The following is a 133302-nucleotide window of genomic DNA, read 5'->3' on the forward strand; positions in this document are numbered from 1 at the left end:
GCAATTTCACATCTCATGATACTCTCTGATCTTGAATATAAGAGAAAGTTGGATCGATGTTAATTATTGTCGATCAAATTTTCTCTCCTATTGAAGATATAGGAGAAATAAGACCAAATAAAAAGACTTTTTTTAATATTTTTCTTTTATAAATTGTTTTTCACAATAATTATTTTTTATTTTTCTAATTAAGAAACAAGTTATTGATTTTTATTTTTTGAATTTTTGCAGCGATTTTTCGTTCGTTGTTGTATGAAGCATGTGGTCGAATAGTGAACCCAATTTACGGTTCAGTCGGTTTATTATGGTCCGGGAGCTGGCAGCTATGTCAAGCCGCGGTAGAAGCCGTTTTGAAAGGCGCGCCGATTACGCCGATTACTTCGGAAGCAGCTGCTAACGGGAGAGGTCCACCACTCAAAGCCTATGACATACGCCATGTCTCGAAAGACGAGAATTCGGCCGCGTCGAACGAGTTAACCCAACAGCGGGTCAAGACTCGTTCTCGAAAGCGGTCGAACTTAGCCAAGCCGAAGGAAACAACGGATGAGGAAAAGAGTAGTAATGATAATAAGGAGTTGAATCCGGTTCAGTTGAACCGGTTGAAGAGGTGATGAACCGGTCAGGAAGTCACGAGTCGTCTATTAGCCACCAGTCTGAGGCGGTCAATGCGGCGGCTGTGGATGGAGAGAGTAAAGAAAGTGAGAGTGAAACTTCGATGATCTTATTTAGAGATGAACCGGAGAAAGAATCGAACCGGAATTTGAAGCGGTCGGACCGAACTAGTGAAAGTGGAGAGGAAAATGTTGGTTTGGAACTTACTCTTGGACTTGAACCGGTTTCACGTGTTTATCACGTGGTTCCTGTGAAGAAAAGAAGGGTTGAATTGAAGGATTGTGGTGGTGGTTCGTGGAATGTGGAGCTTGGACTTCAATACCCGGCTTAAACCCGGTTTAATTGGATTTGAGTTCCGGTTCGGTTCAGTTTTGACTTGAGCGGCTTTGTCTCATTTGTACAAGAGATTATCATAACCGTTTCTTGTTTAGTTTTTTGTTTTTTATTAGTATTAGGAGTACCTTTTAATAATAAGAATTTTTTTTTTTTTGCATTTTGGGGTTAATTACTTTTCTTTTCTTATAAGAAAATGTGAATGCGGTGCTGTCTAAACTACAAATATGAGAACTATGTAATGTAGATGAGAAGTACAAGTATATTTGGAAATTGAAAGCATTATTAAGCTGTCTGAACATTTTGAATTTTATCTTTACTCTTTATTTATTCATAAGATAGAAAATGAAAAGACTAACAAAATAAGGTAAAAAGAAAAGGTGATATAATTTATATATATTTTCTAAAATATGGTTTATAAAAGGGTGAAATTCCATGTTTTTCTTTGTTGCATAAGCATGTTTTTTGTTTCTTCTTAATGAAGCAGTTGTGGTTGAAGAGTCGTGATCGAGAAACATTACCTTTTTCTAGCAAAATTTGTACCAATGCATTTATCCTTGGAAATTTGATTCAATCAATGTTTGTACCAAATGTTTGGCTCTCAATGCAAGTAAAGCAAAATTTGTAAGCAAAACAAAAATTTGTAACCAAAATAATACTGATTTAAGTGTCGTTAATGAACTCTCCATGATAAATTGTCTGGGAGAAATCAAATTTAATTTTTTAATAGAAATAATTTTTTTATCAGATTTTACAAATTCCCCTTTCCTCTTCCTTTGAGATGAGGAACTCAGAAGGTTAATGAAACCGAATTTAATTTTTAATAGAAATAATTTTTTATCAGATTTTACGAATTCCCTCTTTCTCTTACTCTGGGATGAGGTCAGAAGGTTAATTAAAAAAAATTGTAAGCAAAACAAAAACCCTTATATTATTAGTGCAAATTTTTGAGCAAAACAAAAATCCTTATATTATTAGTGCAAATTTTTGAGCATGACAAAAAAATTCGGTTCGTACAAACCGAAGTACCCCCAAGGGCAAAAATAGAAATTCAAGGGTAGAAAAAAAAGGCGGGGAGTTGGGAGAGAATGATGCAAAATCATGTGTAAAGCTTAAACATTATCTTAGCAAGTGTTTTCACATTGAAAGATTTGAGAGGGTTAACTTATTCGAATCTGCGCGAACTAACGGACCGATCACTAAGTGGGGATGCTCCCTCCAGCATGAGCGGGCCTTTTCGAAACATGTTAGGAATTAGAACTGTTTCATAGCCCTCTAGATTGTTTGTGTCAAAGAAAGTATACTTTGGATAATCCTAAACAAATGTTGGATATTATATTGCAAACCTTCACCTTGCACCAAACCATAAACATGCATTGAGTTCGAGTCCTTTATTATTTTTTTCACACTACTGTAAGTTGGTGGGACGACTCCTTTACCTAGAACTGCAAAGAGTGACAAAACTCTTCCTTTAGAGAATTATTTATTGTTATTTTTTTTATGTTCACTTCACATCCTATAATTTCCCTTTTTAATTTAAATTGTGGGGTGGGAGAATCAACTATCTTATAAAATGAATGAATTGGGCTGGTAATTATTTGTTCATTATTTAGCCTGTTCCTGTTTGAATCTGTTGGGCTAACAAATATGCATGCCTTCACATTTCCATATTTAACCCTTTACATTTTTGAGATTTTCTTTTGCCACACTATCTATTTTCACGTTCACACTACAAAATTATCAAAATATCCCTATGTCCGCCACTAAGTAGTAGACGTTATAAAAATGAGAAAATTTCATGTTAGAAGGATGCTTTTCTAAAATTCCATTTTTATAACGTCTTCTACTTAAATAGCGGGCATTATAAAAATCTTGAAATTCATATTAGGGATGTTTTTCTTTTTCTTTCTCAAATTTCTCATTTTTATATGAGGGGTGCTATATGGCACGACACTCACATGCATGACTTTGCACGACACGCAATTTGCTTCATATAGCTTATTCGTTTTACAGTATTACACAAAAAAGTATGCATAATCTTATAAAGTATTGTTAATATAGAAAAAAAATAAATATCAATAAATAATTGGTTCAAGTAGTAAGGATCTTAGTCCAATTAAGTATGTAATTGGAGGTTTGATTTTTGACTAATGCGTAGAAGAAAATTTTGATCCAAAGAGGAGAACTCATCTTGTGTATCTCACAAGTTTCCTGAAGAATATTAGTCGTTACTAATATCGAATTAAAACTTCATACCAATATAATGATAACTTAAAAAAATAATTAAAAGTCAACATTTAATAAAAGTAATAAATATTTATTTATCCAAATACTTTAATTATTTAGTTCGAAGTTCGATGTCTGACTGATGCATATAAAAAATATTTTTTGAAAAAATAAGTCTCTCTCAATTAGCTTGAGAGAGTATTTTTTTGGGTACGATTCTGAGAGATTTTAATTTTTCCAGTCATGTCATGTGCAAAAATATCTTAGTTTATAATTATTGAAATGAAACTAAACGTCTAAACCGATATAATTTTAATTAAAAAGTCAATTAAGGGTAGTGAACAATGAGTCGTGCAATTTGACAAGAAATACTTGTTGTTCACTTTGTCATTTTCTTTGCGTTCGCTATTTAAGTAGCGGATTGAGGATAAATTCGCTAATTAAGTAGCGAACATATGTGAAAATCTTGAATTTTTTTTAAAATTTCTTATTTTTATAACGTCCGCTACTTAGATAACGAAAAAGTAAAAATAAAAATTCACAGGACGCGCAAGAAACTGATTGGGTGACAAAAGGAAATCTCTTACATTTTCTTATCAGTAGATGTTTTCGACGAGGATAAGTGGGATGAAGTTCACAGCTTCAAAGGAGATTTACTGATTGGGAAGAGGGAAGTGAAATCGTAAAACATGAAATCATAGCAAAGATTGTAAGATACTAAAAACGAAAAATTCTACTAACTATTATGCAAAACACAAAAAAAAAAGAAAAAAAAAGAAAAAAAAGAAAAGGTGAACTACAACATTGAAGTAAACTTAAAACTGAAATTTCACAATCATAAGTTCCTTAAACTTAAAAAAATAATCATAATATATAGTTGATTATTCGCATGACTTACATACATGACATAATGATTTTTAAACGGGTCATGCAACAAAATAGCAAAACACCAAAAGTCGTAACTTAATACAAAAATCATCGATTGAAAAAAAAACCATCAATCTTAAACTATTCACTAAAACAAGTTACTAATGCATCAATCAGACCAATCAATCATCTTGCATAAAATTATTAGTTACATCATAACCAATTTCATCATATTCGCATTCCTTCTTGATCATCAATTTTGCAGCATTAGGAACCTCCAAAATTCATTTCCATAATGCAACTTTAAAGTATAATGCAACATGCAAATGCCTATATGTAGTTGTTTGTCCCATAATTTATAAATAATATTCCACAATGAGATATAACTATATAAAGAGAGAAATGATATATAGAATTAGTTTCAAAACTATATATGATTATCAATTTTAAAAATGGACTAGTGGAATATATTTTACATAGCTCTTTGTTGTTGTTATATATATTGAAGGCTAGTTGTAAACCTTCTTTGGTCGATCATTTTCTTCATATAGATGAATTCCATTGTGTAAGATAATTGGAATTGTTGTCTTTCTCATTCATCTGAGTAGAATATATATACATCATTTAGTCAACTATCTAATTATGATACAACTTAATACTACAGAAAATTAATGACAACTAATTATAACAAAATTTTCTATTCTATCACACATTGTTGGCTTAACATCACTAATCAACTAACATCACTATGAGTGGGAGGTGGAACCTGTCCTACACTGGAACATGTAGAATTTTGTGGAAGAGATCGTTCTAGGGGTCAACATTGTCTTTGGTTGGGTGTCCGATTTTGGTTGTCATGTTGGTATCACATCGCTATTCTTTTAGCTTGTTCGGAGGTTGGGGATGGGTTGGTTGAGGTTTTCGGCTTTGATGGTTTCGTCTGTTTCGCTGGTTTGGAATTTTTGGCTGTTGTTTCTTTTATTTTTTGTCTTTGAGTATTTCTTATATGCTTCATGCTTTTTAGGAATTTTCTCCCTTTTTTGTTATAGAGACGGGAAACTTAAAAAGAGTAATAATAGTGTTGAAGAAAGTGATGAAGAGTTTTAATTAGGAACAATTTTGTTTATAAGATTGCAAGCTATATATTATATATATTATAAAAACATACATATAATTATATAGTACAAAAAGGATTGTGTATTCAAAACATATTATTTTGTTTGCATATGTAAAATTATGTAAAACAAATAGCTATTATATAGTATGTATGACTAAATTAAGTAGTATATTGTCTTGAGCGCAGTTCTGCTTATCCCTGCCAAATAAATTAATTAAAAGGTTAGAGAAATATAACTCAAAGTGTGAGAGAAATTATGAGAGTAACACAATTTACTATTGACATGCAAACAAAATTATAGATATTTTAAAAATAGAATTATTTTTTTACTTAACTGTTAAATCCGTGCATTCACATTTGTTCATCACACATAGCTGCGTTTGAGTTGACAAACAATGCACATGTAAACAATCAAGAAAAGTAATACATGCATCATCTGTAATGTAAAATAATAATAATAATTAAAAAATGCAATTATTAAAAGGGTTGAAAAATTATTTATAAGGTTAAAAAAACTTGTAAATGAAGAGAGAAAAGTCTTACCTGTAGGAAGTATGGTTCCGAAAGTGACTTCGGTGGGCATCTTTCGATTGAGTAGGTCAGGAAAGCCGGCATCAGTTATAAAAAGAAATAGGAAAAGTAAGAGGATCATAACGTATGTAAACTTGAGAATTTTAGTCATACTTTTTTTCTTCTTTTGTATGTTACAAATAACAAGCTATATTTATATGAAACAACATTCTTATCGAATTGCAAGAAAACCTTTTTTAAAAATAAAATTATTATTAAATGCCTCTTAAATATTATTTTATTTGTAAAAAAGAAAACCTCTTAAGTGTTTTGATACGTTGAAACAACGCTTTTTTTTTTTTTTTTTGGTATATGTTTTATCCCTTTAACTCACTCAATTGACCACTTGATCTTAGAAAGGATTCCACATAGAAATATTGTTAGACATTTGAATTTATTCTTATTTTAATGATTTTTTAATCATTTCTCATGTAACGTTTCATGATAGACAAGGAGAAATCTGAAGAAGAAAAAAAGTTATAATTGTTGTGTCAAATTGAATACTTATCCAAATCTTACATCAAATAATTAAAAGAAAAAACAAACAAATAGAGAGTTATTATTATTATAATAATGAGAAACTATATTGAATTTTTATTTTATCCACAACAACTCTAGCCTTTTAGTAGATGTATTGTTATTAATTTGAGTAGTTTCGTATCTTTTCAGGCTCGAACCCAGGACGTCTCAGATCCAAAACCTATCATTTTATCACTAGATCAAACCCAGCAAAACTAAGTTTCAAATTATAGAAAAGAGTATTTAGGAATCACTGTTGTATTGGGCTTTTTATCTATGACCCAAAGTTCTTGTTTTTCAACTACCATTATTACCATTTTGTATGATGCGTTGAATACCAAGAAACCGCGCCATAAGCTGCTTCTTTGTGCGTAGGACCTAAACGAAAGTTTGGAAAGTTTGGAGCCATAGGGTGAGACACATTCTTTGGAATAATCAAAAGAGAGCGATGATCAGAAAAATCTATCTATGCAAGAACTTTGACACACCAATCTTGAAATTGGAACCTCCAAACTTTCATTACATAGAGCTCTATCAAGTATTTCAAAAATATGTTGTCCCCCCGATTTCCTTACTTGTGTGTGTGAGTTTATAATGACTTTGTTATTTCGTCCATCTAAAAAAATTACCTACTAATAATCAAGCCACTTTAAAATACCTTAAAATACCACTCAAGATATTATAAAACTTAGGACAGTAAAAAAAGAGATGGGATAAATATTCCTCCACACCGCACCAATTAATTAATACACAACCATATTTTTTTTTATAATCAATTAATACACAACCATAAAACATTACTCAGGATCTGCATTTAAAAAGATCGTCTTTCATCGGTAGTCTATTAATCAAAAACCTCCAAATAAAAAGAGACACACCTTTAGGGTGTGTTTGATTGTGAAGAGAAATTAAAAAGACAGAAAGATGTGAGAGAGTATGAGAAGATAGAAATAAAGTAGATTTAATGTATTGTTTGGTATAAGAGAAAGAAAAGAGAAATAGAGAAGAGAGAAATAAAATGATTTTATGAAATGACAATAAAATCCCTATATTAAAAAATATAATTATTACTACTTAGTCTAACATAGAAATATGTGAGTGTTGTTAGAATAAGGGTAATTGTGGAAAAAAACTCTTCTCTCTTGCATTTTTTCCCAAGAGAATTGAAAAATGTTATGAGCTCCACGTTTTTAGCTCTCCTCTCAAAATCACCATAGTTCAAACAAAAGAAAATGTTGTTTTTCAGCAAACTCTCTCACGTGTAATTCTCTCGCACCATATTCTCTTAAAACAAACAAACACTTAAAGAGATCGCTTTATTCTAAATTATTGCATTAGTATTCACCACCACTAACTCGAGTTCCACACTTTGAGATATCGTTGCATAAGCCTCTTTAGTTTTGATTTTTTTTATTTTATTTGGTACTACACTATTACCAAAAATCACACGTTTTTGTGATTTTATAAAATATATTTATAACATTTAATTTTTGGGAACATAATTGTGTGATTTGATTAAATATTATAGAAAAAACATAACAATAATCAATTTGAGAAAAAGAAAAAGAAACTCATTTCTGAAAATTATAATATATGTAGCTCTACTCTTATTCATTTTAAATATTAAAGGACTAATGATGACTAGCTAATTGTAGAAACTAGAAACACTAATTCTTATCCATACAAAAAATTAAAATTAAAAGAAGCAAGCTTTTTGCATATTGTATGTATGGTGTGTGATCAATTGATTAGATTGACAAAACTTGTTCCATTTTGGTAGAGAAGAAAGTACATTCTTACTGTTGGCGCAGCAGAAGCAAGAGTTTGGCTGGTTCAGAGGATGCACGGTTCAGAGGTTGTGTTGCCTCTGACTCTGTTGCACTTCAGAGGATGGTTGCAGGCAAGCTCATAGGCGAGGAAGGCTTGAGCTTGAGCACACACACAGTTTTGCAAAAACTGTGTTTAACAAGATGAAAACGTTTCTTGATGATTTTGGTGAAAACTGATTATGAAAGCTTAGAGAAAAATAGAAATTTTATTCATCCTTAATGGGCCAAAAAAGGTTATGATTACAATTGATACACTAAGGTGTATTTATACTTGTTACTTAAGCTACAAGTAACTACCTTGGCCTAACTAATTCCTAACAACTTTTGGTAGTTAGACTAACCAACTAACTACCTAGGATCAAACAAAACAAACTTCAAGATGAATTAACTGCTTTCTTAACACTCCTCCTTAATTCATGCTTGAATTGCAAACAACCAGTCCTAAGCTCCTCCTCAAAAACTCAAACCTGTCAAGCTTCACAGCCTTAGTAAAACCATCTGCAAGCTGTACTTCAGTTGGACAATATTGCACTTCAATCATTCCATTTGTCACTTGTTCCCTAATGAAATGAAATCTGGTAGCAATGTGCTTGCTCCTGCCATGTGAAATTGGATTTTTAGCAAGACTTATAGCAGACTTGTTATCAATCCTTAGAATTAGAGGCTTCACTGGTTCACACTTGATTTCTATCATCACTGAATTCAACCAAATTGCTTGACATGCTGCAAAGGTGCCTGCTATATACTCAGCTTCACAAGATGAGAGAGCAGTCACAGCTTGTTTCTTTGTACACCAAGAGATTGCAGCATTGTTGAACTTGAAAACATACCCTGATGTGCTCCTCCTATCAGTTATGTCTCCACACCAATCACTATCAGAATACCCTATCAAAGTACTCCCTGCACTGTTTGTACCAATAGGGAATAGCAAGCCAATTTCCAAAGTACCTTTGAGATATCTGAGGATTCTCTTAGCAGCTATCATGTGTGACTTCCTTGGATCATGCATAAATCTGCTGATAACACTCACAGCATAGCATATATCAGGCCTACTGTTGCACACATACCTCAATGAGCCAACTATTTGTCTGAACACAGTTGGATCAACCTTCTCTTCATCTGAGCACTCATCAATTTTTGTATTTGTTTCTGATGGATTTGATAATGGATTGCAGCTTTCCATTTCAAATTTTTCAAGCAATTCACCAATATACTTCTGTTGGTGCATTACTATACCATCTCCTCTTCTCATAAATTCCATTCCTAGAAAGAATGAAAGTTCACCAAGATCAGACATTTCAAATTCACTTTTGAGCTTGTCTTTCACTTTTGCAATTTCTGCAATTCTACTTCCAGTTATGAGCAAGTCATCAACATACAAGCAGATTATGACTATATCTTCATCTTTAGGGCAATGTACATATACACCAAACTCAGCAGCACACTTTTTAAACCCTATCTGAATCAGAAAGTCATCAATCCTTTTATTCCATGCTCTAGGAGCCTGTTTCAAGCCATATAGTGCCTTATACAGCTTATACACCATTGATTCTTTTCCTTTTATTTCAAAACCTGGAGGCTGTGACACATACATTTCCTCATCAAGTGGACCATTCAGAAATGCTGATTTCACATCCAGATGGTACAGGCTCCATTTGTTCTTACAGGCCAATGCTACAACCAATCTCACAGTCTCTATTCTAGCAACTGGTGCAAACACTTCATTGTAGTCAATTCCATGTTTCTGTAAGAATCCTCTAGCAACTAACCTTGCTTTATGCTTTGAAATTGTGCCATCAGGGTTCAATTTCACTTTGAACACCCATTTCACATCAATTTTCTTTTTCTTGTCTGGCAAGTCAACTAGCTTCCAAGTCTGATTTTTCTCAATTGACTTCAGCTCTTCTTCCATTGCCCTCTTCCACACATTACTTTTCAAAGCATCTCTGTAGTTCAATGGTTCAGAATCAGCTAGTAATGCAAAGTGAATGAGATCACCCTCATCATTCACTGCATTGTCTTGAGTAACTTCACAATCATTCAATCTAGCTGGTACACGTTTGGTTCTTTGAGTCCTTGCAATCATATGAATTCTATCATCATCATCACTTGATAAATTCATATTACCATCACTATCAGTACCTTGATTCTGAATAGTTTCAGCAGCAGGTTCACCTTCATCATCTCCATCAGATTCATCACTTGAACTTGGATAGATGAAAGTTGACTGCACTTCACTATTGTACACTGGTTCCTTCTCCCATTTCCATTTCTCTTCTTCATTCACAATTACATCTCTGCTAATGTGAACCTTCTGAGTAACTGGATTGTATAGCTTGTAGGCACCAGTTGGATGATATCCTATGAGTATCATTATTTCACTTTTATCCTCAAGTTTGGTTCTTCTAGCATCTGGTACATGTTTGTAGCATAATGAGCCAAAAACCTTGAGGTGTTTCACACTTGGCTTCCTCCCACACCAAGCTTCCTCTGGCACAACTTTCAGTTTCTTAGTTGGACATTTGTTCAGAATGTAGGCTGCAGTAAGTACTGCTTCACCCCAGAACATGTGTGGCAAATTCTTCTGCTTAATCATGCTTCTTGCCATATCTAACAATGTTCTGTTTCTTCTTTCAGCTAGTCCATTGTGCTGTGGTGTGTATGGAGCAGTAACTTCATGTGTAATGCCTTGATTAGTACAGAAGTTCTCAAACTCTCTTGAGGTATACTCTCCACCACCATCTGTTCTCAGAATCTTAATTGCTTTCTCACTTTCCTTTTCAATTAAGACTTTAAACTTCTTGAATACTTCTAAAGCTTCACTCTTTAGCTTCAAAGTGTATAACCAGATCATTCTGCTGTATTCATCAACAAATGTGATGAAATACTTGCTTCCCCCTAATGATGCAGCTTCAAATGGACCACAGATGTCACTATGAATCACTTGCAATACACCACTAGCTCTCTTGGGCATTTCAGCTACAAAAGGTTTTCTACTGTGCTTACTCTTCACACATATCTCACATATGGACTTCTTAGTCTTAAACTTAGGCAGGCCATACACCAATTCCTTAGAATTTAAATCACTGAGGCTTCTATAGTTCAAGTGTCCATACCTTTTGTGCCAAAGTGCTTCAACCTCATCAATCACTGTGGTAGACATGCACATCATATCTACACTTGAGATTCTACACTTGTAGGTTCTGTTGTTTGACAAGCTGCACATCAAGATCAAGTTCTTCATTTTGTCAAACAGCTTCAGTGCATTATCCTCCATACTTACAGAGAACCCTCTTTGCACCAATTGACCTAAACTGAGCAAATTGCAATTCATACTAGGGACAAATAACACTTCAGAGATGATCACTTTCACTACTACAAAAATGAGATATAATAGCGCCTATTTAATAGCGCTTATTGAAAAAGCGCTATTAAAACTTAACCACGGAGCCTTTTTATAGCGCTTTTCGTAGAAACGCTTTTAAAGCCTTGAACCCAGGGGTGTTACAATAGCGCTTTTGAGAAAAGCGCTATTAAATCCAAATACGCGGAACTCTATAATAGCGGGTTTTACATGAGCGCTATAGTAAGAAAAATCAATTAATTAAAATCTGTGGTGGGCGAGTATCGAACCTTCGACCCTTGCTGAATAATAAAAAAAACATGTATCAATTTTTTAGAAAAAAAAAACTTATAGTTTCCATTGACCGCATCCTCTACTCAGGGTTTCCTTGTTCCAATTCTGTTCTCTTTGTTCATCTCACTCAAACCCAACGACCTTCAAACCACCCAGAAACATTCACCTCACTCGATTCTACAAATTACCCACTCACCTTCGTTCTTCTTCAATCTCACTTCACCTAGAAACCCTCAACCTTCTTTAAACCTTCGTCACTCTCACTCCATCCAGAACCCTTCTTCTTCGACCTTCTTCTCACCCAGAAACTCACTGAAACCCTAAACCCCGTAGAATGTCAATTGATTGAACCCAGATTCCCATTGAAACCCTTAAATAAAAATCAATTGAACCTTGAGAACTCGCTGAAACCCTAAAACCATATTTCCCAATCGTTCATCATTGTCCATCGTTTCAGAAGTCGTTTACCCAGAAACTCTTCATCGTTCCGCCATCGTTCATCGCAGTTGAACCTCCATCTTATCATGAGAGGTTAGGTTACTCAGTCTTGCTCAATCAACAACACTTCTTTTGTTATTTTTGTTTATATCAGATTGATTAAAATCGTCTGATTTGGGGATTATGCTGCTGTTGTTGTTTTGATGTTAGTGACGATAGAGGTTACTCAGTCTTTGGTGTGTTTGTTATTTGCAGGAGTTGTTTCTAGATGTGGTGCTGTTGTGTTGGTGTTTCTGAATTTTTTCTTTGAGATTGTCTTCTTTTTTGGTTTGGGAGTGTAGGTGTAATTTTGGAGTGTGTTTTAGCTTGATATAAGGTGTGGTTTTGTCTCCTTTTATGTGTCTTAGGTATCTTTTAGTTTTTTGGATTTCTATTTGGTCCTTGGAGGCAGGTTGGTAGTGGTTCTAGTTTTGAGCTTGGTGATGAAGGCTTTGAAGAGGATATAGTAATCTAAGCATTGGGCCTTTATTTACTTTTTAGTTTTATCAGTAATTAAAACTAATAGTTTATCTAGTATGTAAAACTTGATGTTCAATTATGTTTACAGATTATTTGCCTTAGTGCCTCTACAAACAAACAGTCTAACATACAAAAGTAGGCAGAGGAAAAAGCTGCTTTGATCATGGAAGAATTACACTCTGATGACACTGGATTTATCATGGTAATTATTATATGCTACTTACTTGATCTTCTCATTCATATTTTTCACTTAGTTGTTGGTGGTTTATTATTCCTTATATAAGACTTTCTTTCCTGCAATTAGAGCATCATTACATGACATGTAGAAATTTTGTGTCGCACATTATAATTGTATTCATCATTTACATAATTCAGTTTAATTTACATAATTCAGTTTGATTTAGCATATTAAATTACATGACATGTAGAAATTTTTTATAATTTTCTTGTGTTTAGACAGTTGGAGATGTTTGTTGCACATGAGTTTTGGGTAGTGATGGAATGGTTCTTGTAAAGAAGGGCTGCTCAAATGCATCTTCTCCATAAATTTGCAAGTTGCAATAGGCGATGATTTCCAATTTTAAGATAAAAAGATAAATTTATAATGTTTTCAATCCCTATAATGATGCCTCTGCTGTTAGAATATAATTTAATTTACCATTAGTTCTAGTTGATATATTATAATTTATCTTTGTTTTTATTGGGCAGGAAACTTGACATGTTTCTATATATGAATTAAGAATGTCTTATAGATTATGATCAATGTTTTTATAATGGAAAATTGGCTTGTGGATTATGAATCTATTGCCCCAGGAGCTTGTTATAAAACCTGAAATAAATTTGATTAGTGGTGATTACGGCGTTGGGAAGAGTACTCTATTGTTGCAGGTATGGTGTTAGGTAGATTACGTGCTTAAATTTAATATCACTATTTTGTGTCCTTTTCTTGTATTACCCAAAAATTGGGAAGTATGTCTTAGGAATGGACAAGACCTTCTTTAAAAAATTTCTGAAATCTTACTTAAATACAAGTGATAGCAGCATTGGAGCATGTTTTGTTTCAAACTTCAGAAGAGGTATGAGATAGTATTGCTTTTATATTGCATCATTATATGTGATATTACATTCTTGTAATTCATTTGCTAATTTGAAATTCTCATTTTGTTTGCCATATACATTAACTTATCAAATAAACAAAAAGTTGAGTATCCGGAGAGAGTGTTTTCTGAATCTTCTTTTCAAATTTGAGCTTCGATGTATTTAATAAAAATGCTCTGCCTGTTATTGTAAATGATGGCTTTGACTGCGATAAAAAAATTGATACACCAATTTAAAAATCTTGCTTTAATTTGATGACATAACTTCAATATGTATTCATTAGGGGTAGATCAGTCCATTTGTGTTACTGGTGATGACAGCTGAGCATAGCATATAAGGGAAATGAAGAGGATCAGAGATACATATAAAAGATTTGAAGAGCTTGTGTTTGGGTTCGAAGAGTTTTTCTTTAAAGGACTGAATATCTATTTATGGATAGCAAATTTATATGTATCTGACTCTCAATTGTCTATCCCTCCTGATTGAATCTGAGAGGCTTTGCTGCTCTCTTGCGGTGAGCTTCTCAATCATCTCTCTATACTTGTGTTCACTTTTGTGTTTCATACTCTTGAATTCTATTTCAAAGCAATTAGCAACAAAATTGTACCTTGTTCCTTATAATAATACATCACATCTGAGAAAGAAGTAGTAATAAAATGTATTTAAGTTGCAGCAAAACAGTGTGCAAACCATCACTTCGCTAGAATTGTTATATTATCAAAACAATGCAAAACACATAAATTTTAAGGGAAAATTTGCATTATTAGTCACACTATATTTTTATCTATGTTTCCCTTACGGGTTTAGTTGGTCAGTGGAATAGTCTCATTCCTCATTGGACTCGAAGTATATTCATGTTCATCTATTTTTATCTATTACTTTCAAATTTAAAAAAAATGTCATTTTATTTTCTATGTAACTTGTGTTCCAGCTGAAACTTGTAATAGGCTGAAACTCATTCTAGTTTTTCTACATTCCATTTATTTTTGTTTAATAGTTGCATTTTCTTCACTTTTTCTTTCTGTTACAGGTCTGACTTTGGCCCACTCTTTTTTTGATTCCGCTCAATTGCGCGATCTTTGTAAGGTATCAAATTCATACTTCTATTCACCATTACCAATTTTTATATCCTAATTTTCTATGTTGTGTGGTTTTTGTGGTTTATGATTTGTGTTAGGTGGTTATGATTTAACATGTTCTCTGTTAGCTAGTAATTTAATTTGGTTTCTTGTTTAGTTAGGAATAATTCTAAGTTTCAATTCACCCGTCTTTGAAAAATAAGGTGTGGGTAGGTGGTAGCACAGTAGAAGGGGTGTGTACATTAGAACTAGGTTACTAAACTTGGGCATATGAGCTATTGAAACACTAGAATGAATTATGATCAAGTGGCTAAAGAGAACTGAAAAATAGAAATATTCAGTTCCAATGAGGCCCTTTATGCAGCAAACGATGTATTATCAAGCAAATGCCTATGTACCTTATTTCTTGTTCATTGTATATGCAATGACTATATTTTATTATACAGGTAGTTTGAATTTTATAGGCCTTCCTTTTTCGATGAAGTGGATCGTTCTCATCAAGTGACAGAAAAAAGAGTTTTGCAGCTGTTGTTAGATGTCAAATTTGTCATTGATATTATCAGAAGAAAGCAGGGCCAAAGTTTGACGATCTCATTTGTAGTGGTGTTTGTGTTTGTACTATTCAATTCTGATTTGTCTTGTAGCTCGGATAGGTTTTGTTTATGAAATGAATGTATTACGAGTTGTTGTTTTATTAGAGCTAGTGTATATTGGAACAACACTGTTTCTTAGAAAATTAATAATATTGTATATTTTGGAAGTCTATATATTGGAACTATTTTAAAATTTCAAGTGCAAGTTGACAAAAGTACTGTCAAACAACAAAAAAACAGCAATTTAGTCTAAAAAAGAGCAATTTTTTTTTAAAAAAGACAGGACATACAATAGCGTTTTTTACACGGGCGCTATTAAAAGTTTGTTAGACAAGGAATTATAATAGCGTTTTACAAACACGGGCGCTATTATAGATGACATATAACAGCGCTTTTTTAAAAAAGCGCTATCCAAACCCGTCTCCATAAGGCTGTTTGTTCGCGTGCAGGTACATACTACAACGCTTTTTTATTAAACCGCTATTAAAAGTGCACATATGATAGCGCTTTTAAAACGCTATTATAGGCACCCAGACCTATAATAGCGGTATCAATAATAGCGTTTTTAACCGCTATTAAAAGTTAAAAAAAATGCTATTAAACACCTATTTTTGTTGTAGTGTTTACCTCCCTTCTTACTTTTGATCACTATGTTACCAATACCTTCAGCAGCAAGTTTTCTCCCATCTGCTAGTTTTATACTAGACTTTTTGCTTGCATCAAAATTGGTTAACCATTCTCTATGTGGTGTCATATGATTTGAACACCCTGAATCAAGAAACCATTCTTCATTCTTCTCACACTCATCCCCTATAGTAGCCATCATCAAGACTGACTTTACATCACTTTCTTCTGCAACATTAGCCTCTTGTTGATCTTTCTTGTACCAACACTCATCTGCAAAATGGCCAAGCTTCTCACAATTGTAGCATTTCACCTTGCTTTTATCAAAGTTCTTCTTTTTGTTTTTACCTTTGGCAAAACCTCCTCCTTTAGAGGATTCAGCTTTGTCATCAGTTTTTGAACTCTGATCTTTAAGCCACTTTGGTTTATCTTTGCCTTTCTTTTTGTAGTTCTTGCCATTATCTTCTTTCTTGTTGGTTTGAGCTTGCAAGGCTTGTTGTTCTTTCTTTTCTGAACCTCTACTGAGAACTTTAATCTCATGTGCTTCCAAAGCACTTTGTAATTCTTCAATTTTCATAGTAGCTGTATCCTTCACATACTCTATAGCTATTACCACATTATCAAAGTTTGGAGTTAAGGATCTAAGCACTTTCTCTACTACCATTTCATCAGTGACAGTCTCTCCACAATTTTGCATTTGATGAACAAGTGCAAGAAGTTTTGAGAAGAAATCACTTACTTTTTGATCCTCTTCCATCACCATAGACTCATATTGCCTCCTAAAGGCCTGCAATTTCACCTTCTTGACCTTGGTTCCACCATCGTGGTAACCCTCGAGTATATCCCAAGCTTCTTTGGACTTAGTTGATTTTGAAATCTTTTCAAAATGCTGTGCATCACAATTCTGCTGGATATAGAACAAAGCCTTGCAGTCTTTTTTCTTGTTTTCTTTGTAGGTATTTCTCTGATCATTGGTTGGATTTGCTCCCAACTCATCGTATCCATTCACCACTACCTCAAGACACTCTTGTGCTCCAAATAAGGACTTCATCACTGCACTCCATCTATCCCAATTCTTTCCATCAAGAATCAGAATGTTTGTACCAAAACCTTGGGTGTTCATCTTGAATCTTCAAGAAATCAATCTACACAGCTCACTTTGTGTTTCTCCACTTGATTCCTTCACAATTCACTCTTGTTACCTGTGATTGAACCAGGCTCTTGATGCCAATTGTTGGCGCAGCAGAAGCAAGAGTTTGGCTGGTTCAGAGGATGCACGGTTCAGAGGTTGTGTTGCCTCTGACTCTGTTGCACTTCAGAGGATGGTTGCAGGCAAGCTCATAGGCGAGGAAGGCTTGAGCTTGAGCACACACACAGTTTTGCAAAAACTGTGTTTAACAAGATGAAAACGTTTCTTGATGATTTTGGTGAAAACTGATTATGAAAGCTTAGAGAAAAATAGAAATTTTATTCATCCTTAATGGGCCAAAAAAGGTTATGATTACAATTGATACACTAAGGTGTATTTATACTTGTTACTTAAGCTACAAGTAACTACCTTGGCCTAACTAATTCCTAACAACTTTTGGTAGTTAGACTAACCAACTAACTACCTAGGATCAAACAAAACAAACTTCAAGATGAATTAACTGCTTTCTTAACACTTACAACAACAAATTCCACACATGTTGTTTGTAGTAGAATAGAATCTCTTTGCCACGCAACTCTCATTCTCACCTTCCGACACTCAAGTACTTGTCCACTCTGCCCATTTCATATATTCAAAGTTAGGATCATAATTTTAGTATCTATATATGTAGTGTAGCATAACTATACCTATAAATATAGTACGTAATTGTCAACTAAAACATGGTGAATATTTTAATATTCTAAAGTTTAGTTGGATACAAAATTTAGTGTCATTTTATATTTTAGATAAGCTTAAACCTCATAAAGATTCGTGCCATATACACGCTGACGTAGTATGTGAGCCATGTGACATAATATGGTGACGTAACATGTGAATCACTGTCTACATATGTATTTCCTTATTCAAATTCTATAAGAGATCAGATTTCACTAGTAGCTTAACATGATTTTGGGGTCACTAAATAAGTGGCTGTCGATTCTTTGGTAAGTTAATCAAAGTTGCATCAAAGAGCCATTACCTTACCATATACTTTTTGAGCCGTCACTTCTTGTATGCGACTGAGTGAGTGCTCCAACTATATATATATCCCACAAGTAACCCAATTCTTGATTGCCAGCTTGTTATCCATCAATACTTTTTGGAAAATAATAATATCTCTCATTCCAAAAAATAAAAATAAAAAATTATAATAGATTTTGGTCTTGAGGTGAAAAAATAGAATTCGAGAGTTCTATGTTTAGGGAAAAAAAAAATATAAATATTTGATTTAAAAAAAAAATTAAAGAATGAAAACGTTTTGTCAACATGAATATTGTCACGTCATCAATGAGCTTGACACATCAGTAAAAATTTGACCAAATTGAGTTGGAGGACTAAAATTCAGAAAAATCTAAAATAGGGGGATCGAAAGTTCATGTTTTTCAAAATCGGTGATAAAAAATTTGGCTTTTAAAATAGGGGATCAAAAGTTCAGGTTTTTAAAAAATAGGGAGATCAAAAAGTTGACTTTTAAAATAAGAAGATCAAAAAGTTCAGATTTTTCAAAATAGGGGATCAAAAGTGCATTAAAACCTGAAAACTAAAAGGATAATATCTATGCTTAGGGATCAATTTGTAACAGTAATTAATTAGTAAGAGACAAATACGAAACTAATAAATAAATTATGGGACTATATCATCCAATTTAGCCTTTATTTTACTGAAAAATATGGCATCATTTCATGGATATATTGTTCCTTAAGCTAACTTTTCTTTTATTAACATGCCATTGCCATTTTGAGATTTCCCCTTGTCTACCATGAAATGACAAAATTAAGCAAATGAACTTCGATGACCAACAATATTTTTTATGTGTGATGCTAACTAAGATTAAGTGATCAATTGAATTAATTAAAGGGACAAACACAACATATCAACATACTTAATAGGCTCTTAATAACGACTCTTGGAATTCAATAAAAAAATAAAATAATATGTTGTGCCAAAAACAAATATTCTAATAACTTTACAAAGGGCCGGTTTTCTTGCAATTCAATATGTTGTACCAAAAAAAAAAAAGTTTGATGCTTTCTTGGTACGAGGTTTTTTTATATTATATAAAGTGATAAAATAGTTTGTATAGCTAGCTTGCTATATACAAAAGAAGAAGAAAAATGACTACGATTCTCAAGTTTGTGAATGTTATGATTTTCTTAATTTTCCTACTTTTTGTTGCAACAAACTCTAGTAAGCCTATTTTATCTTCATTTTCATGCTGTCTCTTTTATCTTATACGTAATCTTCCAATTCTTTTTAATTATAGTATTTTATTATTGTTTTACATTATAGGTGATAATTGTACTAATGTCTTCGATTGTGCACATACTCAATGTTCATTATATGCAATGCCGTTTTGCTTGACGAATAAATGTATATGCGTTTAGCAACATTCATACCGTGAAGCTAATCAGATGGCGGATGCATTAGTCAACCATGATTGTTCTCTCATAAATGGTTGTGTTTATTTTGATGATTGTCCTCATGATTTTATAGGAATATCATGATGGCGGACAATTTGGGGTTGCCGCCCTCGTTTAGCTTTTTTGTAGTCTGGTTGGATGTTAGCCATCTTTGTAATAAAAAAACGTATATGCATTTTGCAGTTAAATAAAAAATAATTCTTACTTTCTAAGCTTATAATTTTATTTACATGTCATAGTGAATTATGTTAGTTTTATAATTTGTTTCGCATTTTGAGTTACTTGTCTTGTATATTTTCCAGTCAAAAAAATAATATAATTTGACATAGTTGATTGTTGCAGAATTATAATTTGAAGCGTGTGTAATGCTCTAATTTTTTTTATTTGATTTGCCTTAATTGATTTATAATTAATACTCCGCCCGTCCCTAAATATAAGACTTAGTTTAACCACTGCAAGTACTCCAATGCACAATTTTAATCACTAATATCTTTAATTATCTACTATTAGTAAAAATTATAAAAATTTAATATTTTAAAATACTCATAAAAATAAATTAAACAAAATCTTATATGCTACTAATATTTACATATATTATTAAGAAAATACGGTAAAAATAAGATAAATGAATAATACAGTTTTGTCAAAATAACTTATAAAAAGGGATGAAGGAGTATGCATGTATGCAAATAGGATGAACAACAAAGTCCTTTTAGATTACTTTGTAATCTTTTAATGAATATTGTTCAAAAAAATATTATCTCATATGCTCTCGAACTAGAGAATATTGAAGAATGACAAAAATGAAAGAATTTTAGTGCTTCCTAATGAGATTAAATGTAACAACAATTTTTATTTTTTGACAAAACAATAATTTTTATTCGTTATTGGTTAATGAGAAAAAAGAAGAGAGGTCAAATTAAATGCAAGTAGCGTTTAATTTCATGAGAATAATTCTTAAAAAAGATAAATGTTGAGTTTTTTCTCTTATATATCATTTGTGACAAAAAAAGGAGTTTTTTTTTTCTTATAATTTGAGATGGAGGGAGTATCAAAAAATATTTTTTTTTAACAGCGTATCAAAAAGTGGTATTGATTTAGGCTAATCCTATGGTGGACCATTTCTATAAATATAGTCCATTATGGACTGGTGTTTAAGATCATCAGAAATTTCTACGAAGGTTGATAATATTCTTTGAAACTATAAAATTACATAATTGACATAAGTTCAATACGTTTTTTTTTTTTGTTGAAGAAGAAGACAAAGAATAACATTAAATCAGGCATTCGAAAATGCCTAAAAAAAGACACAAAGAGTTTAAACAAAATCGAAGCACAAGTCAAGGTAACATTCAAGCTCAAAGGGAGAACGGAAACTATAGGATCTATGAGAAATCTCTAGTCATGCGACAAAACATCCTAATTTTTGAAGAAAAAGAAAACGACAATTTCTTCACACCAAGAACAAGAGCATGCAAGATATATAGAAATCCCCCGAGACAACCAACATGCTGATTCGACCACCACTAATGACAATCAAAACTATTTTTTTTTCTTCTAGTTTTATACCCACCACCAAGAGACCATTTTAATACTCCCCAACAGTTGATCCGTAGACAAAAACTTAACCTTAAAAATACGATTGTTGCGTTCCATTAGTTCATTGCGATTAGTTGCATCTTTATTTTCTGTTGTTTTGATCATATTGAAATTAATTAAGGCTCTCTTTGGTAAAAATAGCGGATAACTTATGACTGACGGCTTGTGGCTGATAAGTTATAACATTCATAATTATTAATAATAAAAATTATATTTAAGATATTTAGAATTTCTGATTTAAATTTATTAATTCAATATATCTATTATATATTATTATTAACCCCTACCTTGATATCTAGTTGCTCTTAATTAATTTATAAAAAAAATTATTATTAACAAACAACAAAAATTAAGCATAACAATTTTTAAAAGATCCATATTAAACACATTCAATAAAATGTATTTAACGTTACCAAAAAATATAGTGAACATCTCACCATTACAAAAAATGTAACTTTATTAACACGTATAAAAAAAATATAGTAGACAATAAAAATTTAACACAAACCATTTTCCAGACCGACTCACATGCAATTGCATGTGAGATTTCTTAACATGTGTGCTTATGTTTCTTTTATTATGTTTTTTTTTTGTTTTCACCACCAGTTTAATCTGGTTCGGTGGTCAGTTCTGACATCAAGTGGTTCCAGTTTTCTCTCGATCGCTGTTACGGAGGATCAAACTACGGTTCTCTCTATCAAGTTCAACGCCAATCACCACTGAACTAACTAATGATTGATGTATCATGTTTTTCTTTTAGAATGTCTGATTTGTGCAAAATAGATTTTGTATTTGATTAGGTTTAAACGTGTATACGTGTGAAAAATTGATCCAACATATTAGAGACCATAATTAAAGTAAAATTTTATGAGAAAAAAGAATATGCACTGTGTCAATTAATACCAACTATGTTTTCTGCCACATCACCATACTAAACCTCAATTTCTTAATATGATGTGTAAAATGTTTCATTCTTTATCAGTGTGAAATTAATTTACGGTAACAGTGTATAGTCTTTAAACTTAAATTTTATAGCTAATAAATTGAAAATAAATTACACTATATTAAAGGCAATTGTCAAATTACATTATTTTGCTTGCATCAAAAATAAATAACACATAAAAAGATCGTAACGCCTAGAAAAGAAAGATCACAACGTGACTATGTGCGGAACAGATATTCCTAATTGAGACAAATAATTCCGTAAAAAAAAAAGAACACAAATAATTATTTGTGAATAAGGTATTATCTTTTCCACATTTGCTTAACCTGTGAAATAAATTAAAATGTTAGATAAATATAATTCAAAGTACGAAAGAAATCATAAAAATAGCATAATTCACCATGACATACATGTAATTGTAAATACAACTATATGCAATTATAGAAGTAATTAATAGAATATTTTTTTGACGGTTAAGTAATTAATAGAATTTTTTTTTTTTGTCGATTAATAGAATTATTTATTAAAAAATAGATATTTGACCTAACTTATCTTACAAAACTGATTTGTAAAATGATGATTGCCTCTTACTTATAAACTCTTGTTCAGGTTATCTCACATCTGATGTGAGACTTTTTAACACCATCCTCACGTCCAGCACTCATGCGTGAATATAAATGGTAGGTGACCCGATAGCGGGTGACCCAACAAATCTTGAAGAGACTTTAATATCATCTTAAAAAATGGGTGATTGGCCTAACTCATTTATAAACTCACCTAAATGTGTGTTTATAAGTGAAGACAATCCTCACATTACAAACTTAGTATTTTATAAGGTTGAGTTAGACCCGATTCGATTTTAAAATTACTATTTTTTTACTTACATGTTAAACGCATACACATTCCTCCATCAAGCATATTGGCATTGCTGGTGCCATACAATCAGCATGTACACAATTAAGGGAAGTAGTACAATTACTAGCTGTGATGTAAAACAATAATAAAAATACTATTATTAAATAAGGTCGAATTAAAGATAATGTCTATATATATTGGTAAAATAGAAATTTGAAAATGAAGAGAAGAAAGACTTACAAGCGTTAGTTACAACAAAAAATAGGAAAAATATGAGGATCATTGCATACACCAACTTGAAAATTTTAGTCATTTTTTCTTCTTGTTTAGCATGTAACAAACAACAACTATTTATCACTTTATATGATATAAAAAAACCTCTTGCTATCTTTGTAAGAGAACAACAAAATATTAAATTGCTATAATATTTTCAAAAAATTAGAATCTTTATTAACTGTCAAAAATTAGAATTTTTTATTAATGTCTCTTAAATTTGTTGATATGTTGTGTTTGTCGATTTAACTCACTCAATTGATCATTTGATATTATATAAAATTATTATGGGTCATTGGAGTTGATTTTTTTAATAATATTATTATTTATTAATTTTATCATTTCATGACAGAGAAGGAAAGGTTAATTTTAGGCCCGTGTATGCCTTGTTAGAATTTTGGTGAAGGTTTTTTTTTTTTTTTAATGGCAAAATAATGTTTTATATATTAATAAATACAATAATAGCACAAGAAAAAAAAGGTCTAGAAATACACTGCACTTACAATTATTTAGAAAATACACATGCAAAATTAAAGATACACCATCAACAAAAACTAAACACCTCTAACTTTCCAACACAAGAAGATTCAAAATCCCTCAAAGTTGGAGAAATGTATTAATCACGAAGGACAGACACAAAACATAAGGACAATAATTTTTGTGAAGGTTATGTAGAATAGACACTAAATGTGTTAAGAATTACCATTGTCAGTCTTAAATTAGTAGGTATTCCATCCGTAATACTTTATAAGCAAAATTTCACTTTCTAGGTTCATTGTATATTTAATGTATTTGGTTCATATTATGTATTAGATACATTAAATATACAATAAACCTAAAAAGTACATTTTTTTTTATAAAGTGTTATAGAGAGAGTAGTTGTTAAGTTAAGAAATCTTAAGGGTACCTTAATCAAGATTTTTTTATTAGGTGCCATTTATTTTACACCATATAATTTATACAATATTGTTAAAAATTATGCAACAATTGGGAAAAATATATTATATTCATCTTTAAATATAAGATTTTCTTAAAAAATTCTATATCCATTTTTATATGATTTATTTTAAATTTTCAAGGACGTTAATTATTTCTTTATCAATATATGTATCCCTAATTAAAGTACATCCGTAAAAATAATCTCAATTGTCAACATATTTAATACCACAATTAATTTTTTTTTAATCTCGCTGATTTTTTTAAAAAAGAATCTTATATGTAAGGACAAAAGTAGTAAAAACATTATGCAACAATAATAATTACATGATTAAAGTAGCATACATAAAATAAGATATAATTTTTCAATATCTATAAAATATCTAATTTTTCCTTATGAAAGTTTGTCTATAGCTTGCACAATGGCACACAAGATTGTGTGAATGATTCACGTAGCATTTCACTCTCTATATGCATCACCATCATCATGAGTACAATAATTATCAAAGCACATTAACTTTATTGATTTTACAACACTATATTAATTGAAGATATTCCCCTACCCATGCCCAAAATTAAAAGAAGAATATCAACAGCATTTCAATCATGATCTTTGCAACTCTAGTCCATTTTTTGGTGGGATTTTGCTTGGATTTTCTCTTGCACCAGTCAATGAAGATATATTTATTTATTAAATGATGAAAAATAATCCGGCACATTAATTTTTTATGCAAAAGTTATACTAGACAAATAGACCATAATGGAAGTAACATAAATAAAAAGTATTATCCTCGAGCATGTGATCAATTTGCATGTTTACATTTTTTTTTGTTTACATAATTTGCATGTTTACATTATCATTATTTAACTGTCACATTTTCTTAAAAATACAACTGTCGAATCTCTGATGGTTCTTGGACATTTAAATTTCCAAACTAATTATAGTTAGAATTAACTAAGATATTCGGCTAAAATGGTTAATGAGTTCTTCCTAAGATAAAATGTTTGGGAGAAACCTAATTTAATTATTGGTGGAAATAACTTTTGGCTAGACTTTACTTACCTTAATAAAGGTCAAATACTACATTATCGAGACCTCACTCCTATAGGAACCAAAAGATTAGCACTAAGAAATAAAAAAAATTAGACAGGTATATTAATATTGCAATATTTTGTCTATAATATATAGATGTCATGTTAACATGTGTTCTAAGGTTAGTGCATATGTTAATATTCTACGCCATTCAAAAAAAAATGGTCGGGCAATTGACCTCTATTTTGACATGAGTTGAACAGTAAGAAAGCAATTTGAAAAAACAATCAAATAGCCCGACTAGACCACATAAAAAATTGGTTAAATCGGTGAGAAATTTGAATAATATGTTCGAGTTCATGTGTTAATCAATCTTCAGTTTTATCGTAAACAAGAAAAAAGTTATACTTTTTTTTTCTGTCTTATATGAATGCCACAAATTTTATAGTTCATTTAATTTAGGACCGGTCCAACAAAAGGCCTAGAACAAGATTTAAACTGAGGCATTATAATTAAACGAAGCATGAACCTAATTTGAAGTGTAATTTAAATTAAATCAGACCACATATATATTTAATTTGTGCTAAGCATGTTTAAGGTAGGGACTATATGTGTTAAAAGACAAAAGTAGTCAAATGAGACATCTATTATATAATAGTGGCCATCAACTTATCAAACAAAAGGAAAGATAGTTTGGTATTAAAGAAAACAAGGTGGAGGAGTGTGGATCAATTTATTTATTATTTGAAGTTTTGAACTGTGAGGCACTTATAGGTCAGTGCAGAAGGTTACACCATTTACTTATTATTTTCTTAAGGTTTTGTGGCAATGGGAGTGTAGGAGGAATAGGATGTGGTGTTAGTGGGATCATTTTAATGGTGGGCAATGATTATATGATATTTATCACAATATGATCATTAACAATTAATTTAAGTTTAAAGCCACATAAATAATAGTATTTAAAAGTCGAGAGACTTATCATCCCACTTTGATTGTACCAAAGATTTTTTTTTTTTCCTTTTGACTATACATATATGTGAGATGAGATCCTCTCCATTTTCTATCATTTCCATTTCTTCCATTGCAAAAGTTTTTAAATGTTTTTTTGGTGTATAAAATGTATTTGGACCCACTTAATATCACATTTATATATTTATATTCCCAAAACTATATAAGAATGGAGGAAATGGAAAGAATGAGAAATGGAGAGGATCCTAACTCCATATATGTTAGCCACATTGTATATCAAACGATAAATTTGTATATTGAAAGTAAGTGTTTTTGGTTGGCGGTTGTTTTTGTGTTGCGTTGGCTAATCGCGGAGTCATTTCAAACCAGCATGATTTATGTTGTGTTTTTTGCTTTAGAGAGATTGAACTTGAAGACTTAAACCATGTGATCTTCAATTGCCGGTTCTCACAACAAGTGTGGAAAAAAAAAATTCTGTTGGATGCAGGTGGATGGTATTATCTTTGAAGAAAGATGGAGTCATTTCACATCGTTTGCTTCTCTAGTGACAAGTAACAAAGAACCAAATGTTCGCCATATAATTTGGCTAGCTACTACGTGGTGCCTTTGATGTCTACATAACAATATCGTGTTTCGAGGAGTTATGTTGAATTTGTCTTCTATTGGGAGTCATACTCCTTATGCTTTTGTTGGTTTTGGTTCTTAGGTAGAAGTGGGAGTCATACTCCTTATGCTTTTGTTGATTGCTGTAATAATCCTTTAGCTTGCCTACATAACATCTAATGAATTTTTGAATTGTAACGGTTGAACATCTCTTGTGTTTCTTATAATTCAAGTTTTGCTTATAAAAAAAAATGATGAATTAGTATATGGTAAAAAATTTGGAGATTTCTTAAACAAATAGTTACGAGTTTAATCTTTGATTTTTATATACAGAAAAATTCAGTTAAAAAGAAAAAATATAGTAATTAATTATATTTAGAAATGGAGATAGTAATTTTTTTTTCTCAAGAAATGGAGATAGTATTAAGCTAAGGGGGTTAATTCTTTGGACCGTAAAAAAATGGTGGCCTTTTGGGTGCTATGACTAAGACAAGAAATTAATAGAATCTCCAACATAAAACGTTTTACATGCTACGTAGATAGATATAAGCGCTGTCCACAATTTATTAGACTTCAAACAATAACATGTCAGCAAGAAATTATGGTTGCAAATAAAAGAATGATAAAAACTTAGTGGAAGAAAGTAGAGGTGGCTAAGAGAAAAAAAAAAAAAACCTATTTCCAAAATGGCAATATTGACCCTACCTTAGTTTTAATTTGGTGTCACAATAAGTTGCCTTATTTCAGTAGAAAAGTGAAGCACTTTGTTAAATCATCTCAATTGAGAGAGAGAGAGAGAAAAAAAATGAAAAACTACTTTTAAGTGCCATGGAGCATCAAAGTTTAAAGGAAAAACCAACATTACATTTGTCCGACTTAAACTTGATTTAGATTATTTGATCTCAATTCGATTTTTATTTTTATCAAGTAATCTAGTGACTAGAAAATCTACTTTAAAAAATAAGTGGAGTATTTGAGATTCGCACCCAACTCCTACACATAAAATGTGATATCCCTACCAACTGAGTTAAACTCACGAGACGAGACATTTCAATTCGAATTTTATAGATGGAAAAAATGTAATAAGAAAGAGAGACTCAATTTCTTAAATATGATAAGACTTAATAACTCGATATCGGTATTATATTTTTTCAATCCAACCATTGATTTCAAAGATCTCATTGAGTAGATCAACTCCACAAATTTTTATAAAAATTCAAAACTATTTGATACTTTTTCTGATAACTTCAATTGAACGTAACAAACTTTTAAAAACCCCGTTGAATTTCAATAGTCTGAATATATAACTACATTTTTTGAATTTTTATAAAAATTTGTGGAGTTGATCTACTCAATAAGATCTTTGAATTCAACGGTTGGATTGAAAAAATATAATGTCGATATTGAGTTATTAAGCGGAGTAAATCAATGGAGACTTACTCCTGAAGTAACGAATCTCTCATCATATATATATATATATATATATATATATATTTGAAAGAAATTAATCATCGACAAAATTGATGAATATTTTGCATTGATCAATAACGTGATTAAAAAAAAAACCTTTGTAAACCCATGTCCACATTATTCGTTGAAATAGGTCTTACGAATATTAGGCTTGTTTAACACGAAAGACTTGATTAAGTTTTTCACGGTGCACCAGTCGTGAATAACATTATAATGAATACAAATTTTACAAAATTCACCGTTAGATTAAAAGTTTATATCATACAGATCATTCATAATTTTTTTAAAAATAATTTAATATGATATTGAGACCATCAAAATTAACGGTATTCAATAAAAATTAATAAACCGTTAATCTTGATAAATCTCAATAAGATATCAAATAATTTTTAATTTTTTCAAAAAAAATTATAAATAATCAATATGATATATATCATGAAAGACTAACACGTAAACTTGACGCGGACATTATAGTCTAAATTATAAGTCATAAGTGTTTGATTTTAAAACATATCCAAACACAGATGCTCCGATGTCTTTATCTCACGTTACATTTGAGTGCCACTACTTAACTCAATTCATGCATTGAAGAGATAAGTTAATATCTGTACTCATTCAAGTTGTTATTAATTAATTTAAATATCCTAATCCTTGCAATCATTACTTCATCTTTATTTCTTCATTGCAAAATAATTGAAAATAAGATAAAGAATTACAAAAATGCTCATCATGATCAAGATTGTTACAACCCACTCTCCGCATCATAAAATGATAAAAACTAAAAAAACAAAAAACCATTCTCCCTCAATTCTAAAACTCTCAAAACCAAATCGTTAGTTGGTTTAATGGTGATTGTCGCTGAACTTGGTAGGGAGCATCACGATTCGATCCCCCACAACTGCGATCGGGAGGGGGCTGAAACTACTTGATGTCAGAACTGTCCCCCGAACCAGATTAAACTGGTAGCGAAAGGAAAAAAAAACTCTCAAAACCCCAACTCTCTAGATTTTAATTTGAAGCAGTAACTAAACAAACATTCTAGTCAATGATGTCGATTGTTGATTCTGGGTTCGCAATTTTGTCTAAATCCCGATGTAAGTCTTATAGTCACCTTTTAACGGCTTAGATAGACTGAATGTGATATATCGCCACTTATTAATTGATTTGAGTTCATCCATCCGAGTCCTGCCTCGCAAGAATGGCTATGTCCCATTTCATGGCTCCAAGGGCTTCAAACAAACTTGAACGCCATATTTGGGCTTAATTGTCAACACAACCACGGGTGCGTGGCGATAATTATCCGAAATTGTGAAGCTAAATCGAGAGATTAACATGGCTAATATAATTTTAGCCTCCATTAAGGCAAATGTTTGTCCAACACAATTTCTTGGGCCAAAAGCAAATGGTAAAAAACGGCTAGGAATGAATGATTTTGAAGTAAACCTCTCTGGATTGAATTCATTTGCATCTTTACCCCATAATTTTTCACTATGATGAATAGCCAAAACAGGAATCCAAATTGATAACCCTTTAGGTATATAAAGGTCACCCAATATTATGTCTTCAAAGGCCATTCTAGGGAGCACGGATGCTGGAGGATAGAGCCTCAACGACTCATTGATTACCATATGCAACTACAAAATATAGAAAATGAAAAGTTTGATTAGTTGATATACTTTATAAACTTTGGAGTAGCAGAGTGTTCACTTACTTTTGATCGTTTCGAAATCTTGCGTTTAAGTATAATCATTACCAACGCATAGTTTTGACATTAATGTTTTTTATTAGGTATTTCAAACTACTCTATTTTTTTTCATGTGTGCTACTACGTAAACAAACTACTATATTTTTTTTATGCGAATTGAAGCGACAAAAATTGAAATAATAGTTAATTTTGTTTAGGTTTAAGTTTTTTTTAAAAAGAAAAAATTGGAAACTTACTTGTTTATCTAAATAGTATTTAAGATATTTATAACAATTTTTTCCAGTTTGCATAATATATATATATAGTGACACATTCACATTTTAATCAAAAAACTTATTTAAAAGTGCGCGATTCAAGAACTGCAAAAACTTAATTAGTGATTTTTTAGTCTATCCTTATTTATCTTGAATAAAGTTAAGAAAAATATACATATTTCTATTGTTTTTTTAATAAAAATAATGTTCTGTGTATCATAAAATGTACTATCATTAATTTAAAATTGTTTATATTTTAGACTAATTAAGTACTATTAGAGGGAATAGCTAACAATGTACCAAAAAAAAAAAAAAAGAGGGAATAGCTAACAACTGAAGAAAAATTAAACTCTAATTTTTTTAAGTGGGTGGCCATTAATCTCTCCATTGAGTGATTATGGTCAACTAATTTTCTTTTTGTTCTCTTTTCCTATGATACGATTTTCTTCTTCTCATAAAAGTATGATTGTATCGTTATTCAGAATTTGAACAAATAGCTTTTAACTTTTGTGCAATTGGACCCTCTAAAAAGAAAGATAACCATAATTAATTAATAATAATATTAGTATATTCTTCTAAATTAATGACACCAACTAATGGTGCACGGGTGCAAAGATGATTGTTAAATAAATCATATTTTAATTTCAAAAAAAGAAAGTAAATCATATTTTTTGTTTGTTTCTCAAAACATACATATCTAGGTTTAACTAAAATATTTCTAAACTGTCTTTTCTAAACATCGTGCTAGTTAATAATAACTTAATTAAGACCTAAGATCTTTAGATTGATTAGGCTGTTGGCAAAAATAATATATTTTTAAAAAAACTTGGTATCCGGCCCTACGACTGACTAATTCAAAGGGACCAATCTCACCGTTCACTTGCGGGGCCCATTTAAAGCCAAAGTTTTTTTTGCTCTGTATGGACTTAGCCCACCGAAATTGTTACTATGAGAAATCGAACTTGAGACATTAAGATGAGCATACTCCAAAGACCCAAACCAACACCACTAGACCAACCCCAAGTGAATTTTGGCAAAAGTAATACTATTTTTTAAATAAAACAAAAGGCAAATACTACTACTATATAAAATAATGAAAAGTGTGCACGGTTGTTAGGACTTGAGTGTATGTAATGTTAAGAATACAATTCAAAAGATTAGTTCAATAGCTAAAAGAGTTTCATAATTTAAGTACTACATTAAGTACTTTGATCTATTTAATATGAGACACCAAATATTATCACGCTCTTTAAGAATCGACATCCACGATAGCTTTTATTCTATTGACATTGACACAATAATAGCTCTTTTCATTTCAACGACTCCATTCACCTTCAATATTCATTTTCTCTTTTATAATATATAAACAATTATAGGGGCAACTAGGATTAAGTAACATAAACAAATTTATTAGCACTATAAATTTAGGTTAAAATTTTTTTAGCACTCATAAATTTAGGTTAATTCTTATAAATAAGAGACGGCAGGAGTATATATACTTGACACTATTAAAAATAAAAACAAATCCTAGAAAAATAATTGTGTAAATATAAGTTATAAATTTGACGAGAATGTATCATCTCAACTATAAAAAAAATAAGAGAGAATATTGTGAAATCTAGATTATAAAATTTATAAAAAGAGGATAGGATTAAATATATTTTTTTTAAAGAAAGAGAAAAATTAGCTAAAGTTCAGACAACTCATTTACATGTTAATCCTCAATTTTTTAATTATTGTCCACCTTATATTCCAAAAACTTATTAAGAATTGAGATGTATAAAAGAAGAGAAAAACAACTGAAAAATCCATTCTCAAATTTGACTAAACCACTTCTTCTCTCCTATGACTTAAAAAATAGCCTAAAATGACTCTTTCTTCTCTTGTAAGTGTGACATAAAAAAGGCTTTAACTTTCATCAAAGGGATAGGTTTAAATAATCAAATAAATTTATGAAGTAACTTTTAGCGAGATTGTTGCACTCCAATAATAAATTTTCATACATATAAGTCATGGAACGAAACTTCTGACTATGCTAAAGGAGTTTAGGTTCTCTCCATTTATTATCCTTCCATTTATTCTCTATTTGGAGAGAGATAGACACATTAAGAATTAGTGAGACCCATTAAAAGTGGGTCCCACTAATTTGTGGACCCCACTAATTTTTTCATGTGTCTATCTCTCTCTAAATGGAGAATAAATAGATAGATAATAAATGGAGGGAACCTGAACTCATGCTAAAGGGTTATGAGCTGAGCAATTTATTTCCACTCAACCGAATCAAATTTAATAAATGTAACGTACGTAAATTAATAGTTTAAGTTTTTATTTCCATTCAACGAATCAAATTTAATAAATGTAAGGTACGTAAATTAATAGTTTAAGTTTTTTTTTTTTTTGACTAAGTTTAAGTTTTTTTTTATTCATTTAAAATAAAAATTTAATTTATATGCTCCGTCAGTGTAAAATTATTTTACACATACGTTCAATAATATACCGACACATCGTGTATGATATTTAAAAACACATGATATATCACATTCATTAAATGATGTGACAACGCATCATTGAATGTATGTGTAAAAAATCTTTACACTCACGGTGCACAACAATTAAACTCTTAAAATAAAGCAAAGAAAAATTATCTTGTTAATTACTTACCATAGTAAGCTTGGAAAGTTGATCCAAAGAGGGAATTCCCCCATTGCAAACCCTTTTAACCTCAGCTCTAACCTTTTCTTGCCAAGATGGATTAATTGCTAGTAACATAATTGTCCAAGTGAGTAAAAGTGCTGTTGTTTCATGTCCTGAAAAGAAAAATGTTTTGCATTCATCCATTACTAGTTGCAAATTTAAGCTAGTTTCTTTTTTTTGCATTTCATTCAATAGTATCCCCAATAAATCATTCCCATAAGAATTGCTTCTCCCAATCTCAACACAATCTTTTCTACTTTGTATTATTTCCATCAATAGTCTCTCCACTTCCATCTTCAATGACTTTATCTCTCTGTTGTACTTGCTTGGGAAAAATCTATACACACAAATTGAATTTACATGATTTTGACATTAATGAAAAGGAATTTGAAATAAGAATGTGATGATTTGGACATGCATTAAATGTTTGTTGGTAAAAAAAATAATTCATCAAGATAAAAAGGAGAGGTATAGCTCACCTTCAATTTAAAACCATACAAACATAAGGTTAAATTATAATTTTGGCCCCTAACTTTTATAAATTAGGGGCTAAAAATTTTATTATGAAAGTCTTAATTAAAACTTTCATAATAGCATTTTTAGCCCCTAATTTTAGCATTTTTTGCAAAAGGTTGCTCCCCACTTATTTTGACCAAGTTAGCGCACATGCGGGTAGTTACTCATATTCCACGTCAGCCTGTGTGGTAAGGGATACTGACGTGACATGTGAGTCATTGTTTACGTGTGCAAGACATGCTGCCGTGACATGTTAGTCACTATCTGCGTGTGCGTTGATTTGGTCAAAATTAATGAGGGCTAAACCTTTTATAAAATGAGCTAAAATCAGGGGGTCAAAAGTGTTATTATGGAAGTTAAGATGTAAATATTGCATATGGTGCCAATTTGGGTGAGTTAATTTAGCTTCTTAAAAAAAAATGTAAATATTGCAAGTTTGTATAAATTAGGGGACCAAAAATACAATTTAGCCTACTCATAATCACATAAATTCCGATTATTATTATCTTGGAAAAAAAATGGTGGTTTAGAAAAAAGATTTGTTGTAAAGTGAAAGTACCTACCTGCTTCCAGGAAAGCAAAGATGGCGACTTGCTTGAGCACAACGGCTCTGAAGAGCAGTAAGTAGATGGAATATTTTCTTTCCCTTTTGGTAACTTGTACCAAACTCAGTTCTTGAGATAATATCTGCAGTAAGTTTAGTCATGTACTCACCAATCTCCACCTCACTTTGTCCACACTCTAGTCCTTTTTGTAGTGAGTGCAGCATCTCTTTAGTGCATTCCACCATATGTCCTGCATAGCTCTGTAAATGACATGTTTATCAATTTTTTATGTAGCACTGACACTTCAAATTTAAGGTGTGTCTGAGTGTCTGACACGTGTAACTGTCTGACGACTCAAATTGAATACATGTCTGACACATGTCAGTGTCAGCCACTACAATACTGTCTCATGTAATAACTTTCCAGTTTTTCATATTGGTTAGTATATCAATGTCGGTGTTGTGTCTGATATTTGTGTTTGAGTTGGAGCTTCGTAGCTAGCCAGTACTATCTCAAGATAGAGATTTGGATTGTTTGTAATCACAAATCCAACACAGTTGGCACATCAGCGAGAACTGGCGATGAATCAAAATTGGACGGTTCAGATTTTAAGCGCGGCTTTAAGTTTTTTTTTTTAATAATCTATTTGCTTTCTACACTGTCCGATCTTAATCCAACGGCCACTGATGAAGTAACTCCATAAATGCGTGAATTTGTGACAGCAGACAATCCAATTTCAAATAAATGATAAGTATATGATTGAATAATACCTTAAGTCTGTCGCCCATGAATGCAGGGGCAACAATGTGACGTTGGTGATACCAATTTTCACCATTTGCCATCAAAACTCCTTCTCCAATAAAATTTTTTGAACCCTGTTTTTGGAGCCATGATTTACCAGATACTGTACTGTATTTTGAAAGAAACTCTTTGATCAATTCTGTTTCTGTCAAACACAACCTTGGCTCTGGACCATTCCAATATATATATCTTTTTCCTACACAATCAAAATTTTAACATCTCCAAGTTAAGCTAATTATAATTGCTATCATAATTTAATTATATATACGTGTCTATCCATAGCGACTCAAGTGAGAACATTTTGTTATAATTATAGCAGAGTGTTCTCACTAGAGTCACTATCTGTCTATAGAAAGAGATTCAACTGAGAATACTTTGTTATTAAAATTATATCAAAGTATTCTCACTTGAATCGTTATCTATCAATATAATTGATGTTCGTACCAAATTGGGAGGACCAGAGAAGAAAATGAGGAAGAAGACGACCGACAATGTCATGGCTTATAGTTTTCATGTCATGTGAGGTTGATTTAGAAACAAGGGAAGCCATGTCCAAGATGTTGCCGGTGAAGAACCGAGGTTTCGGGCCTCGAACACCTTGCATCTCCATGATTTTTTTTATCCTTAGTGGAGTGAGGAAGTAACATGAGAGGTTTTCATACAAGAGTTTGAATAGCATAATCACTAGTATGAATAAAAGAATTGTAAGAACCACCATCATAATAAATATGAATGATTGATGAGAAGTGAGTGTGAGATTATAGCAAAGAGTAGTGTGTGATATGATATGGGAATTTGATGTATGACTCAACTTATATTTATATATATAGTGGGAATTTGATTTATGACTGTTCCTTTCATTTTATATGTACACATTGTGGCTGAGTTAAATATATAAAATTGGTTTAGTGGTTTTGCAAAAGTGCTTCTCTACCTATAGAAATAATTCAAGAGAATTTATATATTTAGCTTATTATATAGCTAAGGTGTGTTTGGATAAACAATTTATTTACGCTCTTATAATATAAGCACTTATGGTAGTTAGATTGACTTAAGTTTATCTCCTCACATAAAAACTTGTGAAAATGTTTGGGAGATGTATGAAAATAGCTTATGACATGTTTATAAATTATTTTCAGCTTATTTTTATAAGCTATTTATGATAATTTATGAAAATAGCTTATAACATATGTGAAAAGTATTGTTTGAGTTCATTTTATCTTTTGTTATAGAAATATAAATGCTTAACAAAGTTGTTTATCCAAACAGAGTATAAGTGCTTATGTACAAACTATTTGTACAAATTATGTGTTTTCATAAATTATCTTTAAAACGTTATGAAAATAAATTGAAAAGTGAAGTCATACGTTGATTCTATAAACTCTTCTAAAACAGTCTTATAAATATTTATATAAGTAGATAAGTTTGAATAAATCAATCCAAAAGCTTTTTCACCTAGATTTGTGACCGTTATACAACAACTGTTAGTTTCACTTCACACACAAGTTGGCACAAAATTTTGTTCACTACTTTAGAACTTTAAAGAGATGTTCTCATTGCTTTGAAAACAAAGGACTAGTGTGTGTGTACATGCATAGAAAATAGTTGTTCACAAGTGACGTGACATATACATAATGTCACAATATTTTTTATGTATATGCAATTATGCAACCGAAGTTAACTTCAAAAAGTTGATGATTATACTATGAGAATATGTATCTAGAGTAATTCTATAGTAACATTTCACTCTTGGCTATTCCATTACCTTTAGAATTTCTGCACAATCTGCAACTCAAATTGCCTATGATTTGAACTCTTGTATCGTATGGCTTAATTGTTGATTGTACCATTCTGATACACATATGCATCTTAAGTATATGTCATACTCCAATTTTTGACCTAAGATCCCGCATCATATTCTCATAATTGCATTCTATACATCATTAATAAAAAAAAATACAAGATATCTTGTTGTACTTGCCTCTTTAGTAAGACGTGGTTTTGAATCAACAAAGTAAAAAAAAAAAAAGGTTCCAAAAGTCAAAGACTAGGGTTTTGATTTTTTTTTTCCAAGTATAGAAAATTTCATGTTCATGGAGCCAACTCATCAAGATCATATATTCTTCCTCAAGTATAATAAATTTGCAAACAAAGACTTTTTGGAAAGCTCTCATGGCATATTGCAATGTGGTAAAAAGATTTGAAGTCAAGAGATCTTTAAAATGCTTAAAATTGATGACCAAAGTTGATTCCCCAAGCTTCTGAAATTCTCAAACAATTAGAATTTTTTCTAAGAGTTCTGACCTTACCAAGTGCATGACTTTTATGCACAATTTGTGATCAATTCAAGCAAACATTGTTCATTATTGAGGGTCATATTTGAAGGAGACATGACATAATTCATTATTGTGGAAATATTAAACCAAACGCACATGGAAATTTGAAGATACGAAATCCCAAAGTTAAGGTTTCAGAGTTGTGAAAATGGCCAGAAACTTAAAATTCTAATTTTCAGATTAAAGTAAGAACCCTAAAAACTTAAAATACAAATTAAATATTATTTAAGCAAATTCAGAACTCATGAGCATATGTCTTTCACTACTCACATCAGGGGCTACAATTTTGCTTCACGATTCATTCAAAGATAATGCATGAATAATCTATAAGATATAAATTTTCAATTTAACGGTGGAATTTATAAAATTTGTATTCTTTAAAGCGTTATTAAGCGATGTAACATCACTCAAATGTTACACCGGTGTAATTTGATCTCTCTACTATATATATATATATATATATATATATATATTTGCCATTCAAAAAACCGCTTTAACCAATACAAATTTTATAAAATTTATCATTGGATTGAAATTTAATATGATATATCTATATTAAATTTAACAAAAATAAAAAATCGTTTCATATGTTATTGACACCGATCAAGATTAACGGCATTAAAAAAAAGGCATAAACTGAAGCAACGGTCGGTCCAGTTGTACAAAATTCATTTGGAAAAAACTTTGCAAATTCAATCAACTTTGTCTTATCAAATTATCAAATGAGTGAGTTAAAATTAGTTTGAGTTTAATTGAGTCAATGGTACCATAAATAAAAATAAAGGGTTCAAAATATATATTATGTAGGGGTTATATGTATATTTCCAAATACTGAGAAGCAAAGCATATATAAAAACATTACTGGAGAAGGAAGTATTGCTAGAACAAAAGTCACTACAAGAACAATGATAATTTAACAATAAAAATTATGATAGGAATAATGTTGGAATATTAAAATAAATTAAGGATAGACCATTAAATAAAAAATTATAAAGCTTCACTCCCCTCCCTTAAAAATTGAACCAAACATACCCTTAAGTAATTATGCATCCAGAAAAAGCATGATCTCATTGAATCACCCAGTTTACTATTCCTCAGAGCTGCTTTCATAGTAGTCTTCTCTCAGCTCTTCCAGCATCACAACATGATCGTAATATAAAAAAAGCTTACATTCCTTAATCACCTCATCAAAATCATTCCACACAGCAATTGTTGTATCTCTAAGATGGTTTAACTGTTCACTGTGACACTGCTGAATGTGCATCATCAACTGCTGCCTTGTTGATTCTTCACTGCAATCTGCAAGTATTTTGCGACACCTTTCCTCAGTTTCTGCAAAATATTTTTCCTGCTTCTCAAACATGTCTTTGAAATCACTCCTCCTTATTTCAATTACTGCTTCAAAGTCATTGGACATTCTATAAATTTTCTTTCTTAGACGCTTTAAAAGTGTACTCTGACCCTGCTTCATATAATGATCATGTAAGATCCGACATTTAAACTTCTCTTCCTGTTCTTTATGCTGCAAAATGCATTGTTCTTTTTCCTCTAAAAGTTGCTTTAATTCGGAAATTGTCATGTCTGATTCCATAATCTGAATTCTCTCAACGGACGTAGTCTCATTTTCCTCCAGCTTCTCCACCTCGATCTTGGCATTTTCGTCGTTCTGCAAAACCTTAGCAAAAGTCTGCCCAACATCCATACTTATTTGAATCACCCAACAAAAATCATCCCACACATCAGCTGATGTATGCCTCAGACGGATTAACTGTTCATTTTGACACTGCTGAATGTGCATCATTAACTGCTGACTTGTTGATTCTTCACTGCAATATGCAAGTATTTTGTGACATCTTTTCTCAGTTTCTGCAAAATGTTTTTCCTGTTTCTGACACTTGTCTTGAAATTCAGTCTCCAATTCTTCAATTGCTGCTTTAAAGCTCTTTCTTAGACGCTTGAACAGTGTACTCTGACCCTGCTTCGTACAATGATCATGTAAGATCCGACGTTTAAACTTTTTTACCTGTTCTTTATGCTGCAAAATGCATTGTTCTTTTTCCTCTATAAGTTGCTTTAATTTGGAAATCGTCATGTCTGATTCCATAATCGGAATTCTCTCAGGAGACGTATTCTCATTTTCCTTCTTTTTCATCACCCCGATCTTGGCGTTTTCGCCATTCTGCCAAACATTAACGAAAGTCTCCTCTTCCATATCATGTTCCAGCATGGCACCATCATCTTTTAAAAAAAGCTCCCAATACTGATCAATCGAATTCTTCCTTTCTAGAACCCTGGTCATCGCATTAGAAGTGCATACATCATGCTTAAAAAGTCCAGTCTCCTCAATCCACCTGAAAAATATGAGTGCCTTATTCGGCTCGGAACCTAAATTGAACAAAACCAACTTAACCAATTGATTAGAAAAAACAAGATTCAAATCCGTAATTTGTTTCTCAACATGATGACTCCACACATTGTTCCTGATAATCCTACACAACCTCTCAACAGTGTCATTATCAAACAATTCCTTCAACTTGAAAGCATCAACATCCATTCCATTCTTTTGAAAATAGTCCAAAGTTGTATCTATGACCCATTTGGAAACACCAAAACCCTTTTTATTCATAACAGCAACCAAATCCCAAAACTCTTGAACAGCTCCGCTTAACCCCAGATAGCTCAAAACTTGATTATAGGATTCAGAGCTCAACTTTTCAGGATAGTTTTCCAATACCCATTGAAAGAATATCCTTGCCGAATCGGGATCGGAATCAAGCTTGCGCAAAACACGATTTACCGCATGATGAGTAATGGAAAGGTGATTCGAATCCAATTGATTCTTAAATTCATCAAAATTGGATTCGAATCACCTTTCCATTACTCATCATGCTGTAAATCGTGTTTTGCGCAAGCTTGATTCCGATCCCGATTCGGCAAGGATATTCTTTCAATGGGTATTGGAAAACTATCCTGAAAAGTTGACCTCTGAATCCTATAATCAAGTTTTGAGCTATCTCGGGTTAAGCGGAGCTGTTCAAGAGTTTTGGGATTTGGTTGCTGTTATGAATAAAAAGGGTTTTGCTGTTTCCAAATGGGTCATAGATACAACTTTGGACTATTTTCAAAAGAATGGAATGGATGTTGATGCTTTCAAGTTGAAGGAATTGTTTGATAATGACACTGTTGAGAGGTTATGTAGGATTATCAGGAACAATGTGTGGAGTCATCATGTTGAGAAACAAATTAGGGATTTGAATCTTGTGTTTTCTAATCAATTGGTTAAGTTGGTTTTGTTCAATTTAGATTCCGAGCCGAATAAGGCACTCATATTTTTCAGGTGGATTGAGGAGACTGGACTTTTTAAGCATGATGTATGCACTTCTAATGTGACTGATCGGTATTGGGAGCTTTTTTTTAAAGTTGATGGTGCCATGCTGGAACAGGAGATTTTTGAATGCGATGGTGTGATGCTGGAACATGATATGGAAAAGGAGACTTTCGTTAAGGTTTGGCAAAATGGCGAAAACACCAAGATCGAGGTGAAGAAGAAGAAGAAGGAAAACGAGAATACGTCTTCTGAGAGAATTCAGATTATGGAATCAGACATGACGATTTCCAATTTAAAGCTACTTTTAGAGGAAAAAGAACAATGCATTTTGCAGCATAAAGAACTGGAAAAGATGTTTAAATGTCGGATCTCACATGATCATTATACTAAGCAGGTTCAGAGTATACTGCTAAAGCGTCTTCGAAAGAAAAGATTTAAGTTGTCTCAGTGCTTAAAAGAAGCAATTCAAGATTTGGACACTGAATTTTGCGACAAGTATCACAAGCAGAAAGAACATTTTGCAGAAACTGAGAAAAGATGTCACAAAGTATTTGCAGATTGCCTTGAAGAATCAACAAGGCAGCAGTTGATGATGCACATTCAGCAGGGTCAAATTGAACAGTTAAAGCTTCTAAGAGAGACAACAATTGCTGTGTGGAAAGATTTTGATCGGGCGATTCAAGTATGTAAGGATGTTGGTGAGACTTTTGCTAAGGTTTTGCAGAACGACGAAAACGCCAAGATCGAGGTGGAGAAGCCAAAGGAAAATGAGACTACGTCCGTTGAGAGAATTCAGATTATGGAATCAGACATGACAATTTCCCAATTAAAGCAACTTTTAGAGGAAAAAGAACAATGCATTTTGCAGCATAAAGAACCGGAAAAGAAGCTTAAATGTCGGATCTTACATGATCATTATATGAAGCAGGGTCAGAGTACACTGTTAAAGCGTCTAATAAACAAAATATTTAGCATGTCCGAGGACTTTGAAGCAGTAATAAGAGGATTGGAGAGTAATTTTCACGACAAGTGTCAGAAGCAGGAAAAACATTTTGCAGAAACTGAGGAAAGGTGTCGCAAAATAATTGCAGATTGCAGTGAAGAATCAACAAGGCAGCAGTTGATGATGCACATTCAGCAGTGTCACAGTGAACAGTTAAACCATCTTAGAGAGACAACAATTGCTGTGTGGAATGATTTTGATGGGGTGATGCAAGCAATGCTGAACTTTTTATATACAGATTATGGTGTGATGCTGGAAGAGGAGATGTTAGAGCTGACAGGAGACTCCGAAAGCAGCTCTAATTCTGACTAAACATGATGAGGGTCAGAAGCTGGAAGAGGAGTGAAGCTTTCTAACTTTTTATTTAATGGTCAAAACTATCCTTAATTTATTTTAATATTCCAATATTATCCCTATCATAATTTGTATTGTTAAATTATCATTGTTGTTTCTTATGAATAAATAAGTGACTTTTGTTCTAGCAATACTTCCTTCTCCAGTTCTCTGTTATACTTTCTTGCTTTTTCTTTGTAACTAGACACTGACCCGTGCTTTGCAGGCATGAGTTATTATGCATAAGGAATAAACTTATGCCTGATACATAAACAAATCTCCACCATCAAATTGAAACTAACAAATCTCCGAACGCACCATTTCCCACCCCCAAATCAACAACAGCAACCCCTAAACATTCGTAGTTATTTAGTTTTAAACTAAAATCATGCCAAAACCATTTTTGTTGTGGAATGTACTTAATCCTGGCAAAACCATTTTTAATGTGGAATGGTTTTGTGTGTTATTTATGCATGGTGCATAAGGAATTCGCTTATGCAGCATAACCGCTTCCGCTTTGCACGAGTTTTGTGGAGTGTCAGATCTACAATTGAGTAGTGCTATATAGTACGACAGGTACTTTTTACACAAATAAACTAAAGGAGTTTATATCCTTGCTTCTCGCCAACACCTTCTCCGTCATTTGCATTTTTCATCCCCTCTTTTTCTCATATTGTTGCGACTGCATTAATTTCTTCATGGTAATTGATATATAGTATGTTTGTATATTAAAAAATGATTTCTGCAATTTTATGTATTTAAGTTTTACCAACAAGGCAGTGATGGCAACAATTATAACAACACAAATTTTGTCTTTGTTTGGTAAAATTAAGCTATAAGTTAATTGATAGTATTAGTAACTGATAAGTTAGCGTTTAGCTAACAACTGAAAAACTACTAGAGTGAAATTAAATTGTTTGGTAAAATAAAATAACCTAAAAGTATATGGTTATGTTAGTAAGTAGTTATTTCTATGATTGGGTAATTTTTTAATGAAAAAAATCCTATCAATAATTCTTACAAGGGAATTGAACCGAATGGGACTTTGGGAGCTCCAAATCGTCCATGGCCTTCACGCGGGATTCTGCCTCGAAAACGCTCTGTGGCCTTCACGCTCTGCCGTTTCCTCGCGTCTCCCTCCTTCGTTTCCTTTTCCATTGAAAGCTTGTAAGCGTTTCCCCATTCCCTTTTTGGGTTTTGTCTTGCTCGTTTCCGTATGCTTTTGCGCCAGGTTTTTTGCGGAAAGGGATTTCATCTGTGTGTCAGTTGCACAGGTTTACTTTTGTAGTTTGTTTGTCGCGTTTCCAACTGGTTTTGGCTATATGTATCAATTTTGTTTTGGTTCTCTTTCATTTTGTCTGGCTCTCTCTCTTGTTCTTCTTCTTGTGGTTTGTTTTTGCTTTCTCTCAAATTGCTGGTGGGCTCGATTTCTTGTGCGATGGGGTTCCGGTAAGGACTTTGTTGATGCTAAGGTTTGTTTTTTTTCATTGGTGGTTTGTGTTTGTTTGTGCTGTTGGTTCAAATTTGTTCTTTTTGTAGCCTTTCTATTTTGTGTTGGTTGGTTTGTGTTTCTTTTTTAATTTTTTTTTTCCAGTGACTATTGTGCTTTTGCTTCCGATGAACGGTTGCAGAAGCGACGAGTCTCTTCCTTCCTGCGACGGCCGACTGTGTAATTGGATTAGCATTGTCGGTGAGACGGTTTGTGAGTGGCAGAGTTGAATTTTTCATCTTCCTTAAATGTTCAATGTTAAAGGATCGTATAATTTTTATTATTTATTCTGTTTTGGTTTGAGTATGACCAGAAATGCCTGGAGTGGTTTCTGTTCCCTAATTCTAAAAGAATGATAGAAGCAAAAATTTTTATAGTATTTGAGATAAAATGCACTGCAGGTGTTTGATAAAATGTCCACGAGGAAAATTGTGATACATAAAATAGAACTGTGTGAATCACCAAGTAATTTATTGTCTTTTTTCCTTATACCTCCTTTGTTGATAGTTTATAAATACCTCATGATAGCCAAGTTTTACACACCAAGATTAATGCAACTAAGTAACTCCACTCTTTTGTAGGTTGTTTGTCCAAATAAATCGGCAATGGACTTTGATTATGCTCACTACATGTTGATTTTGCAGGTTTTGGCTTTTAAGAACAAGAAACTACTATTGCAAAGTGAGTGGTTTTGCAGGTTGTTGTTTTTGAAGGATTTAGGTGTCGGATATAATTTGGTTGCCTATTTAGTTATGGTATATGAGAGTATTTTGGGTTAATTAATGCAAGTGTAGTGTAACATTGTTTCCTCTAACTTATTATTTTGGTGATCTATATAGGTTTCATTCACCGTTCTATTTTGCAGGAAAAATTGAGTTTATACATAGATGTAAAGGTAGTTTGTGATATTTACTTAAATGTCTTTATGTGTATTTTAGTATGAATTTAAATTATCATAAGGTGAATCGTTTGTTTCTAATAGTTTGTCCTGCTACCATGTCAACACATTGTGTGTGTTGTTAGAACATAGAATCTGTTTGGAGCTACTCATAAGGTTATTGTTATATTTCTCACCTTATTCTTGCAATTTTTCTGTGGAAGAGTATGAAAATTTAATTACTTACTTTTGCAAGAGTTAAAAAGTGGAAAGGTCATTGTAATTTGTGAAGATTTCACATATGCTATCCAATTGCAAGATCATGTGGACTGTACAAATTAGAGGGAAGACCACTTACATAGCACAACTTCTGATGGTAATTTTTTTTTTTTTTTGAATCGGCAAAATTTTATTAAAGCTTCCTCCATAACAAGAAGTACAAGAGGAGCCAAAGCAGAACAAAAACAAGAGAACAACAACTAGCTATAAGCATTGAAAAAAAACTAGTCCCCTACACAGGCCATGAAAACTGATAAGAAAAGCCACCCCTTAAAATCATTAGCGTTGAAGACAATCCCCGGGGTCCCATGTCCATTCATAGAACATGCAAGGAGACACTTTCAATCTAGCCAAACTCCATTTCCAAGTCATAACTTTAATATTATCAACAATCTCCTTTGGAACAAAGGACCCATTTGCAAAAATTGAGCCATTCCTCGCCTTCCAAATGGACCAAAGTGTTGCATGCCATATCATCAAGTAGCCTTTGCGCGCCTCCGCATTTCTAGCCGCTCCCCAACTTCTGATGGTAATTACTGAGATATTTATTCAAATTTTTAGTTCTGACCAGTCTAATAGAGTTTTGTGGTTGTGATATTGCTTGCTGAGGTGTTACATGCAGGGATGCCGATGAGAGAAGAGGAGTAAGCGAATCTTGAGTTATTATTGCATCTTATGCCAATTTTGAACTGGTTTTGTCAATGCAAGTAAGATCATTGTTATCTGTGATACTAACTCAACTTTGTCATAAGGATTTTTTATTGTTGTTATATATGCTATTGTTCTGATTGCAAAGATCAACAAAACTTTCAAGTATATGTCTTTTTGGATAAACTTCTTATGGTTGATAAAGTTGTGATGACATTTTCTTATGTCAAGCTTTGGTTAGATTTGTTTATTTATTTATTTGGATTTTAAAAACCTGGGTTGAAGAATATGATTGTGAGGATCACAAAATTTATCTTTTGTTTTGATTATTTTCTTGCTTTTTCATTAGATTTTGTGTGTTTTGATTGTGTGTTCCTTATACTGAAGGGTTTAATTTTGATTCTTTATTTCTTTTGCAGGGTTCGATTTTGATTCTAGATTTGAACTTGTTTCTTGTTTTATTAGTTATTCTATTTTGTATGTTTTGTATATTGTTTCTTTTTCATCTAAGATGAAGATGAGTAAATGACTTAATTAACAATTATTGTTTGATGCAGGTTAGTGTTGTGGCGTTTAAGAACAAGAAACTACCACAGACACAAACACCATTCTCAGTTCTCTTTGTATGTCTTGGAAACATCTGTAGAAGTCCAGCTGCTGAAGGGGTTTTCACTTATTTCGTTAAGAAAAGAGGTTTTGATTCTAAAATCAGAATTGATTCTGCTGGTACAATCAATTATCATGAAGTGGGTATATCTGTAAATGTTTTATATGAAATAGAAATATCATTTTTAAGAAAACAATTATTATTTTTGGTATTTTTTATGATGGGTTTTTTCAGATTGTTTAAAAAGTTGATTTTTTTTTTGAAGGGTAATCAAACTGATTCAAGAATGAGGGCAGCTTCAAAAAGATGTGGGATTGAGATAACTTCAATTTCAAGGCCAATTAAGTCATCTGATTTTGTTGAGTTTGATCTTATTCTTGCTATGGACAAGCAAAATAGAGAGAGGTAGGGTATGAGATGTTTCAGTCTGAATTTTGATGGAACGTTTGTTTTATGAGTTTGTTTTCATTCGTCTTTTTTTTTTTTATTTTTTTATTTAATGTGTGTTTGGTTCGGTGTGTTTAGTTATGGATTTTGGTGTTTTTTGTTTTAGAGGATATATGGAAGCTTTTAATAGATGGAAGTTTAGAGATCCTTTACCTGAAGATGCCCACAAAAAGGTGAGTAAGCTCGTCGAACCCCTGTATCCACGGCAGTATTGTTAATCCTAGATCATAGAAAATATTGGTTTGATTAAATTCTGCTATGTTACAGTGCTATTTGAAAACACTGAGTTCTAAGGAAAAAAATGGAAGTTTCACACATACTAAAAGTAATTAAGTATTGTCAAAATAAGAAAAGAAAAGTAATCAAGTATTTTTTGGTAGGCCTAAAGCAAGGTCTAATTTTTTAGGTTACTTGAAATGAGGGCTTGAGTTGCCTTATACTTGAGTTGGTCTTGAATACAGTTTTTGTTGCTTTTCTTTTGTATATGTTTTTCAAGCATGATAGGGAATTTGGGATGTTGCAGGTTAGGTTGATCTGCTCATATTGTAAGAAACATGATGAAACTGAAGTCCCGGATCCTTGCTATGGTGGACCTGAAGGTTTTAAGAAGGTATAATGTTCCTGATAGGGTGTTTTTGTTGATAATTTTGTTCATGATCGATTATTGGTTGACTCTTGGTTCATTTTGTAATTTGTAGAGTGAAGTTGAATATCATTTACAAGTGCAAAGATAGTCTCGAATTATGACACTATTTCGTTTAATGAATTTAATTAGACCACGTGTATGTAGCACTGACACTTTTCATGAAAGGTGTGTCAAGTTTCCGATATTGACACACTTAATTACATATAATTGTTCCGTTTCTTCACATTATTATCGGTGTCAATGTTGGTGTTTGTGTCGGTGCTTCATCTGGTGATTAGTTGAGGGTTGGAGTTATACTGTGAATATTGTCATTCATGTAAGTAATAAAAGATTGCCCAACTGAAATCAACTATTCTTTGTTGGTGCCTTTGGTAATACACTTCTTTTTGATTGGATTGCATAGATTCCACTGTACATACTTGGTACTTTAACTTATGTGGTAAAGTCTTACTAAGAAATCTCTGCTTCTAAAAACAATTTTTAATTGTACCATTTTTGCTTGGTGACTACAACTATGATATCTCAGAATTAAAAAACTACACTTTGGAATTTGGAGATAGTATATGTATCAATCTCATACAAATAATAATTGATTTTTCGCAAGTTATTCAAGATAATTACACATATAGAGAACTAGAAGACACAACATTGTTATCCACGCCTCTTTGAACTCTTTTCAGAAGATCCAGTCTCAAATTGTGATGTTACAAGAAATCCATGTATTATCATTTGAACACACAATCTATTCTTTGCTGCAAATACTTCTGAACTCCTGGTTGATTATCTGCTTATTATCATCATCATGTGGCACTCGCAGGTGTTAGATATGCTTGAAGATGCTTGTGAATCATTGCTAGAAAACATTTTGGCAGAAAATAAACATATACAAGAATCCTAATACCTTTTTAATAGCTTTTTTCTTCTTTCCTATTCATTGTTCTGTTTCCCATTGAATACTGAGACTCAGCAGATTATAGCACAGTGAAGATCATTTAGAATCTGCTGAATTGTGACACACATTGCTGCATTGTGTCCAAAATCCAAATAGTTCAGATGTCACTTCGAAGTTAATTTGGATTTTTTTTAAATGTTCTTCTGCACTTCCAGTGCCACTGGTTGGGTGTGATGAGAGGAATGTATTTAAGTAATTTTCAAGTGAAGTTTTGACTGGTGAATCAGGGAATATGGAAAGGAATTGAGGGACTTGTAATAATTAAAAAAGTCAGAGACTTAAATAGCTCAAAAAAATTACTAGGTAAAAGTGTAAACTAGAGGTGGCAAAAGTGTAAGCAAACCAATCTGAATTCAGTTACTAGGTAAAAGTGTTGCAGGTGATAGAAATGAAGTTATTTAATAGTGATTAATATTGACAAATGCAGGATTTTTGAGGTTTAAAATTAGTCTAATGTTTGTGGTTTTGGTTACCAGGACAGTTACCTTATTTTTCTACGATAAAAATAAATGACTATTAGCATATGAGATGTTTTATTCGTCTTGATGGTATTGTCAAAATATCAAATTTTTATAATTTTTACTATTATACAATTAAAAATATTAATTGTAAGTTATGTATCAACATGCGTGAAACAGTCAACTGTGTCAATAAAATTTGGACGGAGGGAATAATCTATAAGCATCTATCTATAAGCAATATGTGTGAATAGTGCACAACAGTCAACTGTGTCAATCAAATTGAAACGGAGGAAATAATCTATAAGCATCTATCTATCTATCTATCTATCTATCTATCCATCTATCCATCCATCGATCTATCTATCTATCTATCTATCTATCTATCTATCTATCTATCTATCTATCTATCTATCTATCTATCTATCTATCTATCTATCTATCCATCCATCCATCCATCCATCCATCTATCTATCTATCTATCTATCTATCTATCTATCTATCTATCTATCTATCTATCTATCTATCTAAGAAATCTCATATTTCCTATGAAATCTCATATTTGCTCCTATTTTGTTTTTTGACACGTCATTGACAAAATAAGAGCAAATATGAGAATTCATTATGCGATGGTTACTCATATGAGATTTTATTCAAAATTTAGTACAAAAAACTTCCCATTATGCGATGGTTACTCATATTTTAACTTTCAGTTATTTTATGAAAAATTGGGTTTTTTTTTTCTGTGTCCAAATCAAACGAACCAAGTCTCTATTTGTAGACAAAAAAAAATTATGAATTTTGGTATAAAAATAAAAAAATAAAAAATTAATTTACAAAGAAATAATTGAGTTTAAAGTATTAAATTGGAAAAAAACAGGCGAGCCACCAGGAACTGACACGTGTCCCTGCAATTGTCAAAAAAATTTCTCTCTCCCCCCGCGCGTGTGTTGCACGCGCCTGTTTTTTGTGGCTTACAGCTTGACACGTGTCCTGGGGGTGGGAAAAGAAATGGAGGCGCGTGTGAAATAGGGGAAAATTACAGAACTGCCTCTTTTGCTCTATTGTTTCAAAAATTAAAAAAATGGATATTTTTGTCCGACTGAAAAGGTGCACCTTGCTAATTTAGACCCAACTGGGTCTAAATTAGCAGCCCCCTTTATTTATATATTAATTAAGTTGTCTATTTTATTTTTTATTATAATTTTACGGGTTATACTCATATTTAATACGGTGGTCTAATTATTTTGATGATTTTTGTGAGACTTATATTTTCACTAACATATTAATATGATGCCTATTTTTTAATAATTTTTACGGGACTATATTTATACTCATATATTAATATGGAGACCTAAAATTTTTTGGTGATGGTTTTACCATTATTTTTTTCCTTCTATTTTTTTTAACCAAATATTATATTTTTTTATTTTTAACTAATTCATGTTACCGAGCACGGGTGTCTGCTAGTTTATTAGATGATTTCACGTCAAATTATCTCAAACATATTATCTAAAAAAAAAAAAAAACTCAAACAAAAAAAAAACTCAAACATACGCTAACTAATATACGTTTGTATGGGTTGCATTAGTCTTATAAGTATGTATTAATTTGACTTCTTGCAAATGCAATCACTATATGACAATTCAATTAGTACTTAATAAATGAAGAGAAAAAAAATGGTGTGCAGGTAGTTTAGTGACTATAAATTCCACCTTTGAAGTGGATAAGTGATTCTTCCATATGAAATGCAATGTCCCTATTAATTGAGCTAAGTTCACTAAACATAGTCAAACTTATTTGATTATAAATAGAATTTAAGAGGAGTTTTCTATTTCAATTTTCTAAAATTGTTCATCAGTTGAACATGAGGATAATGAATATCAGTTTAATCCATTAATTTAAACTTTAAAGAACAATATACATCGGCTATTTTTTATTCATATGTTTAATCCATTAGTTTAATCCATTAATCACTTATCCACTTCATATGTTTTTTTATTCATATACATCGGTTAATAGACAAATATCTTATTATCATTTTGGCTCTCATGGTGATTCATTGAAATAGTTAATGAGACTAATCTCTTATCACCATACTGACATTGCCTTTTATAGACTAAGGCCTCCTGACTCATGATTGTCAAAGATCATGTCATGTCATGTCGAGTGCGGATTGAAGGCCCAAGGCTGTTGGTTTTGGAATATGATTAGACTTGTCCAGAAGATCTGTCCTTCCCTGCACTTCTCTGCACGAGGAACCTTATAGCACTTGGAAAAAAGCGGCTCTGGATCTGGCATCAACAGCGGATCGTACAAACATTCTCTAAACCAGAAACTACTAAGTCACTTCACTGGAGTAGATTCTTCTGCTGCCACTAATTCAGTGGTGTAGATTGAGACAATTAATACCAAAATACTACTAGAGATTGGACTAGTTGATCTGATGGTGCCGATTAAGACATTTGAATCTCTTCTTGTAAACCTGCATTGTCTTCTGCAACTAGTTGATTTGTGTCCATTATTTGGGTTTTAGTGGTACACCATAATTTTTGCATCCCTTACGGTTATGACTGTATGCGAATACACTAGAAGAAGAAGACCTCTTCACCCAACTTCGCCCATGTTGCCAGTAATCCCTCAAGTCCTAGTGAAGAAGGCTCAAGAACCACTTCAAGTTATCATTGTTCTAAATATCAACAATGGCGTGTATGCAACTACAAAGACTTGATTGTTACTTGCTAGCATCGACCAACTTGAGAGAGGAACTGACCCCGTAAAAAAAAAACCATCTAGTCCAATGAATGTCCTGCAATCTGCCTTAAAACCTCTCTTACATTGACTTCTGGCAAATACATTTAGTTAGTTTATACCAAATTCAATCATGTAGTTAATGGTTATTATATACTAAGTTGATACATATACATTTTACCAAATAAGTTGTGCATCAGAATTGTTACTTATAAACAGAATTTGAGAGGAGTTTGTTCATCAGCTGAATATGAGGATAATAAATATCAGTTTAATCACTCACCTGCTTTGTGTTTGGTGTATTCTCCATGTTTAAATAGTAATCAATCATAGTTGCAATTGAACCAAAAATAAAGGAATCAATTGAAATTGCAAATAAATTGAAACATGAACCAATAACATTGCTAAGTTAAATTTGCAAAGTCAATAAAATCTGAGTTGAAACATTGTCTAAACTAGAAACTCGGTAGCTTCACTTGTCTTGAGTTGTGCTATAAATATTTGCTAACTTATATTAATCTAAAATATGCGCCAATTGCAAATCATTAACAGAAAAACACAAATAAAAAAATTGTCAATTCTTCTAGTAAACCTGCATTATCTTCTGCAACTAAAATCCATTTTCTGATTCTCCCATGGTAATAAGCTTGAATGTGAATGTTCAGATTCTCCCATCAATCCATTTTCTGGGAAACTATCCTTTATTATCCTGTATATGATAAAAAAAAACACAGTCATTATTATGCCCTTAAAGCAATTCAAATATGGAATTGTCCTCATCCACTCCATGTTATATTATATAAACAAGAATAACTGATAGGAACTTGCTCCTATCTAGCAAGAGAATGCATTTTATAGATGAATAAAGGGAAATTACAGAAGAAAAAGGGCAGAGCTACAAGAAATGGAGGAGACTTCTTAGGCCAAAGGATAACTCACAAACAAAGAGCAAAAATAAAAGCTCAAGGTGAATCTCATTATCAAATTGCAAGATATACTAATCAAATTAGAACTTGATCAATCTATAACCTTCTCAACTTCACATACACTACCTAAGAAATTCACTAAATGAAAGCAAGACATTTATAAAATAATGAAATACATGAACATTTATTATATGATCACATGACTTAACCCCAAAACATCATATTGAATGAAACTATGTACTACCGAAAAGGAAATGCTATAATACAACACAAAATAATAAAGGATCTTAACTTCTCTCTTATTTTTATTTTATTTTTTGACAAAAACTCCTCTCTTATTATTATTCACCAAAAGAAAAGAAACATGTTATGAGAGGAAAATAGTTCAATGTATTTCTAATAGTACAATAACATTGGACCAAGTGATCAACCCACCAAGCATGACTGGTACTTTCACAGTGAAATTTTACCTCTGCTTAAACCAAATTATCTTATAGCAACAAATAGAGAGCTTTATTAAAGGATTTATGCTTATCAGAAATATGGGGAAGAAAGTATCAAAAGAAAATACAATGAAAGAGAGTCTTACACTATTGATCATTAGCTTCATAAGGCATGAAATCAGGGGAATAACTTTCAGTTAAGAAAAACAAATAAGTGTTAACACACTTCACTTTAAGTAGATGAGACGGTAAAATTATTAAAGTTTCAGCTAAGCACTATATAAGGAAGTTAACACACTCCATATATTGACTCAGAATTTAAAACTGAGATTTTTGACTTTATATATTGACTCCACTAGATGTATATGATATTATAGACCAAATATATCAGTTGTTCAATAAATCTGAAAAATAGACTTTTACTTATAATTAAAGGATGGAGTATTAAATTTGAACAATAAGAAAGCATATAGGAAAACAAGGCATAATTATTAGATATGGTTGAAGTTTGAAAACTGGTTTCGTTCTTAACATGCATGTCATCCTTGGCGGAAAGTGCTTAAAGAGAATCAAAATGGGCATGCTAATATATACAAGTTTTTCATGCATGGCAATGGTTTTAAAAGTAAATAAGTTGTTGACTGAAAAAGGAAAAACCAATGATGTGTAGCCTAAAGTTAATTGCAAATCCGAAAAGAGACGCAATGACTCTACCAATAACAAAGCGAATTAAGGATGAATTGTACGTTCAAAAAAAAAAAATTGAAGTTCTTAATCGAATTAATTTTGACGGAATCAAATTCATCCTAGAATGCAAATTCTTTTTTTTTCTTCCCTAATTTTTGCTATTTACATACTCGCTTTCTACATTGCAAGGAGGGTAAAATTCAAAGTGTAAGTTTCCTAATTTTAATCGGTGCTAGCATTTTCATCATCGAGGCCTGTGGCTCCTGAACATAGTGCAACCTCTGTACTACACTTGTCATCAGCAGCCAAATTAGCCAATGCACCAGCTGCACGTTCCTGAAAGGAAAAAAATAATCAATGTAAAATGGCACTTAACATGAAGAAACAAAATGGCTAAACATGAAGAAACAAAATGGCACTTAACACATTCATAATCATAAAACCAAAAAACTTACTAAAACTCCATCTCCAGTAGAGGACCACTTGAATATAAGATCCACTAACGCTAATACTCCACCAGCTTCAGCAATGGCACCCTATGATGGAAGCCACTTCAGCTTTTAGTCCAAACCTTACACATTAAATTTCAAAAAGAAAAATGTCATATACGACGAAATCTAACCTTGTGCTCTTCTCCAACAGAGAGATTCCATAATCCTCCAGCAGCTTCTTCAGCCACCAGTTTGTTCATTGACCTAGCCAAACTAGTGAGAATCTCAATCCCACCCTCTTCTGCAATCGCCTTCGCCACATTGGCATTCACAGACAAATTTGCAATGGCCTGCAAATTTAATAAGTTCAGAGGATATATACGCAGATATTCATCAGATCAAGTTTTTCTATGGTCAGATTTGTAAGCAAAACATTCAAAGACATCACAGTGCACATAAACTGCACAATGGATATGCACGCAAAAGGCATTGGCTATCGAGAGCTATGTAGCACTAACACTTCAGATAATAGGCAGGTCTTATATCTGACACTGACATGGTCACACGACACCAACACATGTGGTTACATTCAAACATTCCATTTTTTAAAATGATTATCGTTGTCAGACATTTCAATGTCGTGTTTGGTGTCTATCCTTCATACATTCGAGAATATTTCAAGAAATAAGTATAAACTTTTCAAACAACACCTATTAGTAGAAGTTATTAGAAATGGTCAGAAAGACCAGAGAGATACAAATGGAAAGAGAGAATACCTTGGCTGCCTCAGACTGAAGCCCTTCCCTGTATGATTTTGCAAGGCCAAGAAGGAGGCGTATACCACCATCTCGCATAACTCCCTACGATGGAAGCCACTTCAGCTTTTAGTCCAAACCTTACACATTAAATTTCAAAAAGAAAAATATCATATACGACGAAATCTAACCTTGTGCTCTTCTCCAACAGAGAGATTCCATAATCCTCCAGCAGCTTCTTCAGCCACCAGTTTGTTCATTGACCTAGCCAAACTAGTGAGAATCTCAACCCCACCCTCTTCTGCAACCGCCTTCGCCACATTGGCATTCACAGACAAATTTGCAATGGCCTGCAAATTTAATAAGTTCAGAGGATATATACGCAGATATTCATCAGATCAAGTTTTTCTATGGTCAGATTTGTAAGCAAAACATTCAAAGACATCACAGTGCACATAAACTGCACAATGGATATGCATGCAAAAGGCATTGGCTATCGAGAGCTATGTAGCACTAACACTTCAGATAATAGGCAGGTCTTATATCTGACACTGACATGGTCACACGACACCAACACATGTGGTTACATTCAAACATTCCATTTTTTAAAATGATTATCGTTGTCAGACATTTTAATGTCGTGTTTGGTGTCTATCCTTCATACATTTGAGAATATTTCAAGAAATAAGTATAAACTTTTCAAACAACACCTATTAGTAGAAGTTATTAGAAATGGTCAGAAAGACCAGACAGATACAAATGGAAGAGAATACCTCAGATGCAAGAGGAGCGGGGACTTTGGGAGCCAAATCTTCCCTTTCATCGGGATCATCATCATCATGAGCCAAATCACGCTTCGACAGTTTACGATCCATTTTTTTTATAATCTGCACTATCTTATATGCTTCATCCAGCGGTGCAGTAGGAGATTTAGCACCATAAAGCATCTTCATCCTTTGGCTTCTCTGATACTCATGTCTCAAATTTGTCCACATGCGACGATCCCTCTTATACGCTTCTTTGTCTTTGTCCCGATGATGAAATACCAAAATCAGCCTTCTGCAAAATTGGACGTTATCACGGAATCTCCAATTCCATCTTATTTCATGTTCGGCAGGCCCCATCCATAGGCCAAAAGAAACTAGCAGACTGTATCCAGATACCGTCATAAGCGCATAAAGCTGACGGCGAGTTTTTCTTGGGATAAGGTATCCAATTAATTGACATATATCAGACTGCGGTTTGATTCCACCGACTAAGATTTTGTACCACAGAGGTAAACAAATATCTGTTCTCTTCATGTAGGCGGCAATTACAAGGACACTTTCCATAATCAGCAGACAATCATCATATCCTAGGGATCTATTTTCAAGCTGCCCTATCATAGTATCAAACATACGGTGGAAATCAATACCTACATTAATTCCCTTGCTTATGATCTCACCGCTATACTGAAAAAAATACTGGAAACAATCTTCAAAATGGCTACAAATGCAGGAATACATATTTTGAAGATTGTTGCATTATATTCCTGCATTTGTAGCCATTTTGAAGATTGTTTCCAGGCTCCGAAAGGAGCACGATACCTATTTTTTTTCAGTATAGCGGTGAGATCATAAGCAAGGGAATTAATGTAGGTATTGATTTCCACCGTATGTTTGATACTATGATAGGGCAGCTTGAAAATAGATCCCTAGGATATGATGATTGTCTGCTGATTATGGAAAGTGTCCTTGTAATTGCCGCCTACATGAAGAGAACAGATATTTGTTTACCTCTGTGGTATCTTAGTCGGTGGAATCAAACCGCAGTCTGATATATGTCAATTAATTGGATACCTTATCCCAAGAAAAACTCGCCGTCAGCTTTATGCGCTTATGACGGTATCTGGATACAGTCTGCTAGTTTCTTTTGGCCTATGGATGGGGCCTGCCGAACAAGATGGAATTGGAGATTCCGTGATAACGTCCAATTTTGCAGAAGGCTGATTTTGGTATTTCATCATCGGGACAAAGACAAAGAAGCGTATAAGAGGGATCGTCGCATGTGGACAAATTTGAGACATGAGTATCAGAGAAGCCAAAGGATGAAGATGCTTTATGGTGCTAAATCTCCTACTGCACAGCTGGATGAAGCATATAAGATAGTGCATATTATAAAAAAAATGGATCGTAAACTGTCAATTAATTGGCTCCATTTGACGACAATTCTGATAAAATTTATAGGCAGACATGCCGTCATTCTCTAAATCGTTCAAGCCTTTCATCAAGAACCTCGCCTTGCCTACATCATCATCAACCATTCAACCCAATTTACAATCAGAAAAAGTTAACATTTATATTCAGTATAAAACAATCCATAGATACCAATATGTACGATATGTAAAATCTAAATTCCATAAAAAAAATATAAAACAATGCTGCAAGAAAGAATACCCATTTCAACGCCATTCATTTCTTCCTTCAAATTCGCAGCGACCTTGCCGCCTTCACCGATTACATCGCTCCTGAAATTCTTTCCGTTTGTGGAGAATGAGAAGGAATTCGATCGAAGGAGGAGAGCGGCTCTACGCATTAGGGTTTTCATGTTCTTTTCGCTTTGAATGAACGAATGAATGAATGAATGAATTAAGTTTCTTTCTTTTTAGAGAAAATTCATTATTCTTATTTCTTTATGAAATAAAATTTCAGCTGATAAAAATTATAGCTGATGACTGATGACATAAAATATCATTTTTAATATATATATATATACATATATATATAATAAAGGGGGCTGCTAACTTAGACCCAGTTGGGTCTAAGTTAGCAAGGTGCACCTTTTCAGTTGGACCAAAATATCCATTCTTTTTAATTAATTAACCAAATTACCATCAATAGACGCGGATCCAGTGTCGCGCGCGTACCGCAGGATCATGGTTACAGGCCGTTGATTTCCATCAGACAGCCAAGATCTGATCTCATCAAGACTGTCTGATCAATCAGACAGCCCAGATCATCCAAATCCATCAGATTCCAGCGCGTGCAGCACACTGGATTACACCCTGGAGAGAGAAGAATCTACTTTTTAAAAGCAGGACACGTGTCGCTGTCTGATTGGCTGGGCGTGATTTTTTTCCATTTAATACTTTGAACTCAATTATTTCGTTGTAAATTAATTTTTTATTTTTTATTTTTTATACCAAAATTCATAATTGTTTTTTCTCTACAAATAGAGACTTGGTTCGTTTGATTTGGACACAGAAAAAAAAACTCAATTTTTCACTACCTTAATCTCATTTTTCACTACCTTACATCAACTCACTGAAACCATTCTACCAGGAAAATGGTTTCAGAGTACAAATCTCTGAAACCATTCTACAAGCTAAATGGTTTCAGAAGCAAATAACTAATAATCAACTTACTGAAACCATTCTACCAGCAAAATGGTTTCAGATTACAACTCTCTGAAACCATTGTACCAGATAAATGGTTTCAGAAGCAAACACAATTAATAAATTACTCACTGAAACCATTCTACCAGTAAAATGGTTTCAGAATACAACTATGTGCAACCATTCTACAAGCTAAATGGTTTCAGAAGCAAATAACTAATAATCAACTTACTGAAACCATTCTACCAGCAAAATGGTTTCAGATTACAACTCTCTGAAACCATTGTACCAGATAAATGGTTTCAGAAGCAAACACAATTAATAAATTACTCATTGAAACCATTCTACCAGTAAAATGGTTTCAGAATACAACTATGTGCAACCATTCTACCAGTAAAATGGTTTCGGAAGCAAACATTAGTTTTTAATTACCGTTTTATCTCATTTAATTAACTAAAAATAGTTTCAGGTCTCCAAAAATTTCATAAAATATACCAAAAGTTCCAGAATATTATCTACTATTTTCCTGGTATAATGGTTTCAGTGAGTTGGTTGAGTGGTGCGTGTTAAATAACAACACACAAGTAACGTATTTAGTAGACAAAAAATGAGATTAAGGTAGTGAAAAATTGCGTTTTTTTTTCGGTGTCCAAATCAAACGAACCAAGTCTCTATTTGTAGACAAAAAAAAATTATGAATTTTGGTATAAAAATAAAAAATTAATTTACAACGAAATAATTGAGTTCAAAGTATTAAATGAACAAAAATCACGTCCAGCCAACCATTGTGTGACACGTGTCCTACTTTTAAAAAGCAAAGTTTTCTCTCTCCAGGGTGTAATCCAGTGTGGCGCACGCGCTGGAATCTGATGGATCAGGATGATATGGGCTGTCGGATTGATCAGACAGTCTTGATGAGATCAGATCTTGGCTGTCTGATGGAAATCAACGGTCTGTAACCATGGTCCTTCGGTACGCGCGCGACACTGGATCTGCGTCTATTAATGGGTATTTTGGTTAATTAATTAAAAAGAATGGGTATTTTGGTCCAATTGAAAAGGTGCACCTTGCTAACTTAGACCTAACTAGGGTCTAAGTTAGAAAACCCCTATAATAAAACCTCTTAAAATTTTGTTTTAAAATCTACATCTAATTAATATTTAAGATACTTCAAATTTAGTTATTTAAATTTATTAATTTAATATATCTTTTATATATTATTAAATTAAATTTTATTCTTTGAAATTTTGTTTTAAATTTATTTTCATTTCAATGATTATACTTTATAAAAAAGATTAAACATAACATTTTTTAGGTTTTATAACAAACAAATTTATTTAATATTTTTTAGGTTTTTATAACAAATATAGGTACGTACATGTAATAACAAGCAATTTCTTTATACGGAGTAATATATAAAAGGATAAATCAAAAGTAATTAATGATACAGTAATACTAGTATAAAAATAAAACAATGATAATATATGGGTACTTATAGCAACGTTTTAGGAATAAAAATAGGGACAATCGTAAAAAAATAATATGCTATATAACATACTTATTTTGTTTTCAATTTTAATAAATTCTAAAGGATAAAAATGTATTTAAGATAATATTATAAGGGTAAAATTGGAAGAAAAATGATAAGCTATAAGCTCATAAGCTACTTGAAATAGCTTCCGAAAAATAAGTTATAAGTCAGTAAAATAAGTTGTAAGCTCTTTCTGAAAAAACTGTTACCAAACATGTCTTTTAACTTATAAGTCATAAAATATGCATTTTGTCACATGATTTCACTTCATCTCACTTTTTTAATATGACATGTAAAATTAAATTGGTTATTAGTATAAAATTAATTTATATCACGTATCCTTTAAACTTTAAAGATATTGCAATGCATATTTAAACCTCTAATATATATCTTCTTATCGTGAGATTTACCTTTAAACTAATTTTTTTTTAAAAAAAAAAATGACTAAAAAAGTAAAATTGTAACATATTTCTTTCCATATCTTTTATGCAGAAAGGCTATATATCTACACTACAAAATGATCAAGGTTCCCTTTTTGGAATCTCTTTGTTCTTAAAGCCGAACATGACCTTGTGTGTGAAACAATCGTGTTATTCCAACATATAGAAAAGGAGATACTAATAGTTGTCTAGATAAAAGTATAACTTTTTTTTAGGTTAATTGAAGTTTGAAAATGTCATTTCGAAAAAAAAGTTGAAGTTAGAAATTGAAGAAAAAATTTCATCATATAATTAGCTGTCATCAGTAACATATTTCTTTCCATATCTTTTATGCAGTAAGGCTATAAATCTACACTATACAAAATGATCAAGGTTCCCTTTTTGGAATCTCTTTATTCTTAAAACCAAACATGTATTTGACCTTGTGTGTGAAACAATCGTGTTATTCCAACATATATAAAAGGAAATACTAATTAATAGCTGTCTCTAGATAAAAGTATAAGTTTTTTTTAGGTTAATTGAAGTTTGAAAATGTCATTTTTAAAAAAAAGTTGAAGTTAAAAATTGAAGAAAATTTTTCTTGCTATCATGATAATAACATTTATCTATATCGTTGAAAGAATCATTTTCATTGGATTACGAATAAAGATACAAGTGTAGTAGACTACACATAATATTTATCTAAAATTTTAAGTCATTAAATTTATGGATTGTCTCATTTATAAATAAAGTGTTTAAACTAATGTGAGATCGCTCCTAACATTGCATTTATCACACAACAAACCATTAGGCTTAGATCATTTGTCAATATCACAATTGTTAGACTTAATATTTTTCGTGGTTATCACATATTAAATTTGAGCTCTCTCTCATTTATGTGTAAAGTTTTAAGTGGTGTTTATCAATTTGTGTCATAGTGGTGATGTGTTGGAATAATTTATATGAAACCATTATTAGTTCATTGCTTAAAACAAAATCATTATTAATTAGTTCAAATTTAGCTAATTATTAAGACTGGAAATATAATTAATTAGCATAGAATATAATTTGAGTTTGGTAGTAGTAGTAGTAAACTATATTTTACAATTGCTTCCAATTAATCACATAATTATAATTATACTTTTGTTACGCATATGTACTCCAATCCCATCGCACTATATGCAAATATTTGTAAATACTATATTTTAAGAATTAAAATAACAAAGTGGTATTATCATGTGATTTGATTAGAAATATGTGAATAAAAATTTTACATTGTTACTTAACAATAAATTTACATTAATTGTTAATTAAAATAACAGAGTGGTATTAACACTATTATACAAACCCTTACCAAAAAAAAAACACTATTATACAAACAAAAAATTATATAGTGCCATCCATTAAAACGGAGAAAATTGTAGCATCTATATATAGCAAGTGGAGAGGGAGTGTAAATTATTTGACTCCTCAAGGTTTATATAAGTTACTTTTTCTATCACATATATACTCCTTCTCTTTTAATATACTCCATCTCTTTTAATATTATTATGACTTATGGTATCTTTTAATATTTTTGACCAAAAAAAAAATAATATTTGCTATGGTATCAGTATTATTAATTGCTTTCAAATAGATCTTAAGATTCCACGTTGCAAAAAACACATGCAGCATTGAGACCGGATCAACTAGCAAGAAAATGATTTTTTTTTTCTTCTTTGAAATGAGTAGCAAAAGAATGTTTGATACTATTATAAAATTTTCCAAAGGTATAGCCCTTCATTTGAATTAGAACATGGTTAATAATCTGTAACCAAAAAAAAAAGAACATGGTTAATAATCTCTCTTTATTAATATCTCTTGAATTATTGCACATGATCAAGTCAACGAGAAGAACACTTTCACACATATTTCAAATTGAATGCATTGAGCATTCTATATTTCTATTATTTTGGATAGCTAGCACAAATACCAAAGTGGATTAAGATTAACAATCAGGACTAACCGAAAGCTTAACAAAGCAAATGTCTACAGTATGTCTCAAATTATAAAAAAAAAAAAAACACATTTATAGTTACATGAAAAAATGTAAAAACAATAGTTGCATGAGAGTAAATTGAATCTAGTTTGCATTTAATTTTATGAGAATAAGCAAAATGAAATCTTGAAAAAGATAAATGTTTGTGTTTAATTTTCCCTTATAACTTGGGACAAAAAAAAAATTTTCCTTTATAATTTGGGACGGAGGAAGTATTTTTCAGATTTATTGAACAACTATTGTATTTAATGGTATGATATTTTAGGGGTTAACTTAGGGCAAGATCGATATTTTCAAGGGTTAGTTTTAGGACAAAATTATTTTTTTTCTTTTCAAAATTCATATTTTTCAATGTAAATTGAGATTTTTGTTTAAAACTGAGATTTTGCCTAGATTTTATATATTGACTCCACTAGTTGTATCTGGTATTATAGATCAGATATATCAGTTGTTCAATAAATCTTAAAAATAGACTTTTACTTATAATTACGGATTGGAGAGTATTAAATTTGAACAATAAGAAAGTATATAGGAAAACAAGGCATAATTATTAGATATGGTTGAAGTTTGAAAACTGGTTTCGTTCTTAACATGCATATATCATACTTGGCGGAAAGTGCTTAAAGAGAATCAAAATGTGCATGCTAATTATGATCATTCAAATATATACAAGTTTTTCATGCATGGCAACCTGGTTTTAAAAGTAAGAAGTTGTTACGTTGTTGACTGAAAAAGATAAAACCAATGATGTGTATTCTAAAAATAATTTGAAAATGGAAAAAGAGACACAATGATGTTGGGGGAATCCGAGAGAAACAATCAGGTCAATATCCCGAGTTACAAGAGAGTGAGACGTCATATTTCCACCCAAAATCTTAAGGCATTAGGTTAATGAGTCACCTCTCTTATAAATCCAATATTCTTTCTATACATAGTCGATGTGAGATTTAACCACTCACACTTGAAACAAAATAAATGACTCAGATTAACAAAGAATGAATGGTATGTTAAAAAAACCCAAGTTCCCTAAATATGATACTAGAATCAAATTCAAAATGAATCTTAGAAGGTTTTTTTTTTTTTTTTCTTTCGAGAGCAACAAAATGTGAATAATTTATTTTCTAGTGATTAATCTTTACTATAGAACATTTGAGACACACAAAATAAATTATTTCTCCCAACTAAATTTTCTTAATACTTAAAGAGTCGAAAATTGAACCTCTTATTATCACTTATGTAAATGGTCTAAAACTCAAGTCAATCTTTTAAAATATATATATTTTTAATCAATTACATTCATCTATATATTTATTTAATTAGTTTTAGATTTTTTTTTAGCAAATATTTTAATGCTTCACTGGCCAGTTGTATATTATATTTGATACAATTTTATAAATACATATTTCACGGTCCGGTGGTATTAGCTTGGGTCTGGAAGTGTGATTCTCCTTAAGGTTTCGGATTCAATTCTCTCTGGTATCGATTTGGATGAACTAATTTAACTTCTTAAAAAAAAACATATTAATTTCACCATAGGAAAGTTGTCTATAAATCTCGTCATTATGGAATCTCTTCTCCTGTGCCCTACAAATTAATTGAATTATCCGCGTTTGCTACTTATATAGCTTATATCCCCCAAAAATATCCTATCCAAATTTTTTTCTATAACGTCCCCTATTTGCTATTTAAGTAACGGACGATATTTGTAAAATTTCTTAAAAATTTCTCATTTTTATAATGTACCCTATTTAAATAGCAGAAATATAAAAACAAAAATGCGTTGGGTGAGCGAGAATAAGATAGGAATGCAAAAAGTCTCAATATTTTGCCCCCCAACCATACCAAACATGATAAGTGTTGAGTCTAACATTAATTGTAGCCCACTTTGCACCATTATAAGCAAGAAGTTAGGTCCAATTTTCAAAATGACTTGTTAACCAAGAAACCAACCTGGTGCTTAATCATGTGAACTTGACACAACCTGATTATTTATTAATTTTTTTGTTTCCTTTGACAAAATCAAGTTCTTCCTCAAGGAAGTAATTGTTCATTCATCAAACAATATGTTGATAAGCATTTTCTTTCTCACAAAGATGATCTATATAGTTAAGAGAGATATATAACATGATACTCTTGAACTTTAGTATAATTCTTAAAAGAGTTCGAGATAATTTGGATTGAAACTACAAGTCCTTTTTTAAGGTCGGCAAGATGTGGTTTCAACCTTACAAGATTATTGACAACTCTCGAAAATTCATCAACAATGAAATCAAGGTGATGAATTAAAAGGTTCTTTAAATATCCCTCATGATTTCATGTATCATGTGAATAATTAAATTTAGAGTAGTAGAAGATATTGACTTATGATTTTATTGCATAAAAATCTATATACATTCACTTACTTCATTTATAAATTTGGAGTAAATGTCATAAGTCAAGATCTACATGAAATAATCACTTAAATCTGGAGTAAATGTAGATCTTAACTTATGATATTTACATATTTACTGCACAATATCCTAATATTTATACTATGATTTACATGATTATTTTGCAAAAAGTTGGTCACTTCACTAATTTCAAATTTGAAATTTCACAATAATTTTCCCTGCTCAATCTTTTTTTTTATTAGAAAAGTTGAAAATTGGAGAAGAAAGAATATTTTATTAATTAAGACGACATTAATGATTATTTTACAATTATATTTAGGATAATTTAAAATTTGTACATTACACTTATAAAAATTAATACACTCATTTAAATTTAAAACATCAAGTAAAATCATCATTTCAAACAAATCATCATAAAAATTAATACACTCATATTTAAATTTTATTTACTTCATGAATAATCTAATTAATACTTTATTCTCATTTCACAAATACATATAGTACAACTTAGTGAAAATAAAATAAAGGGTTCAATTTTTTTTTTTTTTTTTACGAAGGTTCAATATGTTTTTAGTCTCTATATTCTAAGTTTAATCGTTACTTAATTTTTATTATATTTTTAGTCCTTATAAAAACTTTCTTGCACATAGTTTTAGTCCTACTAAAACTAGGACTAAAACTAAATTAGTTTAATTATCACTAAAATCTTAAATTTTTTAATGATTTTTTATAAGCATGTTTTCAAATATCATATAAAATTTATTTACTAAACTTTAGAATTTTTAACAAGTTATAAATTAAATATAGATTTTTATTAAATGACAAATATTCAAGATAAAAGTAACAAAAATTACGACCTAGAAATCAGATTTTTTATGATGCTCTAAACATTCCTGCAAAACAATCATTGAAAAATATATGTTAACTTAACAGTAGGGACTAAAACTGGGTGCATGATAATTTTTGAGGAACTAAAAATTTAATAAAAATTAACTAAAGACAAAACTTAAAATTTTATCATTTTATCGGAACTAAAAACATTTTTAACACTAAAATAAAATACATATACAATAAAGATTGATAATATAGTCAAAACTATGCAACGTCTTGCTTTAAAATTTAGGTAAAAGTACAATGTACCAAATATTAATATTATTAATCTATAAAATTTAGATAAAAGTACAATGTACCTTAAATATTAATATATATTATTAACTTCTATAAATGTAAAAAAAAAATATTTTCTAAATGTATTTAATAATTTTGTCAAAAGAATATGTATTCAATAATACTATTCAAAGTTATAATTGCATTTATAGTAGGTTAATAATATTAATATTAAAAAAGTCAAATTAACAAAGTGTAATCAATAATACTATTCAACGTTAAAATTTCATTTATAGTAAATTAATAATATTAATATTAAAAAGTTTCTTGACTCTTGACCAAAAATTAATTTTTTGATTGGAAATTATATTGAATTGTTTTAGTTTTATATTTTTGTAGCATATTGAATAGTTTTAGTTAAATATTAATATTTAGCTAAAAAGAATTTCTAAAAAAATCCTTTCTTAATTATTAATTTTTAAAAAGTTACTATTAATACTTTATTATAATATTATAATATTTACTACATGGTTTCTTGAGAGCACTATATAGCATAACCGAGTTCGCTTCAACCATCACACAAACAAAACAAAAATGTAAGTTGATTTATATTTTATTTATGGTACTCCCTCCGTCCAAAGTTATAAGTTGCTTAGGGACGGAGGTAGTAAGAAGATAGCTAGAAACAATATATTTTCATTCTGGTTTAATTTATTTTTACTGGTTTTAATCATTTTTTTCATGTGTTGTTTTTTCTTCAGATTTATTTACATAAAAAGTACCAATGGCTAACACATCCTCAACATTAGCGGAAAAAAAGAAGGTTTTGTTCATAATGGGTGCAACTGGAACTGGAAAAACTAAACTTTCCATCAATTTAGGTACTCAATTCCTCTCTCAAATCATCAACTCTGACAAAATTCAAGTCTACAAGGGTCTTGACATTGTCACTAACAAGGTACCAGAATCCGAACGTTGTTCGATTCCACATCACATGTTAGGCATTGTCGATGATCCTGATTATGACTTCACTGTGAATGATTTTTGCAAGCATGTGCTTGAAGCTCTAGATCTCATAATTGAAAATGGGCACCTACCTATTATTGTAGGAGGGTCAAATTCTTACCTACAAAAATTGGTTGATAGTGCATTTTGTTCAAAATATGATTGTTGTTTCATTTGGACCGATGTGTCTTTGCCTATTTTGTTTCAATATTTAGACAAAAGAGTTGATGAAATGGTTGAGGAAGGGTTGGTGGATGAGATTAGAGAATTTTTTGTGCCTGGAGCAAATTGTGAAGTGGGGATTAGAAGGGCTATTGGGGTTCCTGAGCTCAATTATTATTTTGAGATAGAAAATAAAAAAGATATTGATAAGGCTCAGAAGGAAAATATACTACAAGAAGGGATTAAAAATATCAAACAAAACACTTGGAAATTGGCTGAAAATCAACTCTCCAAGATCCATAATATGGTTAATAATCTTGGATGGAAGATGAACAAAATTGATTCTACAAAAGTGTTTGATGCTCTTTTAAAGGGAGAAGAAGATTACAAACATTTGCATCAAGAGATTGTGGTTAAGCCATGCATTGAGATTGTCAAGACATTTCTAGAGGAGACAACTCAAGCATTTGGAAATACAAATATAAAATATTCAAATGGTGTTTGAAATATGGGAACAAACAAAAATTACATTTCTTATTTGCAAAAAATAATTAGACAAGTTTTTGTACTAAAAGTTGCTGTCTCATTTCCCTGTGGGAAAATTTTGTAGGTGGGTTGATTTCTACCGATTTTGTTGTCTTGTTGCAATCAATTATGCAAAAAATAAATTCAAATTATTAATATGTACTTGCTTTTATAATTTTTCATCTTCTAAGGAATTTTTATTTTTCATCTTATATATGAATAATATTATATTTTAAATTCTTCAAAACACTCTCTACTCTAGTGTCAATCAATTCAAGGTTCAAGCACACGACTATCTTATTGTACCCAAAACAAAAGCTTTTTTTTTTTTAAAGCCAAAACAAAAGCTTATAATAATATATACCTTTTAAATGAAAATTAAAACAAGTCACTTGATTAAAAATACAAGATACTAGATTTATAACTAGCTATTATTCCTCTTAATTTGTACTAGATTTTGTAATCGAAGGTGGGTGTTATAACATTGATTTTTTTTAATATAGATGTAACGTAAGTAATTTATATCAATGTAATCCAATTATAGAGCTTGGTAATTGGCACTACGTACCATTTTGTACGGGTTTTTATATTTTTGTTAGTTCATTAGATTTTGTGATAAATGGTGTTCATGATTTCTATAGAAGGTTTTCTTTATAATATTAAGTTTGTGTATATCTACTAAATGTGTGTATATGAGTTGAATGGAGTCTTTGGTTTTTTTTTTTCTTCTTCTTCTTGCTTGAATCATTGATATTTTGATTACACAAACTAGTACACTTATAACCGCCACCAGGGTTGAGTCTAACGAAAGAAATTAGACTTTTATAACACGATGAATCCAAGCTTTACAAATTGGTCTATGAGTCCTTATTTTATGTTGGAAGATTGAACATTCTATAGCCATGGCAATGGGACGGGGATGAATTTTGCCCTCCCCAAACTCAAACCTATAAATTTTTGGTTTTCCCAAACTCATCCCAAATTCGAGCAGTAATAAAAAGTATAACCCCAAATCCATATTCAACGGGAATCGTGTATCCCCAACATGTTTCGGGTATCTATTCACCGTCCAATGATCAAACTATTGTTTTTTTAAGCAACAAACGATCAAACTCTCGTTTGCAAATAGACCTATCTAATCTAAGATCAACAATGTCATGACCAATTCTTCCATTATTCCAAGTGAAACCAACCCCTTTAGTTAACACATGAGTAAGATTATTTGCATTAATATTCCGACCATGCCAAAAAATCATCATAAGATGCTTGGAGTCTTTCATCCACTTAGAATTTGGGTTAACCTTATTACAAAACCGACTTGTAATTAAGGTGATGATTGTCTACTTATAAATTTATTTATGTTCATGACATTTTATATTTGATATGGAATTTTTAACACGTCATTTCTTGAGTAATCTTGACACAAATCGGTTTGCCTTGGATTGATGGTTTTGATTGGTAGTTGACTTAACTTTTTTTTTTGTGTACAATGGAGCCAATGATATTTAAATTTGGGAATTAAACATACTACCGAAATTTTTCACTATTAGATCAATCTAATAATTCAGTTTGTAGTTCACTTAACCTAATGGTATAGGCATTAATTAGTGCTTAAGCAAATGATAACCCAATTTTTCGAATAAGTAATTAAAACTACAAAATTTGAAATTAAAATCAGTGGCCCATTAGCTCAGTTGGTTAGAGCGTCGTGCTAATAACGCGAAGGTCGCAGGTTCGAGACCTGCATGGGCCATTTATCCATATTTTTAATAACCGAATTTTTTACAACAACACATATAAGGCTACTTTGAGTGTTCCTTCTCATCGGAGATGAGTTAGAAAAAAAATGATGAATTTCCCTGTACACAGTAGTACTGTGTAGCTTTCTTTACTTGTCATCATGATGGGTTTCAACAGAATATGGATCTTAATGCAGCAGCAGGTTCTGGAAGGAGGTATTGATTGGAAAGTTTTTTGGGCTACGTACATGTTATCATTTTTGGTTATGGTCTTATGAGAGAACAAGGAGAAAAAATATGGTCTTATGAGAGAACAAGGAGAAAAAATTTGACCATAATTAAGGAATGTTCGATGGAAAAGCCGTCGTATTACAGTTAATGTTCGATGGAAAGCTTCGATGTCTTCTTGGTTCAGTATTAACACGGATGGTGCAGTGCACGGATGGTGTAGTGCAACATGGTTACACGGAACAACTGGGTGTGGTGGTGTTTTGAAAGATCATCGTGGAGTTTGGATTGGAGGCTTTGCAAAAAATATTGGTACCTCAAACGTCTTTTTTGCTGAACTATGGGGGGCATATGAAGGGCTTTGTCTAGCTAGTCAAAGAGATTTAAGGAATGTTTCTTTAACGGTTGTGAGAAACCTTGAGGGAGAGAATATTGGAAGCTAGTGGGAGTCGGAGTTTGGTTAAAAGAATCGGTTACTTGCTTCAAGAGGAGTGAGATGTTTGTATCCGACGTGTGTATCGCGAGGCAAATAAAGTTGTTGATGTGTTGGCTTCAATGGAATGTGAGTCATGCTGGATATAATTTATTTGAGGATCCTTATATATAGAGGTATAGTATAGTTATGTTCACATGACATGTCAAAATTAGTCGGAGGGTCAACCTTTTACAATGAGAGCTAAAGTTAAAAGTCAAAACTGCTACTATGAAAGTTAGATGATCAAAATCATAACTTTGTAAAAGTTAGGGACTAAAAATACAATTTCACTATAAAAAAAAAATAGTAATCAGGTTCCGAAGTATTCAAGCGTTTAATTTAGCCATGTTTAGTAGGCAAATTTCGAGATTTCACCAATATGAGATGGACTTATCACTGGATTGTTCAATGCATTAAAATTAAAAATATCCTTCACAATCTCAAAGTACATCCCAAAATCAAAAATATAATTTCGTTTAATGTTTTATCAACTAGAAAATAACTCAAGGAAAGATAACATTGCATTTGTGTATTTCTGCATACAGTTCATACATTCATCATAAATTTTTAAGAAAAAAGAATAACATCTTTAAAATAACAAAAAAATCTTAAAACCTAATTCACCTCATCTTAAGATTGCAATATAAACGTATATTTTAATGTTGTTAAATTTTTATCAGCGCTTTGTTTTATTTTAAGATTTTTTTATGTTGAAGAATAACGTTGATATTGTTATAAGATTTGGTGAATTGAAACAAATTAACTAGTAAATTTATCGCTAGAAAATAAAAATAAATATGTGATGGAGCGACCTGCCAACTCGTCAAAAAACAAGGCCGTTCTGAATTTTGAGTTCAGATATTTAAGTTAGCCCGCTCCACTTTATTTAAACTTACCAATAATTTTATTTTTTTGTCAATTTTTTTTAATTAAATATATTATCAATTCTTTTTTTTTTTTTGACAATTTTAAATATATCGATTAGATTTTCATTCAAAAATAATTAAATATTAGAAAACGAGCAAAGGAAAAGAAATCCAAAATCTAGCGCAATCAATCTGAAATCCCTAACGTATCAACCAAAAAAGCAATATTTCCCTCTGTCCAATCACATTTCGACACCAAATATTCCCCTACTATCCACCACGTGTCACCACAGATTCATCAGAGTTACCCTTACCGTGGTCGCGCTCACAGGATATAACTCAATCTACGCATATAAAAAGAAGAAAAAAAGAGTGAAGCACTTTCAATTCCAAACTTTTGCTTCGTGTCTGCGTTTTCCCCCAAAACGAAGCAAAACCCACTGCTCCGCCGTGTGCGGTGGTGATTTCTGATCGGAAAATCGAAACATGAAGATTAACGTCAAGACTCTCAAAGGGACTCACTTTGAGATCCAAGTGAACCCTAAAGATACGGTAATAATTCCACAACACACTTAATCCAATTCAATTTTTTAGGTTTTAATTAATTATTTTATTTTTAATTATTTGTTTAGAGAGTTTGTTGCAGGTTTTTGTTTGTGTATAATGCAATTGAATATTTGAATTGAGAGATTTTAATATTATTTTTTTGTGGTGTATTGTTATTGATATTGATGTTGGTTGATATTAGGTTGGTGATGTGAAGAAGAATATAGAGGTAGTGCAAGGTGCTGCTATTTATCCTGCTCCACAACAAATGCTTATTCATCAAGGGAAAGTGCTTAAGGATGAAACTACTTTGGAAGAAAATCAAGTTGCTGAGAATAGTTTTGTTGTGATCATGTTGAGCAAGGTGGTGATGATGATTATGATATTATTTTTATGATTGGATTGTTTATTTAGTTTTATTTTTAAGCATGGTTTTAAGTATCTTAATTAATTGAATTTGGGAAGCTAGGTATTAGTATTTCAATTAATTGAATTTGAGAACCTAGAAAGCACGATAGTTAAACGGGCACCCGCACACACACACACACAAATTAATTTACTGGAGAAGCTAGAAAGCAAGGATAGTTAAACACACATGCCATGTCCAATCCCTAATTCAATTTGTGTTGAACATACCACTTGATAGTGCTTAGCTTGCACCGTGTTGTTTTGCTTTAAATGATTTAATTTTTTTTAAAATATTGTAAATGCACTTTCATCCAATGAGAAAGCTTCAATTTTCCCATGTGGGCATACACTGTCGGTGAAAATCAGTTTTACACTGTCATCCAATGAGAAGCTTCTGTTATTCTATGTCATACCATCAATTTAAAAACTGAAGTTACAAAAAAGTGATTTTTTTGGATGTCAGTGTAAAACCGATTTACACTAACAATGCTGATCTTTTAAAAAAAATTCTATTGTGTTTCAATGATTAATGCTGATAATAAGACATTTTTTATGAGTTTTTGATGTGTAAATGTGTGGGTTGGAGAGAAAACGAGCTATGCTCTACTTTCAACCTTCTCTCATTGTTTTCTTGCTCCAAGAGATTGGAGACTGGTAGCTTGACAGTCGTCAGTTATTACTACTCTATTGAATTTTACCACGTGTGAGGTGGCAATGGATGTATTGAAAACAGAAAAAGAATTGCTTCTATTGCTTCCTTTTAGAGAGAGAGCAAGAAAAATGATAGATGTGTTGAGAGATAGCTAATTTGAAAAATTGTGTCCATTGGTTTATTGCTAAACTTTTGTATCAACCTGCTCATTGCAGAATAAGGTATCATCAAGTGGAGCCTCAGCTGCTTCATCTGCACCCTCAAACCCAGTAAGTTCAAATTTTACACTTACATTTTGCTTGTTAGTTATTTTATATAATTTTTTTATTGCACTTTGTTACCATTAGGTTGAATTGTCATAACATTCCTTCATGAAGTTCTTTAACAAACTTAGAGATTGATGTCTTTAGTCTTTACTATCTTTACAGTTGATCGATATCGCTATGATTCGGTTAATGATTTAAAGTGTTATTATTTTGTCAAGTACTCTCAGCAATTGCGTGTTTATGTTCTTGTGTTGGCGTTTTCGTCTTGTAGTAAGAGTATATGATATAATATGTTTGGTTCTAGTACTATTGGACGTGGATTGTGTCTTTTGTTGAAAATGTTACATCCCATAGGAAGGCACCATGTTTTTTATTTAAAATTTATAGTATTTTCATAGTATTCAATTTTGCATGACTATTTAGGTTTTGTTTTTATTTCACCTGTTGACCACTGTGAAATCTCATTGTTCTTATATCTAGGCTGCCCCAGCTGCAAGTTCTTTGCCTCCTTCATCAACACCTCAGCCTCCTGCTTCTACTGCCAGACAGTATGTGTTCATATTGTATTTTGTGGCTTCATAGTTTCAGCATGATGAATGTTCTTATTTAGTTTTCATGTAACATTCTTTTATTTTTCTCACCTTTCAGGGGAGAATCCAATCCTGAGCAAGCTCCTGCTGTAACTCCTCCCACTAAGTAAGTATCTGCATTTTCTCTATTATCATGGCTTTTGAAATTTCGTCAGTACATGAATATCGTTGATGATTTGTGGCTATCTGGAACCTGTGCCCTCTGTGGCTCCCTTCTTGTGTAGATACTAGATAGTGTCTTAATTGTTATCAGTTATCACCTATTCTCTCTATTATTGACCATCTGATACTTTTATGCTGAAAAACATATGAACTGGAGCTCTCTTTATTGGTCCTATCCTATATATGTATTACCATTTTGTGAGCTCATATAATTTTTGTATATACTGTTTATTGCAGTGTGGTGTCCAACACGTATGGCCAAGCAGAATCTAATCTCCTTGCTGGAAGTAATTTAGAATCAACTATTCAGCAGATTCTAGAAATGGGGGGAGGAAGTTGGGATCGGGATACTGTGATCCGCGCTCTTCGAGCTGCATTTAACAATCCTGAAAGAGCTGTTGAATATCTCTATTCTGTAAGTCTCTACACCCACACAATATGGTGTTTCTGCCTTTTTGCTGTTAATTGGTAGTTTGTTGTTTGTATGTATTTGTAGTGAAGTGGTTATGATTTTTGTATTAATTTCATAAACTTTAGAATGGATAAATAATGTATCAATAATGTATTTTGTTTACAGAGTTGACATTTTTTTTTGGGTCTAACATCCATGTAAAATTTAACTGATAGGGCATCCCCGAACAAGCTGAAGCTCCAGCAGTTGCTGCATCCACCAATGTTGGACAGGCAGAAAACCCTTCAGTCCAGGCTCCACAACCAGCTGTGCCTACTGGTGGGCCCAACACCAACCCACTGAACTTGTTCCCCCAGGTTTGTACTGTGTACCTCCCCTCTTTCTCATGCATAAAAATTTAAACAATAACGGTGCTAGAATTATTATGGCTATTTTTTTGAATCAGGGCATTCCCAATTTGGGTGCAAATGAAAATGCAGGTGACTTGGAATTCCTGCGTAACAGTCAACAGGTAGTTTAATTGTGTTTTCTACAAAGAAGCTAACCACCATTTTAATTTTAATTATTATCTTACTTATTTTTCTTTGACATTTCAGTTCCAAGCATTGAGAACAATGGTGCAAGCAAACCCTCAAATCTTGCAGGTATCACTTGTACTTGTAGACCCCATTACTATAATTTTCTAGGACATCATGAACCATTTTTGTTTCCATTGCAGCCTATGCTTCAGGAACTGGGAAAACAAAATCCAAACTTAATGGAGCTCATCCAAGACCATCAAGCTGACTTCTTACGTCTTATAAATGAGCCTGGAGGAGAAGAGTAAGATATGACTATTTTAATCTTCTTGCATTTCCATTTCATTATATATTGTATAAATTTTTCAAACATTTTGATTGCTCACTCTATTTGTTGTATTTGTATGACCAGGAACCTAGAGGGTCAGTTGGGTTCTCTTGCGCCTAACACCATCACTATCACCCCAGAAGAGAATGAGGCCATTCAACGGGTAAGCTGCTTGTCTTGCTTAATAGCTTTAGGAGTTTTATGAAAGTTCTCCAATGTTTCAAACTTGCATGCCATTATATCATAAACAATAAATAAAGAGCCCAATTTAAAATACTAGTCTATTAGGAGGGAGAATCCCTTGACTTATAAACCTCATTTTTCTGAACATATTTGTACTGTATTTTGAAACCTTCCTGCATCTTTCTCGGCATTCACTGATATTTGTACTGTATTTTTGTGATATATATGCCCTGCTTGAATTTTATCTGTTTGTGCTCTTGCACATTAATATAACGATGACAGTTCCTCAGCCCCCTTTTCTATAAAAATAAAATACTGACTAGGACATTTTTGCAGCTTGAAGATATGGGATTTGATAGAGATCTCGTGTTGGAGGTGTTCTTTGCTTGCAATAAAAATGAGGATCTTGCAGCCAACTATCTATTGGATCACCAAAATGAGTTTGATGATTAGTCAAAATTCTAGTTCATCTTTAACTGGTATTTCTGTGTCAATTATTTGTGTTCTGAACTATTTGGAGAAGTGATATTTTATACTTTTTATTGTCTTGGGAACTATAGTATCTGTAAATTTTTCAACACCATTGACTAGAGATTAGAATCGTGTTGAGGATAGACCATAGATTTATTTATATATTATTTCTTCTCCAATTGTATATTTTTGTGCGTGGTATTCCCTTAGTATTTTTCTTTTGGTGAAAATAACATAGAAAATCTATCCAAAAAAGAAACACAGAAAATGGTTATGCCATCCTATTTATATTTCATTTTTTTCATGAAAAATTAGCTTTCTCTAAAAAAATTATTTGCATTTTTGTAAAGAATTAAATTAGACAAACATTTTAAAATACACTGAGAAATTTTTAGTAGCTATATACTTCTAATTATTTTTAGAAAACTATTTTTATAATTTTGAAAATAGTAAGCCTTACAAGGTGAACCTAAAAATAGTTTTGAAAATCGCGAGGATTCCATGAAAGACTATAAGCCTATTTTTAATAGCGCAGTCGAATCAATGTTTAATAAGCGTCGATCGAGGATTCCACCTTATAATATTTTTGTCAATGGTGATTTTGAAAATAAGCTTTTAGGTTTAGCGAGTTTCCTTTCCAACCGTGATACCAATCTACAATACAATATAAATTCTTCAATCTAAAACATCAATGATACATATTTCCAATTTCCATAAAAATAACAAATTGAAAATAATCACATTGCCACGTTGATTTCTACAAACACACGTACTGTCATACCAAACATACACTACAATCTAAATTCTTCATCTAAAAATATTAATTATAGTATTCTACTTATATTCAATTTCCACAACTACCTTCAAGTCTAATTCAATTGGTCAAACTCCTTATCCAACAGCAACTTAATACCTTCAAGTGTAATTCATGAGTTAACCATAAGGTTTGTATCATAAGCCAATTTGATAATTCCCACCAAATATTTTCATTAGTACTTAGGGATAATAAATAAGTTTAAATAAATTATTTCATATGAAAATAAAAAAAGTTACTCTTATACCAAAAAAATATATTTTATAAGCATATATCTAAATGTACTTCAAAGTATTTTGAGTGATTATTACTCTTTTACAGTATATTACTTGTGTAGGAGGAGAAAATATTTTGATAAATTATAAAGTTAAAGAAAAGTTCATATTTTAATTTCTTTGGTAACAGTGTGCACATGGCTTCCTTTATTCCCTAAGCAGCCACATTATATGATATGGTCAATTTTTCAACATTTGGTAAATACTTGTGATGATGGCTCACCAAACCAACCTTTTTATACAACATTACAACCTGTTCAACCTAATACGACAACATTAAATTATCCAAATTATTTATCCATATAATAAAACAAAAAACAACTATATAACAATTTTGACCTTTGAAACAACTAGTCTTGGGCAAAGTGGTCAATTCCAACTTGACTTCATTATAAACATAGTATTATAGTCCCCACTCATGCCAATAAATTATATATTTTTTTTTCTTAGTTTATGAAACAAAAGAAGGAAGCATGAAAGAAAGAACAAAAAAAGTTTAAGTTAGATAAATTCAAAAAAAGTCATATTTATGGTACTAAGGAGAGTTACATTATTTTATTACTATATAAGAAGCACGAATGCACATATAAACAAACATTGACATGTTCATTTGAAACAGTCAAATTTGAACACAAATTCTTACATTGAAGCTATATAAGAAAGAGTCTTTAATTCATAAACTCATTCATTGTTTATCCAAAAACTCATTCATTGTCCTCTCATTGTCAAAATTTTCTAGCAAATTTCCAATATTTACATAACTTAAAGTGAGAAAAATTATGGGTCTTATTGGAAAAAGTTTCACTTCTAAATTGAAAAACATGACATCACTTGCAATTTCTAGGATTGCTATCTTGAAGAATCATCGCAAAGCTAGAGCTTCTTATGCATTCTCTGATGTTTCTCAACTCCTGAATCTTGGTTACCATGATCAAGCTCTTGTTAGGGTAAGCTCACCAACATATGTTTTTTACATATTCCTCTTCTTCTTCTTCTTCTTGGTAAATCACATTTCTCTTTTGTTAAAACAAGCATTAATTAATTTGAATATATGTATTAATTATTTATCAATAGGTGGAGCAGTGGATTGTAGAGCAAAACATGTTGGATGCATTTGTCATGATAGAAGATTATTGTAATGTCCTAAGAGAAAGAGCTCAAGTACTTGAAAATCACAAGTTAGTTTTTCTAATCTCTTCTTTTCTTTAATTGTGGGGTTAATCTTAGACAAACCACCAAATGACCAAAACAATTGTGGTGATGAATTGTTTAAGGAAGATACAATTCACCCTCAAATTTTCTAAAAGATCACATATACTTCGAAAATTATGTAGCATCGATATTGCAATTTCAAATTGAAAGTATGTCAGGTGTTAGACGCTTGTTAGTGTCTGATACTGCACGACGCCAACACATGTAATTACATTCAATTATTTTAATTTTTACAAAATATTACTGGTGTTGACGTGTCAATACTATCGATGTCTCATGGTTTTTGGAAATGTACTTCTGGATGACATAAACTTGGTTGAAAGCACTTTCAAACAACTCGAAATTTGAGCTTTTTTTAAGATGTGTACATGTTTGAGTGGAGAAAGTTTGTCCTATCTTTTAATGGCACATACATTGTTTTACTATCCTAATTTACTAATTTAGTTACTTCAAAAATTTGTTTCTGTAGGGAATGTCCATTTGATCTCAAGGAAGCAACATGCAGCCTTATCTTTGCATCATCAAGGTGTGGAGAATTTCCAGAGTTGCACAAGATACAAGAGATTTTGACTTCAAAATTTGGTAAAGAATTTGCAGATCATGCTATTAGATTGCATAAAACTAATGGAGTGAACTCTGAGGTATATAAATCTTATGAGACCTTGTTTTATTTCAAGAGTTCAATTAACTATCCCAAAATATTCTAATAATTTTTTCTTTGATTTAATTATGTAGATGATACAAAAGCTTTCATCAAGACACCCCACATTGGAAATCAAAATGGAAGCTCTGAAGAAAATTTCCTCAGAAATTGGAGTTACTTTGCCTATTAAGAAGAACCCTACATTGATAAATAAGGTAATAAAATCATGTCTAAATGAGAAATGAAAACACTTAAATGAAAACACTTAATTAAGCACTTATAGCACAAGTGCTTGGTATAAAGTCAAATTATTTTCATATCGATTATAAGACTATTTTCATAAGTTATCCTTGAGAGTTTATGGGAATAAGCTGAAAACAACTTATGAACATATCATAAGATGTTTACATATAAGTTGTAAGTTGTTTCAATAAGCTATTATGGAGAGCTTATGAAAATAAGCTGAAAACAACCTATATAAGGACGCTTGTGAACATGTCAGAAGCAGTTTTCATAAGCTCTCACAAATAGCCGTACAGGACTTATATCAGTAGATAAGCTCAAATAAGTTAATCTAAACATACTAAACTTTGATGTGACATATTCCATAGTGAAACATGTTCTCATGTATTATTTATGTATACTATTGCAGGACAAATTGAATGTTGACCAAAGACAACATGAAGTAGAAACCAAAAATTGTAGTAGTGTTAATGATGCTAAGCATGAAGAAGATAACCAACATGATCCTAATCAAAATATGATTGAAGAAGAAACCAAATATTGTAGTAGTGTTAATGATGCTAAGCATGAAGAAGAGAATCAACATGATGATGATCAAAATGTAATTAAGGATAATTATCTATTTGATGTGAATGAGGAAAGGAGGAGGAACAAATATGCTGCTGCTGCTGTTCAACAAGCTTTGGAATTAGCATCTTTTGAGATTAGTAAATACTCAAATCATAAGCAAAAGGATATAGTGATTTCAAAAAGAAACTATAGAATTGATATTAAAGAAGAATCACAAATAAGTCAAAATCCAAGAGATGAAATGAAGCCAACACCAAAGAATGCAACAAATTTAGTTTCCAAAGAAAATGTGGAGGAAAATGCAAATAGAGAAAATGATAATAATGATCACAAAAGTGAGTCTAATGCAGCTAGAGAAAATGAAGATTTGAGTGAAGAAAAAGCACACCCTTCTTCACATGCTATTAGATGGAATAATCAACAAAGGTCTCAAACTAATCATTCTGTAAGAACATACTTTCCAAAGAAAATGAATACACATCATGAACATTTGGATTGGAAGATGATGTCAGTGAGGACCAGATGAGCACACCAATAAACCAGTGATTTAAAAATCGGACCGAACCAAGAAACGGCCAATTTGTGGATTGGTTTGATCTCTGATTGTACCTTAGTCTGGTTGAACTACTATTTGTTCAACAAGTTCTTATTTTTTCATTTATTTATGTGTTTGTTATCTGGTTTAACAATGGTGAACTCAAACCAATTAAACTATAACTGAAATTTTTCACCATTCGGTGTGGTTTTTAAAACATTGCAATGACAACTAAACAAAACAGATATAAGAAATAACATTATTGCATCAATTGTCAACATTCAAGCTGAGTTTTGTGCCATGATGGGCGGTTTTTCAGTCCATAGCTCCAATTCTTGCAAACTCATTGGCAAGCTCTTTCATCAGACAACGTAAAGCATCCGTAAAATGCTCCGGGCAACTTTTATGAGTCTGACGATCATATTTCCAACCCTCACTTTTGACCAAAGAACACACTTCAACACCTTCCAAGTATGCCTTGCATTCGCTTAGAATATCATGAGCTCGGTTGAGGAAATGTCCCACTACAAAATTCTCAAAATTCTGAAACCAAAAATAACAAACAGTTAAATTTCATTATGAGTATCAATCACTCTTTGGCAGAAGATCATTTCATTATGCTCTACTGTATTCTTGAGATATGGTTTTAGTTGTATTAATTATGGTACGTACGCGTAACTTATTTCAAGTATTTTAATGATAAGCATATAACTTTAAAGGGCGTATTGTGCAGTAAGTATACTAATAATGGTTTCTAAAACACCCAAGCACTACAAATGAACATGGCAGAAAAACTTGCTAGTTATTATTATTATATATATAAAAAAATTGAACCAAGAATAGAATCAAACCTTTAGAGGCCTTCTAATCACATGTATCATTGTCCGCAGTGAATCAAGGAATACATTCTGGTTGTAAGTCCGGGTCATATCTTTTAATGATTCTGAACGTCTACGGAATCCACGATAGCCATCATATGGTACAATATTAAGGCAAGGATCTGTAGTCAATACTAGACCTTGTATGGAGACTAGAACCTGTAGAATTGTTGAGCGTGGACGCCAACGCTCATTCTTCGTGCCATTCCAAGTGGTAAGTAGACTAAGGCAAAATTGGCCAAAACGTCCGATATTTCGATTCAACTTAGAAGAAGCACATGGATTGTGGAGCAGCACTTGCTACCATGAAAAATATAGAGTTAGTAACATTTAAAATTAAAAGAGAGTGACGACAAGATAGATGAGGCACATACTGGTGGTCGATTGGGAAAGTCATAAGGTAAGCAAATATCTAAAAAGAAAAGACCATTGTGGTAAGGAGTCCCTTCTGCTCCAATAATGACAGCCCTCATGAGTTCCATCCTTGATTCATAAACTCGAACAAACATTGAATCTGATGCGGATAAAAGAAATTGATTACTACTACTACTACTACTACTACATGAAAAATATAACAAGCTAAGCTAGTAGTGAAGAAACTCACTCACCTGGCATACTGTTGTTCAAAATATTCCACTCTTTCTGGATTCTTTTAGCCCAATTCTTTTGATGCTGTGTGTTTAATTAGGATTAGGACATTTCATTATTATTGTAAATAAAACTCATATTATAATAAGTCAATCAATCAATCAATCAAAAAGCCAAATGTTATTACTTACCTCATTCAATAAGTATTTGGTACTAAGAAATGCATGGTCTGAAGGGGGATCGCCACTGACAATATCGAATTGCTTAAAACTTGAAAATTTGTTGAGAATTTCATCTTTGAAATTTGCTGCATGGTTTGAACTTTGATTAACTACTTTTTCACCAATTATGACTACATCATCATCATCATCATCGTTAGAGTCGTCGTCAACGTCAATAATCACATCATCATCGTTGCACAAAATGGTCTTCCTCTTATTAATAATTTTCCTGGGTGGTTTTTCACCGATTATAACTAAATCATCATCATCATCATCATCATCATCATCATCGGAAATGTCAATCACAACACGAAACTTGTCCTACAAACAAAAGTAGCACAATACAGAAATGTTAGTAGAGATTGGGATTTCAAAACATTAAATTTGGACCTGTCTGTGGGTGAGAAAACTGGGCCATGGGCCAAACTTTTGTTTTCATGATTTTTTCAAAAGAATTTTACTTTTCGCACCCCTTGATATTCACATACTGCCCCTCTCGCTACCTGTATTGCAAGTGTGTAAAATGACAAAAACTTATAAAACACCGTTCGTAAACTTTTATGAGAAATCATGGTCTCATAAAATTTTAAGGCCGTGAAAAATAAGAGCATATTATTTACTCAAAATAGATTGATATTATTTTAATGGAAACAATAGTCAAAATAGATTGATATTATTTACTCGAAAAATAATAGGCGCGCTTGCCTAAAACGACCTAAGGTTGCCTCCCTTTGTGTTCTTCTCCTCATTTACATTATAAAATAGTTAAATCACGCAGTAGGAAAAATAAGAAAGAAATTTAGAAAATATATGATCTCTTGGACAAAAGTACAATTTTCTTTAAGAAAAATCTCATGTACCGAGACATAACATTTAAAGCTTTGTAAAAGAAAAAAAGATTTAATAACTTCTTGGAAAAAGAGAATAAAAAGGGTAGTTTAGGAAGATCAACAATAATTATACATTGATATCGTAAAACAACTTACATTTTGGTACAATTTTTTTTCCAAAGTGACTTATATTTTGGAACAGAGGAGTAATAGAGAAAACAGCATTAATGTTTCATTGATATTGTTAGTTTCTTTAAGCAATTTGCAGTGAACTAAATAGATTCTTTGCTGTGAATGATCATTTTCACATTTGTAGTGATGGTATAATTAAATCTCATCACTGTTAGCCAAGTGTGTATGGATAGTATTCTTCATAAACCAAGTAACCAAGTATTTACAATGTATAAATAGAATAATAAAAATCACTTCCATAAACCATATATGTAACAATAATCTTAACAATAATCAGTAAAAATTGGCTAGCATTACATTATCAAAGGTCCAATTTTGGAACTACAAATTTGAGTGGAAATTTCCACACCCCTCAGTATCACTTCAGACGGAAAAAACATGAATTTTGCACTGTACTTCTGTGCGAAGTATGTCGTATGAAGAGGAAATTCTTCAAAAGGCGGCTGCAGAGGATCAAATTCGCTCTCCTTGAGACCTGCAAAACTCTCAAGACCATGCTTCAATGTGAAATTTACCACACTTTTCTAATGCTTGAATCCACCTAACTGCATCTTCCCTTGAAACCTCATTTTCTTTAGATACAATCTCCTCAAAAGCTGATGTTACATCTGTAGGCATTTTGGTAGAAGAACCTGCTATATAAACAGCAGCTCCTTCGGCTAATAGGTTCCAGATCCTTCCACTATGTTCCTTCATCTTATGCTGAACATAAACCTTCTCAGGCTGGTCTCTAGAGAAAGCAACATAAAAACCTCCACCCTTTGCTTCTGAAAGCACGCCATTGTTCTGTGAATGATTCAACCAAAAGTCTTTGTATAAAAAGTCACCATCTTCATTCCAACAGCCAAAGAAGAACATAATTGGAGCGGTGGAATTAGTTTTACTTTGCATTGCCCTTTCCTCAATAAATCCCCGAAAAGGTGCACATCCTGTCCCCGGTCCAACAAGTATGAGGGGAAGTGATGGTGATGGTGTGGGAAGCAAACCTTTTTGGAACCAGGCAGGAATACTGACGGCTGCGTAAAACAAGACACGTCAACAAATTACTTTACTAAGTACCTGTTGTTAAAACTTTTTTTTTTAAAATAAAGAAAAAATCACTAGAATTAAAAAAAAAAAAAATTCATTACAGCTGACAAGCACAAAATAGCTTCTGTTTTTCTTAAAAATCTTTAAATTATTGAATATCAAAATCACTTTTTATAATATGTAACAAGCGGGCCTTAAAATAAACTGCAACAATTGGCTATTTTTTTGTACATACCATCACGGGGATCTAATGCGGCTAGCCATGAGGAGCATAGTCCTTTCTTTTTCCTCTTGTAAGGTGTTGTCCAGGACACCACACTCACAGTCAAGTGTATTTGATCGGGGTGAGCTGATTGCGAAGAAGATATGGAGAATGCTCTTGTTTTCAGCATAGGAACCAATTGGATTAGCCACTCAAGTGGCATATGTACAGAAGGAAAATCCTCGAGCACCTTTTACCACAAAAGAATAGAATAAATATATGCATAAAATTGATTTAATGAAACAAACAAGAAAGTAAAAGCATATAATCAAAGACTATATAAACAAATAATAGTCTATTTAAGCAAATTACTCTAATTACAACTTTGAAATATATCAGGAGTATTTTCTACAAAATATGAAGTTGGTTAACATTAGTAAGGAAAGAGTCCAAATTCAGTTAGATAAAGACTTCAATGCATAAAAATGAATTGACTATAAGCAAAAAAGAAGTAAAGTGTACAAATCATTGACCTCACCTCAAGCACAGTTCTCCTCTCCTTCTGGTTGTATTGGTACAGGTCATCTCTTCCTTCCGGCGAAGCAAAATACTGAAGCCTTTCCTTCTCATGTTCAGCTGTTGCAAAAAAGCTCATAACCTGATACATCAAATTGTTGCTAGGTTAGCATTTAATGAGGAAGTAACAAGAAGATTAAAAGCATCATGCACAAGCATGAAAGGAGTCCAATTTTCTAGAATGAGGATAGCTACAATGGGTTTTTCATAAATTAACACCAAAGTCCATAAACATGAATAATACATTTATAATTGATTTCACAATGTTACCAACTCAGGCAATTTATATATTAACTAATTAAATCATCTAATGCAAATTGCAAATTAAAAAGAACAGTAGAATATATAATACGAGAAATAGAGAAAATCATTTATTTTTTTTAAAAAAAGAGAAAATATTAAATTCCATTATGTAATTATCTTCTAAAATGACAAAATAAAAGGAAAGTAAAACATACAGCATCTTGCCTCAAAGAAATACCGCCGTGGGGAAGCAGAAGCTACATCCATAGTCAATTCTACAAAAGTTCTTAATTTTACAGGTATTCTAGAGCCATCTGCATTGTGGTCATCCATTTCTCTAGGACTAACCTGAAATTTAGGGGAATTCTTAATAGAAAAGATCGCAAACACTTCCATCAAACAATAATATGAATCTAATAAAAAAATGTCAATGGTGTTGAAGGCATGTATGTACAATAAAACTCAAAAGTTCAAACACAAAATTAGGAAAAGCTACTATTTATTCAGGTATAAACCAGAATTATACAAGGAGTTCTCTCCTTCAAATACTGTAGCAAAAATTAAAGCACCCACACAAACACTAAGCACGACACTAGTAATAGTTTAAGAAAATGGAAGTGATTGAATGCAACCATGTGTCGTGTAGGGCAATAGATATGCCTTCAATACGAAGTGTCTGTTCTACATAGAACAGAAGAAAACACCCCCATAATTGCTCGAAGTGCCTATATCTATAACCACACCAAATACATAACTGTTGTACAGCAAATAATAACTAATCAGGCCTTGCTAGAGTGTGTCTGCCACCAGCAACTTCATGATTCTACTACTCTGCTGAAGAAAATTACTCTGGGAGAACATGGCTTCTAAAACATTGCAAGCACTGAGTAATGGCAGAAACATCAAAAGGCTTGTTTCTTTTATTTCTAAATCACATTAAGAAGAGTTTTTTTAGTTGATTAAATGTGTGAAAAAATATTTGAAGAATACATTTATCTGTGGGGTTATAGGGTTTTCAACGCTGAAGAGGGTCAACGAACCACATTAATGTTAACTGTTGAAGTTATAGGTTTAGTCCTTAAAGTATAATTATATTGATACGATGTGAACTAACCCTTACTTATTCTAATATATGCGAATCCTAATACTATGCAAATACTGAAACTAATCACGATAATCACCAGACTCCTAATCCTAATAAAATAAGGGAAGAAATCATGAAATATAAGCAAATATGAAAACTAATCCTTAGGATTAATATAAAATTTTATATGTTAAGATCAAGATATTTTTAATATAATCAAACATTAACTAATCTTAAAAGACTTACACTGATGAACGAATCAGGATCCAAATTACAACGTCGTATGAAAGCATCAACTGCAGCGGAATCTTGACCAGGGAGAATTTCAAGAACATCACCAGTGTCATACTCAATAGCCTAAGGAACCCAAAATGCATACATTAATTCAAAGAACAAAGATGATGCAAGTAAAATAGAATCCAAATCACGGTATTTGATTCAATATACACATCAATGGACAGGTACAATAAGGTTGAAGACAAAGGATAGCTTACATGTGAAACAAATTCAAATTCAAAATGACGAACATCTTTTCCAAAGTTTGGTCTGGTCAGACGAAGATTATTCGCCTGCATGATCAGCATGAAATAAAGAATAAGACATTTGATCACTGCTACCAAGACGTAACTGTCTGTCAGCAGAAAAACTACCAAAGATAAAGTGTTTTATCCAGTACCATCTTAAGAAAGCAGTCAGGATGCCCACTTCTGCCGGAAGATGAATTTCCAGGATGCATTGAACGAGCACTCTCAAGAATATCAAGACTCGTTAAATCTGAAAGAATCATATGTTAATCTAGTCAAATATAAAGAGCAACTAAAATGTTAAAATCAATAATGAGGGTACAAATGTGCAGGGCAAAATTAAAACATAACACAACCACAGCGAACTAAAAAAGAAAACAACTAGAGAAGGTGTTATGCTCAAATATGACAAAAATCAAGCTTTGGAATTTAAGCATCAATAATTGGAAAGAATGTACTAAAAGTAATTCAAGTACACATCGCACAGCCAAAAACTTGCCATGGACTCTAGAAAATGTCTGTGATGAAATAATGAATGCAACAGGGTCGACAAATTTTGTCCTAGCTAATACTTCAGTATGCATCGGATAAGTCATCCGGGTGGTAAATTGTAGACAACAAAAGAAACATACATAAATAGACTGTTAGATGTCACAATAATTGCTAATAAAACCTGGTAAGCCAAACAAGAATTTTATCGAGTTTGTAATACCTGAGGCAGTAGAAAAGTGTGGCTCAATAGTTTCAGTATTGTGATATGTGATTTGGACTTTAGGTTGGTCAAGCAACACTGTATCTTGAATCAAAACATCTGGACCATTTGGTAAGAATTCTGGTTTGATTGTGCTTAACATTCTCCATAGGGAAGACATCCAAGGATCAAGAGTACCTTCATAGCTACAAAAACATCATAATATCTTTAGTTAATAAAAGCATCTGGACCATTTGGCAAGAATTCAGGTTTGATTGTGCTTAACATTACAATATGCAACTAAGACGAAAATATTAAATTTTGATTAAAAATAAGTTAATAAAAGTACATTAGTTAAAAAATACTAACTACAAAAAACAAGGTACTAATTGTGTATAACCGAGTTCTCCATATATCAAGTAGTAACAAGATATATTACAAAATTCCTATGGGTAGGATAGATTCATATCACCAAAGGAAGTATTTATCAAATAACAGAATAGACGTATTCACACACTTGAATGGATACCAACTACTGAAAACAAGAATATTCAAACTCAAGGACAAGGAGTACATTCTGGATAAATCAATAATCCAATTCCATCAAACCTTTTCATATTCCACAAGCACAAAGGTATGTGTATTTTACTAAATCAAACAGAAAGTCTTAATTGACAGCATAAAACATAATCATACCCTGAAGGGTGCTGATCATCTCCCAAGCCTCTTTCTAGAATAGTTGTTCCTCCAAGGCCCATTAATCTGTTGTCCAGCTTCTTTGCAACAAACTGTCACAGTTCAAAAGTTAGGTTTAATTCAAAACATGAAAATAAAGCAAATAAACATATGTGCAATACAATAAAATTTGAATTCATTGAATTTTTAAGTTATGTTCATTGTCAAAATATCATTCGGTGCCTATTTAGCTCACAGCAATTCAGCATCAAGAAGTACTTAAATAAGCAATATAAGACTTGAAAAAGTACTGCAATACTCAATCTAACTAAATGAAACACACAAGACTTTTTAAATACAAAAGTCACAAGTCAATAAATATGATTACATTGTACTTCTGATAACCAGAATCACCCAAACCGAAAACGGCGTAATGAACCCCTTTCAGCCAATGTTGGCTTAGGTGTCTCTGAAGAAGAAACCTCCAAAAGACCTGGAACCACAAACAAAGAATCAGAAAATCTATGGATGAAAAACAACCTCAAATAATGCAATGAAAAGCAGTAAAAAATGTAAATAAAAAAAGGGTTAAATGTGTTTAGTCTCTATAGTTATCTCAAATTTTATATTTAGTCATGTACCAATTTTTCAGTCTCTAATCTATAATTACAAACTGCATGCTGTTAGTTAAGATATAGTTTTGTAATTTGTATGAACTAAATATGTGTTTGGGACACTATAAAAATGTAATTTTTATAGGACTAAACATATTTAACCCTAAACAAAGTATAAGAGTGGTTTTAAAGGAAGCTACCTTCATAGCATCAGGGGTATCACCCTGGCCAGTGGTAGAAACCACAAAAATCACAGCCTCTTCCTGCGGTAACAGACTCTGTGAACAAGGCAACCCGTTAGCAAAAATTTGAACTTCGATATCAAGAGAATATTTTGAACAAAACTCAACATTGAAAAAGGGAAAACTGAAAGGAAATCATACAGGATCATATTGATGGAGAGAAAGAATGTTGATGGGGCAGGCTCTTCGCTCAGCTTCACGAGCAAGACGTTCAGCAGCATCCAATGCATTGCCGGTTTCAGTTGCGTACAGTATTAGAAGCTTATGCCGGTGTTGCATCTCTCTCACACACACTCTAACCTCTAACGATTCTAAAACCCGAAATTGCTTGCCCTACGGTATATTGGAAATTGGAAGAGAAGAGAAGTGACTCACCACCACACCACAAAATCAGATGGAGCGACGGCGAGATGAAGAGGAAGAGGAGTCAGAGAAACAAGAACAATACACGCTCCTTCTTTCTTTTGTTTTTTGTTTTTATTAAATCAATATTTAATTCGACCCTTTAAATTTCAACCATTTGATCTATTTTTGCCACGTGTCCATCATCGTCAAGTGGACAGGATAAATGGAGTCTCCCTAGGTGGAGCACTCAAGTTTGGGTGATTTTTTTAAAAAACATAGTTTTATAAGAAGTTTGGGTGAAATTGGGTGATATTAGTTTTTTTTAAGAAAAATTATGAATCAGGGTAATATTAGTTAATATAGTTGAAAAATGTTGTTGGAACATGATGAAGGAATAAGAGGAAACTTGGTATTGAAGTAAACACATTTGTTAGAACCATGTGTAGTGTGAATTGAAAAAAGGCTCTTTGAGTCCCACATTGGAAAAATCACACCACTTGGTAGTGTTTATATACCACAAGGTGGCAATCCAAGGGTGTGCCCTTGGGGTACCCACTTTTGTAAGAAAGGGAGACCACACACAATGTCGAATATCACACACGCGCGCGCCGCCGCCGCCCGGCCGGGCTTGGGCTTGGGCTTGGGCTTGGGCTTGGGCTTGGGCTTGGGTGATATATTAATTTTTTAATACTAAGAAAAAAGAAATTTTTGAATTTTAAATTTCTTTTATGTGTGTCCCTTAATTCGCACATGTTAAATGTGCTTAGACCAAGTCTTGAACGGATTTCTATCTGTTAAACGGTCAAAAATGATGTGTCCGCGTGTCCCTATTTTTTTGCCACGTTTGGAACTTTGACTGAGCAAATTCAGCTCCTGATACGCGACTCAGCCAATAATTTGTTTCTTTGCCAATTTTGAAAATTCGTTTTTTCTGTTTTTATAAACTCAGTTAAACCGTTTTACAACAATTTTAAGACGTTTCGAGCAAACGAAGAAATTATTGGTAATTCATCTGTCGGTGCTACCGAAAGGCCGTTTAAGTTTGAGGGCAATCATTTCAAACGTTGGCAGCAAAAAATGTTTTTCTTCCTGACTCTTAAAAAATGTGCCTACGTTTTGAAACAGCCTATTCCTGTGGTTCCTGCTGAAGCTTCAGCTTCTGCTTCTGGAACTAATGAACAGCCCGTTAACACCAACGGTGATGCTGTCTCTGCCGAGAAAGACAAAGGCAAGGCCACGGCAGAACAGCTTAAAGAGAAAGCGCTGCAACTAGAAATAGATAGGCAGCTCTGGATTGATAATGATTATGTTTGCAAAAACTATATCATTAATGGATTAGAGGATGATCTGTATGATTATTACAGAACTTATAACACAGCCAGTGATGTGTGGGAAGCTCTGAGTAAGAAGTATGATACTGAGGAAGCTGGTGTGAAGAAGTATGCTGTGAGTAGGTATTTGAAATACCAGATGGTTGATGAAAGGTCAGTGGAAGTGCAGTCACATGAACTGCAGAAGATTGCTCATGAGATAATAACTGAAGGTATGCCTTTACATGAGCAGTTTCAAATTTCTGTCATTATTGATAAGCTGCCCCCCAGTTGGAAAGACTTTAAGAATCAGCTCCGTCATAAGACAAAGGAATTTTCCATTGAGGGTCTGATTACCCGTCTTCGTATAGAAGAAGAATCCCGGAAACAGGATATGAAAGAGGAAGAAAAGATATTGGTTGTTTCTAACACCAATAAAAAGAAATTCGGTGCAGCTCTGAAGCCTACGGGCAAACCTTTGAAAAATCAGAATCAGAGCCGCGTACAAAACCGAGTTAAGAATGGTAACCCGGTTAGGGGCCATATTGCTAAGCAACATCAGCAACAACCACCTCCTAGAAATGACGCTGTTGAGCCATTTTACTGCTTCAATTGCTGGAAAACAGGTCATATATCAAAGAAGTGCAGAAATCCAAAGAGGCCTAAACCGGCTAATCTTGCACATATTAATGTGAATGTGGCTGATGAGCCATATGCTGCTATGATCACCGAAATTAATATGGTCGGTGGTACTGATGGATGGTGGATAGATACTGGCGCTACCCGCCATGTCTGTTATGATCGTGCTATGTTTAAAACATACACGAATGCTGAAAATAAGAAGGTGCAGATGGGTAATGCTCACACCTCTGATGTTGCTGGTATTGGAGATGTTGTTCTGAACTTCACCTCTGGAAAAACTCTTATTTTGAAGGAAGTCCTTCATGTTCCTGAGATGAAGAAGAATCTTGTTTCTGGTTTCCTCTTGAATAAGGCTGGGTTTAATCAAACTATTGGGGCTGATATGTACACCATCACTAAGAATGGTATTTTTATTGGGAAAGGGTACGCCTCTGATGGCATGTTTAAACTCAATGTTGATTTTAATGTTATGAATAAAATTTCTCCTTCTGTTTACTCTTTGTGTGATTTTAATATTTGGCATTCTAGACTTTGTCATGTTAATAAACGATCTATTTTGAATATTAGTAACTTAGGATTAATTCCTAAACTTAGTTTTAATGACATAGAAAAATGTGAATTTTGTAGTCAAGCTAAAATAACAAAGAGCAAACATAAATCAGTAATACGAGAATCTGAACCAATGGACCTTATACATTCTGATATATGTGAACTAGATGGAACCATGACTAGGAATAACAAACGTTATTTTATCACTTTTATTGATGATTGTTCAGATTATACTTTTGTTTATTTAATGAAAAATAAAAGTGATGCTTTTGATATGTTCAAAATTTTCGTGAAAGAAATAGAAAATCAATTTAATACGAAAATCAAAAGACTTCGTAGTGATAGGGGAACCGAATATAATTCTAGTTTATTTAATGATTTTTATAAACAACACGGAATTATACATGAAACGACTGCACCATATTCCCCTGAAATGAATGGTAAAGCAGAAAGAAAGAATAGAACTCTTACTGAATTAGTAGTTGCTATTATGTTAAATTCTGGTGCCGCTAAACATTGGTGGGGGGAAATAATTTTGACTGTCTGCTTTGTTTTGAATAGAATTCCCAAATCTAAAAGAAGCGAATCCGCTTATGAAATATTAAAGAAAAGACAACCAAACTTGTCTTATTTAAGAACTTGGGGATGTCTAGCCTATGTCCGTAAACCGGACCCGAAGCGAGTTAAACTCGCTAGTAGAGCCTATGAATGTGTATTCATTGGTTACGCAGCAAACAGTAAAGCATATAGGTTCTTCGACCTAAATGAAAAAGTGATCATAGAATCTAATGATGCAGACTTCTATGAAAATAAATTTCCCTTTAAAACAAGAAATAGTGGGGGCACTGAACAGGATAATATTCCTGAGTCGAGTCACTCACCAGTGATACCAAATGCGAATAGCAATGACGAAGTAGAAAATGAACTTCGTAGAAGCAAACGTGTAAGAGTTGCTAAAGACTATGGTCCAGACTATGCGACCTTTACATTGAATGAAGATCCGGCAAATCTTCAAGAAGCCTTGTCATCGATGGATGCAGATCTTTGGCAAGAAGCTATTAATGATGAGATGGATTCTCTAGAATCTAACAAAACATGGCACTTAGTAGACCTACCTCCCGGTTGCAAACCAATTGGTTGCAAATGGATTTTGAAAAAGAAACTAAAACCCGACGGCACGGTTGAAAAATACAAGGCTCGCCTTGTAGCCAAAGGTTTTAGACAAAGAGAAAATATAGATTTCTTCGACACATTTTCACCTGTCACTAGAATAACGTCCATTCGAGTACTTATTTCAATAGCAGCTATTTATAACTTAATTGTACACCAAATGGACGTTAAAACTGCTTTTTTAAATGGTGACTTAGAAGAAGAAATCTATATGGAACAACCCGAAGGGTTTGTTATACATGGACAAGAAACTAAGGTCTGCAAGTTAGATAAATCTCTGTATGGTCTTAAACAAGCTCCGAAACAATGGCATGAAAAGTTTGATAACTTAATGATATTGAATGAGTTCAGACTCAATGAGAGTGACAAATGCATTTACTATAAATATGATGGCAACATTTGCACTATAATATGTCTCTATGTAGATGACATGTTGATATTTGGCTCAAACCTTTCTGCCATAAATAATGTGAAATCACTGTTGAGTAACAACTTTGATATGAAAGACCTCGGAGAAGCAAGTGTGATTCTTGGAATAAAAATCACTAGGTCTGAGAAGGGGATATCCCTAGATCAATCACATTATGTGGAAAAGATCCTAAAGAAATACGGTTACTTTAACTGTAAACCTGCCTGCACACCTTATGATCCCAGTGTAAAACTGTTTAAGAACACTGGTGATAGCGTAAGACAAACAGAATACGCGAGCATCATTGGTAGTCTTAGGTATGCCACTGATTGTACTAGACCCGACATCGCCTATGTCGTGGGACTCTTGTGTAGGTTTACCAGCAGACCCAGTGATGAGCATTGGCACGCTATTGAGAGAGTCATGAGATACCTGAAAAGGACCATGAATCTCGGATTACACTATCAGAGATTTCCAGCTGTACTTGAAGGGTACAGTGATGCTGATTGGAACACCTTGTCAGATGATTCCAAAGCTACTAGTGGCTTTATATTTAGTATAGCCGGTGGAGCTGTATCATGGAAGTCTAAGAAACAGACCATTTTGGCACAGTCCACTATGGAATCTGAAATGATAGCACTAGCAACTGCTAGTGAAGAAGCAAGCTGGTTGAGATGCTTGTTATCTGAGATTCCCTTATGGGAAAAACCTATGCCTGCTGTCTTGATCCATTGTGATAGTACTGCAGCTATCGCTAAAATTGAGAATCGTTTTTATAACGGTAAAAGACGTCAAATTAGAAGAAAGCACAGCACAGTGAGAGAGCTCATCACTACAGGTGCTGTGAGAGTGGATCATGTACGCACTAATGATAACCTAGCAGATCCTTTGACGAAAGGACTGGCTAGAGAGAAAGTCCATAATACATCTGTCAAGATGGGACTAATGCCTATGAAGTGAATTACTTATGATGGTAACCCAACCTAAAAGACTGGAGATCCCAAGAAATAGGTTCCAATGGGTAAACAACAAGTTGTGAGTAATATGAGATGAACATGCAAATTAAGAAGCATGAATCCTGAAATGAGAAAGGTTGAGTTAGCAAAACTCTTAATGAAATCTATACTCTATAGGAGTGGAGTACATCAGGAGTACTCTTGATAGAATCACCTATATGAATGTGGAACTGAGGCCGGTTCCTCTGGAGTATCGGGGCGAATTCCTAGAGCATTCATGAAACTGGGATAGACGTGCAGGGCCATTAATGCACGGGCCTTAGAAAACACCTTACGAAAGGTTGTGTGCTGGTTTGAGGAAAATCTGAGATAGAGTTCCAAGACTAAACGTCACTCTTGCTGAATCAGGCTCTTACTGGCTACGTGAAGGTTCCAAGACATAGCTCACCTTCGCTTATGCACAATCTTACTGAAACGTTTAACGTTATGACTGAAACAACTTTTTTAAATTCAAGTGGGGGATTGTTGGAACATGATGAAGGAATAAGAGGAAACTTGGTATTGAAGTAAACACATTTGTTAGAACCATGTGTAGTGTGAATTGAAAAAAGGCTCTTTGAGTCTCACATTGGAAAAATCACACCACTTGGTAGTGTTTATATACCACAAGGTGGCAATCCAAGGGTGTGCCCTTGGGGTACCCACTTTTGTAAGAAAGGGAGACCACACACAATGTCGAATATCACACACGCGCGCGCGCGCCGCCGCCGCCGTCCGTCCGTCCGACCGGCCGGCTCGGCTCGGCTCGGTTCGGTTCGGGCCGGGCTTGGGCTTGGGTGATATATTAATTTTTTAATACTAAGAAAAAAGAAATTTTTGAATTTTAAATTTCTTTTATGTGTGTCCCTTAATTCGCACATGTTAAATGTGCTTAGACCAAGTCTTGAACGGATTTCTATCTGTTAAACGGTCAAAAATGATGTGTCCGCGTGTCCCTATTTTTGTGCCACGTTTGGAACTTTGACTGAGCAAATTCAGCTCCTGAAAATCCTCTGATTCCATTCTCCCTGCTTGCCTATAAATACTACTTATTTTCTTCAGTTTTCACACACTTTCTTTTTCTCTGCATTCTGAGAAAACTGCTTTCTTTCCTCTCTATTTTTTTCTTCTTCGAAATTATTTCTTGTTGTTTCAAATTTGAACGGTTATCAACCGTAGAATTGATATTCGTATATCAATAGAGTGGTCCGATATTTCGTACCATATTTGGTGTTATTCTGGCCGATACTACAGTGCAGTAGTTCATCGGTATTTATTTGATAAACGGCTGTTTTATCCTGGGGACTTCGCGGTTGATATACTACAGTGCACTTCTTCGAGTAGTTCCGCGAAACGTCTTAAAGAAAGCGACCTAGTACGCGACTCAGCCAATAATTTGTTTCTTTGCCAATTTTGAAAATTCGTTTTTTCTGTTTTTATAAACTCAGTTAAACCGTTTTACAACAAATGTTATTAGTTAATAGAAGGATTTAATTTGTATACACTAACTATCAAATACGATATGTATTCGAAAACGACAATACGTCAGTCATTTAAAATATAAGTTACGATACATTTAAGATATGTATATTAAAATATTAAAATTAAACTTTTTTTAATAACAAATCATTCAAATAAGAGGCGAAAAAACATGCACCCAATATTTGCCTGAAATAGATTACGGCTCTTTATGAAATTAGATATTTTCTCTTCGGGGCCCCCATGTATCTTTTATACCCCCCAATATTCCAATTTTGCCCTTGATAAAAACTTCGGTTCGCAGAAACCGAAGTTTTTTCTAATTCAAATTCAGGAAAATTTCGGTTAACAGAAACCGAATTTTTTTTTCAAGGCAAAAAAAATTCGATTCGTAGAAACCAAAATTTTTATTGAAGGGCAAAAAAGTAAAATCCAGAGGGTGAAAAAGACCCATGAGGGGCCTAAAGAGAAAATATCATGAAATTATTTGCCCAAAACCTTTGAAAATTGATAATAAGTATTGAAAAAATGGTTAATTGGAAAGGTTGCTAATGTACAAGAAAGAAAAATATATGAACAGGAGTGTCACGGACCTATCAGAGGCGTGTCGACAGCGTGTCGCAGCTGTATCGGATTTTTTATTTTATTTTATATAAGTAAATAAATATCATAGTGTATCACAACGTGCATGATACATCTAATTTATTTATTTTTGAAAAAGGATGATGCATCTAATTAAATCACGTTACGTAGATAATTGTAAAAGAGTTTAATTGATATGCACCGACGGTGTAAAATAGTTTTACACCATCGTCCAATAAATAACCATCATTTTGCCATGTCATGTTAAGAAAGTGGGGTAAAGTAGGGTGATGTGGCGGAAAACATGGTTGGTATTGATTGACGGTGTAAAATTATTTTACACTGTCGATGCATATCAATTAAATCCATTGTAAAAATATTTTATGAATTACTTATAAAAATGTCACTAAGGGTTCATTTGGTGGGTAAGATAAAAAATAAAATATAATACGAGTTTGGCGAGACAACAAGAAGATGTGATAAGTTAATTTTGAAACTTATATTATCTGTCTAGTTCAAATTTTTGCTTAACTTTTTCTTTTTAACAGCCATTGTTTGTTTAACTGCAACCCGACCAAATGCCATTTGGAACTTTACTGTGGGTCCAAATTTTGGTCCCATGACAGACATGATAAGATTGGTATTATGATCCCTATTATCATGTGGATCATTTGGTGTGCTAGAAATGCTAAAACTAAGAGGATAGTAAAACAAAAATCAAGACTGAATCATTACATTAGTGTGACAAAGAGATTTAAATTAGTGACAATAAAACTTAAGTTTATAATTTGTAAATAGATGGCCATCCATCATTCAATTCAGCAAACAAATTATAAATCGAAGTTGAATGTAATCAAGCTATTTGCAATGGAAATCCGGAACCCGATATACGAACAAAACAAATAACCTGACAAGTCAATCTGAGGCTTATAATACAAAACTAGATTCAACACATATAATTGGATGGCATGGGATAATGGCTCTAAATACTAACGGTAGATATGTGGTTTACATGGAATTGGAGTAATAATTGCAATTGACAAATACTTCATTCTCTATAGTCCTCAGCTAATCATTCTAATTTTTACTGGACTCTCATACATTCCTTGCCTAGGGTCATGACTCATTTTCATTTAAGTCTTGCCTAGCATCTTCATCACATTTGTTATCATTATTATCCGATGCTACTTGTTCAGGCATATCCTCTTTAATTGATCCTTCAGATTCTACCTCAGGCTTCTGATCACCAGAAACTAGTTCATTCCCTGGGACTGAGGATACCTCTTCTTGAAGCTCAGAGCTTCGCAATTCTTGCTCCAGCTCTTGATGTGCACTTTCAACTGGACTTTCAGAAGTTCCTTGTTTAGAATCATGACTCTCATTTTCACTCATACCGTCTTTCTTAGCATCTTCATCATATCTGTTACACTGTTCAATATTATCTGACTCAAGAACACCCTGTTGAAGTTTCGGAGAATCTGATACTAGATGTTCAGGAACACCCTCTTCAATCAATCTTTCAACGCCTCTGGAATTGCTAACCTCCGGCTTCTGATCACAAGAAACTAGTTCACTTTCTGGAATTGCTAACGCCTCTTCTTGAAGCACAGAGCTTTGTAATTCTTCCTGCATCTCTTGATGTTTGCTTTCTACTGGACTTTCAGACGTTCCTTGCTTAGAGTCATGACTCTCATTTTCATTCACACTGTCTTTCTTACCATCTTCATCACATCTGCTACACTGTTCAATATTATCGGACTCAAGAACCCCCCGTTGAACTTCCAGAGAATCTGATACTAACTGTTCAGGAACATCCCTTTCAATTGATCCTTCAGCTTCTACCTCAGGCTTCTGATCAAAAGAAACTAGCTCATATCCTGGGATTGCTAATGCCTCTTCTTGAATCCCAGAGCTTTGCGATTCTTCCTCCATCCCTTGATGCTCCCTTTCTACTGGACTTTCAAACATTCCTTTCTTAGAGTCAAAACTCTCCTTTTCATCCACATTGTCTTTCTTAGCATCTTCTTCACCTCTGTTACACTGTTCATTATTATCTGATTCCGAAACACCCTGTTGAAGTGCCGGAGATCCTGATACTATTTGTTCAAGCACATCCACTTCAACTGATTCTTCAGCTTCTAACTCAGACTTCTGATCACAAGGGTCTAGTTCATTTACTGAGATTGATGATGCCACTTCTTGAAGTCCAGAGCTTTGCAATTCTTCCTCTGTCTCTTGGTGCTCATTATCATGTGTCTCGTTAGCTCCCGGATCAGTTTGAGCATGTTTCTCTTTGAAAGCTTCCGAGCTTTCATTACTTTTCATCTCCTTTTCACTAATGACAGATTTGGAACTAGCAGATTCTTGAAACTCAACATCTCCAGTAGAGCCTTCCATATCTGATCTTTCAACCACGCTATGATATTTGTCTTCGGGAGAATCATCTGTTTTTGAATCCTCTCCAGCTTCATTTTTAGACACAGGAAAAGACTGGAAAGCATCCCAATCATCTTCACTGACTTCATCTTCTTCCTCATTATTCTCGTCTGATTGTATCACAGCAGCTGAAGGTGTGGGGTGTTTCTCTTCAATTCCTGCCGCTGGCTTCGGCATTTTAATATCCAAAACTGGTACTTTATGTTCTGTTTGATTTTTATCATGTGTTACAGAAGCTCGTATGACCCCCTGCATGAAGTGGCATAACAGAAGTAAGCAACTGGAGATTCTATTAGAATATGGACAAAGTTCCTAAACAGGTGTAACAGAATCCATGAGTCAAGATTTAAGATTAGGATGATGTTATCTTATCCTCTGCAAAACATCTTATCAATTATTTTGGTTAATATTTCTCCTCTTAATAGAAAAGTACATAGAAGTAATAATGGAATCTTATTATTTCTATGCACAGAAAAGGGAATTTTTCATTTTCAAAAATATAATCTCCACCATGGAAATAGAATTGTAGAAAATCATAAATTATGACCGTTCAGCAAAATAGATGTCAATAATCAGGCCACATATATACATATTTGTAACACCGACAATACCTGAAGTTCCTGGCGGTGCAGTGGAGGCATTGATAGTAAAACGTCCTTGAAATGCATGGCTGATGAGGGAATTTGAGCAAGGTGAGAAACAAGCTTAATGGCTGTGCTTCTTAAATCACTTATTGCCTGTCATTCGTTTGCATGATCAAAAGAATGCATATTAAAATCACGAGGAGCTAATTCCAGCAATAGAAAATCTCAGTTAATATTATATTACCGGAGAGAATCCATCTGTTGTTGACAAGAAAATCGTGACAATGGCCTCCAGAAGTAGGGCCATAAAACTTCTCTGGCAGTCATTACCTTTAGCTAGGGTTTGTAACACCACCATGAGACTTAAACATTCACTAGCAATGTTTACCGACTCTCTCGTTATAGTATTCTGCTATAGATAGAAATATAAAATTCTTTAGGTACGCGATGAATTGCAATATTCAATGAGCAAATAAAATGAATTAATGATATTATTAGTCACACTAATGGCAAAACAAAAGCAAATGTTGCCAATACCTTCAACATTTTGTGGATCAAAGAGAATATATCAGTAATTAACTCCCCAGATAGAAACATTAAGAATGAGTTATCTTCTGTATTCGCACCTCTTTGAATCCTAGCTTTAAGAAATTGCAAACCTATAACTTGGACCTGTCAACAATAAATTTCAGTCATTGGTATTTCTTTCTGGGTAACAACAATGGTATGATATTTCCTACATATCATTTACCTGCATATTTGAATCACCGAGTAGAGTTCGGAAACATCGAATGCAATATCTCAGTGCAATAACACGGATGGATTTGCTTGCTTCACAATCTTCAACATTTTTGCTTTCAAGAGCCAGTTTCGCAATTAATATGATTTGTTCAAGAGAAAATACAAGCTTTGCATGTATTAGTTTCTGGTGGTGGTTTAAACTCTTAACCTCCTGCAAATGGAATTCCTCAATTCCATACTTTGTCAAAGCAGCAACCACACTCAGAAGAGTCTCAAACATTTCTCTTAGAGGGAGAATGCTATCATCCAGCGCAGCCTCATCTACAAAAATAATCAAATTATTTTTTTGTTTGACTCAAGTTGTTTTCCCAACAAAAAGATTTTAACAATACATCCATTAAATTAAAACTTGAAAAACACATTAGACAAGAAACAATGAGGAAATACTCATTAGGGATAAAACTGGATCGAACTAAAATGGCTTACCATCACGTATTCTCTTTAACAAAGGAATTGTACAGTTGACCATGTCAATAGCTTCTGATAAGTAAACCTCAGTTGAAGCCTCCCTAACACACTTGTAGGCAACTAAAACTAATGCCAGAACCGTCGATTTTGGATGCTGGGTCATCTTAAGTAATCATAAAAAGAGCAAGTCAGTAATGACACTCATCTTTTAGGACTAAAAAGAGCAAGTCAGTAATGACAATTATCCAGAATCATACACAACAGACATACCTTGGTCTCAATATGGTTAATAACTGCCTTTGTTGAGCTGCACAGCGTATGTATAACATTTACTTCGGAGTTTGGATGATTCACTAAAATTGTGTCAGCTCTGGACAATAGACATACATGAATGTTTAATATATTATAAATAGATATATATATCCTATGCAAAACTGTCTATCAAATACGGAACTACAATAAATTATTAGTCACAGGAAATTAATTACCTATGAAATATTTTAAAAAGGTAGTGCAAGCAAAGTTCCATTGTTATCAAAGAAAAGTTTTCACTATTGAAAATTTCTTCTGGGCAATTCTGTGCAACCTGTAGAGAAAACAAATGAAACTTGAATTTTACATGTCTTTAAAAAAGAACCAAATCAGAAAACAGCTAACAAGAATAGAAAGAGAGGACTTTCAGTGATTTGAAAAATATACCCTATTTTTAAAAACATTGAACCCTATTAATACCAAAAAAATACCCTATAAGGATATAAAATATAATGCAGAATTACAATCCTGAAATAAATTTATCTGATGTGTACCTGTGATAAAATTGATATCGCAAGACTATTCCAAGAATTATCCATGTATGTGGAATATGAAAGAATCTGCATCCAATAAACATAATTATAAAAAAAAAATGAGAGTTAAGATCATTCCTTATATTAATTTAACCATGTTTGAAGAAATTATCATGAATAAAAACAAGCAGAACTCTTATACAGTCCAGTATCCTCATACAGAGTAGTGAATTGGAATTGATGTATTGATGTAGTGCAGGTATGTCATCAATCCTTTTTCATTAGAAGTCAAAGGTTCTACTCTAAGCCAGCAAAGACCGAAAAAGAATAAAGTATCAATCATTTATGTTAGACTGTCGGTCGATTTAAGAAGTTACAGGTTCTCCCAGTTCAACGTTATTGCAGTTCCAAATTTATATTAATTGTATATATGGAAGAAAACAGAGAACCTCATATTTCACCAGGATTAATTGATTAGATCATAAATTGAATTAAATATCTAATGTGCAAGTTCTGTGCCAAGGATAGTTTCTCCTTAAAAAACTAGATTAGGTGGAGGGGCATTATTGGTTTACACATTCCCTCGTGTAAGGACCCTTACGCATAGACCCACTTTACCTTATGTAATTTGCAAAGGATTGAGATATTTAACTACAAAATGAGAAGTATGCAGTAACTTGTTCTAATCATATTAAATGAGAAGTACAGGGAAATATCATGAATGTTTAATAATACTGTCAGAAATAACACCCACCTGCAGCAGTTCTTTACAAATATCCACGTTAAGCAGTCCCGCTCCAAAAAAACTCTCAGTTGAAAGAAATTGAAACATAGGTAGTACAATTTCGTATAATTTCAAGCCTGGCGGTTTCACTTCATCGCTTAGGGAGTTCCCACCATGCTTTGCATTAACAAAACCCAACTGTATAATTGGTTTGCACAGGATAGGATGTTGTGACTGAAACAGACCAAGAAGAGAAAATCCCCATAGGAACTTAAAATCTTCAAACTTCAATTGGACCATGCTATACTGACATGTAGCGGCACTATGTTTGTCGGTGTTTTTGGTTGAGGCTTTTGTGCAATCATTTCCTTCAGAATTCACTGGAACTGAGTCGAGTGCAAGTGCTTGTAAAATTACTGGCCAAGATTCATCTAAGCATGGGCGTAACTTTGAAGAAACAATAGGTGATTGCAGCCCATCAAGAAACAGATTCCACTGCAAGTAAAATGCGACTAGAATGAGAAGGAAAAAAAAAGTCTGAAGACACCGAAATTATCATAATGATTTAGGTTCATCTCTGAGATGAAAGTATGCACCCATGAATATCTGAAAAGTTCATACAGACTTACCTTCCTCTTTGGACTCAGGCACAAACATATATAACTATAATCCTTCAATGTGTGGATCCAGTACTTCCCTAGAACACTCGAGCTCTTTTGAAACAGTGGCAATAGTGTCCGGTACTCATCTGGAACTCCATCTTGGTGTTTCCTCATGGATGCATATATATAACACTTGAGAGAAGCGTGAGCAGCCAGAAGCCTTATTTTGATCTAAAATGTGAATTATAAAAAAGATTCAAGAACTAAATATAAAAATATTGAAATATATAAAGTTTATATAACGATTAGTCCCATGCCTTGCTTGTGACCCATTCCGCAAACGAAGGATAATAAATATCCTCAAAGTCATTCAGTGGGCGTGAAATCAAAGAAAATATGCGCCTGACCACCACTTGATCTCCACTGATTATTCCACTTGTTAATATCTGAAATTATTACATATTACTGAGTATAAATTGTGTTTAATTTCAAATGACTAACTTGAGATATGTTTAGAATAATGATTAGATGAATAATAGTAATTTAGGGCATTTCAAAACATGTAATAAATCAAATTCAAAGGTAATGGAAATGAATAGAATAATGAAAGCTGCAACCTTGGTAGCCAAGTGCAAGCCTGCCTCCAATAAGCTAGGACTAGAAGATGTGTCCAAAGTGGTACGAACTGCAGATACAAGTTGGGCCTATATTTATAATAGTATAAGTTATTCCATATGAATCAGAAAACTCATAATCTTACATAACCATAAAAATGAAGTATCAGTTCTATAGGATGTTCAAACACCCAATTATGTGTATAAAATAAATGATACTTGAAAAAAAAAATAGAAAGAAAAAAAAACTTAGTTGTTATAAATATAAATTAATTGACATCTTGTCATGTAAACAATTCGGGGGGCGGTGAAAAACATCTTGTGAAATACCTGATACTGTTCAAGTAGAAGATGCCCAGGAAGCTCAGGGTCAGCTGCCTTTTCAAACTGTAAATCCAAATTCACATATAAGAACGAATTTAAAAAAATTGACCAGTAGGGAGATGATTTGCTACACCATGCAATTTAAAAAAACAGTAAATTGACAGAAAATAATCTGATAATTAATAAAGATTGAGCTCTTCAATATTTGGAAAAACAATGCATTTTTTTACAAAGTAATTAACCATAAAACTATCCCCAATTATTTACAGAGAAAAAAATAAGCAATCCTGTGTGAATAAAAGAATATGAGAAACATACTACATAAAAAAGACAAAATTAAGAATAAAAGTTAGCAGACCCCACCCTAAAGCCTCTCCTTTTTTTCTACCACGGCTACTAAACCTAATAACAAGAAGTTATGGGGGGGATACCAAGGAAAAACTACAAGTTAGCTACAAGAAAAGACTTAATCTCAGTGCCATAAAACTTGTTATAAAAAAATTAAGAGAAGGGAGAGAACACGCATATAATAAGCACATCCATCATATTTCATAGAGAACATACTACCTTATCTACAATAGTGCCAAGAAGACCGACACCTACTGGCTGCATGTTCTCAAATTGAATTGTGCTAATCTGGTGGGAAAAAAATAACACGGAAGGGTGTGATTGTTTCTAACATATATTTAATATTTCATTCACAAGAACAAAGGGTAAATTATTCACTACTATATATATTCTAATTGGTCGGTAGTACCTGATAAGCAAGTGATATTAACTCTTGCAAGTGGAGAACTAGCCAATCACCAAGGGAATTCCCACCTGCATGTTCTTTCCTTGCCAAAAAGAGGTCAAAATGAGCAGGATTTCTTCCTACAGCATCTGGTAGATGGCTCAAACATCTACATTAATTAACGATTCAAATTATACAATAGTACAGAGAGACTAAAAAACCTTTAATTATCAAGACAAAAGGAAAAGACCAGTCTCAGAAAATATAAATCAAGACAAAATTAACATGACAAACGCCTTTAATTATCTTTAATAGTAAAATAAGAGGGGGGTGAATTTATACAAATTTGAAATAGAATATATTTTATAATTTTTAGAAAGATGTAGGAAATGTATGTTCAATGTATTTATAGCAAATATTTAATTACATAATTAAGAAATACATACTCTGCAGCAAAAAGTCTAGTTCTATATCTGAGGTACTTTTCTCTATTAGCTGTACCGGTGGAAGCTTGAAACTTGTAATCCTGTGTGTTGTTCGAGCCAGAGACCATATTTTCTTCATCATTATGGTTCAACCTTGAATCACCATCTGAAAAATCATTTTCTGCGTTGTTATTAATTTCAGTGTTCCTCATTGACGTTGCAAGGACCTGCGATAATCCCCCAATAAACCATTGTCAAGATTTGGTGAAATGTTATGGAAAGCATTATGAAGGGGAATACAGGAAAGGGGATCACTGAGAGAAGAGAAGGATGGGAATGAAGGTAAAGGATCATTTCTGTAATGAAAGGGTGGCTCAAGTCATTGGGTAGAAGCATGCTTGCTTCTCTGATACCACCTTTCATTCTTATTTAGATATTTCCATTAAATACTGCACTTGGAGCTTTTCCCAAGTTTACTCTCATCTTGTCTTGTTAATAAAAACCAGTTCTTATCACTATGCTAATGCATATAAAGACCTTATATGGGTAACATAGCTGTTTTGGGAACTGAAGCTTCCGTTAGTAATGTGCATAAAAGGACCAAACATATACACCATCCCTGAAAGGATCGTGTTATAATGCATCACTACTAACTTTGCCAACTTAATAATAGATCCATTCGTACATATCATACATCTCATCTGGCTGGATGAGAAAGCACACGTGTTGAAAACATTACAATGCATTCATGTGTCACTAAACCACAGGCTGTGTATAGTCCATTTTCTCACTATAAGATACCGTTGTACGGGGAAGCATAGCATATGATCTTATGGTTTTTCACCGGATAAGGTTCGCTCTGGAGCCTTCTTCTCTCACTCGCTTCATTTTACAAGCTAAATCCACATCTATCGTATATACATATATCTTTGTAGTAAACAATCCTTAGATAGATCCCCCTGCCATCATAGAATCCTTAGACGCCTATGCTCACATGCCTAGAAGAGATTACAAGAAGGTTCCTTTACTTTCGGGCCTTTTTAAATCTTCCTGGTTCCAGATCTGAATTTAAAACCATATTGTGTGAAAAAGGAAGCATACACATCTTCCGTATGGATCTGGTACTACTTCCTTAAAAATGTATCAGTTTTCATGTTTTTTTGTAGTACAACTTATAGACATTATGAACCATGTAGAAAAACATGCATTTTTAAAATAGAAAGCTTACCACTTTGCGACATACTGATATCCAATGTGAAGTACATGAAGGACATGATGCATAGAGTAATCGCATAATTGTGGTTCGCACTAAGTTACCAATTCTGCATAAATGAAAGGAGTAAGAACTAAGCAACATAAAAGCCAAATGGAAATTACAGATTTTGGTCAATATCCAATTTGTTAATAAAATATAAATGATAACTATGGTTGACCATAGCTAACATTTTGAAAAATATTTCTAAATACATATTGTTGGATATTCCGCCTTCATTGCGGTCCGCCCCCGTCCGCCTAATTGCGGCATTTGGGTTGCCTTCATTGCAGCCTCCAACACCTTCATTGTGTTGGGTGTGAAGGGGTGGATTTAGTCCCACATTGCTAAGAGATATGGCCTGTGTAGTGTTTATATACTAGAGGCAATCCTCACCTTACAAGCCGGTTTTGTGAGGATGAGTTAGGCCCAATATAAAATCTGACATGGTATCAGAGCCTATCCTAGATCTATTGTTGGGCTTCCCGCATCGTCCACGCTTCAGGCCCATTGGGCCTGAGCGTGAGGGGGTGTGTTGGATATTCCGCCTTCATTGCGGTCCGCCCCCGTCCGCCTAATTGCGGCATTTGGGTTGCCTTCATTGCAGCCTCCAACACCTTCATTGTGTTGGGTGTGAAGGGGTGGATTTAGTCCCACATTGCTAAGAGATATGGCCTGTGTAGCGTTTATATAGCTTTGGCAACCCTCACCTTACAAGCCGGTTTTGTAAGGATGAGTTAGGCCCAATATAAAATCTGACATGGTATCAGAGCCTATCCTAGATCTATTGTTGGGCTTCCCGCATCGTCCACGCTTCAGGCCCATTGGGCCTGAGCGTGAGGGGGTGTGTTGGATATTCCGCCTTCATTGCGGTCCGCCCCCGTCCGCCTAATTGCGGCATTTGGGTTGCCTTCATTGCAGCCTCCAACACCTTCATTGTGTTGGGTGTGAAGGGGTGGATTTAGTCCCACATTGCTAAGAGATATGGCCTGTGTAGTGTTTATATACTAGAGGCAATCCTCACCTTACAAGCCGGTTTTATATTGGGCCTAACTCATCCTCACAAAACCGGCTTGTAAGGTGAGGATTGCCTCTAGTATATAAACACTACACAGGCCATATCTCTTAGCAATGTGGGACTAAATCCACCCCTTCACACCCAACACAATGAAGGTGTTGGAGGCTGCAATGAAGGCAACCCAAATGCCGCAATTAGGCGGACGGGGGCGGACCGCAATGAAGGCGGAATATCCAACACACCCCCTCACGCTCAGGCCCAATGGGCCTGAAGCGTGGACGATGCGGGAAGCCCAACAATAGATCTAGGATAGGCTCTGATACCATGTCAGATTTTATATTGGGCCTAACTCATCCTTACAAAACCGGCTTGTAAGGTGAGGATTGCCAAAGCTATATAAACGCTACACAGGCCATATCTCTTAGCAATGTGGGACTAAATCCACCCCTTCACACCCAACACAATGAAGGTGTTGGAGGCTGCAATGAAGGCAACCCAAATGCCGCAATTAGGCGGACGGGGGCGGACCGCAATGAAGGCGGAATATCCAACACATATAATGCTAACCAAACATTTATCTAAATCCCCACAGGAATAACATCAGTAACCATAGTGTTGCTGGGCATCACTCCTAGGAATGCAATCATATGCATTGAAACAAATGCCTCCATATGGTATCGGCGAGTTTCATTTTTTTCTTTTAATACGCATTTAACATGAGATTTTCCAAGGGGTCATGTATGTCAGAGATTTAAATGTAATAATTTTTAACGGGTATTTTCTTCTGCTGGCTTCTCTAGGAGAATAACATATTCTTATCTGTATTCCATTTAACATCTCTGGCTCTATTATAAATGCTTATTTATTATAAGAGAGGAAAGAAAAAACTACAAAAAATGTCTAGGCGATAACCCAAAATAATTTCATGTTATTACAAATAATAAAAGAAAAGGGTTCCAGGCTCAACTTAACCTAAGAACTAATCAGCAGGTAAGAGTAAGAAAACATTATTTCTTTTTCTTATTCACATACTCTGAATCAGTTTCCTCATCCAACATAAAGAACAGGTTATCTTCGATCTTCTCAACAATAACGGAAGCCTGTAAAGATTAAAACCAGCTTTCAGCATAAAAATAATATACACTAATATATCTATTTTGAAAATCCTTCCAGGGTTAGAAACAAACCGGATCTTTCTCAATTAGATGTCTTAGAGTAGACACAGCAAGAAGGCGTAAAGTTGGCTGCATCAAGAATAAGAGTTAGTTCTTAATTGAAAAGAGTGAATAACAAATAATTATCAATAACGGAAAACATGCAGGAAAAAACCTGTCTTGATGACAATGTAGAGAGAAGAGACTGCACATGGGAGTGCACAGAAACAGCTTTCGGTGCAAAAAGAACAAGTTGTTGAGTGAAGCGTGCACTCCTGCAATATAACAAGCAAAACTACTGATAAAAGATTTTTCCAAAAGCAAAAGGTTAGATGGCCAGGAGAAAACATGATCAGAGTTAAGAAACATACTCAAGCATTGTTGAAGTTTCTTGCCAGCAGCTTATCTCAGCAATGGCAGACTGAAAATAAAAACCAATGTATGATGTTTACATTTATTTATAAAAAACAAAACAGAATGAATTTAATATAATGGTTCTGGTAGAAGTAAAAAGCCTAAGTTTTGTGACAATGGGCAATATATGCCCCAACTTTACAGTATGGTTGGAGTGCAACTGTTGTATCTTTAAGGAAATTACTATGTCACGCAGTTGATTGGATATCAGATTAAGCATTTGGCTTCTATTTGGCCTAAATGCCTAATGCCCATGGTCTCGTATGGGAGCTAACCAAACAGATGTGCTGACAAATTGGGTAGCTTAGCCACATTACTGTTTTTGTTCATTTTTATAATACTTTTAATTTCATTTGCATTTTCCTTTTACATCAAACAGGATCCCTTGTTTTCCATATTATTTACAATCATCTTCTCTTTCTCCGCAATGTGTTTCTTCTTGTATTAAAATAGTTCTAAACAATCAACCTTGGAGCGTGTGAAAAAGATGCTTCCCGGTACAAGCTCAGGACCAAGAACAGCAACGATAGCATTTATAAGGCGGCCAACTCCCTGCTGAACGTCTGCCAAACCATTCTCATCAGATAAAAGGATGTCCATTGCAAGAGAAAGTGTCGCCTGTGAAGAAAAATAGAGACAATAGGAAAATCACAAGATAATTTTACAGAATATAATGAGGTACTCCGTCAGATTAACAACTAAAAACAGCAAAGATTTTTCCTTCATTTTTCTCTTATTTTTTGGGTGCAAATAAATAGATCACATAGAAGAGATATAAGAAGGATGTAGGATGCAGAAATAAACTACTATACATAAGCCAAGGCAGGCGGCAACTTACATGGTAGGGCATATGCCTTGGCAACAAAGATAGAGTTCAAAGTCTCAATGCACTTTACTGGTAAAAATTGGCAAAAAATTTCTGAGCCATGTCCATGTAAATGTTTATGTAATATATGGGTTTTTTTTTTATAAAGGATACGAAAGGGTTGTCCGTTTTAGAGAAACATGATTATTGTAATAATCAATAAAAATAGAAAATTGAAATCACTGGCTCATGAATCAATTAGTGACATTTCATAGCACTATGAGTAATATTGGTCCTTTAGAAATATTTTCATTAAATAAGGGAAAAGCAGACTATTTGTTCTATATGTGAGAAATATAATGATCACAAGATGCTGCTGACATTTGAAATGCGATACCTGGACATGAGAAACAAAGGACAAGCCTGCAGCTTCAACAGTTAAAAGAAGCCCATGCATAGACCAGATCTGCAGATTAGGTACCAAACTTTTAGCCAGTGAGGAAATAGAGCTCACTGTTGCAGGAACTAAAGTTGACAATGCAATCCCTCCTGCACTGCAGCAAGATATATATAACAGAAACTGTCAGGACATGTATAGAATTATAAGAAAAAGAAGTTAACAATACAATTTGTCATTTAAGTATGTATTCTGTAATAGTCATCAATCTGCTCAGCCAAATATCTAAACTGAGATTGTAAACGTACAAGAATACTGCAACAGAAAGGGTTCAACAAATAACAACACTTTAAACCCTATATCGGAACCAATATGGTTTTTGTAGTCTAATAATACAATAAATTAAATCATTTCATGAACTGGAGAACAAATTCTGTAAAGAAACTACTATAAAAGTGTAAACTTTCTTATTTCCACTATTATGCATACTAATCAAGTTTATCATATCATGAGACATTATGACTAGCATTATAAATTCATAGGACCTATTGGCAGATGTCTTCACCAATGAGTTAAGATGTCCTCAAATTGTAATGAGCTAGGTGCATATGATTTATATAGCTTGAAGGGGGTCGTTAGAATTATTTTATTTACGACTCGGATATATAATATTCTCTTGTGGATGATTGTGACACGTGGATTCTATTCTACAGTCTTGTTGTACGCTTTCTCAACAGGCTTTGTTGTACTCTTATCTTTTTGTTTTATTCTTGTAGAGGATTTCTTATCCTCCTCTCTTTGTATATATATCTTATTTCTTAGCAATTTTTTAAAAATATTTTTTGAAAAACCCACTTTATCATTCTCGGTAGGTACTATATTCGAAACATAACAAAAACTCAACATAATAAATTATCTTCGTTTAAAATAAGTCAAACACATCCTCTATAGCTAAAGAAGAACTTGAATTACAGAACAGACAAGCTAGTTCAAACATATTAAAAATTATCAGTAGAATGAAGTTATCTTGGTTTGGATGGGGTTTGAAGAATTGATGAAATGAACATGCAAACTGTTAACAGTGACCTGCGATGAATGCAGCCAAGTGCCAAAGCAATTGATCCAGCATAGTAGGAATCAGTTGCTCCAGTTAGGTCACCAAGTAGAGATCTAGTCTGCTAGCAACATCAATCATTAAAAAAACAATCAGAAGTGAAAGCAATAAATAGCACAGATAAAATTTAGGACCTATATGTGAGTGTTTGGAAGTGAAAAAAGCTTGTTATGAGTAAATCACAGTTCAGTGAGGATTAACATGCAGTTCAAGAAGCAGACTCAAAAACTTGCCATTCTAGCAGTGAAGATATCATTTCCAAATCGAGCTAAATATCCAAGAACCTCAGAAGATGCTCTACGTTGCGATGCACAAATGTCTCCCTCCACCAAAATATTCTACCATTCAAATTCGGCAAACAAAGAGTAGCAAAAATTAGTGTTGACAAATAATAAAATGTGTGTGTGATGTTGATAGTGTTTGTTAAAGGTTTCCTACCTGAAAAATAGATTGCACCAAACCCAAAATCTCTTGTCCTAATGTTTGTGGTCGAAAAGAAAGCAAAGACTGGAAAATATAATGAAATCAGTATATTAATATTCGGTGAGATCGACACAAGGAAGTTGGATAATACCAATAGAAGGATAAACAGAACCTTAAACCCTGCAAGTAAGCCCACACAAATATTGGTGATACTAGATGTGCGCCAGTGTTGTTTTTTCCCAGCTTTTAGACACTGCTCAATAACACCAAGGAGGGACAGCATACCGCCACTATCCTGAGATATAAGTTACCAATTGATTTCAACAACAGGAACAACCACTCACTGAATTCTACAATAATATATAGAGGTTGTAATGTATGATGCTCTACCTGAGAAGAAAATATGATCCCGAAGAAAAGAAGCATCTGGTTCACCAAAGTCTTGCTTATTGTCTCCGGCTTCAAGGTTAAATTTAAGTTGTTACCAAATGGAAACCCATCCAATAATCATGATAAAAACAATAACTAAAACAAGATTGTACATGGAAATGGATATATCAAATGATGAGCTTGATAATCAAATAAAAATGGAGTAATGAAACTGCAAATATAAATTGTACAATAACAACAAAGCACTTTTCCTATTAAATGAGATACATAGATCAAATGACATTGTTTTGTTCTGTTAAATATCGAGTTTTCACCACGGGCCAAATTCTGAACAAGGCCTTTTAAAATGATTTCTCCCAAGAATTTTTCATAGTCACCTCTATTATCGTACTATCCTCCATCTAATCAAATTCTCCTTGATAAAACCTTAATTTGTCTTCTCCTCACAAGGTCAAACCATCTTACCGATAATTCATCATAGTGTCCTTAGCAAGAGACATTCTTTACTCTCAATGTATATCAAGTTATCAACATAAACTTAATGTAATTTAGAAATAGTATGGATATTAAGTTCGGCTGACTCGGCCTTTGTAGGTTAGAATAGAAAGATTATATTGGCTTCTACAGAAATTAGCATTGTTGTCAAGGAACAAGTTTACTTGTAAAACTGTACAATCGTATGAATGTTTGGCAGGCTATTAGTGCTGAATCGGTGTCTGGATCATGTTTGTGTGATTGCAGGGTAATATATTACACAAATCTTAAGAGATTACCTAGCTTCTGCGATCCTAAACGCAATGATTTGCCGTGACGTGATTCCTAGTCAATATCAATCAATTCTCCACTAATCTCTCATTCCTATTATTTATAGCCTGTGCTCTCCCTCTCAGTAATTAACTATTATAACAAGTGAGTAATAGATGAAAGAACAAATTATTAGTTAGGTCAAAATACAAATAACACATTAAAAATATTTGAATATCGTTAAATACACATGTAGTAGATTGTTCCTAAACTGGAAATAATTTTTGCCAACAGTTCCAAATTTTTAATTTATCCAAAGAAATAATACCTGAGGAAAGCTAGAAATTTCATTCTCCCATACACAGGGCATGATGCCATCTTTTCCACCTTGAAAAGCTCGGAGCTCATCTTCAAACCAATCCCTTGTTTTATATAAATATAAAGGTACACAAGTCAGTTGTAGAAGTTAAAAAGAGACGGACCTAAAGAGACGCTTTGTTTTCAAAATAATGCAGACCAAACTGACATTCTATATAATACCAATATCAGCTATATTAAGTGTCAATAAATAGATAACAGAAATATTAATATATTGATGACATCACATCACTAGATTCTCTTCCCACATTAGCCACTGATTTTAATGAGTATCAATTGCCAGTCCAAAAAAATGAGAAATTTCATGCATTGAAATTCTGTTGAAAACATAATCCGGTATTTTGGAGTATAAACATTGCACATGGTTACCAGAGAGAGGAAGTGTAATCCTGGAATAGAATCTTCTTTTTATATCAAAACTTGATGGGTGCTCCACTGCTTTGGAAGCAGTCAGTTACAGGAACAGACAGACGAATGCAAAAGAAGAGAAACGCGGAAGGTGGAATAGATAGAAAAGCATACAATGTACAAGTTTTTGTTTATATCTTGGATACAAATATTTTATTAAGAGAAAGAACAAAAATACATTGAAGCAGCCATGAAATTCTCCATAAAGCCTAAAATAAAATGAACGAGTACAAAAAGGCTTCACATGTCTAAAGAGTGCAATGCGACATTTTTTTAGCATGTGCTCTAGAAACAATGAAGATATAAGAAGCTTGTTAACAAGTCTCACATCGGTTGCGAGATGGCCTGAATAAGGCAATACTCACCTTACAAGCCGGTTTTGTAAGGTTGAGTTAGGCCCAACTCTCAATTCTAAGAATATTATTTAACCCCATTATGACTATATTAAGCAGACACTACTTTGATTCCTCCGCTAATTAAGAGTATGGTACTGGGCAACCTAAATCAACTTTCATCCATTTGAACTAAATAACTGGACAAGATTTAACTCCAGAAAATCAAGCCAACAAGCCAACCTCCTTAAAATACCACTAATGGTTATAGAATGAAGAAGAGAGCAATGCAGAGCGGAAACAGGAAAGACAACCACACATGCAGGCTACCATGTCGGCGCCAAAATAATCCAAAAGGGTGAATTGGTTGTATCTAATGTGACACAGTATACTTCTCTTGTAATTTAAAGGAGGAATATGTCATTTGCAAAAACGTTAGGGGATATTTGGAATTTCATCTAACATCAACGGTTCAAAACAATTTACTCTAATAATTAGGAAAAAAAATACAATGCATAACTGCATAATAGCCAGATAGAGACCTTCCAGGAATCCAGGGACCCAACCATGCATCTCTTTTGTCTAACAGCATCCTCAAGCACGAACTTTCTTCACATTCTGAAGCATGTCTTATTCAAACAAGCAATAACAAATACTCAGAACAATCAATGAAGATCTAACGGTCTAATCAATAGTTGCATAAATAAAGTAAATAAAAGAGTAAATGACAGAAAACTAAAAACACTACCTGAACGGAAATGTACATAGTTGAATAATCTGAGGGTGGTCATTTTTAAATGAGCCAGGATCTGGGAGAGATTGGTAAGCTATTAAAGTTTTGATGATGAAAGTGTCCACTGCTGGCTTCACATATGGAAGTTCCTTGGCTTTTAATGCGGATATGTATGATAATGCACTGCTTTCAACATAGGTTGGGAATTACTATCAACTGTCATATGAAGTTACAACCATAAATAAAAAAGCACAGATACCTGTTAAGGTATACAAGAACTGGCTGAAGTAGAACTCTGTCATTAAGAACATCCGAAGATATAAAGCATTTTATAAACGCTGTAAGTGCATGAACAGCTGCAGACCATACGCTACAAAATACAAGAGTAGACCATGAAAGAAATATACACAATCAGAATTGCTTCTTAATTATTATTCAAGACAGAACACGTCTAAGGAAATGAACCATGCTTAGCAACTTTTAATTTTAGAGAAATCTAAATGATAAGAAACCTGGGGATCCTATCTTGACTATAAGATTGTGTTGTTCAATTAACAATAATAGTAAATATAATTCATGAAACTTTTTCTTTTTCTCTTTATTATAATGCAGTAATATATCAAGATAGAAACAGGCTAGGTAGAGAAACAGGCTAGCTAACAAAAAGATGACTGAGGATTAAAAAAACTATGTAACTACAAGATGATTATCTAAACCTTTATTGTTGATTAATTTTTCTCGTTCTGTCAAAAAAAAAGTTGAATTTTTAGGAAAAAATAAATTTTTCTTATCATATTATACCTTTTCAATATTGAATTTTGGATCTAAGTTTGTTGAATAAAATAAATGAACATATAATATGAAATTGGATTCCCAACAGTCACTCGGATCACCCATTCTAGACATTGATGACAATCAGACGGTTAAAAAAAATCAGTTCTTGATCGAACGACTGCCAATGTCTCAAATGTGTGAATGCGTGAAAGACCGACAGCAGAGAGTCGGATCCTATATAATACTGTTTAAGTTAACTAGGATGAAACCATGATGTGGATATATAAACGTCACATCAAGATTATATTAGGGGATATGTCCCCTAATAATGTGATAAATTGATAATTACTATAGATAAATGGAAAATCCCGTCCTAAAGTGATAAAATTGGTTGCTAAATTAACTGGTGATAGAATTAGTTATTGATTCAAAATGCTATATCTTTGGTCACTACCCTAAGTTGAGATCCTTTTCAATTCTCAAAAATAGATAGTGCGTTAAATCTTCTTTATCATTTTATTTTGAAAAAAAATAAATCAAATTTATGTATATTTTTCTCTTTTTTAAATAGAGTCATTCATTTCTTTTAAGAAATGGAGAAACTCACAACCCACTACCATATAGCAATCTATTTAGTAATCGAAATTTTCGAAGTTGACTCCGGAACCGATTTTAGATATATAGTTAAAGATCAGCTTTAGTGTCTGATTTAAAGATCAATTTAATGACATATTTTAGAGAACGTACAATAACTAGAATCTCCTGAAAATAGATTCAACTAATGATTTTTTTAATTATTTATCATGGTGATAAAAATAGATGACACACATAATGACTGTTTGTATGTTGGGCATGGAGATATTTGTGGAACAACTGCAGGGGGATGATGCTATATAGCCCTGTTTTTGGGACTACAAATATCTGATTTCCTTTCCTATTAATATATTTCCTATTTACTTGTTTCCTAATTTTCCTTTGTATTAATTAGGATTGTATCAAATTTGTATCAATATCATTACTCATATCTAACCAGAATCTAGGATCATTTTTCTTTTATTCCTGCAGAGTGGTTTCCAGAACCAATTCTGCTCCTATTTTATGAGTTGTATCCCTTTGGTATCATGCATTAGAATAAAACAAGTTTCTCTGTTCTTTTTACATTGATATTCGGCACTGGAGTGCAACCTAAAGTTCATTTTTGTTCAAGAATTCGTATTTTAAACTGTCAAAAGTTCATTCTTCGCAACTCTATGACATTACTTTCGAAATAGATAATTATGTTGACTACATTGACTCTTTTCCGACCGTCCCAAAAGAACAAAAGAAACATCCAACTTTTTTGTTACTTCAATTATTTCTTTATTTCCATAATTTAGACTTTCCTTTTCATAATCTCGAAATAAGTCATTTCTTTATCTTTAGTTCAATAATTTCATAATTCCATTCCAATCATACGTATTAATAATATCAAATTCAAATTTCAAAATCATATAATTCAAAATAAGGGAATCCTAAATTGATTATTGATTATATACGATAATTCAAAAAAAAAGGCAAGGCTATAGTTCAGTCAATAGGAAAAAAAGTCTATACAATTTGATTATGGAAACCATACTGGCTAACAATAAACATTGCAGGACCAATAAAATTAATATTGTTAAGATATACTTACTATATCCTTGACATTAAATCATCAGTTTTTGTAACTTCATTTTCTGGATTCCCTGCAAAGAGTGTAGCCCACAATGCAAGAATATCAAAGACATCCTCTTTAAGCTCCTGCAGGCAAAGAAAAAACACCAAGACATGAGACTTTTGCTTAAAAAAATTATAGGGAATATCACCTAATACAGTCCTAATAATAATTTTCACAATTCATTCTATCAAGTCTTATGAAACATGTATGCAAATTTCCTGTTATAATTTCAAGAGGATAGATAGCTACAGAAGTTAGACAAGGGCTTCAAAAGATTTGGAAACAATATGCCTTATTTTGGAGCTAAGACAGACTCCCTGGAATACTTGATTATTCTCCTTAACGTTGTTATGGAATACTAAAGCTAATGTAATGCTGATGTCAAATATTTTCACATGCTTCCCTTTACTTCACCATTCATTTTATTAGTTTCATAACAATTATAGCTTAAGAAAAACCCTGACTATCAACAACTTAATACCTCCTTTGGTAAAGAAACCAATAAAGATGATAAAAGCAACCACCCAGCTTCTTTTTCAACTGTCGCTGCCAACGGGTTGCGACTATATTCTATGAGCATTTTCTTTGAAACCTCAAACACTAATCTGGGAAGCCTGGTAGTAACACATTACTACATATTAGTACAGAAAATCAAGCAAGCATTCAACTGCATAAATAACAATTATTCTGTTGTTATCTAGTATAAGGACCAGAGTGATAGAAAAAAATGCAAATTAAAACAGGCAGTGAAGGTGCAAGAAATTTAAATCTGTGTCAACGAAGAATGCAGGAAGAGCAGTTCCTGTAACAACAATGAATTACCCGCAATGCCCTTTCCAGGGAAACAATATATAGAAGAATTAAAAAAAGATAATGAAGATGTTGATTGACATTTACATCAACCAAGTACAAAACTATTAAGTAATATGGGTCTCTGAATCAGTTCTGGCACCTATTCATTACACACCTCGTTGTCTAAATTAAAGTGATGTTTTAATCCATTTTCATTCCATCTCAAAATATGGATAAATATTATGATACAAACAAAAAAGACAGCATTTTCAAATCAAAGGCTTAGTGACACAATATATACACATAGGGGAAAGGAGTTCACTAATTTGGTGGTGGAAAAACAAATGTCACGTGAGAAATTAAAAAAATACTCCCTCCGTCCCTAATTATAAGCACCTTTTCAAAGATAAAATTTGTCCCTAAATATAAGCCCCTTTTCAATTCCCTAGACACATTTATTATTAAATTTCCAAACATAACCCTACTTTACATTGAAATCTGAAAAGTCAACTACAAATACATCTTTTCACCAAGGACAATTTAGTAATTGTAATACCCAAAAAAGTACACATTTATTACACTACCAACTTTTCTTAATATGCGTGAAAAACTCCAAGGGGCGGAGGGAGTATAACACAAAATTCTAAGAAAACCAGAGGGGAGGAGAGACAATTTACCTTGCTGGGTAACCAAGAGGTAATTTTGGTGAAATAGAGACTAAAGCAGACAAGACAGTAGCCTGCCCATGCAAAGAATCAAGCTCAAACTGTAAACTGCTACCCTGCAGACAAAGTATTAATGTCAATTCAAAAAATGAAAAATTATAGAAAACCCCCAGTTGAAGACCTGAGATTTGTTTTTAATCTCCCCGCAAAAAGCTAAAACTCCAGTAAGGCTATGTTTGGGAGTTTGGAGGCGAAGGAAGGAAAGGGATTTGGAGGGAGGGAAAGATAACAAAAAAATAGAGAAATGTTACACCTTATTTGAGAGTTATTTTGTAAACAATGAATGATAAATGAATGTGTATGATTAATATATTTTTAATTTTGAGAGTATTATAACATAGAATGGATTTGAAGAATTTATCTAGGCCCTCCAAAATCCCTTCCAATACACTTTTTTAGTTCCCCAAAATTATTTCTTGAACATATGGTGTCCCTTTGTGTAATATATTTTCCATTTTTCCTCACCAGCCAATCCCTAGGCATATGTGGTCATTCTCTGAACTATAACCTTGACCCAGTTTTGTGTCAGTGGATGATGGAAGGGGCATCTCCTGAAGCGCATAAAAAGAGAGGTGAAAGGAATACAGAAAAAACCGGAAAGGTGAAGGGTCACATAAACTAGGAAAAGGGGAAAATGTTGTTGCAACTTGCAATTGTGTTTGTTCTAGCTAGGAACAGTATGTCGACTAGAAACTGTGGGGAAGAGCATATGTGCAGCCCTCTGATCGAGGAGAAACATCACACTTGTTGTGGTTGAACTAAAGAAACACAAACAAAAGAGATGACGGAGCAGAAATGGAAGGTCCAGGAAGTGGTTGAGCGCATCCTGATGTTTAGAGGACCGAAGAGAGAGATTTCATGTGGAAAGATAATGGTATCAAAGAGGACTATTGGATCTAACAATGAATGAAGATGGTCTACCATAGACCACATGCGACATTGATCTACCCTAACTACTTGCCATTCAATAAAATCAAATAATCAGTACTTTTGCATTGTTTCCTAATGAATTCCTCTTCTCTAAATTGGGTAAAGCACAAACTTGATGGCCAAATCACAAAGAAATGAATATTTTGCATAATGAAATGAAGGGTACATGATTTTGGCTAATCGATTACATATTTAATCATCAATGTATGTTTTATATCTTTTTATATATCTTTGTTGTGCCTCAGCTATGGAGAGTTTCTCATTCGTCATCATCTGTTGTACTCTTCTCAAACTATTGTTAGTAAAAATTATTGTACCAATAACAATTAAGGATCCATTGAAATATAGATTATCATGAATTTTGAAGAACTTCACCTTTTCAAAAGAAACACTCTCTCTTAAAGCAGTAAGATTGGTCACCCCATATGAAGTTAAACCACCGACACAAGTTGGATCAACTTCAGCCAATGCACGTAATGCTAAAGCAGCTTCAATCCGAACCTAACAATATACCGATTTCAAAAAGATATAACAACGAGAAAAGACATAAAGAATTATGCACAATTCCATATACAGCACAAACATGCACTCAACCAAAAATATTTCAACTTTGGATAAAGACATGCAACAAATTAAAAGCATACATTTTTAAGAATTCCAGATTGCTTCTAGAATCATTAAGTGGAAACTAGAAGCTCCCAACAGTGGGGTTAAATTCAACTGCCAAGGAGCTAGTCATCTGTGTCATGAATATCAAGGCCTAACTCATCCTTACAAAACTGGCTTGTAAGGTGAGGATTGCCTCCTCTTTATAAACTCTTCTCAAGAATCCTATCTATCCGATGTGGGACTAAATCCCACCGAGTGTTGGCCGCTAACAATCTGGGGTTAAAATCAACTGTTAAGGAGCTAGTCATCTAAAACTGCGGGGTTAAAATCAACAGTCAAGGAGCTAGTCATCTAAAAATGATTTGATTATGTAGGGTTAAAAGCATGGTTATGCCTAGTATATTCATTTTATGTCTATCTCTAGTAAATACACATGATCCCATATAACCACTGGAGGTTAAAGTATACAGAATTTCTATGCTATGGTTAAATTTAATTAGTTTATTAAAAAATGAAAGCGACAAAAATCAAATTATACTAAATCAAATTATACTGAACAATTACTCAAAGAAGCTAAGTGTATCTTGTTTATGTTTCTAACATCATTCAACCATCGTCCTATTAAATGACATACACAAGCACCTCTTCCAACTTTCCTTAATGCCTTCTCCCAAATGAGTTTTTCAATTTTTACCGCCATCAAGCAACATCACATGTTCCTAATTCAATATAGAACGCAAATTTCATTTTGAATAATTAAGAAAAGCAAGCTAAATTTTGGAAAAATGAGCACAATTAAATCTCAAAGAACTTCGAATAAGAATGTGCAGAACTGAAAAATAAAGGAGTTTTTGTTGTAAATAAATAGTAAATATTCTATTATTATTAGTAATTTGTATTCGGCCCATTAGGTTAGACTAGCCTATATAAACATATTAGTGGTTGTATATTATCAAAAACTTGAAATATAATAATATTCAGTTTTCACAGTTATCATTTATCTTCTGAGCCATTCTAATTGAATTTCAGCCTTCATGTTTCTCTTCACATTTTCCATGAAGAAACTATCTACAAGGCCATATCATCTTAACTTTTTATTATTTCTTACCCAAGAGCACGAGGAAGATGACATGTTTAACCAAAACAATCAAATCCAAAGTACATAAGTAATATTAATACTCCCTCCGTCCCAAACTATAAGCAAAAAACTTATTAAGAAAAGTAAAATATAATAACTTGAAGTATGACTTTTTGTGTTTTCCTTGAAAATAAGTTTCATGGGAGATGTAAACAGAATTTTTATTGGTTATTGATTATTGATTATGGGGAAAAGAAGAGAGAGAGAGAGAGAGAGAGAGAGAGAGAGAGAGAGAGAGAGTAAATTAAATGCAATCTGCATTTAATTTCATGATAATAAGTAAAAGTAAACCTTGAAAATGATAAAAATTGGTCTTTTTTGCTTGTAATTTGGGATAAGTTTTTTTTTTGCTTATAAATTGGGATGGAGGGAGTATAAATAAAGGTGCATTTATGCATGTATTCACACTATCACGAGCTCACCAGCTTCGAAGAATGTGACACCGCAGCAACTACAGTGTTGTCAAGAACTTCCTTAAACTCAAAGGGAACCTGTAAAACGTCAAATTGAGATAAGCACACCTTTAGACATCTAAGCCATACTTCCTCCTTTTATAATAGCACCTAAATCTCATTACCTCTCCTAAAGTCTTCAGAGTATATGACACTGTTCGTAATGCTGCCACCATCATAGAAGGACAAGCTTCAGGTGACTGGAGCTATAAGCCAAAAAGTGGGGAAAGTGGGTAGAGCGGGGTAAATGATTCGGTGTATATCATTAAGATGAAATCTAAGTAAGAAGAGCATAAAGAAAACTGCACCTGCTTTCCAAGAAAAAGCAAAAAATCCCTCTGAGTAGGTTCAGTCATTTGATCTGTTACACCAACACGAAGGACATAAAGAACACATGCCTGCAGCAAGATTAAGATGATCTGATCAACAGTTTACAAAACTAGAAATCTTAAAGGAAACCAGTGGCTGAAAATTCTAGCAGTTTGCTCTAATCAAAGGCCCGCTTGTATCTTCCCCTGATTCTATATTAGGACCCCATACACAGTATTCTCTCACTTATCTCTCTGTTATTTTATCTCAATATATGCATATCATAAAACAAATCAAAAGCAAAATAGAAAGAAAAAAAAGGAACATATTATTTTAAAAAATACCAATGCATGGGCATCAACCGTAGTTTCAGCACGAAGCATTTCCATAACTTGCAATGCATAATTTTGCAGCTCACTATCTGGATGCAGATATTTTATACGAATTGCCTGCAAAATAGGAATTTCCGGAGAATAAAATCACGACTAAGACAAGACTAAGGGAGGGGGGGATACATTGACTCGAGAAGTAACTCTGAGATGAGTTACTTCACTTAATAACACATTATTAACAATGAATTTCACTAATTCAACCATCAAATCAGAATCAGAAGTTCTTATTGAGTAGATCAACTCAGCAAATTTTTATAAAATCTTAAAACCATTTGATGCATCATTAAATAATTTCAAATGAATGTACAATAAGCTTTTAAAAAATGTAAGTAAATATCAATGGTTAGATTACATAAATTTGGATTCTTATAAAAGTTTGTGGGCTTGATCATTAGTGTATTATGACAATAATCAACGGTTGGATTAGTGAAATCATTGTTAATAATGAGTTATTAAAAGATTTCATTGAAATAAACAGAGAAGACTTGTGCACAAGATGTACGCAAGATAATACAAATAGTTTACTACGAAATTATATAAATCACAAATCATAATGCATTGAAGCATAAGACTATTTCACAGCTATAAACAACAGCCCACAAAATCTTCTGTAATTATGTTTCTACTCCAGTTAAACACACCAAACCCCAGCAAATTAAAAAAATAAGAAAACTTTAGTCAAAAAAACCAAAATAAGAAAACACCCATAAAGCCTCAACTCAAACTCCATATCCCTCCCAACATTAACGGTGAGGGCCTGAAGTGCATCCCAAAAACACTTCTCATTATTGATAGAAAATTCTTTTGAAACGTAGCTAGCAAAGGATGACTAAAGCATAGAAAAGGATGAACAGCACTCAGTGATCTCAAAACAAAATTGAAGTAACAAATCAAAATTAAGAAATATAAGACAGCAAAATGATATATTTGTTCCTAGCATACTTAAAGCATAGACAAGGATGAACAGCACTAGCAGTCAGTGTTCCAAAAGAAATTATAATTGAGTAACAAATCAAAACTAAGAAATACAGAAAACAGCAGAATAAGGGCATGTAGACCCTTGATAAAATATAAAACAAAACAGGCTCCTAATAATATGAAATAACAATGCTATCCATTCTACAAATATCAACATGGATTGGAGAGTGGAAAAATGCTTCTAAACAAACAGCACGTTGAACACCCGTCAAAGAAATGTCAAGATTTACCTGTAAGAAGAATACCCAAGATAGAGTCAGGCCAACCCGGACTTGCCTTGAACGTACTCCACTAGCTGAATCAAAGTAATTAATGTCATTACATGCCCACAAAAAATGTACATGATCATTGGAAGCCTTGTCAAAAAATGAGACAATTTTGCATTTGTAATTTTTAGATGCATAAGGATTTTCCATTGGTCTTGTTTTAATTCTGTATTTTTAGCTTTCTTAAACTCCAAATTGGGCCTTTCTCCTAACTCATTTTAACAAAATCAGCTTGTAAATTGAGGGGTGCCTCACACAACCCTATGGGTTTGGTGCATGATAATATGGCAGGTTGTCTGATGGTGCACTTTAATACCATATGCAATTTTTTGCGACTCTGCACAAACTTTATGTGCTATTATTTAGTAAAGTTGTAAAGCTAGTAAAACAAGTTCTCTTCGCATAATATATCCGAAGCACAATGTCAAAAGACACACAAACTCATCTATTGTTTACCTTTTGGTTTATCATTTACTATTAATAGTAATGAATCCCGATCAAAAGTAATGAATATGGTTTCCCTGGATATATGTAAACAAGTAACACAGTGTGAATCCTATATTGAAAAATTATTGACACACACGATCATTAAAAGTAATATTCATTCATCCCTCCTATGCAGACCATCAGAAAGAGAGAGGCCCAAATTGCCAGGCATAACCAATTTTTTTCGCTAACTCCGTGTAAATTTCTAAATTCCATCACCTGTCATCCTTCAACACACTAATAGTTAATCATTTGAACTCCAACAATGGTCAAATAGATATAACAGCATTCAGGTGGTTTTTCAGTAATAGTTATGGGTCCTCCTAATATGGACTTGGGTCAATGATGGACCTTGTTCATGAATTGGCTATTGGATGAGAGATGGCCTGAAGATATGTTTATAAGTGGGGGGCAATACTCACCTTACAAGCTAGCTTTGTAGGGTTGAGTTAGGCCCAACCCAAATTTCTAAGAGTGGACAATAGCGGGTAAAAGTGAAGGAAAAAAACTAATATTTTTGCTCTCTAAATATAAATATTTTTGCAATAACCGTCCACCTATGCCGCCCCGATGACATGACAGTGTTGGACACCGGCACTATTGAATTCGCCGGTGCATGTTCCCTCAATCTGAACAAGCACGGCTACGACATTGTTGGCTTCGGCAACTTCATTCATTAAAGATTATTCTATGAAAAAACACTTTTAGGGATGGTCAGCGTGTTTAAGCTTTTGAAATTAACTAAAATCTACAAATAAACTAAATTTGATTATAACCAAAAATTACTTTGAGTAGCTTTTGAGAAATAATTTAATTATAATGAGTGTAGTAGATGATAGAGAATGTCAAAAAAGTTATTTTATAATTAAAACAAGAAAATATTAACTTCTGTTTTACATAAAATTCTCTAATCAAATTTTATAGAATGTAAAAATCATTCTTTAATCTTAAACAAACAGGCAAATTGTAGCAAATTATGAACTGATAACCTCCATGACTAATAGTAACCTACAAAAAATTGTTATAGCCTTGGCAAATTGTGCCCGACCAGTAGGTACCCAATCATATATAAAAATTCTTTAAGTCTAAGTTAAATTCTAGACGAGGGTTGTGAAAATTTTCTCAGATTTTTTATTTTAAGATATGATGGTTGCTTTCTAAAATTGTGATTGTTAATTCTGTTGAAATAAATTTATGTTTGAAAAGTTTCATAAGGGCGGGTTGGTAGGGTGGATGTCTTATACCTTAAATTATTTACAAAGGAGTAGATTTACTATTTGCCCACAGACCAGCTGGGTAAGGTTCTATTTTTAATTTAAGGGGAGGGGGAAGTTTGGGTCACATTAAGCAAGGATCCGCCATGGTATCTTCTAACAATCTTAGTAAACAAAAATACAGTGATCCAAACAAAAGCATTTTACCTTTTGTGAAAGCCAAAATCAAATGCTTCTGCAATCCACCTTCTAGCTTTTTTGCTTGATGTAAAGGGCCCTTTCCCCTTGGTTGAATCTAGTAAGATTTAAGTGGAGAAATTATGAAGGATCCAAGGAACGAGGAATAACCATAGAAAACATGTATATATATATATAGAAACCTGTGCCTCAGGATTCATTCCAAGAGCAAGCAAAGAACCCAAAGTTTCAGCAAAGGCGTCACGGACAGATGCAACAGGATCTTCAAGAGCCTATCAGAAGCAGCAGTACAAAGACACGTAAAGAATACTATGATTTTTACCAACCAATTGCAGTGTTAGTTTGTGAAAGAGATGAAATTGAGACAAAATACCTGCCTTGACACAATAAGATGCTGAATTGTCGAGTTCTGTCACACCTAAGCCTGGACCACCAATGCTAGCAAATGCCTTCAAACATCTTGCGGACGCTATTCTCACAGCAAAAGACTTGTCCCCAGCGGCAGACCTCATTATAAGACGAAATGCCTCTGAATATGCTGTTGAAGCAGCACTACCGCCAGAGCCTTCTAAAGCATTCCGAAGCATATATAATGCTTCTTGTCTTACAAATTCCTAGAGTTTAAGAGGATAAATTTATTTAAAGAAAGCAGAGCTAGCTACAATAAAAAAAAAAGGTCTGTTTTGATGAGAAATAGTGAAAACGAAAAATCAAATGAGAGAATCCGTGCTTATATAATGAGTCATAATAAAATTAAAAATACTAAATGCTTGTTTAAGTCATTTCATATGCATCAATGTTATTACATATATAACTTATACGAGGACCCAGAAGCATGGTCAAATATCATCAGTGGATCATTTGAACTAACAAAGCTAGTAGTAATGATGTCTCAAGATAAAATCTTCTAATAAAATGACAATCTTTTTCAATATGCTTAGTCTTCCCGTGAAATACTAGACTTGAGGCAATATGTAATGCAGTTTGATTACCACGAATGTGTGCCATCGGTGTAACCTTCCCCTGACATATCAGAGTGAAGACAAGGATTTATTACCCACAATGTGATCGATGGTACCAGAACCGAGAACCCAGGGACCAATTGAAGACGGTTGGGAGAGACCGGCAACAAAATTAGTAGTGTGTACAACAGAGTCAACAGAACATGAAGTTGGGCGCTACTGCAAGAACTTCAAGAAATCAGTATAGGCAGCTTATGGAGTAGTCTTCCCATCATACAGCCACCTGGGGGCTGAAATTCATAGAACCGCTTCAAAAAGTCGTAAATGGTGGGTTGTATTGTACTGATAGATGGGGTAAAGGTAGTGAAAAATGCAAGAGACGAGAAAAGGAGGAGTTGTGCTCTAGAAATGAAGAAGGTAGGAGGAGGAAGGTCCAGGGCACCACGATGTTGTGACCTTGTGCAACGGTAACAGAGAGGAACTAATGTAAAATTTTAAATCAAATATAAAATTCATAAATAAAATATAAAATATTTGAAAATTTAAAAATATTCGACATTCATACCATTTGGACAATTCATAAATAAAATATAAAATATTTGAAAATTTTAAATCAAACAGTGTTGATTGTGTACCTTAGACATGACATTAACTTTTTACAGCCTTTTTATTTTCTTGATCTTAGTCAATGCTTGTATAATATCATATAAAATCGACCGTATTTTTAACTAAATTGATAAAATTCTCTAGTGATGGTAAACGTACATTCTCCACAACCTAGAACTGAAGTTTTTAATGAACGATATTGTTCAGCTAAAAAGTCTATCTTACTACTCAACAGTTAGTTTTAAAGCATCTTAAATCTTAAAATATATTAAAAAGAATCAAATAATGAAACTTTCAATTTAAACAGACAATGCAAAAACAACCAAAGATAAAACTAATTCAATGGTAGACTAAACAATTACAATTCTTGGGCAAGAGAAAACATGTATACATGATCCAACAAGGGAAACTTTTATATTGCATTTGTATATGGCCATTTACTGTGCCTCTGATTTAAACATATAAACATGCAAGCTGTAAGGAAATACCTCATTGAATCTCATAAGTTTAGCTGCTATGTTCGTTGTTTCGAGCAAACCTGAAGTAATTCTTCTGCCAAAGTGCTTATACAATTCTCCCAAGCATTGTGAAGCACCTATAAATTATAACATCATATTCAGAAAGAGCCAAAAAAAAATGCCATGGAGTATGTAAAAAACATCACCTACAAATGTAGTAACTAACTGTCTTTCTTAATATGCGTAATTGGTCAGATTTTATATATATTTCATTCAGAAGTCAGTAAAAAGCATGCGACGTGAAATATTATATAAATATAGTGCAAAGAGCCATGCCATTACCAGGAGTAATCAAAAGAAAACATGATAAATCAAAACAAAAACTAGTTGCGTTGAGAGATTTGATTGAGCCCATTTTTCTTTACCTTTTGACTTACTTTGGGATAGGCTTGTTTTGAGGCATTTCACTTGGTTTATTTCAGGGGAGAAATGGAAAAAAAAATTAAATCTTTTAATCGGAGCAAATGCAAGGCTGTGCCCTTGAGACCCTGTGGCCATAAGTTTTAGTTGGGTGTTTCTTCATACCAACAAGGACGCCAAAATATTATGACACTGCTTTTGGTTGGGTGTTTCTTCATACCTACATTTGCTTTGGGATAGGATTAAACTTATTGTGACGTTCTGTTATTGGCTCCCTTAAGAAAGAAAAAGAGAAAAGAAAAAAAACGCATGTGTTTTCAACATAAGTAGACTACTCTCCTTTGGACAAACCTTGTTGGGGTTCTTTGGGGAGCACTAATGCACTATGTGTGTCCTTGTACTTTAGAGAAGGTTTTAGATGTTATGAAGGGTGTGCTTGCGGTGAAAATGGCACATGCACAAAATTGAGAGAGTGTGCAATGCAGACAGTTCTGACTCCTTATGTTTGTTTGATTGGAGTGGAATGTTTGCATCCTTAAGGGTCTGTTTGGGCGTTTAGGAGGGGAACAGACTCAACAGGGGGTTTTGGATAAAAAGGAGGAAAGGGAAATGGAAGAAAGGATAGTCCCCCAACTTGGATTTGGGGGGCAGGGGGGGTATTTTTCTTCTACAAAATCCCCACAATCGGGAAAACTTAGATAAATTCTTCAAATTCAATCAATGTTGTTATAATAATCTCAAAATTAATATATTAATCTCGCAAATAAGGTGTAAGATTTCTCACTATTTTCCTCTCTTCTCCTCCCTCAAACCCTCCTCTCCAAACTCTCAAAATAGCCTAAGGGTGTTAGTTTTCCCCTAAACTTGCTATAGAATTGAGTTATGTTTATGGCTTCTCTTTGGTGTTGTGGTCATGGCTACTTCAAACTATACAAACATTGCATTATCAATTCATGATGAAATGTTTATTGGGTATCATGGACAGGAAAAATATCATCATAAAATAAACAAAATCAGTAGCCTTTTTCATATAAGGATATTCAACATCTATCAGAAGAATCCATCATAAACAATGCACCAATATAATATCCATCTAAAAGTTCAAAACATCTTTAATTTCGACAAACCAGCAATCTTCAAAGGTTCGCTCCTCTTCCCATCAGAAAGAAATCCCTGAAGGCTGCTTGCTCTAGAGTAAATCGATATTCCATCTCCCTTGGATATGATCTTTGCCATCGCTACCGATGCCAGGTGACGCACAGGCCGTTTTGCACCAATAACAAGTAAGGAGTATAATGCATCCTCGCATCTCCTTTGCCACACCAAAATATTTTCCTGCAAGTAATATATTTCAACATCATCAGATGTCAATAATCAATGCCGAACGTGTTTCTAGAAAATTACAAACTACACCTCCAATTAATTGTGGATTATATATAAGATCTAGTTCTTAAAAACCGATAAGAGCTTCATCTTCGACTTAGAGCTTATGTTAGGAACCCAAGAGTTGGATTCCAAAGATAGACCATTTTTATTAAAGAAATAGGATAGAATAGGAGAGAATCTCTCCTCAAGGGTTTCCCCTTCACAATAGAGAATACTCTATTCACGATTACAATATACAAAAGATACTTTCTAACCTTTGTGTTCTCCTATTTATACACGTAGTCCCTAGCTAATCCAAATAACAAACTAACTAACTAATTATTCTGATAACTCATACTTACTCCAATTTCTCTCTGTTCTATATCCTAACGGAAACATTAATTAGACAGTTTGCAAGAACTTATGGAAACAACATGACATGTCCATATGTCATGTTTTCAACTTATTTCCATAAACTCTTCCGAATAGTATATGAAAACAGTTTGACTTTATTTATCTTTTGTTGCAAAAATAACTTATACATAAAACATATGATAAGCACTTAAACTAAGTTGTTTATCCAAAAAATGCCTTAGTTTACCGATTCAAATCACCAAACTGTTCTATTCAGTATACACTGAATTTGAAATCAATAGTTAAACTGATCACATAACAATAAGAACAGATCAAAAAAGGTTAATCCGAACTGATGCAACAAAATGTAGAGTAAATCTACTACAAAAAACGAGACACAGGCAAATGCAATCGTGAACGAATCAAAACAAAGTAAGAAACACAAAGTAACTCATCAGATCAATGGAATCTAAAGCCAATCTAAAAGAAACGTTAAAAAATGCGGGAAAACGAAGAAGCAGATGAGAACCAAAATCGAATGAGATGCGATTGAAATGGAAATGGAAGAATGACCTTAGTGTCCTCGTCAATGGCGGAAATGAGATCGGAGAGGAGATCGAAGCAGAGAAGTGGCTCCGGAGATTTGTGAGCAGATGAAGAAACTATGGATTCCAGTTGCGCCACTAACACGCCGAACCGCGACAGCGGTGCCGCCGGCGTGATCTGAATCTTTGACATGTGAATTCAACTTCTAGTTTGTTTAGTATCTCTCTCGCACCAGTGTTATGTTAATGTGTTTGAATCAGAGAGGAAGAAGAAGATGAACTTGCTTTGGATCGTAAAATGGGGTGTAAATTGAAAATTTACCATAAACCGGATACTTAATTATTTAAGAATAATTATTTTCAGTAAATATTTCCTCAAACTTTGATGGCTAAATTTTAACTTTAAGAATAATTTTTATTTTTTATAAAAATAAAAAATTAAGTCTCATATTTTAATTTTGAGTTTAATTGTTGTGCGCCGTCGGTGTAAAAATTTATTTTTTACACATACATTCAATGATGTGTTACCACGTCATTTAATGAATGTGACACATCATGTGTTTTTAATTACCATACATGATGTGTTTGTATATTATTGAACGCATATGTAAAATAATTTTATACTGACGGTACATATAAATTAAATTTTTTAATTTTTATTGTTTGATAATTAAATGTCTCTAAATCTTTAAATGGTTAAATATTAAAATGGTCTATGCAAGTATAAAAAGTTTTTTTTTTTGAAAAGCTAAATTAACACATCCAAGTATAAAGAGTCATTTTTATAAAGACTAAAATCAAAACTATCTACATTTACGGACCGTTTTCATATTTAAGTCATCTCTACATCATATGATTGATTATATTTAAGTCATCTCTACATCATATGAAGGCTCCTAGTTTTTCATGATATTGTGTAAAACAAGTGGTAAAGCTCAATCTCATGAAGATTCTAGGTTGAATTTGAGAGGTATTTCGACTCTCTTTGAAATTGTGTGCATCTTTGGGTTGACTGTGAGTTCAATGAATTTACGGTGATATTGTGATTTTAGAAAAAAAATTAGACATTGTAAAAAAAAAAGGATTAGACCATCACCTCGAATAAATCGAGACATCCATTAAACTCATTATTAATACTGATTTCCAAACGTATAGTTCACTGATATGGGTTAAGTTTTTTTTTTTTTTTGTTACAATACAACTGATGATCGAACTCAGGATTTCATATATACTACCTAAACTTAGATCAAATCAAGTGACTTGATATTGATATAGGTTAAGATAGTGAATGAGTATTAAAAAAAAAAAAAGGATTTCGTAATGTATAATTTGTATTTCCAATTTATTTTCCTGGTTATGTCTAATCTTTTTGTTACCGTCCAAGGACACAAAAGAATAAATCCAGTATGAAATTAAATAAGGAATGTTAACTGTATCTAGGGATAAACATTATTCTTATTTGATGCTTGAGCAACAACTTGCAAAGTTATTATGACATTTAAATTCCATGGACTCTTAACATTGAGGAGGGCCGGCCCTCTGGGTGTGCAAGATGAACCACCACACCACACAGGGTCTCAAATATTTAGGGGTCTCAAATTATTTATATCGGTCTATTAAAAAATTTATATATTTAAAAAAAAATAATGACTTTGTTACTACTAAAAATATTTTAGTACTAAAAAAAAAATTAATCGACACACTCTTAATTTTATAAATAACTTGCGGTTGATTGTAAAAAAAGAAACTAACATTTCAAGAAAGTTTTTTTCCCGAAGGAACCGTAAGTTGATAATGATATTAGATTGGAGATGTATTTTAATGTTATTGATTAAAATATGTCGCTTTTAGATGTTATTTACTATGATGACTATTTTTTATGTTATTTACGATTCAAATATAGAATAACTTTTAAAAAAAATTGTATTTTTTTATTAAAGATCTATTTAAAATTTTCAAACAGGACCTCCAAATACTCGGGACCGGCCCTAACATTGAGCCTCATGGCCTAAATACTGCGATATTCGTTGTATCAACACCGACTTAATGATAGTTTTTTCTTTTTCGACGGTTTTTCTCGATGAAAGTACTAATTATTAGGATTTAAGTTTATGAAGAGAATCTAACTCAAAATAGTATTACTTTAAGAATTTAATTTATATGCAGCGTCGATGTAAAGTTGTTTTACACGTGCGTCCAATAATATACTAACACATCATGTATGGTAATTAAAAACGTATAATGTATCACATTCATTAAATAATGTGGCAACACATCATTGAATGTATGTGTAAAAAATATTTACACCGAAGCACAACAATTAAACTCTTAGTTTAATAGGTGAGAAAGTCTCATCCATTAAATATTACATCGAACACTTTGATTTGATGTATCCAATATTAAAACTCCTAACAAAATGTGCATATTATCACGCATGGTCATGCTATGGATTGGATTCCATTACAAACAACTTGTGAATGATGCACGTGTAATATAGTGTTAATGCAATTTTATTTTTTTATATATTTAATGCAAAATTTAAGATAAACTAGTAGTTGATGAAAAGAATCAATTTCTTTGCCTATTTTAGAAAAAATCATGTCATATGATACACGAAAATTTAAATATCAACATATTTATTCCATTTATGTACCCACCTCTTCTAAGGGAAAAGATCCTTTCTCAAATAGAATGCAAAAATGAATCAGCTTGATCAAGACAATTGGTATAAGATATACTATGTATATATCGTTCTGGAATAACAAATACTAGTATGTGTAGGTATATTGTGAGTGGATTTTTTTTTGTTTCTAACGCTCTGGTTTTTAAAGAGAATGAGATTTTGATAATCTAGAGTTTAGTCATGAGGTAAGTAGAGATTGTTCCCACGAAAAATTGAAATTGGATTCTTCCGAATAATTCGTCCAAGGGGGAGCTCACTAAGTCTTGGTTGAGTGGAGATGTTGAGAATGGATAACGGTCGTTCGATCAAAAATAAATTGTTGTGATTAAAACTGTAAAAAAAATAGTTAAATAAAATCAAATTAATCAGAACCGTTTGATTACATTTAGACGGTTGAAGTTGTTCTAATGAGTACCTAGTGCAGCATATATTAAAGTAAATTTATAACTAAATAAAAAAATCCAAATTAGGCTTAAGTAGTGTCTTAACCGAAAGTAACTACCTAAATAAAATAATATCCTAAATAAATATACTTTTCTTTTTATAGCTTAAATTAGTACATGAAAAGTAAGGAATGTACCAAGTATGAGTTTGGCACAGGAAATAGCAAAGTGTTCTTAGAACAAACTTGGACTATAGAAAAGTTTCAAATATTCTCAAGTCCCATTTAGAAGATTTTATTCTAAGAATCAAAATCACATGCATGCAATTTTTCAACATCGTGGTGGTACATGATCCACTGACCTAGGCACGGGGAAGTACACTAAACAACAATTCCAATCTCTATTAGATTCTTAAAATTGAACCCCGCGTTACAAAATTAGTTACGTAGTACCGACACTTTTAAAAGAAGACATGTTTGATATTTAATACGTGTTAATGTCTAACACGATACCAACCTGTGTAATCCTATTCAATTAGTTTATTTTTCAATTTTTTTTATTAATATTAATGTGTTTGTGTCGGTGCTTCATAGATAATGAGTTTCAAATAGTGGCATGGTCAATTATTCTTTTTAATCAGGGTTTGTAACAATGCATCTTTATTCTTGAGAAATTCTTCTCTTCTTTTCTTCTTCTCCTTTTTGACCATCTCCATCCATGTGTGTGTAATTGGAACAAAGATATACATTAAGCATGAGAATCAAATTTTGTTTCTAAGGTATAGGTTCAAGTGATGAAGTGAGACGCTTTAAGGAGTTTGAGAAAGAAGTTTAAAGTTCAAGTTGACAAAATAGGACTAGACAAACCGATTTTATTGGTTAAATTGGAAGTAGGTCATTGTCGGGTTCAGCTTAAGGGTGTTCGTAGTATCGTTATAATTGGGCTTGAAGTAAATTTTCATCGAATTTAAAGATAAAATTACAGCGGTTCAGTTTTGAACGAGTACTATCTTAAAGAAATTTTATCTGCAAGCTCACACAACTCAAAAATACTAGTAACGAAAATCATGTTGATGGGAAAACAATAAGAGAGAGACAGTGTTTAGCCAAACAAATAATTACTTGTACGTCCAAGTCCAATGATACTATATCATTTGTCCATTTTTACCGTCGGTCGTCGTACCAACTAGCATTTTCCTTTGTGAAAATACTTAAATTAGTTCTTTGCTCATGCTAATCTAGTTTTGCGTCTATTGCTTTGACCAATTTTTTAAGACGTGTGGAATTTATTATTTTTGTTTCTTTTGGTAAACTAAAATTTAGGTGATTTAAGTCTCAAAAATTCTTTTTAAGAGCTGGACTACACATGCTTTTAAGATTATCGATCATTAATTTTACCACTAATTCGAAAGTTAGTTCTGACATTATTTTTAAGATTATCTTTGATACAATGATACCAATAGAACTTCACACAAAACTTGATTTTCAAGATAAACAAAAAAACTCCGCGTGCCATACGTGCCTACTTTTCTAAATTCTATTCTAAATTACA

At 32.8% G+C, this 133302-nt stretch overlaps 11 protein-coding genes, 3 long non-coding RNA genes, 1 other non-coding gene and 1 pseudogene across 44 annotated transcripts; 9 read left to right on the plus strand and 7 right to left on the minus strand.

The window, feature by feature from the left end:
* Positions 1-1244, plus strand: part of LOC123890730 — a 1775-nt pseudogene extending 531 nt beyond the window's left edge.
* Positions 1245-4013: 2769 nt separating this feature from the next.
* LOC123890731 lies at positions 4014-5868 on the minus strand. The gene is made up of 3 exons (XR_006802940.1): positions 5699-5868; positions 5491-5591; positions 4014-5353 (listed from the first exon to the last, which is right to left on the minus strand). It is a non-coding gene; the product is annotated as an uncharacterized LOC123890731 (long non-coding RNA).
* A 5917-nt stretch (positions 5869-11785) lies between these two features.
* LOC123890732 lies at positions 11786-15609 on the plus strand. Of its 4 annotated transcripts, none has more exons than XR_006802944.1 (7): positions 11786-12241; positions 12404-12524; positions 12756-12869; positions 13481-13743; positions 14049-14279; positions 14796-14851; positions 15291-15609. It is a non-coding gene; the product is annotated as an uncharacterized LOC123890732 (long non-coding RNA). The 4 variants fall into 4 exon arrangements; XR_006802943.1 differs by having other exon boundaries at positions 13481-13555; positions 13700-14279; XR_006802941.1 differs by having other exon boundaries at positions 13481-14279.
* Positions 15610-19246: 3637 nt separating this feature from the next.
* LOC123890733 lies at positions 19247-19882 on the plus strand. Its single transcript, XR_006802945.1, has 2 exons — positions 19247-19437; positions 19540-19882. It is a non-coding gene; the product is annotated as an uncharacterized LOC123890733 (long non-coding RNA).
* Positions 19883-29015: 9133 nt separating this feature from the next.
* Positions 29016-35657, minus strand: LOC123890734 (cytokinin hydroxylase). The gene is made up of 5 exons (XM_045940388.1): positions 35311-35657; positions 34836-35062; positions 34084-34325; positions 32972-33341; positions 29016-29985 (listed from the first exon to the last, which is right to left on the minus strand). The coding sequence occupies exons 1-5, from the start codon at positions 35585-35587 to the stop codon at positions 29566-29568; spliced, it is 1536 nt and encodes a 511-aa protein (XP_045796344.1). The 5' UTR covers positions 35588-35657; the 3' UTR covers positions 29016-29565.
* Positions 35658-38081: 2424 nt separating this feature from the next.
* On the minus strand, positions 38082-40056 carry LOC123892164 (the record flags this gene model as incomplete). Its single annotated transcript, XM_045941986.1, has 1 exon — positions 38082-40056. A coding segment is annotated over one exon (1767 nt), but the record flags the coding sequence as incomplete, so codon positions are not given.
* A 19-nt stretch (positions 40057-40075) lies between these two features.
* Positions 40076-42006, plus strand: LOC123892166 (the record flags this gene model as incomplete). The annotated part of the gene is made up of 1 exon (XM_045941987.1): positions 40076-42006. A coding segment is annotated over one exon (1770 nt), but the record flags the coding sequence as incomplete, so codon positions are not given.
* An 833-nt stretch (positions 42007-42839) lies between these two features.
* On the plus strand, positions 42840-48007 carry LOC123890735 (putative low molecular weight protein-tyrosine-phosphatase slr0328). Of its 24 annotated transcripts, none has more exons than XM_045940396.1 (9): positions 42859-43315; positions 44000-44036; positions 44195-44250; positions 44651-45218; positions 45717-45885; positions 46032-46171; positions 46320-46386; positions 46737-46823; positions 47677-47811. In XM_045940396.1, exons 4-9 carry the CDS (start codon positions 45187-45189, stop codon positions 47755-47757), a joined length of 576 nt encoding a protein of 191 aa, XP_045796352.1. In that variant the 5' UTR covers positions 42859-43315; positions 44000-44036; positions 44195-44250; positions 44651-45186; the 3' UTR covers positions 47758-47811. The 24 variants fall into 24 exon arrangements, with proteins under 24 accessions (XP_045796356.1, XP_045796361.1, XP_045796345.1 ...); XM_045940409.1 differs by lacking the exons at positions 44195-44250; positions 47677-47811 and adding an exon at positions 46912-47261 and having other exon boundaries at positions 42866-43033; positions 44651-45040; positions 45134-45218; positions 45717-45905; XM_045940397.1 differs by lacking the exon at positions 44195-44250.
* A 3731-nt stretch (positions 48008-51738) lies between these two features.
* Positions 51739-55736, minus strand: LOC123890738. Its single transcript, XM_045940414.1, has 6 exons — positions 55036-55736; positions 54454-54612; positions 54284-54367; positions 53699-53857; positions 53532-53612; positions 51739-53412 (listed from the first exon to the last, which is right to left on the minus strand). The coding sequence occupies exons 1-6, from the start codon at positions 55657-55659 to the stop codon at positions 53299-53301; spliced, it is 1221 nt and encodes a 406-aa protein (XP_045796370.1). The 5' UTR covers positions 55660-55736; the 3' UTR covers positions 51739-53298.
* A 10168-nt stretch (positions 55737-65904) lies between these two features.
* LOC123892167 (adenylate isopentenyltransferase 7, mitochondrial-like) lies at positions 65905-66792 on the plus strand. Its single transcript, XM_045941988.1, has one exon. It carries the CDS (start codon positions 65905-65907, stop codon positions 66790-66792), a length of 888 nt encoding a protein of 295 aa, XP_045797944.1.
* Positions 66793-68491: 1699 nt separating this feature from the next.
* Positions 68492-68565, plus strand: TRNAI-AAU. The gene has a single exon. It is a non-coding gene; the product is annotated as a tRNA-Ile (tRNA).
* Positions 68566-70426: 1861 nt separating this feature from the next.
* Positions 70427-74840, plus strand: LOC123890739 (ubiquitin receptor RAD23d-like). Its single transcript, XM_045940416.1, has 12 exons — positions 70427-70672; positions 70869-71030; positions 71942-71995; positions 72473-72540; positions 72641-72688; positions 72982-73159; positions 73372-73512; positions 73602-73667; positions 73753-73800; positions 73875-73978; positions 74087-74165; positions 74522-74840. The coding sequence occupies exons 1-12, from the start codon at positions 70607-70609 to the stop codon at positions 74636-74638; spliced, it is 1131 nt and encodes a 376-aa protein (XP_045796372.1). The 5' UTR covers positions 70427-70606; the 3' UTR covers positions 74639-74840.
* A 1439-nt stretch (positions 74841-76279) lies between these two features.
* Positions 76280-79144, plus strand: LOC123890740. The gene is made up of 5 exons (XM_045940417.1): positions 76280-76692; positions 76820-76923; positions 77427-77598; positions 77693-77815; positions 78253-79144. Exons 1-5 carry the CDS (start codon positions 76525-76527, stop codon positions 78937-78939), a joined length of 1254 nt encoding a protein of 417 aa, XP_045796373.1. The 5' UTR covers positions 76280-76524; the 3' UTR covers positions 78940-79144.
* An 82-nt stretch (positions 79145-79226) lies between these two features.
* Positions 79227-81207, minus strand: LOC123892168 (putative ubiquitin-conjugating enzyme E2 38). The gene is made up of 6 exons (XM_045941989.1): positions 81124-81207; positions 80606-80956; positions 80435-80498; positions 80201-80340; positions 79800-80126; positions 79227-79491 (listed from the first exon to the last, which is right to left on the minus strand). Exons 1-6 carry the CDS (start codon positions 81205-81207, stop codon positions 79264-79266), a joined length of 1194 nt encoding a protein of 397 aa, XP_045797945.1. The 3' UTR covers positions 79227-79263.
* A 666-nt stretch (positions 81208-81873) lies between these two features.
* Positions 81874-88003, minus strand: LOC123890741 (NADPH-dependent diflavin oxidoreductase 1). 2 transcript variants are annotated; one of them, XM_045940418.1, is made up of 12 exons: positions 87679-88003; positions 87496-87573; positions 87070-87174; positions 86703-86794; positions 86028-86212; positions 85468-85565; positions 85286-85360; positions 85038-85148; positions 83933-84055; positions 83427-83546; positions 82922-83138; positions 81874-82673 (listed from the first exon to the last, which is right to left on the minus strand). In XM_045940418.1, exons 1-12 carry the CDS (start codon positions 87814-87816, stop codon positions 82144-82146), a joined length of 1872 nt encoding a protein of 623 aa, XP_045796374.1. In that variant the 5' UTR covers positions 87817-88003; the 3' UTR covers positions 81874-82143. The 2 variants fall into 2 exon arrangements, with proteins under 2 accessions (XP_045796374.1, XP_045796375.1); XM_045940419.1 differs by lacking the exons at positions 85038-85148; positions 85286-85360; positions 85468-85565; ... (3 more) ...; positions 87496-87573; positions 87679-88003 and having other exon boundaries at positions 83923-84057.
* Positions 88004-95777: 7774 nt separating this feature from the next.
* On the minus strand, positions 95778-129009 carry LOC123890742 (protein SWEETIE). Of its 3 annotated transcripts, none has more exons than XM_045940421.1 (48): positions 128714-129009; positions 127549-127756; positions 126032-126138; positions 124353-124589; positions 124158-124247; positions 123985-124072; positions 122042-122106; positions 120786-120890; positions 120441-120530; positions 120258-120338; positions 120103-120171; positions 118309-118434; positions 116956-117059; positions 115968-116100; positions 115463-115569; positions 113276-113386; positions 113032-113199; positions 112826-112912; positions 111494-111587; positions 110422-110490; positions 110204-110326; positions 110047-110115; positions 109842-109946; positions 109581-109669; positions 108495-108651; positions 107761-107910; positions 107250-107299; positions 107054-107153; positions 106912-106968; positions 106757-106824; positions 104683-104776; positions 103476-103681; positions 103054-103198; positions 102864-102932; positions 102303-102359; positions 101976-102062; positions 101676-101804; positions 101386-101589; positions 100787-101251; positions 100054-100119; positions 99736-99833; positions 99518-99617; positions 99266-99410; positions 98790-99100; positions 98576-98710; positions 98283-98447; positions 98066-98191; positions 95778-97703 (listed from the first exon to the last, which is right to left on the minus strand). In XM_045940421.1, the coding sequence occupies exons 1-48, from the start codon at positions 128876-128878 to the stop codon at positions 96135-96137; spliced, it is 7443 nt and encodes a 2480-aa protein (XP_045796377.1). In that variant the 5' UTR covers positions 128879-129009; the 3' UTR covers positions 95778-96134. The 3 variants fall into 3 exon arrangements, with proteins under 3 accessions (XP_045796377.1, XP_045796376.1, XP_045796378.1); XM_045940420.1 differs by having other exon boundaries at positions 98283-98450; positions 128714-129005; XM_045940422.1 differs by lacking the exons at positions 126032-126138; positions 127549-127756; positions 128714-129009 and having other exon boundaries at positions 98283-98450; positions 124349-124489.
* Positions 129010-133302: the final 4293 nt, after the last annotated feature.

The sequence above is a fragment of the Trifolium pratense genome, linkage group LG6, assembly GCF_020283565.1.
Source record: "Trifolium pratense cultivar HEN17-A07 linkage group LG6, ARS_RC_1.1, whole genome shotgun sequence".
Classification (NCBI taxonomy): Eukaryota; Viridiplantae; Streptophyta; class Magnoliopsida; order Fabales; family Fabaceae; genus Trifolium; species Trifolium pratense.

What these genes read in the sequence shown, in the direction of transcription:
- LOC123890734 (XM_045940388.1), bottom strand. Translation starts at nt 35,587, where the DNA reads ATGATGGTGGTTCTTACAATTCTTTTATTCATACTAGTGATTATGCTA. An exon ending in TCTCTGGTCCTCCCAATTTG is followed by an intron (nt 35,063 to 35,310) that starts GTACGAACATCA and finishes TTGATTGTGTAG; the next exon opens with GAAAAAGATATATATATTGG. An exon ending in AACTTTCCAAGCTTACTATG is followed by an intron (nt 29,986 to 32,971) that starts GTAAGTAATTAA and finishes TATATTTTGTAG; the next exon opens with TTGCATATGGTAATCAATGA.
- LOC123890735 (XM_045940389.1), top strand. An exon ending in CTGAAGATGCCCACAAAAAG is followed by an intron (nt 46,387 to 46,736) that starts GTGAGTAAGCTC and finishes GGGATGTTGCAG; the next exon opens with GTTAGGTTGATCTGCTCATA. An exon ending in GACCTGAAGGTTTTAAGAAG is followed by an intron (nt 46,824 to 47,676) that starts GTATAATGTTCC and finishes TGGCACTCGCAG; the next exon opens with GTGTTAGATATGCTTGAAGA.
- LOC123890738 (XM_045940414.1), bottom strand. Translation starts at nt 55,659, where the DNA reads ATGTTTGATACTATGATAGGGCAGCTTGAAAATAGATCCCTAGGATAT. An exon ending in CTGTTGGAGAAGAGCACAAG is followed by an intron (nt 54,368 to 54,453) that starts GTTAGATTTCGT and finishes CTTCCATCGTAG; the next exon opens with GGAGTTATGCGAGATGGTGG. An exon ending in CTGTTGGAGAAGAGCACAAG is followed by an intron (nt 53,613 to 53,698) that starts GTTAGATTTCGT and finishes CTTCCATCATAG; the next exon opens with GGTGCCATTGCTGAAGCTGG.
- LOC123892167 (XM_045941988.1), top strand. Translation starts at nt 65,905, where the DNA reads ATGGCTAACACATCCTCAACATTAGCGGAAAAAAAGAAGGTTTTGTTC.
- LOC123890739 (XM_045940416.1), top strand. Translation starts at nt 70,607, where the DNA reads ATGAAGATTAACGTCAAGACTCTCAAAGGGACTCACTTTGAGATCCAA. An exon ending in TTGTGATCATGTTGAGCAAG is followed by an intron (nt 71,031 to 71,941) that starts GTGGTGATGATG and finishes TGCTCATTGCAG; the next exon opens with AATAAGGTATCATCAAGTGG. An exon ending in CACTGAACTTGTTCCCCCAG is followed by an intron (nt 73,513 to 73,601) that starts GTTTGTACTGTG and finishes TTTTTGAATCAG; the next exon opens with GGCATTCCCAATTTGGGTGC.
- LOC123890740 (XM_045940417.1), top strand. Translation starts at nt 76,525, where the DNA reads ATGGGTCTTATTGGAAAAAGTTTCACTTCTAAATTGAAAAACATGACA. An exon ending in CTAATGGAGTGAACTCTGAG is followed by an intron (nt 77,599 to 77,692) that starts GTATATAAATCT and finishes TTAATTATGTAG; the next exon opens with ATGATACAAAAGCTTTCATC. An exon ending in ACCCTACATTGATAAATAAG is followed by an intron (nt 77,816 to 78,252) that starts GTAATAAAATCA and finishes ATACTATTGCAG; the next exon opens with GACAAATTGAATGTTGACCA.
- LOC123892168 (XM_045941989.1), bottom strand. Translation starts at nt 81,207, where the DNA reads ATGATTTCTCATAAAAGTTTACGAACGGTGTTTTATAAGTTTTTGTCA. An exon ending in CCAAATACTTATTGAATGAG is followed by an intron (nt 80,499 to 80,605) that starts GTAAGTAATAAC and finishes TTAAACACACAG; the next exon opens with CATCAAAAGAATTGGGCTAA. An exon ending in TTTGAACAACAGTATGCCAG is followed by an intron (nt 80,341 to 80,434) that starts GTGAGTGAGTTT and finishes TATCCGCATCAG; the next exon opens with ATTCAATGTTTGTTCGAGTT.
- LOC123890741 (XM_045940418.1), bottom strand. Translation starts at nt 87,816, where the DNA reads ATGCAACACCGGCATAAGCTTCTAATACTGTACGCAACTGAAACCGGC. An exon ending in CTCTCCATCAATATGATCCT is followed by an intron (nt 87,574 to 87,678) that starts GTATGATTTCCT and finishes CCTTGTTCACAG; the next exon opens with AGTCTGTTACCGCAGGAAGA. An exon ending in CTGACTGCTTTCTTAAGATG is followed by an intron (nt 85,361 to 85,467) that starts GTACTGGATAAA and finishes CTGATCATGCAG; the next exon opens with GCGAATAATCTTCGTCTGAC.
- LOC123890742 (XM_045940420.1), bottom strand. Translation starts at nt 128,878, where the DNA reads ATGTCAAAGATTCAGATCACGCCGGCGGCACCGCTGTCGCGGTTCGGC. An exon ending in AACTTATGAGATTCAATGAG is followed by an intron (nt 124,590 to 126,031) that starts GTATTTCCTTAC and finishes CTTAAACTCTAG; the next exon opens with GAATTTGTAAGACAAGAAGC. An exon ending in CTACATTGTCATCAAGACAG is followed by an intron (nt 106,969 to 107,053) that starts GTTTTTTCCTGC and finishes TTCTTGATGCAG; the next exon opens with CCAACTTTACGCCTTCTTGC.